The 144,179-nt window shown below is 43.5% G+C and overlaps 1 protein-coding gene across 2 annotated transcripts; it reads right to left on the reverse strand.

Annotated features, from left to right (window-relative positions):
• Window positions 1-1,688: 1,688 nt before the first annotated feature.
• FAM222A (family with sequence similarity 222 member A) lies at window positions 1,689-120,289 on the reverse strand. 2 transcript variants are annotated; one of them, XM_063913234.1, is made up of 4 exons: window positions 119,175-120,289; window positions 106,478-106,575; window positions 37,182-37,302; window positions 1,689-9,771 (listed from the first exon to the last, which is right to left on the reverse strand). In XM_063913234.1, exons 3-4 carry the CDS (start codon window positions 37,261-37,263, stop codon window positions 8,531-8,533), a joined length of 1,323 nt encoding a protein of 440 aa, XP_063769304.1. In that variant the 5' UTR covers window positions 37,264-37,302; window positions 106,478-106,575; window positions 119,175-120,289; the 3' UTR covers window positions 1,689-8,530. The 2 variants fall into 2 exon arrangements, with proteins under 2 accessions (XP_063769304.1, XP_063769303.1); XM_063913233.1 differs by lacking the exon at window positions 106,478-106,575.
• Window positions 120,290-144,179: the final 23,890 nt, after the last annotated feature.

The raw sequence follows: 144,179 nt of genomic DNA on the forward strand, positions 1-144,179 counted from the left end.
CAGAAGCAGACACGGACTTCGGCACTCCCACAAAATGGAGGCAACATGCCTTTGTTTTGCAGAACGGACCCAGACGCCACCTTTTACCTGCCCCAAATGCCCTGAGCCTGTAAATCAGTCTGGGGCTTAGGGGATACTGTACAGAGTGAGTCCTGCACATGTGCGTTGTTCCCACCATTGGATTTGTACTCTGACCATCGGATTAGCGTACAAGCCTGAATCAGGCCCTATGTGTATTGTTCACACAGTGTAAGCAGCCATTATGTGGGCTCAAACAAGTCTTGGTTTATCAATTTACTAGGAACTAGTAATATCACACAGTTCTGCCTCAGCTCCTAGTCAGCTGATGTGCTGCATCTGAGTGTAGTTCACAACCACAACATGGCAGCCCTCATTAAAGGTACATTTTTAAATTCTATTACATCTTTAAAGTCTTTAACTTGATCGGATGCATTCATGCATGCCTCTACAAAGTTGTACGCCAGAGTCAAAAATTTCGGGGGTTCTTCCAGACTCCCAAAGGAGTGGGCCAGTGTTCCATATGCCAGCATCAAGTCGTGAATCTCAGCTTTGCATGAACAGCGGAGGTGGAGCCCCCATGACATAATAGCAGCACCATGCTTCTCGCACCTTTGACATGACTGACTCTCCTGTAAAAAGTAAGCAAGTATGGTTATATTTTATTGATTGTGCAGCAGGAGCCATCATGTTTATTAAAGCTTCAATATCCTGAACAAATCAGGTTTTTATTTTTAAATATGAAGCATTCTGGGTAACTATATGAAGCCACGTGGTGGTATTTGCATCTGTTTATTTTAACACACTACTAGTGTGCTACAGTTTGTTTATTACAGTCATGTGACTACCCTGGCAATCGCAGCATATGGCTTTTGCGGTTCTATGCCTTTGGCATAACCCTCTTCTGAGCATACTCCTTGATAGCTCAATTCTGCCTTTTTATCTGCCACCATATGCATAAAAGCAAGGACTTCGAGATAAGGATGATCCTCTCTTCGGCAATGAGTTTCAGTTATGAAAATTATAGGTATTCAGGCAGCGAGACTCTACAACCATGTATGTTCCCCAACAGAGAGATTCTGCAAAGGGAATGCGGAGTTACGCTGATTTAAGAGAATGGTCAGAGCAGTGCATGATATACCAGAAAGGCTTGCTGTGGTCACAACGTTTTCAGGGCCATCTTAAAGTCTAGGGATACTGAGCAGCTGCCCAGGGCCCCACATTCCTTGGAGCCATTCGAGCAGTGACGGGTGGTGGTCACACAATGAGAGCGGTGAGGCAGCATTCTCTACCTGCTTGCCAGCCTGCAGCCAATGAATGGCTGTCAGCATGGTGATTGGTAGATGACTGGAGCTATCCATCAATCAGAGTGCTGACAGCCATTCACTGTATGGAAGCCTATGGAGAGACAGCACAGGACTGCAGGTCGGGCATGTTATACTTTTTTTTTATTGGTTCCCGTGAATGGGTATATAGGGTCCCCAGTGCACTGCTTTGCCCAGGGCCTATATTGCTGTTAAGAAGTTATTGTCTGTGGTTATTTCAAAACTTAAGACTAAAATCGTAATAAAAGGGAAACATCATTTAAAATCTCAGTAGATAAATTGCACTTTTAATAAACTATACAATAAATACAGAAATCTGGAATGAAATAGACAGGAGACATACAGTTCAAATAAGATTTCAATTTTACTCTGGGAAATCAACATCAGAAGGTACATGTTCATTTATTGAGCTTTTGACAACTGTAGTGCAGATTGTAGGATTCACAGTGGCATAATATAGAAGAGAGCAAACCTCCAACCTATACATCTCTGTCCACTTTTATGTGTTGTTCATGTATTATGGACTTGAAGTTCTACATTATTAAATATGTGAGAGGCAAGTAAATAAAAGGGCAAATTATACATATTTAGTTACTCATTTTCAGAAGTGTTTTAAGTTAGCAGCTGTCTAACAGTTTGATATAAATTCTACTGTATGAATGTTGGTGTTAGATTTAGGAATGAGGAGCAAATAAAAGTAGAAATATGTTGAAAGCTAAAGACACAGTGAAGGAGGCTATGCTGTAGTAGATGGGAAATACTGAAGATTGTGGAAATCACAGTGTCACCTACAGATGCAGCCACGCTCTTTGTTGCCGCAATACCTATACACGGGCATATGCATAGCGGCATGCTGCGTTATTTGCCAGACTGTGACGGGGCAACCCATAGGAATTATGCCTGCCTGTGTCTCATATACGGGTACACTAGCGCATCGCAGTATGAATGAGCATGGTTACATCTGTACAGATGGAAACTAAGAAGGAGTAAGGAAATAAATACTCTTCTGTAATTCTCTTTTAAAACTGAATGCAAAATGTAGTTAGTAAGTAAGATATAGGGGTAGCCATGTTTATTCACCCCTTTCAATTATTATAAAATCAAAAATAATAACAATAATAATAATAATAATAATAATAATAAAAATAATTCAGTCTGGACATGCACAATGCTGCCATGTCTCCAAACCCAGCCAGCAGATAAAGCAGAAAGTGAAGCTAATTGGGGCCACACAAGTGCTACTTAAACCTACAATGGTACTGATACAGTCTCAAAGGAATTGTTGGGGAACTGAAGGGGGGGGGGGGCTCATCAGGTGGGTTCCTAACATCCCTAATACTGACATACTTAGTAAATGTATCCAGGTTTCACCTATCATAGAGCCCTTCTAATATGTAGATAGCAAATGCAAGGAACCATACTAATTAAAAGCCCATAAGAGCAAGTGGGTGGGGTGCTAGTCTAAGCAGGAGACATCTCTACCTTCAAGTGTACATACATACACGATTACAGAGTAAAAAGGGGGAGGGGCTGGACTGCGCACCCTATTTTATACATAAGAGGTGCTACCTTGCTGAGACTTGTAGTACCAAGCAGGAAAAAAGAAAAGAACATGCAGGTACACACTCTAAGAACTAATTAGAGCAATCATTAGAACAATCATCATAAACTCTACAATGTAACATGGAGTGAAATTGAGGTTCTTAGCACTATTATATTTTTGATAAATGTATATGTCAGTATTAGGGATGTTAGGGAATCACCTGATGAAGTCACATGGCCGCGGTATGTTGGGCCACATTTTTGGCAATACTGTGCTAAAACTGCAATTTCACTGCATATTAAATTGTAGAGTTTATTATAATTGTTCTGATTACCAGTGTTCTTAGTGCACCTGCGGTTTCTTATTTTGTGAGTGTTGGGGAAGTGGTAAGAAGAACAAAAAATCTAATTTGACCCAATGATTTTTTTAAGCTCAGATTGGGTTAAGTGCATAAAGCATGTGTATATGTTCTTATGGAGGGTTTAGAGAGCTCATTGTAAGAGGCGGTAACTACTGTAGGAGGAGGTTACAGAAAGAAAGTCAAGGTCTAGACTGAATCAATCATGTAAGAAGTATTTCATGAAGTAAATATCAGGAAGATCCACCTCCATATTTACACTCAGCTAATAGGAGCGGGCATATATAAAATGACTGTTGATTTTCAGTGAATTACATATTGTGATTCCTCACCCTCACTATCCATTGTAGCTATACTTAAAATGATCTCCCAAGTCAGTGGTTATCATATACTTAGGTGGGAATTAGGGTGGCATAAAGATACAAAGATGTATCTGTACACTTGCTTTGTCATGCCTATAAATTGAGAGACATAACTTAAAACTACACTACCGACTATGAAGTCAACCTGACATCCTACTAAGCTTATCCTTAAAATAACTGATTGGTCTCAGCGCCAGCCAAATAGCGAATAAAGCAAGAGATTACGGCTTGCGTTGGTCCTCTCTTCCCTCCACTACTTTTTTAAAGTGGATAAATAAGACAGATTTGAAAGAGGAGTTCTGAGAAGTAGAAGTCAGCAGTTTGTATTGTGCACTTATCTGCTGTTATGCTAGGATGATTCTGCTCACACCTGCACAGGCTGCAAGCACAGTAAGCCTTCCATCACATATCGCACAAAGCGGCCGGAAGCTGTTTTGGTGGCTTCCGTGGCTAACTGAATGTAACCCTTTATGTGCATGTGTACATCTTTACAGTACTGCACTTGCACATAATGCCTCTGGTCCGCCTTTCCAGGCAGAAAGAGCCATGAGGGCAAGATAGCTGCAACGTCAAAGAAATACACAACTTATGCAAATGTACAGGGTGACCTTTTTATACATTTTTATAATGAGCAAATGCACTAACAATTAGGCCTAATTATGCATTGTTAGCAACAAGTTTTATTAGGTGATTTTTTTATTCAGGTTTCAAATAATCCTTCTTTTTGAGCACTGTAAATACCGACACACACAGGATGCATCAGTGCAATAGGTGGCTCTAAATGGTGTAAAATCGGTTGGAATGGAAAACAGCAAAGAAATCCAAATTCAGGGATCGAACATCAACAAGCTTCTAATTTTAAAACTTATTGTCAATTTTAAACAAATAGATCAGTCCAGGAATGAAACAACTGAAATTTAATCTGACATACTGTAGGAAAAATTAGCATTAAAAACAATATAAAGACTATTCTCAAGCAAAAGAAAAAAAAATATATAAAACAAAACAAAACAAAACAAAAAAGCATGGGATATGAGGAAATGTTTTCAGTATTTTTTGTTTAGCAGCCAACAAGTAAATTATACATTATCATCACACTACAAAAATTATTTTCAAGTCTTCAAGTTTTTTTTTTAAATTATTTTGTGTTTACTTTAAATATCCTTCTGCATCCTCTCTTCAGTTCTACTTTTTTCATTTTTTTTTTACTAGTGCAAGTAATGGACTAAAAAAAAAAAATCACGTTACCACTTTTTGCTTAATTAACCCATTTTCTGCCAAAATCTTTGGCAGATAAGCAAACTTTAAATTTAAATCAGTAAAGCGACATTTGTATGATTATATACAATTTTGGAATTATATATACATTTCCATTCTGCTCTGAAAAATAAAAAGTGTATGTATTTACTATACACACATACTTTTTTTCAGAGCAGAAGAGATTATTTTTATGTTTCAGAACAGAAGAGAAATGTATTTATTCAGTTGTTTACAAAATAGCAGCAACTATGTAGGCTTAACCCTCATTCACATTCTTTGCACATATTTTTTCCATGTTGTAAGGTTTGAATTTGCTTGGCTAAAAGCATCACAGATCTAGTGGAAAACATGTTGTAAAAGGTCAATAATAAAAAGTATCGATAAATAAATCCTTTTACTGTCATGGATGTCTGAAATGCATTGTGGGTAAATCAGGCAGCTATAGAGGAAACAAAAATGAAACAAAATCAATTAGGACTATTATTACATACTTTTTAGATTTAATACCAGTTTTGCCTTATTGAAATAAGGCATCTATGAAACAAGGACAAGGGTAGATTTACTAAAACGTCTAAAAATGGAAAGTGGAGGTGTTGTCCACAGCACCCAATCAGAGTGTAGCTACTGTTCTCTACAGTCTACTAGATAAATGGTAGCAGGAATCTGGTTATTAGAGGCAACAACTCCACTTTTTCTTTTTACAAATTTTAGTAATTCTACCTATTCGTATTAATGACCTTATCTCCTGGGGTTAGCTGGCTCCAACTTTTTCTTCAATCCGTGCCCTCAGAAATGGAGGCTTTGATATGAAAATATATTACAGAGTTGTATTTGAAATGCATACATATCAAAACACAACGCTGTTGAAAGCAGTTTCCATAAATAGTTCATTTTCATTCCCGGAGACCACGGATAAGGTGTGAGCATGAAAGGACAGTGCATTCCAGTGCTATTTCCAAGACTTCGTGGGGTTAACATGTAAATGTATTTATGTACCTGTATTCGTAACCATTACTTTGTATACGTTACTTTTTTTTTACTAATCTTTAGAGCTCATTAACTAAGATATTGTCCTGCAAGATATATGTGTATGTGATTTACCTTATGTATTAGCATTTCAAAGAAAATATAAAGAAAGCAGTATTAGTGATTTAAAAGCAATGTATACTGAAAGTCACTGCAAGCTTTCAAGGCACTAGGCTCCCTTTACCTGGTAAATGTATAAGTACAATAAGCTGGTCACACATATAGCATGTAGCCGGGTCTAAGAGCAGATTAAGTTGGTGGCCAAGCTGGACTAGACCTGGCCATTTGGTACCTAGGGCTGAATGGTAGGATCACTTCAAGGCCGGTTAGGTGGCACCAGGCCAATAATGCTCATTTTCTAACCATATTTACCTACATGTCAGAAGTGATCCAGTCAATTTTAAAGTGATTATCAGGCGTTGCGTTATGTTTTTTGTGGTACACATATTGCAATATCAGGCCAATTCCCTGAAATCGGCTGAGATAACGCAGTGAGTGGCCAGCATTACAACGATTTCCAATATGCTAATCTATTAAAGGGATCACATTTAAAGGGCCACTAGCACTAAAATACAAGTTGATCCAACATAAAAATGTTTACGCATAAGACAGAGATATAGGATTGTTTCTATACCATAACAGAGCTGAGATTGTATTTAAATATGCAGTTGTTTTCTGTTATCAGCCACTTCGGTGTCCATGAGTGTGACCTGAGTGTCTTCCCAAAAACACCTTAAGACTACTGTGCTAGTTTTTGTAGTGGTATACACAGCACAATGCAGCAGCTTTATACCACATTGTCAGCAAATGCTTCACATATGGGCCCAAAACAAGCACCAGTGACCGGGACAGTTGCTTGGATGAACAAGATCTAACAGTATGTGTGGTTGGTTAGCATACAACTGCATTAATGCATTAATTGGGCTCCCTGGAATGTGTGTGTGTGTGTGTGTGTGTGTGTGTGTGTGTGTGTGTGTGTGTCTCATTATGAAAGTGAGTTTATGACAATGCCATACAATGGTATTGTAGCTACTTTATCCCATAATTCTCTTATGTCCCAAAGACCACCTTTCAGCCTTAACAATGTGAGAATTCTCTCACAACAAAGCTCTGTAGAAGATGGCTTAGGACAGGTAAATGTGAGGCAGACATAACCCTAATGAGATAGCAACATGTACGTCTAGCATATGCATTTCCCTTCAAATTAAGCAAAATGTTTTCATTGCTATTGTGCCAAAATGTTCCCTTCTGATCACATCACGTAATATTCTGATATGCACCTAAAAAATGTGCATATATATCTGTGAGTGATCCTAGTGGCTCTTTTATAGAAGGCAACTTGTATTTTTGGCTTAGTAGTTCTTTAGGTCACATTAATGTGTCCTTTATTTTACAGCTAACAATATACCATGCTTTATTTGGTTTGGAAGAAACTGCCAATCACACAAGAGTCACAGATGAATGTGGCAATTATGGGGATGTGGATGGACCCTTAAAGAATTATTTTAACTGTATAACTTATTTCCGGCAGCTAGCAGCACTGTGGGCGACTGGTGTCTGGCATCCCATCATTCCCGAGAGCCCAATCTTATGGCGCCTTATTAAAAGTTTGTCCTACTGCCAGTATTTATTGGAGTATGTTCAGCCTTAACCTTTGATCAAGGCCAAGTGGGAGCAGAGAGCAGAGTGGGGTGTTAGATACGGTACTCCTATATTTCAGCTATTTGGGGGAGATAGATTTTACCAAAAAAATATAATTTTCAGTGGGGTTCTTCTTTAACATGTGACAGTGTATCTGACAAAATGGCCCTTATAGTATTGAAAGATGTCTGAGGAATAAACCTCACTTAAATGAGTATCTTGAAAATATCAAAGAGTGACAAGTAAAGAAGTGTGCTGACTAAAGACAAGATACAGCTTCAGTAATTACACTTTCATAGCCAACAAATGAAGAAACTCCAGGTGAAAAAATATAACATGTTAGGATTAGAGAATGTTACTTTATGGCGACAGGTGATGTCAAATCTAGAAATGATCATTTTGAATTTTTAGTGATGATCTGGCCCACTTACACAATGAGATCAGACTTATTGGCAGTTGATGGGGATAAACAAGTAAAATAAAAAAAGACCCATCCTCTGATTTATCACAATAATAAATACCTACTCTAGTGCTAACTTTCATTTTTTGCCACAAATGTGAGAAATGTTGCTGCATTCAGACTATAATTTGTAGATCTGAAAACAAATATCAGGAGTTCATGGATTTATAAAATCAGCAATAAAATAAATTGGAGAATTAAATCAAGCATTCAGAATAGGTTTAACCAATAGCTCTTCCACGGTAATGGCATAAGACTGGGGGAAAATAACTTTTGCTTAGATCGAGCTTTTATCTCCCATTCACTTGCCAGAAAAAAAATAAAGCGCCAAATGAGCAGAGGCAGCCCTACCTGAAATAAAAAACAGTAACCGTTTTGCTGTCAGAAGGACTCGTAATGCTATGAACTCAGGCTTTAAAGGAGTGAAGATTTCCTACAGCCTCTTTGCTTATAAAACATGCCTTCTTAGGCTAAGTAGCAGAACCTAGTGTACAGAACCAGTGTTGGCCACCTTTACATAGAAAAGAGCAAGTAACTTTATCTGTAGATGGGCAGACGGATGTGGGCATGCTGATGATCAAGAAGCCTTGGCACAGACACTGTTTCATAGCCCTTGCCAAGCATTTGCTCCTTAATACAGGGAGGGTGAATGTCATTGATGAGATACTCCAAAGACTGAAGGCTACTGCTAAGGATAGAGGTATTGCAAAGGGTCTTGCTGGGGATACTGGTTAGTCCATCAGATGGGTGCACTCCCAAATCCCTGTGACCATTGGCAAGTTCCTGGGGATTGTAACAGTCGCTGGTGGGAGTGACCAAGATACTGTTCCATGGAGGGGCAAAGTACTGCCCAACAGAAAAATTACCATGCATGCCAACACAGTTCAATGGGGAGGAGCTGACTTTCTCAACGGCACTAGCAAGAGTATAAGGGCGTGACACTCCAGGGCAAACTTCCGGTGATTTGCTAACAGCGCCTCCTCCACCACTGCCTCCACTGTAGATCCGGAGTTGTTGCTGCTGTTTCTGTTGCCAAATAAGGTAGTCCATTCCATCCTGATAAGATCCAGCTTTACTTATCATTGGGGCAGACCCCAATGCCAACTCAGTGCCTCCTCTACAGTCTTGCAGGACAGTGCCTGTGTAAGCCACAGTACCACCGGCCATAGCAGTAAAACCATTGGCAATCCCTTGCTTAGCTGGGCTAGAATTAGTAACTACTACTCCTTGACAAGCCTGGTGAGAAGCCTGAGCCTGGCACTGTTGGTTTATCTGGTAAATTATGCTCTGAATAGAGGGCAGGTTGGACTGTGGGAGTATTAAATTTCTACCTGCTAAAGGAATGACTGATGTTGCCACTGTTACATTGGGTGGCACTGGTGCATCCAACTGCTTCTGATTCATAAGATAACTCAATTGTCCATTGCAAGGTTGACCTTGTGTTAAAGTGCTTGACATCGGGTAGGGAGCAATGCCAACCTGTGCAGAAGAAATCTTAGTCCGTTTTCCCTCTACATTTTTTACAACACTCTTACTAGAAGATTTCACAATAGCAAGCAGGCCTTGGTAGCCACTTGTGTGTATTGAGTAAGGGCTGTAACGTTGACCTGTTGTGTCATAACCATTTACAGTCCGATTTAGGTGCTTGTGCTGGGGAACCCTGATGTTTGTGGGGAAGATCTTGATAGTCAGTGGGCTGTTAACTACTTTTTGTGCGTAGGCATCTAATTCAGCAGGGCTTGGATATCTTGTGGTCTGCATTGGTGTAACGGTTTCACCTAGAAGAGAAAGAAAGAACAAAACGGTTATGGTGTTTATTTTCTGATACAAAATTAACACAACTGTAAAATAGCCTATTCCATTTGTAAAGCGCAACGGAATTTGCAGCGCTATATAAGAAACTGTTAATAAATAAATATACTGAGGGGTGAAGTGTACACATGGAAGCTATATTTACAAAAAATAAAGTGTGATTATCAATGTATAAACCAAGTCCAATATACGTATGTTGGAATATTGAAGACAGCATGAAAAGGGGGGAGCATGAAGACTAAAAGGATGAGAGGATGAGAGCAGTGCTGTAGTATGTACGAGAAAGGAATAAAAGATAGTGGGGGGGTTTTGAGTAAAAAAAAATGTTCGGAAAATTATTTCAGGGAAACCAAGAACTTGATTACTCTAAGTAAATAAATGCAGACATGGGTTACTGGACAGATAGGCAATGGCATGCACAACAAAGAACCTACAGAAAAACATATTGTACTGCCAAAGAGAACCTGAAAAGACAAATACATAAAAAAAACATCAGTGCAGTAGATGATAAGATGTGAGGTGAGAGGGGCTGTGTTAGGCAAATCTGGGCCCAGTTACAGCTATTTGAAAACTTATATCCTTCAAACAGATTAAATGTTCCCAAAAGGTTTTACAATTGACAAAAACATGCAAAATGTAGAATGTTCAAAGCTCAATTGTTAATTATTATAACCGTAAATTATGTCTAATGTCTTGCGTCTTCAAAAAGAGAGCATTTTTGATTACTAAAAAAAGTCCATATTTTGTGAGATGGCAGTTAATAATTTAATGACAGGGGAGGAAAGAGCTGTCAGCTCAGAACACGTTTGTCTCTATTCTTCTGTTAAATAGACAAAAAGAGCCTTAGAGCTGTGGCATTTGGTACCACCCAAAGTACTTGGGGGAGACAAAAATGACTGAACCGCTGTCGTTAAAAATCCACTATAATTAATGAAAAATCTACAATTTATAATTTAACCTCTTAGGTCCTGCCAGGAACTGCTAATTCCAGCCCTTGCGACTGTGTTAGAGTTAACCATATCTAACTAACTGCTATTTGAATATGAAGGATGTCAATTGTTGTCCACCTCCCTAAATTAAGATTACTCGCCCACCATATTTTTTTATTAATTTAGATCTTTTTTTTCACTATTACATCGGACAGCTTGGTTGTTAATGCTATATAACATACATTCCTATTGAATAAGAAACGCACGTTCACTTAAACTTAAAAATTTAACTATTTTTGCACCTTCATAGAGAAATGCACTATAGTGCAGTGTAGCAGCCTGTGTAATGTATTGAACATGAACATGCTACTTTCTCAACATCGGGCAGATGGAGTATACAACAACATGGGGCAGATGGAGTATACAAATGAAGAACTATTAAGCACACATTTATACACAGTAATATATATATATATATATATATATATATATATGTAAATAAATAAAATAAAAATTACCAAGAGAACTTGATGAATTTTAAAAAACTAATATCACCACGCCACAAACAATTCTAAAGATGAAATCTACTGATTTTATTTTCATTCATACACCTTAATTGACTTGTAATATTGTTATTCATGTTGCAGACATCTTCTAACTGAAAACATAGAAACGTATTGGCTGCTCTTGCAGAACATCAGGGTTAACCATTTTGCAGGCAGTTAGTTGGCCCAGTTACAACTCTAGGCTGTCCCCAACTCACCACTGAAAGCCAAGTGACCCGTGTGCTGTAGTAGTAATTTTGGAAATGTTTTAAGCAAATTGGTTTTCTATAGAATATTTTTATTTATTTAAAGTATCGTGCACTGCTAAATTATTGAACAAAATGGACAATGTGTGAAAATGATGGGGTGAACTAGAGTCAGGAGGGACAAAAGGACTTCATGAGTTAGTTATGGATGACCTACATCATGTGTGAAGTTACAACAGGGAATGTGGAACATATGTTTGAGGGAGGTAAGAGGAGGTGGGACAATCTAACTTGCTTTCAAAGTTAAAGATGCAGAAGGAGGTAACCTGGTGAAGAGATTCATTGATTGTGCAGAGGATACTAGAAGCATGGGGAAGGTTATCTGAGCAAGGGCGGCAACAACTTGAGAAAAAAAACATTTTAATTATATCCTTACATAAGCATAAAGCCATTGTAAGCTCTCACATGCAGAGCCCTCTTCCTTCATGAGCTTTTCCTTCCCTCACTTATACCATTGTCTCCCCCCACTGCCTGCAAAGGCACCTCTAGCCCTTGGGTTCTGCGGCTTACTTTAGTATTATGACTGCTGATGCAGCAATGTTTATAAACCATGTCCTGCAATGTTCTGTACTGTAAGTCACTTTTTTTCTTGTTTTGGTGAAACACTTTCTGTTTACGTACTGTGTAAGGTGCTGCGCCCCCTTGTGGTGCCATACAAATAAAGTATAATAATAATAATTAAACATGTTAGTTGGCACTGCACTGGACCACCCTGGAATAAGTACTACAGGTTGAGTATCCCATATCCAAATATCCGAAATACGGAATATTCCGAAATACGGACTTTTTTGAGTGAGAGTGAGATAGTGAAACCTTTGTTTTCTGATGGCTCAATGTACACAAACTTTGTTTAATACACAAAGTTATTAAAAATATTGTATTAAATGACCTTCAGGCTGTGTGTATAAGGTGTATATGAAACATAAATGAATTGTGTGAATGTAGACACACTTTGTTTAATGCACAAAGTTATAAAAAATACTGGCTATAATGACCTTCAGGCTGTGTGTATAAGGTGTATATGAAACATAAATGCATTCTGTGCTTAGACTTAGGTCCCATCACCATGATATCTCATTATGGTATGCAATTATTCCAAAATACGGAAAAATCCGATATCCAAAATACCTCTGGTCCCAAGCATTTTGGATAAGGGATACTCAACCTGTATAACACTGGTTAACAAAGATTTTGTCCCATGCAAGAAAAATCCTGATTCTGATATACTTCTTCACGCTGAATTCAAATATGGTTTCAGGATTTTTCTATCACCCATAGATTTTTTTGTTCCAGCAAAAGCCCTTAAGATCATTTGGAACCAAAATAGTAGCAAACATAGGGGGTAATTCCAAGTTGATCGCAGCAGGATTCTTGTTAGCAATTGGGCAAAACCATGTGCACTGCAGGGGAGGCAGATTTAACATGTGCAGAGAGAGTTAGATTTGGGTGGGGTGTGTTCAATCTGCAATCTAATTTGCAGTGTAAAAATAAAGCAGCCAGTATTTACCCTGCACAGAAATAAAATAACCCACCCAAATCTAACTCTTTCTGCACATGTTATATCTGCCTCCCCTGCAGTGCACACAGTGTCGGACTGGGGCATGAAGGGCCCACCGGGGGAATGCAGTTATAGGGGCCCATACTTAGGGGTGTGGCCAGCCTACAAAGGGTGTGTGGCCAGCCTCCACAGAGGCTTGAAATAAACAATAGTTTAGTGCAGTGTAATGCAACATATCTACCATGTATAATACAAGTGCACAGTCTGGAACCTGATCCTTAGAGGAAGGAGTGGGCCCTCAGGCAGTGGGGCCTACCGGTGGTTTCCCTGGTACCCCTGTGGGCCAGTCCGACCCTGAGTGCACATGGTTTTGCCCAATTGCTATCAAAAATCCTGCTGCGATCAACTTGGAATTACCCCCATAGCTATTTTCGTAGTATGTCTAATCAATTTTAACCTCGAGGTTGTGGCACTTTTACTTGGAAAGCAACTCAATAATATGAAATTCTGTTGTTTTCTCTGTGAGTGGGACAGTTAAGACAAAAAAAAAAATCATTACAGAAAGTGTGGGCAAAATGAACGTCACTGACTGGTAGAAAAATGTAGTCTATACTTGTTGATCCAAAGAAACTTTATCTGCCCATTAAGCTTGGGCTGATGTAGAATTTCATCAAAGCTATGGATAAAACTGGTTGTGGATTCACCTATGTGAGGAATAAATTCCCTGTAATCAGTGGTCAAAAATAAATGAGGATATTTTTGTAGGACCTCAATCTGCTTTGAGATGAAAAATGAGCAAGGAATATTTGGGAAATCGCAAATCAGAAAACTACCATGAAACGACTTTCTGATCTTGTTTAATGCTCATGGACATAGGCGTGCGCAGCACATTTTATTAGGGGGTGCACCGTTGGAGGGGCGTGTATAGCACCATCTATTGACGGTCAACGCAATATAAGATATCCACCCTTGTACCAATCCTAATAAAGCAGGTACATTGTCAGGTGTTGTGGTGTGCACCAAACAAACACCCCTGATGGCACTCACTGCAATTACACTGCTCCTACTCAGCCTGGTCTGGCTCACCCTCTTTCCTCTGCAAGCTGCAGCAGCTTACTTACAAGTTAGTCACTCATTGACACTGACAGTCGCAGACTAGTACTGCTGCTGCCGGAAAAACGAGTGACGTGTCAATGCTGCTGCCGACCGCCTGCCAGTATTGAATTTGTCTTCCTAAGAGGAATGCTGGCTGCATGCTGATCATCATCAGTGGCTGGCGTTGGCATAACATAGAAGGAGAGAGGTGGGCGGGTGTGACGGGTGGGCGTGCTAGCAGCATGACGTAATCACGTCACATCACGCTGTTTTTGTACATGGAGGTGGAGCCGGGAGTTTGAAAGCCGGTGGCAGTGGCATCCTTCATTAACCCAGGCGTCCGGTCAGTAATGCAGTCCTGACAGGGTGCAGCGCAGAGGGGACAGTAATCAGCCTGCTCGGCGATCGCTGCATCAGGCATGTGAGATCAGGGTGCCAGACATTAGGGAGTGCCTGTGCGCACCAGGCACCCCCCCTGCGCACACCTATGCTCATGGATACAATATGGAGTCTAAAAATCCACTTTTTGGATTCCCACTAAAAAATCTTGGGCAATAAGTGATGAACACGGCGAGTGATTTCATCAGCATATCTTCGTCATGGAAAACTGGTACCAAGGAAAATGGACCCTGTCTATGTTGGCAGACTATTGTTTGACACTAATAAGAGATGTTCCTGTAGCAAAATATAGCCAAAAATTGTAAGCTTCTTCATTTTGAAGGTAAATTTATAAATATTTTACATGTAATAATAGCAATATTGGTGAAAAAAGTGTACACTGATTGTAAAATGTAGTTGATCTGTTTCTCAAAAACTATGCCTGACAGGAAAAAAATCTAAAACCAAATCTGAATTCAGCATCAAAAATAATGCAAGTTTCACCCATTTTACTTTATGGGACAGACAATTAACCACTTAACAGCCTTGAATAAAACAGCATATGTGTAGGCTTTTATTACTAAGAAAAAAGACTGTCACAGAATATACAACAGGTGCTCAGCTATTTATATTCTTATGGGGATCATTCAATAAACTATTGTCTACAATTAGTAGAGACAAGAATATATTTAGCATATAAGAATATAAAACAAAATAAACATAAATATAACTAAATAAGAATATTCATATTGTGTTGTTATTGGACAACTAGCCGCATAAAATCTCCATAACATATACATCTGACATGTACAAAATAGCACCGTAACATTCAATATAGCCGGGTACACAGACTGCACCTACATTTAAATAAAGTGGCACCAGTGCAGTAATTTATAGTTCCAGGGGAATGCAGTCAAACACAACACAACACAAACCTCATTTTAACCCTGGCAAAATAAATTGAATGTAAAATACATTAAAGAACTAATTTCATGGGTGTTTAACCCCCTTCCCAAATACACACAAACACCATTTATGGAGTATGAAAATCAGCATTTTTATAATGGACCCAAAATAGTCTGCTCATGCAATTTTACAGATGATCAACAAAATTAACACTTTTCTTAAAGAGCTATTTCGTAGAGGTTTTATTGCCTTTGGTGTTTGCTTTTATTTACAATATGCATTTTATAAACTGAATATTCACTTTTATTTATGCTACTTGCTTGCTTGCTATAATAAAATAGTATATTACCAACAGAACCATATTATAATATTTGTGGTTTTCTATATATAATGTCCTTGTGTGCAAATGTAAGTTTAGTAAGTAATAGTTGTAAATCTATTCTTAGGGTGGAAAATGTTGCAACACTAGAAACAAAGATCCCTTGTCCATTCTAAAACGGTATCTCTTACTTTAGGCAGACCACTGGTAATAAAGCAAGCTTTGTCCCTGACACAGTTCCTATTCGCATATATAAGTTTATACTTATGTACACATGTTTAGATGAGAGCGGCTGTGTTGCCAACAAGTCATAAGAGCAAAACAAAAATTTAAGCATTAGCATACACTTTCTCCAAACAGCAATACTGTAGCAACATTTCCCCCAAACTCTGGCACTGAATACAGTACTGAGGATTATTTACAGGGCACAAGAATAGTATGACCAATTCTTATTTCATGCAGTTCTAGAGCTAGTATTTTAGGCATTACCCCCTGCTTCCGTGTTATACCTGTTAATTCTAAAATGTACTGGATTTATTTATCCACTATAAGTATAGAATGGATCTGTATTAAATAGTAAAGCAAGTAGTACAAACAGTGCCGTAATTAGACATTTAAGTGCCCTGTGCAAGAAGGATCATCAGTGCCCCCCCCTTGCCCCCCCCCCCTCCCCAACACACACACATCACTCCAATCACTTACAATTATGCCTTCATGTGCAGAGTGTTAGCACAGCGGGTGTGGTATGGCTGACCGATGGTCTCCTGACCGCCGATCAGCATACCGACGCCGGGATCCCGGCAGCATACCGACGACGGGGAGGGGCGAGTGCAGCAAGCCCCTTGTGGGCTCGCTGCGCTCATCACGTTGCGGGCTCGGTGGCGAACACAGCCACGGGTTCTGTTCCCACTCTATGGTTGTCGTGGACACCCACGAGTGGAAATAGTCCCTATATGTCGGCATGCCGACAATCGATATAGTGAGGGGGCGGGATTGTGGGGGAGGTCATGTGACTGTCGGTCTGCTGACCGCCGGTCACATGAATACAACCCAGCACAGCAATAAGGTGTACTTATTATGTAGCTTTGAAAAAAATATAAATCTTTGTGCCAGGTTAAAAGTCTAAATGTAATGATGCAAAGGTATTAATAGTATACATACTATGGTCTAGAAGAATCACCTATGGTACTGTGCCTCTCTCTGTCATAAAGTAGACATTATTTAGATTAGCAAAGTATGAAGTAAACTGTACACCTGTAATGCCCAGCAAATGTAAATATATGTTAGTGTAGTCCTGCTTTATTGGCTCAATATACACAGAAACATGATACCATAAGAGCAAATAAATTTCTGTCCATATTACTTACTCTTTCTTCCAGAAACGAAAATAAAAACCCAGCAACGGTGCCTGATCTCACCCCCGTCCACCCTGCGGGTCTGGGGCTATAGTAAGTGAGGCATAAGTACTGCATGCGGACTTGCACCTTATTTACTTTACCCCAAAGAGAAGGAAAACAGACCCATTACATATGAATTCTGATTCTTGACCTAGACCACATTTCATAGATGATGACCCATATTGTTTCTGGTCATAGATGTACTCTATAGAATACACACGTATTATCACAGATCTTATCACTAACATACTAATCAGATGAAGGAGATTACCACATCTATGAGACCGACAGATACAGTAATAAACAGATACAATAGGTATTAGATAGATAGATAGATAGATAAGATAGATAGATAGATAGATAGATAGATAGATAGATAGATAGATAGATAGATAGATAGATAGAGAGATATATCACAGATGCAGTATATTTATACAGATACAGGGGTGGATGCGGACGGTTCCACCCACATGGCATATGTGCTATGTGCCATGAACCATCTGCACCACCTTAGTGACGGCCCTGAGTGTAAATATTTGGGCCAGTTGTGCAACAGTCTGCAAACAATTAGGGATACCACACAGGACTCGCACAGATTAAGACAGCAAGTTGTCAACAAATCATGCAAGTTCCTAGTAATAAACATGCTGAATGTAAAACCCATAAATCATTAAAGAAGTATCTAGTACAGGACAATAATTTCTTAGATAGAGGCATAATGGTCCTTAAAAAAATGGACAATGGAGAAGGAAAGAGTACCTATACAGGGACATATGTCTTCAAAATATGTGATAAGAAGTCTAAAAAAAAATTTAAATTACAAGCTAAGGCAAGTATGCAATTCTGTGTGGAGTTTGTGCTTTTAAAACACCATGTTGTATTAGTAATGTATTAAGAATAATTGCAATAATTCCGTAAATGACATCTGCAGTACTGTTTCTTCTTATGGTGCCTAGACACGGTGCGATTCTCGCATGCTATTTGAACTTTTTAGTTCAAATAGCATCACGTCTAGTTCAAATTGCACTGTGTGTATTGTCCCTTGCGATGCGATGCGCGCTCACATATAGTCCATATCTCAAGGCAAAATAGTATGTGCAGGCAGGTATTTTTTACTACAGCACACATAGGGGGTAATTCCAAGTTGATCGCAGCAGGAAATTTTTTAGGAGTTGGGCAAAACCATGTGCACTGCAGGGGGGGCAGATATAACATGTGCAGAGAGAGTTAGATTTGGGTGGGGTATATTGTTTCTGTGCAGGGTAAATACTGGCTGCTTTATTTTTACACTGCAATTTAGATTGCAGATTGAACACACCACACCCAAATCTAACTCTCTCTGCACATGTTATATCTGCCTCCCCTGCAGTGCACATGGTTTTGCCCAACTGCTAAAAAATTTCCTGCTGCGATCAACTTGGAATTAACCCCCTAGTACATTGTAGTGTATTCAAAATCGGATGCAGTTTAAACAGCATGTAGTACAAATAGCACCGTGTGTACACTCCAAATCGCATAGCACACATTGTATAGGCTCAAATAGCACCGTGTGTGGGCACCATAAGACTTCTGTAATAAGGAATGGATGAATGCCCTTCCATCTACACAAAATGTAATAGATACTGTACATAAAGAAGCAAGGTGACTCCAAATGTTGGGGGGTATGACTTATGTACTTAAAGTAGAGTTTAACATGAAAAGATATTTTTAACAGATATGATGTAGAGTAATGTAAACTGTATTATTTTTACTTTCTTTACATGTCAGAACAAATCTGTGTAATGTGAAACTGGATCATAAGTTTCTGACTGCATGCACTATGTAGCATGATGATGTTTCCATGAAGGTCTATTTGTCATCTTTAGTTACTGAGGAAGACTTTTTTTTAGCCTAATTTGTCTTGTTACAAAAAAACATGAATTCAAACATATTTACAACTATTATACACAATGCCTATGCTCTCCGTGTTCAATGAATGGCATCACTTGCCCTAGTCATGTGAGGTCAAGATTAAAAAACTTCTGTAAGGCAGGATAAAAATTGCATTATTTATACATGTATGATTAAATACATGAGGGTTTGAAACAAGGGCCTTAGGGGGACATTTACTAAGCAGTGATAATAGCGGAGAAGTGAGCAAGTGCAGAAAGTGCCCCATCAACCAATCAGCAGCTCTGTATCATTTTATAGTATGAAATTATAGATGTTACTCTAGTGCTGATTGGTTGCCATGGGCAACTTCTCCACTGGCTCACTTCTCCGCACTTATCACTGCTTAGTAAATGTACCCCTATACCTCATATTATTTTAGCTCTACCGTAAATATGTACTACATAGAGCAAAGTTTAATTATATTATATGATAGATAAAAAGTGACCCGTAACAGCTGACAATCATTTATTTCCATATGCACATTAGAGTCATATTTACTAAAGAGAAAATCTACGCTCAGTTGCGTGTCCAGCATTTACATGTTTTGTGTATGAACAAAAGATGATGGACATGCAAATATCACGGCTGTTACAATTTACCTTGCAACTGAAATAATGGAAGATGCCAAATAATAGGGCAGATTTGGCTAAGTGGGGGTAAAGGGGGAGGGAGAAAGGAATGAGAGGGTCAAACCAACTGTAAGTAAGCGGGTGCTAGAGCAAAATGACTTTACGATAATAATAATCTAAATAAATATACACATCAATTTTTCATTAGTATAACCTTGACAAATAGCACTAAGAAGTGTGTGTGTGCTTTATAAATAAATGATCGCCTAGTAGAAGCATTGCTAATTGAATAGAAAAGATGCCATCAAGAGGGGCTGCAGAACACTCCATTAAATCAATGTTATATGCTAGTTACAGGTGTCTGAAACAGGAACCTCTATTAACCAGTATATTAAACTCATTTAGCTACGGCCTTTGGAATAAAATTTTATGCTGATGGAAATTTTAATAAGATATTCACATGGAAGATGAAATGCAGTTATTTTATACAGAACAGGCAGACCTAGCAAAGGCTTTTTTACTCTATATATATTTTGTGCAGAATTGTTTCTGTCCTTATTTTAAACAATGGAGTTCATTTGTGGCACATGGATTGTGCAAGGACGTATTTCCGGCCACAGATGTTAAGTATATTGGGTAGTTCCTAAGGATAAGTATTTCATTTATACAACAATCAAATATTATTATCTGCACAAGAAGATGAGCTAAAAAGAATGTGGGTGCTTTGTCAGGCACCATTTTCCATTGCCAAAAGAAGAATATGAGCCTGCCACTATAAGCCACATGTTACCCTAGACCAGCTTTGACCCAATGGAGGTAAAAGATATTGCTAAATTGCCCGAATGTTGCGTCCTACTATCTATGTTCTTGACCCGGCCTCAATCAATCTTCTAATAAGGTGTTTGGGCATAATTGGCCCTGTATTTGCAAAATTAGTTTGGTGCTCTCTGCAGACTGGAATTTTTCCTGATCCCTTAAAGGCAGCAATTCTTAGACCTCTTCTTAAAAAAACTAATTTTGCATGGCTAACTACAGACCAGTATCAAACCTTCCTTTTCTAGGAAAGGTTATTGAGAAAGTGGTTGAAAATCAACTGTTAACCCGCCTGTCAATCCATGAAATTTATGATCCGTTCCAATCAGGATTCAGGAGAAGACACAGCACTGAAACAGCCCTGGTTTGTGTGTGTTAAATGATCTTCTGATGGCAAGAGACAGAGGTGACAGTTCCATGTTAATCATTTTGGATCTTTCTGCAGCATTTGATACCGTGGACCATGGGATTCTGATTGAGCGTCTGAAAAATTTCTGTGGACTGGACGGCACAGTTCTTAGCTGGTTCAAATCATTTCACATTGGCAGGTTGCAGAGAGTTTTGTCTGGAGTCCACTCATCATCACTAGTACCACTGCACTGTGGTGTCCCACAAGATTCTATACTATGCCCCATGCTATTTTCAGTATACATGCTACAACTGGGTGAAATAATCAGACACCATGGCCTGGTCTGTCACTGCTATGCAGGAGATACACAACTGTACCTGTCATTTGCTCCGGGTACTGAGAACCCAATAACAACCTTAAATGTCTGCTAGCTGAGTTCCAGGAGTGGATAAGTGCCAGTTGGCTGCAACTGAATCCTGATAAAACAGAGGTCCTTATGATAAGATGGCAACATCAAAGGATAAGACTGCAACATAGCCAGCCAACTGGACTTACACTTGGAAAAAACAGAATTACAAACCACTGTTCATGTGTGGAATCTTGGCGTTGTCCTGGATGGTGGCTTGACACTTAAACTTCAGATATCAGCCACAATCAAATTCCTCATTCTTTCATCTGAGGAACATAGCCAGAATCAAGCATTTAATTCCCTCTCAAGATATGCCTAAAGTCACACATGCATTTGTATCATCTCGATTGGACTACTGCAATGCCCTCTACTTTGGTCTCCCAGCAAAAACATTACATGGCTTACAGCTGGTACAAAACACAGCTGCCAGGCTGTTAACCCACCAGCCCCGTTCAAGCCACATAACACTCATCCTCTACTCACTCCAATGGCTGCCATTAAAATGGCGAATCATCTTCAAGATTGGCTTACTGACTTTCAAAGCCCTACATGACCAGGGTCCAAGGTACCTGAAGCAGCTTCCGATTCCATACTGCCCCACTTGATTACTGCAATCTGTAGATGAAGAACTATTAGCAGTACCTAGAATCTCCCGTAATTCATCTAGGCTTTTAGCCATGTGGCACCAACTCTATGGAACTCACTTCCCCATACAGTTCGAGAGGCCCCCACTCTAGAATCGTTCAATAATTAACGCAAGACTTTTCTATTTACTTAAGCATATACATAATTGTCCCTTTAATATCTCCATGCTCTATGTATTTTATGAAAAGCTTTTCCGTGCTTCATTGTTTCTGCAATGTATTATGTTAAGTCTATTAAGTGCCTTGAGTCCTGTTGGAGAAAGAGCACTATATAAATAAAAATATTATTATTATTAATATATTTTAATATCACCTTCAAGATGGAGAAATCAGTTACACTCAATATGGCACCATCTACTCAGTCAGCAAAAGCTAACAAGCACAGCCCTAATATCTCCTTACTGGAATGTGTTACATATTTTCTAAGGGGGTCATTCAAACCCGCCTTCAATAGCGGCCTGCAGCGCAGTTTGCCGGTGGAACAGTGGCTGCACGGCCATACACATTGCGGTCACATCCCTGATGGTGGGGACGGAGGTTCGACGTTGCGGGGGTGGCGCCGCAAAAGTGAGGGCTGGCCAGGACAGTTTTTGGGGTGGCTGCGTGACGTCACACGCAGCCGCTCCGGAAAAAAATATCACCAGCTGACCGTCTGGCAGCCAGGGGTCAACCTTAGATCCAATTCGTTCGCAATTGTATTGCAGACGCATCGGGAGGCAACACCACACATGATGGGTGGCCTTGCCCTGACTGGGCAGCCCTCAGCATGTGCAGAGATGAACGCAGATCATTTATAATATTACATGAATGGATAAATGTCACATAGAATAAATGCTGAAGGCATGTTAGCATGATGTGTATTTACCCAATGAAATTTGCAGCACGCACCAGATGCTAATAGCCCTGTAAGGTTTTGTTCCCACCTATTAACCCCACCTATCTGCTGTCAGTGCAATTAACACATGAAGACCGCCCTGCAAAAAGAACACAATAGGATTCATAGTTTCTTATAAGCTTTTTCACAGATTCTATTTTAAAATACGAAACCCACATTTAAAATTCTAGAACGCAGCTCATACTATTTCTCACATGCTAACATAGGTTACCAATGTAGTAGACTGTATTGTTAAAACCACAGTGCATGAAAAAGTGCAGCCATCACCTTCAAACTACTATTAAACAGATCTAATTTGTTCTAATTAGCATTACTGCCTCACGGCACTGAGGTCATGGGTTCGATTCCCACCATGGCCCACTGTGTGGAGTTTGTATATTCTCCCCGTACTTGCGTGGGTTTCCTACGGGTACTCCGGTTTCCTCCCACAATCCAAAAATATACTGGTAGGGTAATTGGATCCCAACAAAAATTAACCCTAGCATGAATGTGTGTGCATGTACATGTGGTAGGGAATATAGATTGTAAGCTCCACTGGGGCAGGGACTGATGTGAATGGCCAAATATTCTCTGGAAAGCGCTATATAAATATAACTGGTAATAAATAAATAATAATAAATACTCATTAGAAGCCCTTAAGGTTTATTGCACAGATCACAGTCAGGCTGGGACCAGAACACCAACCTCATTTTCATCCCTGCCAAATAAAAATGATTTTGGAGCACTTGATCAAAGGTTTAAGATTACCTGTGAACAATCAGTGTTTAAAGGCATTTAAGGTTGTACAAAAACAAAGTATTCTGTACAGCAGAATATAATATTTTAGAGAGAGAGAGAGAGAGAGAGAGAGAGAAGAGAGAGAGAGAGAGAGAGAGAGAGAGAGAGAGAGAGAGAGAAGACAGGCAGTGGCACTTGGATACTTTTAACAGTGTCAGTATATTAAAGCATCAAATAACGCACTCGACGCGCACCTTTGTCAAGAACCTTTGTCTACATGGCCAACTTTACCAGTGGGCAACGGTGCAATTACCTAATGAAGTGGAGTGCTGTCCTGTCTGTTATTTTATATATATATATATATATATATATATATACATACATACATACATACAGAGATACACACACACACACACACACACACACACACACACACACACACACACACACGGCCTGATTCATGTTTGTAAGCAAACCAAATTGTCAAGCAACTGGATAAAACCAGGTAGCGCTGCAGGTGGGGCAGAGATACAGTAATGTGCAGAGATTTAGATTTAGGTGGGTTAGCGTTTTTTTTCTGTGCAGGGTACATACTGGCTGCTTTTACATGTCACTTCCCTAGCATGTGAACAATCACCACAATGATTAGTACATGTGATGTTTTCTAGTGACTTTACCACACACTGCCTGCATTGTCCTTCATTCCATAATGGCTGTCCTTGGCAGAATATACAACTATCTACTAATGTGACACTAATTAGCTTTGTGACATTTGCAAAATTATAATTAAAACAGAATCTCTCAATTGAGCCTTGTAGTGTGATAAAAAATACTTAAAAAAAGAAGAAATGCCCCCGTCTGGATTCCTACCAAAACTGTAATAAGCCATCTGCATTACAGTAGTGGGGATTGCACCTCTGGCACAATAAGACTATACGTCAATGCTGAAGATTTTCCAACTCAAATACAGACATGGGGATAACTGTAACAGGGTCTAAGTTGCCGGAGGTCCGGGATTTAATCCGAGAATGGACGTATTTTTTAAAGCGGCAATCATTTACAAGGCAAAACCAGGTTGGTTTTGCTACACTCAGGCACACGTTAATACACAAGGGGAGGGCTGAAACTAGCTTTTACATATCATCACACCTGCAACCCCCGGAAACAGACGGACACAGCAGCGTACACCCCTGCATCAGGCCTTATATAGGCCCTATATGTCTCACTGACAAGCAGCAATGTTTACAGAGCTTTGTGGTTTCCACAGCTTTATCAGTCGTGGGACCCTGTATATAAGATTTTTCATTGGTTTTATGTCACTGATGACAAATGCAGCATGCTATTCTGTAAGTATCAATGAGAAAAAATTCTAGTGCATTGCACAATAATAGCATGCACAACACACTGATGCACAATGATAGCATGCACAACACACTGATGCACAATCATAGCATGCACAACACACTGATGCACAATCATAGCATGCACATCAGTGGCATCACAAGGGGGGTGCGGCCCGCAACCGGGTGTCACCCGCCGAGGTGTGACACCAAAATGCCTGCTCCTGCTCAGTGACAGGAGCAGAGTGCTGCACTGTTACACTATGTGCAGCACTCGGCTCCTGTCACTGAGCAGGAGACGGCACTGCACATAAAGCACTCCAAGAGAGGCAGCACGCACCTCCCGAACCCCCCAAGTGACGAAAACGGGGGTCGGGAATCAAAGCCCCGCCCCTCCAGCGAAGCCACGCCCCTTTTTATGGCGGCGCCGCACCGGGTGTACAAGGCATTGGTGACGCCTTTGATGCACATCACACTGATACACAATGATAGTATGCACATCACACTGATACACGATGACAGTATGCACATCACACTGATGCACAATGATAGTATGCACATCACACTGATGTACAAGGACAGTATGCACATCACACTGATGCACAAGGATAGTATGCACTTCACACTGATGCACAGTGATAGCACAAAACATCACACTGATTCACAATGATAATATGCGCATCACACTGATTCACAATGATAGCACGCGCATCACACTGATGCATGATAGTACACATATCACACTGATGCACAATGATAGTATGCACTTTACACTGATGCACAATGAAGCATGCACATCACACTGAGAGCACGAATATCACACTGATTCACACTGGTAACACGAACATCAAAATGATGCACAATGATAGTATGCACATCACACTTATGCACAATGATAGCACAGACATCACACTGATTCACAGTGTTAGCATGAACATCACGCTGATGCACAATGATCACATGAACATCACACTGATGCACAATTAAGCATGCACATCACACTGATGCACAATGATAGCACAAACATCACACTGAATGACAATGACAGCATGAATGATTTTAGCCCAATGGGTATCAGGCTATCCTATTAAAGCCTGGGGGGGGGGGGGGGGTTTGCCCTAAAAATGTGCGGCAATAGGCTGCTAACACATGGGTTCCAGGACAAGTTCCCGGACTCGTGTTATCGCAGATCTGAAGGGCTGCTTATCGGGTATTATGCTTTCTGTGCCTGATAATACCCAATAAGTGCCGTCATGGGGGGATCAGGACGCCAGCATTGGGGCTCATAGGATAGCCCCTGGAGAACCTATTAGCAGCGGTAAACTACCACTGCTAACAGGATAGCCCCCTAAACTCTAAAGTGACAAGGGCTGATGTATAAGATTAATATCCATGTGCAAGTTAGAGACTGAAGCACCCATGGTGTCTGCTTGTCAGTCTGGCCTGTGGGTAGGCTGAGGGCAGCAGTATATCTTCTACAGAGCCTGTGCTGGGATATTTTCATCTACAGCCCTTAGTAGCCACAAACAAGTTTGAGATAAGGACAATTACATTCTGTACCTGAAATGCCACTTAAATAAAATTCTTTACTTCTATGAATTAGTAGAAAGGTACCAATTATACAATATGACATATTTATTCCTATATGTTTTACAAAAAAAGGAAATGATGAGTATAGTATAGGCTTAGATGAACAGGTGTACTTCTTTTATTCACCTGTAAACTGCTTATACAGTGCCTCCTTTTATTATTAGTACAATAATGCCCTGTTTCAAGGGGTGTGCCTAACCACACTTCTTGTGAAGCATTGCTAGATTTAACAATAAAATAATTACCACTAATTTAGATACTGTCATCAAGAACATTGAGCCAAATGAATTCCCTTCATTTTGCTGCCTAGCACAGCCCTGTCTGTTCCATCTACCTCTGCAGAGATTTACATGGATATAGCTTGGAAACCAGGAGAGGCCCCAAAGGTGCATTTTATGATATTGATTATTCTATTAAAATTTTAAACTTAAGGGAACTTGGTTTTACCCATACTTCATTACAGATTTTCGGGGAACAGTTGCCTATATCATTTTGATTAGATTTCGTTTTATGGTACATTGAAATTTCCACAGTATTACGTCAAATATGGTTATGGATCCAGCATATACAGATTTCTTTATCTCAGTGGTTCTCAACCTAGGTCCTCAAGTACCCCCAACAGTTCATGTTTTCCAGGTCTCCTTACAGCAGGGGTGGGGAACCTCCGGCTCGCGGGCCGTATAAGGCCCACGAAGCCGTTTGGTCCGGCCCACCCGCTTCTCTGTGAGACACGCCGCCGCTCAGTCCGGCGGCAGCGTGTCTCAGCTGTCAGGACAGGGACTCAGGAGGAGAGCGCGGCTGTCAGGTGGGAGCGGCGGCGTGTAGAACTTGAAACCAGCCGCCGGTTCGTGAGCCAATCAGAGCTCGTGGACCGGCAGCCAATCAGGAGCCGCGGCTGCCGGTCCGCGAGCTCTGATTGGCTCTCGAACCGGCGGCTGGTTTCAAGTCCTACACGCCGCCGCCCAACATAGCCGCGCTCTCCTCCGTGTCCCGCCGAAAGAAGCAGCGGTAAGCAGCACGGGGGGGACGGGGGGGGGGGGGGCATCTGTATACCTGGCACTGTGGGGACATCTGTATACCTGGCACTGTGGGGACATCTGTATACCTGGCACTGTGAGGGGCAATTGTATACCTGGCACTGTGGGGACATCTGTATACCTGGCACTGTGAGGGGCAATTGTATACCTGGCACTGTGGGGACATGTGTATACCTGGCACTGTGAGGGGCAATTGTATACCTGGCACTGTGGGTTACTGTATACCTGGCACTGTGGGGGGCATCTGTATACCTGGTACTGTGAGGGGCATCTGTATACCTGGCACTGTGGGGGCATCTGTATACCTGGCACTGTGGGGACATCTGTATACCTGGCACTGTGGGGGCATCTGTATACCTGGCACTGTGGGGGCATTTGTATACCTGGCACTGTGGGGGCATCTGTATACCTGGCACTGTGGGGGCATTTGTATACCTGGCACTGTGGGTCAATTGTGGATCTGGCACTGCACTATTGGGGGCATATGTGTATCACGTCCCATTTTAACTGGCCACACCCATTTTTTGGCACGCGCGCCGGAGCCGCGCGCACACAGTGCCTCTAAGGGGCAGACCTACTGGGGGGCAGGGTAATTTTTTTAAGTTGAGAAATTTTGTATGGCCCCCGAAGGATTTTATAAATATCCAAATGGCCCTCGGTAGAAAAAAGGTTCCCCACCCCTGCCTTACAGGATTGCAAGAGAAATAATTTGCTCCACCTGTGGGTCTTTTTTAATGTGTCAGTGAGTAATAAATACACCTGTTCAACTGCTAGGTGACCTGGAAAACATGAACTGTTGGGGTACCCGAGTACCGAGGTTGAGAACCACTGCTTTATCTGATCAGCATTCATAATTCTGGTTTGACTAAACTGATTTAACAGGTTGGTCTGAACATTAGCAGTAATAAAGGTAAAATAGTTACCTTTAAGATATTTTAAATATGGTGGGGTCCAGCACCCTGGACTTGAACTATAGTGTTAGGGACCCACCAGATGAGGGCATCTGGACATTGATTGGTGGACCCATATTTTCTGGCTAAAAATTATGCCAAGCACCTCGATTTTACTCTATGTTAGTTTGCAGAGTTTATTATAATTATTCTGATTAGCAGTGCTTGGTACTATAGAGTGTGCTTCTGCATTTCTTCTTTTTGTGCGGAACTACAAGGCTCAGCATGATAACACTTCTCATTATATTTGGAATTAGGGAGTGCAGTCCAAGGTCCCCCTCTCTATATAAGATATTTTAAATAAAAAGTCCAGCTGAGTACAAACAGTTGTCTTTTGAACCCCAAACCTTGTATCAGCTCGGTTATCACTTCCTGTTATTTGCTTCAACAGCTTGGCACTAGAACATCCCCGTTAAACAAGACAGTGTAATGTACACTGAAATGATTGCATTACAGAGCTCTATCATTTGTGTACAGTGTATCGTTATAGCATTTGCACAGAGTATATTGGCAATTTGCATAAAAACTTATGTGTGCTTCACTCACATTTTAGTGATGTGTTTTTCATACATTGGTTTTTGCCTATAACAAAAATTGCATTGGTGATGTACACTAATGTATGATTACAGGGTCATGGTGTGTTCTAAAATTGCAAATGTGGCCCTAAACTTTTAGAATGCAATGGTGAGAACGAACACATAAGACATAATTCATTCTATATTCAGTCACACGTTAACAGCTTAAAAATGCATTAAGGACCCGCATTAAGGATCCACAGCTGCTAGATTACTATTTTACGCTAATGCAAGTATCCAACAATCTCGCAGATGCAGGTCCGGCGCAACCGCTCAGCAGAGTATGCAAAGCGGAAAGGCACCGGGAGGAGATGCACTCTCCCCGCTCTGCTACTCTGCTGTTGCTGCCAGCTGTCACTGTGCTTGTCAAACTGTATGACAGGCAGCAGCACCAGCAGCTTGAAGTGCGGCTCTGCCGGCATCAGCTACCTCCCTCCTATCTACACCCGCTCCTCCCCACTGCCTGCACCTGTATGATGGTACCGGCAGCCTGAAGCGGCACTTCAGTCACCAGGCGCTGATCTCCCATGTGAGTACCCCCCCCCCCCCCTCCTGTGAACATATGCATAATGGGCACTACTACTGTGGGCATTATGTATAAGGGGCAATACTACTGTGGGCGTTATGTGTAAGGATCACTTCTACTGTGAGCATTATGTGTGTCACTACTACTGTGGGCGTTATATGTAAGGGGCACTACTAGTGTGGGCAGTATGTTTGGTACTACTACTGTGGACATTATGTGTAAGGGGCACTACTACTGTGGGTATGATGTGTGGCAGTACTACTGTGGGCGTGTAAGAGGCACTACTACTGTGGGCGTTATGTGTCTAATGCACACTACTGTTGGCATTGTGTATAAGGGGTACTACTGTGAAGTGACGTGCGGTGAGGCAGAACCTTTCCTGTCATACTAACGTATGTGCCAGAGTTTTGCCTATATAAAGTATATGAAAAATACTAAAAAATATTATAAATATCTTCTTTGTGTTGTTCTAAGCATCTGTATAGTCAAAACTGTGGAGTAAAAAGTCTATGGCAGGTGAGGCAGTGCCTCACCTACCTACCTTTTCCACACATCTCTGATCAAAACTCACCAAATTTCCAGCAGTATATAATGCTGCATCTTTGTATAATGCCCACATGTACCCATGGGCTCAAATATTGTGTGTAAATCTGGCTGTGGTACTAACGTAGCATAACGTGACTAGGGGGCACTACTGTGATGTAATGTAAATAAAGGGCACTACTGTGTGTCATAACATGAATAAGGGGCACAACTATGTGTTGTAATATGAATGGGGCACTATGTGCGGTGTAATGAGAATCAGATTATTCTACTGTGTGGCGTAATCTGAATTAATACTATTGTGTGGTCACACCCCTTCCTTGTGAAACCACACCCCTTTTTACAACGTACGCTGTCCCTTTATTACTTATGGGAGGGAGGACGTAAATTTATCGCCTGCAGGGGGTGCTGAACACCCTAGCACTGGCCCTGTGCGTATGCATCACTTGGCCCACTGTTTCTCTGTCCTCACCAGTCACCACTAATATTGTCACTTGTACCACCACCCTTGCTGGATGCACAATATTCGTTTGCAACAGGAGTTCCAGTTCCTCTAACAAGTGCAGCCACTCCTACTGGGCACATTTATTCCATCGGTGGGATGTGATGGAGTCCGAGATAGCTAGGTGACACATGCCGGCTGATCTCTGATAGTTTTTAAAGGGGCAAAGGCAAACACTTACAAGGCAAAAAAGTCCAAGATCAGCTGACATCCTGCACCTCCGGTGATCTTGGACTCCATTTTATCCCGCCGCATGCATTCGCATGGTGACCTCTCAAAAAGGCCCATTTCACAGATAGAGCGATCTGGCCAATGCACAGTGAAAGCTGTCTGCTCATGATTAAAAAAAAGTTACTAGCTGAAGTTCTAACTTCAAAAACTCTACACCTTCCTATGTAAATGTTGCCTTGCACCTTTAGCTTAGCTGGTGTTCATTTGTATTTGTTTTTTTGTTGCTTAAAGAAGTGTCATCATATAGCCTAAGTACTGATTAGTCTTTCACAAGTAAAATCTCAATAAAAGGTGTTGGTGGCTGAAGTAGGAAAGGAACACCAAATACAAGGTGTAACCGGGACATCAAAGTCACAGTGACCCAGCATACGACAGATCACAGTGGAAATTAAATAAAGCAGTGAAAGGAGCAGCTAAACATGTGAAATTTCAGATCTTCTGCTCTGTATAATAACATCTGACAGGCCCTGGCTGAGAGGACATTGAGGGGAAAGGTTGTTTCATTACTGAAGAAAATAAATTGTTAAATAATGCACAGATCTTCACATATGCAAAACCAAATATGCAAATTGCCTAATATAGACTGCGATATCAGGGAACGGTCATTTGAAATCTGTAGGCCTCTGTGTTCCTTTATCAAAATGCGGTAACCATTAGTAAAAAAACATTTATTTATTGTCTTTGACACAGAAGTGTCTTATGAGATAAACACACACAGTGGCCATCTACTACTCAATATTACTAAAACATGTATTCTTTTATATACTTATAAAAAAACACATAAAAACCACATTTATGTTCTTGTGTACTTGTGTGATAAGGCACAGGACGGCAGGCGTTTTGTAAATACTGTAACCTGATGTACACCGGTACGTAAATATATTCTGTAATATAGCACATAAGACTTTGTGTGTTAGATTCTTTTCCAACATAGGAACTGCACCTTTAAACTGTTCCAGGCAGCCGGCTGTGTACACATCATTTTGCATACGTCTGCTCAGCACAAACGAGGCAGGACACGTTATTAGCCCTGACTGGTGCAACAGCACAGCTTGTCATATCGTGTTATAGTCCTAGAGGCCAACACAAATCCTAAGCGAGCAGCTCAACTGACTGGTTATAAGTGTTTATTAACCCTTACACAATCAGATTCCCTTAGCCACCGGAACAACATAGTTTATCATTTCAATTTTTTTTGTCCATGTTGTCAGAATTTGGGGCCTACAAAGTGACGTTGATTAAATTTTACATACTATAGTTTCCCATCATTTTCCCTCCACACTTCTGATTTTGCTTTCTGTTGCTGTAAACTGGTAACATTTAGCATACTGACAATTTGAAGTATTTCCTGTGTTGATTTGCACTGGTTGGTTCTCAATAGTAACCCTAGACCTTTAGAGATCTTATGTTCTGAGAACCAAAATGAACATTTCAGGTGCACAATTAAACATTTACAGAACATACAACAAACATGGTAAATCTTTTCTGTGTTGATAGCCAATGGAAGACTGAACAAATCACAGGTGTATCACATCTGCAAAATAAGATTTGTAAAGCACCATGAATCTGAAATTGTACATATATTGCAAATGTTATGGTTGTTAAAATGTATTAAGTAAAGATGTATTTTTATCAATGCCATATGCCCCATCTTCATCCGTGTTCAGAATGGAGTCTGGTAATTGATGGTAAGTACTGCTAGTATTCTTATAAATTACATTCTATAACGTAGTCCTGTGTCTTTAAGAGACAAATGAAAAATTAATAGAGAGAATATTTGCAGATCTGTCTCTTAAATGACAGTACAGAGGGGGTTTAAACCTGCCTCCGGCGAGCCGCAGGGCCCTTCCAATCCATTTAATGCGAGAATTCTTTTTCTCTCCCTGACAGAAGAGATGCTCCTTTCTCTGGTTCTGTAATGCTGACTGTGCAGCAAAGCATCCTGGTAAAAAAATGGTTAAATGGACAAAACTTGTTTGTTACACAAACACTGTTTCACCTTTCACATTTGCTACAGATTCTCCTTGTCACTCAGCAATCACATGCTAAAGCACAATTTTCTGTAATTCATACTGAAACCACATTTTACAGCTATGTCCAAAACTTGACTTGTGTTCTATGCAACTCACTTCTTCAATCCAACATATGTGGACATGTAATCATAATCAACATACATATAAAAGATATAAAGAGAAACATAACATGCTCCAATAGCTGTATGTGTCGCTTGCATGCTAGATGTATAGGATTACAGATGCGTTCTGATTCATCAATATGGAAAACCTGGCCAGCTCAGAGGAGAAATAAAGGCATACAGTACATAAGTGACATTTAATTAAACAGAAGCAGCTTCTCTCTGCTGAACAGAGCAATACAGGAATGTATTTGGCCGCATGGATTTGCAGATGATGATTTATATATAATTTAAATACGGCTCCTCCCGTGCACTCAGCCGAGTGAATCAGGAAGGATCTGCCGGCTGGGAAGTTTATTGCTCTGCATTGCGTGGTTTGCTCATCTTGTGGCTGAGGGGTTAAACCTGCAACGCCAAATGCATGGAAATTTTAATTGGTTTATCAGCACTTAAGCTTCAGATCAAAAGGTAAAGAGTTAACAGGAAAAAAGGGTAAATTAAATTAGCATTTGCTGAGAAACCTGAGACAGGAAAACAGTTGTGCTCTAGAAAAGAATTATGGCAGTGCCAGAGACCCAAAGGACTGCTCAGTTTTATGTGGATATTCTAAAAAGGACTGTAGACAAGTGTACTATCTTCTCAGTGACAAGGGCTCTCATACTGTTCAACCTTGTGAACAGTATAAGATACAAGTTACAGATACAACAATAGCCCTCTGCTCCTTGCTTAATGTCTACAGCATCGGTGTCACCCCTGTCTGTGTTACACTCCACTTTAGAATGTAAGCTTTAACGAGCAGGGCCCTCTTCCCTCACATGCTTTGGCTTCCCTTACCCATGCTATCATCTACTCAATACTCCCTTCAACGGCACGTAACCCTTGGTTTCCACCACCCTGCTGATTACTTGAGTGTTATGACCACTGATACACAAACGTTTATTAACCATGTACTTGTCTTGTATAAGGTACTGTTTTCTTGTGTGTACATTTGTTTATATACTTTGTTAGGTGCTACAGAACCCTTGTGGTTCCATATAAATAATACCACTCTAATTAGGAGTTGATAATGGCTGTCCAATGGACCACCAGTGGATCAAATGAGAACCCCCACAATATTGTTCTGTCTAACTACCTAAACAAATACTGTCAATATGTGAAACATGGAGGTAACAAATAGGGTTTCAGGTTACCCTACACCTCTGCTAAAAGGTACACTTTAAATTACCCCAGATTACATTAGGGCATTGACTTTAGGGGGGAACACACGGAGCGATTTGTACTTAATTTCTAAGCAATCTGACTAGATTGCTTAGAAATTAAGCACACATCACTCCGTGTGTAGGGTGCCGGCGACAGCTATGCGGCTCCGCGCGCCGCTATTGTCGGCTCTGGATTTGGCATGCATGCTTGCCAAATCTAGTCAGGTCGCTCACTTCACCGCTGTGTGAAAGTGAGCGCCCCTCCCCGTTCTCCCCCTCTGCTCAGCCCTCCCCGTTCTCCCCCTCTGCTCAGCCCTCCCCGTTCTCACCCTCTGCTCAGCCCTCCCCGTTCTCCCCCTCTGCTCAGCACACATCGCGCTGAGTGCTGAGCGGGGGTAGAGATGTGTGCTGATCGGTATTTGATAGATCAATCAGCACACATCTCTACGTGTGTACCCCCTTTATACTATAGAGTATGTTGTTGTTTCTTATGTGTTATATACATAAAAACATGACAATAAAAAAAAATTATTGTGATTCAGATAAACAATATAAATTAATCTAATTATGAACATTCTGGCCGAGAACATTTCTAGGAGGCTTGAATAAAAAAAAAAAAATAACATAAAGCAAGGAACCTAATGGGGCCCACACACAGGGCCTAATTCAGACCTGATCGTAGCAGCAAATTTGTTAGCTGATGGGCAAAACCATGTGCACTGCAGGGGGGGGGGGGCAGATATAATATGTGCAGAGAGAGTTAGATTTGGGTGGGGTGTGTTCAAACTTAAATCTAAATTGCAGTGTAAAAATAAAGCAGACAGTATTTACCCTGCACAGAAACAATATAACCCACCCAAATCTAACTCTCTCTACACATGTTATATCTGCCTCCCCTGCAGGGCACATGGTTTTGCCCATCTGCTAACAAATTTGCTGCTATGATCAGGTCTGAATTAGGCCCACAGTGAGATTTGTGATAGGTGCCATTTGAGCCTATAGAACGTGTGGTATGCAATTTGGACTAAGTGATATGTGATTTGGACTGTACACACAAGATTGTGACTACACTACAATATAAATTAAAATAGTGGGCTGGTTGCGATGTAGTTCACAAATACCTGACTTCACATACTATTTTGCCTTGCGATATTGATACACGGAAGCGCACATTGTATCGCAAGGGAAAATAAACACTGCGATTTGAACTAGACGTGATGCGATTTGAACTAAAAACATCAAATCACATGTGATAATTGCTCCGTGTTTGGGCACCATAAGATGAAGCATCTTTATAACGTGTCACGGTAAAAAATAAAATAAAAAGAAATAACATAAAAATAAAATAAAAACAAAACTACAATGTGTGTAAAACTTCTATAGCATCAACCAAGTAGGTCATAATCTCATTATTAATTACATTTTGTTTGCTCAAAATAAAGCCTAAACCCTAAAGCAACACTAGTAATCAGATTATACACATGGACCTTGTCATGTAGCAATGACATTTTTCATCTTCATTTTACTTTTGTTTGATTTTTTGGGATTCTGATTTATGGTACATGATGTCCCTGAAGTTACCCAGGCCATGATTACAGGGCAGTAAATAATTTCATAGGTATTTAAAATTCAAACAGTTTAACCTTCATTAAGATATGTCTGTCACTGGCTGGTAATAGATGTAATTCCAGACATGTGATGAATAGACTTTCTAATGGAACTTCTTTAGCCGCTGGTTAATCTGTGTTATAAACCCAGCTTGACCCAAACTTCTACAGGTTGAGTATCTCATATCCAAAATGCTTGGGACCAGAAGTATTTTGGATATCGGATTTTTCCGTATTTTGGAATAATTGCATAACATAATGAGGTATCATGGTGATGGGACCTAAGTCTAAGCACAAAGTGCATTTATGTTTCATATACACCTTATACACAGCCTGAAGGTCAGTAAATACAATATTTTGTATAACTTTGTGCATTAAACAAAGTGTGTGTACATTCACACAATTCATTTATGTTTCATATACACCTTATACACACAGCCTGAAGGTAATTGAAGCCAATATTTTTTATAACTTTGTGCATTAAACATAGTGTGTGTACATACACACGATTCATTTATGTTTCATATACACCTTATATACACAGCCTGAAGGTCATTTAATACAATATTTGTAATAACTTTGTGTATTAAACAATGTTTGTGTACATTGAGCCATCAGAAAACAAAGGTTTCACTATCTCACTCTCACTCCAAAAATTCCGTATTTCGGAATATTTGGATAAGGGATACTCAACCTGTATTCATGCCACAGAATTCATTCCTAAATTAGAGCAATGACAACTCACATGTAAGGAACCCCCCCCCCCCCCCCCTTCCCCCACAGAGGAACAATATTTTATGTACAATCTCCAAAGCTGTGCTCTATTCCAGAATGTAACACTAGCATATGTTAGAGAACTGTGTTGATGGTTTACTACTCTTCTTGGCATAGAATGAGTTAAAATGAACACAATTGAGGCAATAGGATAAGACGTAAAATCACCCAGAATTTAGACAAAAGAAATCGTATTAAAATAGAGTTCTATTGAAATGACTGAAAGGGCCTTATCAGGCCCTGTCATATCTCTAACTCAGCTGGTTCCACTCAGCTGAAAGTCTCAGTGCTGTAACTTAACCACTGCAATGCTCCCAGCACAAACGGAATATTTCATTACAGAACCCTGTTTCCCCACTGTACTCTGTTTCTGTTACAGTTGTTACACTTCATATATATATGTTTTCTGTGTTGCCTTCTATGCCTACTCTACATAAATCCTCTGTTTCTGAGACATCACCGCCCTGATACAACACACTACGTCTACATAAAGCTACTTTCCAACTTCATTGGGATGCACACACTTTGTTCATTCGGTACTGATTAGGTTGTCAGACATTAACCATAATACAATATGTTCTGTAAGTGTATGTGTCTATAAAACATCTACAACAAATGTTACAAAACATAGTTACCTTACACTAACACTGAAAAACAATAGCAGTATTAGAATAAAGCATAAAATATAATTTCTGTATTCCACTTACACTTTCGAGGTTCCAGCCCCTTATTTGCACATACAAGGTGCTTTACTGGAGGATTCTGTGTTCTCTGAAGACAGGCCAACATAGTTACAGGAGCTTATGGTCACCTAGGCAGATGGTCACACTGTAAGAAGACATCAATAACATTAGTAAGCAGGTTAGCTACAATTATATAACAATTATACATATGAAAAGAAAACTAAACATAATAATACAGAGAAATTTATAAACAAATGTACTAATTTATGACTCTTTTTACACAAGGTAAAACCTAGAGGCCTTTTTATAAAGAGATTATTTTTTTCTTTATAAACTTATGTAGAGACTGCCGCTTCTTCATAATTTTATGAATTGTTGCTATGTACTAAAAGCCTAATGCAGGCGATTTTACATTAATCATTATTATCAATGGCGACTACAATCTGATCCCTTCACTTTACAAAGTTTGGCCCCTTCAGTTTACACAATCATCAGCAGGCCTAAACAGCTTTAAGCTTCTCAGAGGCATATGCCTCTCCCACAGACTCTCTATGGCTCCAGAATGTGACACTGTGCGCATGTGCAGTATCAGCTTCCTGAATGAGTCTTTCACAAATGTGAGATACTCCTCCAATATGCTGGGTAAGTAATTTGCAGGACAAGTTATCGCTTGCAATGTGCCTGCGCGGTAAGTTTAGTACATAGTGGGGATATTTTAAATGAAAAAATATAATTTGCAATACAGACTGTTAATCGTGGCAGTGCCATGAATATTAATAGATAGGTGGTCCCTTAAGCTTAAAAAGACTCAAACCCCAAACTGACATTTTCAGATTTAATAATGAAATTAAAATATATACAGGGCTGGATTAAGGCTTGTGGAGGCCCTGGGCAACGAAGTTGTGGGGGCCCCTACAATATAATGGTCGTAGAGGAGCGCACCTGCAAGGAGAGGTCCAGTGACACTGATCTGAGGCGGTTAAAAGAAAAAGGGCCGATGGACTTAGCATCAAAGTCGCCGGGAGGAGCAGCCAGGAGACGAGTCAGAGACGTGGGCAGTGCCGGACTCGGGAGGCCCTGTGGCGACCTCCCTTGTCCCCCCCCCCACACACACACACACACACACACACACACACACACTACCTTTAATCCGACCCTGAATATATATAAGTTATTGTTAATTTAACACAGCTCTGTTATTACTTATTACCGGTCCACTTCTGTACAGCAAGCTGTAACTCCCCAATATATTTACAAGTGTACTAATAGGATGTGATACAAATTAAAAAGCTGAGACATCACAGACCCTCCCCCATGCATGAAACAACCAATAAACATTGTGTATTTCTGTAAAGTAAGTCTGCCTACTAGTCACCACATGTGTATTAGTTACAGAAGCTCCCTTCTAAAGTGAAACCCTTCGGTAGAGGAGTGAAAAAGCACGGTGGTCATATTTAGTTATATATAACATATTAGGCCTGTCAAGCACAGTATAGGAGTCAGCTCAGTAATATGCAACCTTTGATATACATTAGTGTCAAATAGTGGCTTTGCTTGCCTTTTGTCTAATGTACGTAAGATACTTGGAAATGTCTGTTTCAGCTGGTGACATGGATGGAAATTTTCTTGGTACTCAGTATGGTCTCATGCATTTTAAGCACTCCTAATCAATACTATCCACTCACACAATGCAGAGAATAGCAGACTCTGAGGTGTATCCATCAAGCGAATGCTACTGTGAAAATGTTCAATATAAAAAGAAAAACAAAACAGAAAAGTTATCAGGGGCAAAAGTATCCATCTTTCAAACTTGGGGGTGCCCTGGGAAATTATAAACCAATAGCTTTTAAAAAACCATTGCAATGGAAACCACAAATAGTAATCCCACAATATGAAGTGCTAGACTATATAGCAACATGATCTGCTGACAGGAAAAGTCTGCTGCATGTTACTCACACACAAGTGCCAGTCAGGGAGATTGCAGCCATCTACATATGTGACTGTGGAAATCCCTCTTTTAACTTGCCAAACTAATTATGGTGCTTGCATAATGCCATCAAGTTTCATAGCAATTTTTGCTATCCAACTTCATCTTGTACATGGTTATGTGTTCCTGGGTTTACGTAAACTATGGCAGAACGAAATGTAGCCAATCAGATCATCGGAATGTTAACAGAAGCGCGTCGTACTTGAGGCTATGATTGTGCTAATCTTGTGAGAGGCACTGACCTGCTCAATAGTGTGATTGTGCGAGTGAGCACAGGACTGCATGTGACAGGATTATGGGCATGATGTGAGGTGAAGAGTGGGGAGGGAAACAGGAAGCCAGTGACTGGTCCTCCGCCATGTCAGGCTCCTGTTAAGCTGATGCGGAAAGTTGTGTGGTCAAACTTAGCTACATGAAACAAAGTTCTCTGTTTTTATTTTAACAAGTAAACGTAGCTTGCAGCACTTAATGTACTAGTTAATATAATTATGTATTTTAAACCCATGTAGGACTTTATTGGAATAATTATTACTATTAATAGTTTCTTATATAGTGCAGCATATTCTGTAGCGCTTAACAATTAGAACAGCAATAGAACAAAACTGGGGAAAAACAGACAGACATAGAGGTAGGAAGGCCCTGTTTGTAACCTTACAATGACAAAATTGTTAGATACCACCACTTTTAAATGAAAAATAAAACATAAAAGAGCTGTTCTTACAAAATGGTGAGCCAGTGTTTGACCATGGATTTTTCCATTCAACAGTTATGCCACAGTGGCTACACAATAAGGGCCAGATTCAACTAGCCTCGAAAGCTTACCGAGTGAGTAAAAGTGAAGTAGCCTCGGATTTTGCATTTGCAGCACCCGCAATAATGGCACCTACCGCGTATTTCTATTTGAGTCTCCCTCAGACTTGAACAGAAATGCGCAGTAATTGATGGCTGCATGATTCTTGCGGGATGGCGCGGGCTGTAACTGAATAGCCATGCCCACTGCATTAGCCCTCGGTAAATTACCACGACTAATTGAATCTGGCCTTAAAGGTTAAATTCTCCCAGTGATTTGGCAGCTGGGTAGAATCACCAGATTACAAAGGAAAACATTTTTCTTGGTCAGTCAATTACTGCAAAGTAGGCCAATGTAGTTATTGCCTGATTGTAACGAACCAACATCAAATGCCACAAATGTTACCAGCTTAAGTCCCCAGATGCTCTTTAAAGGGTAAATAGAATAGAAAAACACCAAACACACGCAAGCTGCATATTGCACTGCCGTTTGAGTTAAAGAGCCTATTCCCATTCTAGGAACTGCAAAACCAGCACTTGCATTGAGGATTAAAGAGACACATTGATTAATATTGTGTATATATGTCATTCTTTTAATATTTTCTATTTTAAGAGATCTTCTACCGGAAATGTGTTAACTGTTTTGTTGCTAGAATAAATATCCATATGTAACTTTATGTTCCACAGACCCTTTTCACCCGATATATATTATACATTATCTTCCTTTCTTTCTTTCTTGCTCAGATAGCAACATGGGATGGGTGTCATACCATTTCCCGGCGTTCGTGATGACGGCGGTCGCATGAACTATCCCGCCATCCTGAACCCGAGAATCTTGACACTTTTGAGGGGTAAGTAGGATACCCTGCAGCCCCCCCCCCCCCCCCCCCTCACACACCCTAACCTTCCTCTGGTGGCGGCTGGGGCTAAATCTAGGGGGTGGCGGGTATGGATACATTTCAGGAGTGGCGGGCATGGATAACCACCCCCCTAGTGCCTACCAACCCCCTGGCCCCCTAACCCTAATATCCACAGAGATCTTTATGTTAGGGATGTCGGCTGTCGTTGTCCAGGTGCCGGTCTCCTGAGCGGAATCGGAATTCCTCCACTGGTCACATGATCGCCAGCATTCCAAACGCCAGGATGCCAAACGCATCCCCATGGGACAAACAAGTAAGACAGGCCTCATCTCAGCTATGGGCCCCATAGGAGCTGCATTCCCTGTACCTCTGGTAGTTACAGTACACCCTTGAGCAGAAGCAAGCCAGATTGTATGTAGTATGTTGTGTCATGTTGGAAGGTATGGGAAATTGGGAATGCTGCAACATATCCAAGTGACTTGTTACGTTTCGTATACTGTAAACAAGATACCTGTATTGTCAGTATTTAGTGTCTGCTGCAGTCCCCTATAGTGAATATAACAGGTAAGCAGGCGACAATGACTGTAGCATAGCTACACAGCATTTCCATATAAATAAATACAAAAATGTAAAAAATATTTACTTTTCATTAATTGTCTTCAGAAAAATCAGACAAAGTTGCTTTGCAACCAGTAACTTTGCAATAGAATAGTTTTCTCTAGAAACATGGGTCCTGCTACATTCAGGGTATGCCAAGCGATTGAACGCTATGGGCCTAATTCAGTAAGGACTGCAAATTCTGCTAATTAGCAGAATTTGCAATCCTTTTGCTAGCATGCTGGGGGCTGCCCATCACTGGGCAAGCCTGCCCAGCATGCTGACCTCCACCTCCCCCCCCCCTTTCAACAAGCAAAAATTGCGAACGCATTGCAATTTCTAATTGTTAGCAGAAATAGGGGATGCCTCCAGCTCCGCTCACAGGAGACCAGCCGCCATGTTCCCAATCACGGCAGCTGCGTGTGACGTCCTCCGCGATCACGCCCCCACCCGGCCCCCCCACCCTGTTCGCCCCCCCCCCCCCCCTCCCCGTTTGGCCGCCTTCCCCACGAACGCCTCTGCCTGACAGGCAGGGGCGATTGCACTTTCTGTGCCCCCCTCCTCTGGAGAAAATGCAGGCGCATGTGCAGGACAGGGGATGCACATACTCCCGCATCTTTTTCTCATCATTTGCGGTATCGTACACTGTGATCCAACCTGAATTAGGCCCTATATCTGGTGATTACTATTTTCAGGACAATCTACCACACATTGAACACAGCAGAGGGTTATTTACCACTGGTGACTCTATAACCACCTGTAAAAGAAGCTCTACCCAGGCCATATACAGGTTTTGTGGTAACAAGTGAGATTTCAGCTTTATATTTTTTGTAGAGCCATGAAAAGTTCATAAGCGCAGGCTTGTGAGGAAAGCTATAGCGATAACAACTACAGCTCCACAAGTGTTACAATATTTATTGTTGTTTCATTTAATTCTATCATTTGTCTGTTACAAGAGTAGGAAGTATTTGTTACAGACATGTGAACACAAAAGGACACCTGCACAAAGAATGCTTATCTACAGTGTTTATCTACAATTACTCTTCTTTAAAAGTTGACTTCTAAGTAAATTGCTCAGAGGTATCCAAGACGGCTGACTGTCTGAGAATGGCTGCGACAGTATATCAATTCATTTTAGGGTCCAAACGGCTTCCTGTACTGCCTTTTAAATACATTCATTGGTATTGTGGATTAGCAAAATGAATGCTCCATGCCCACTGCTCCACCTTACTAATAGTTGCTATAAATGCTGGATTTCTTACTTACACAGGGTGTTTCAATAGAAAGGTAACTGAACTTGTATGTATATCTTATGTGTTACAGTAGATGTTGAGTGGCAGCCAGGATACGACAGTAAGCAATCCATGAATGTGCTTGCTGTGTGAAACATTATTTCCAAAGTTACGGGGCAGGACGGAATGGCGGGCTTTCCCTTGAATCCGTAACTGGGTTCCAGAACAATTACCAGAGACCTGTACCACCAAACAATACTATCCCATCTTGGGTGGAAATGTTCCAACAAACAGGGTCTGTGGCTAATCATAATATAGGACGTTCTGGCAGACACCACAGCACCACAAGCAATGTGTGAGGACTGAAGTAAGTTTCAGTTACCTTTTTTTTTTTAAACACCCTGTATATTTGTGAATAGTACTTGTGGCTCTTTTATAGAACTCAATGCATGGGTTTATTCATCTTTTAAGTATACGGTACAAGTATAATACACAGTCATGCAATACCTGTAGCAAATTTGAATTACCCTATGGTTATTTTCATATGGCATATAAATATACATTATATATACATATATATCTTTATAGATAGACGGCATCTAGGTGTGTATTGGTTAGCACAGAGAACTAATATTAATAACAGATGAAAGCGTACTACCAAGCTATAGTACCGTATACAAGAAAAAAAATAAGATTTTAAACCTACCGGTAAATCTTTTTCTCCTAGTCCGTAGAGGATGCTGGGGACTCCGTAAGGACCATGGGATATAGACGGGCTCCGAAGGAGACATGGGCACTACAAAGAATTTTAGAATGGGTGTGCACTGGCTCCTCCCTCTATGCCCCTCCTCCAGACCTCAGTTAGAGAAACTGTGCCCAGAGGAGATGGACAATATGAGGAAAGGATTTTCTTAATCTAAGGGCAAGATTCATACCAGCCCACACCATCCACACCGTATAACCTGGAATATACACAACCAGTAAACAGTATGAACAAAACAGTATCAGCTAAAGACTGATCTCAACTGTAACATAACCCTTATGTAAGCAACAACTATATACAAGCCTTGCAGATTTTGTCCGCACCGGGACGGGCGCCCAGCATCCTCTGCGGACTAGGAGAAAAAGATTTACCGGTAGGTTTAAAATCTTATTTTCTCTTACGTCCTAGAGGATGCTGGGGACTTCGTAAGGACCATGGGGTTTATACCAAAGCTCCAGACCGGGCGGGAGAGTGCGGACGACTCTGCAGCACCGACTGAGCAAACGCAAGGTCCTCATCAGCCAGGGTATCAAACTTATAGAACCTTGCAAAGGTGTTTGAACCCGACCAGGTAGCTACTCGGCAAAGCTGTAAAGCCGAGACGCCTCGGGCAGCCGCCCAAGAAGAGCCCACCTTCTTAGTGGAATGGGCCTTTACCGAATTTGGTAACGGCAATCCTGCCGTACAATGAGCCTGCTGAATCGTGTTACAGATCCAGCGAGCAATAGTCTGCTTCGAAGCAGGAGCGCCAACTTTGTTGGCTGCATACAGGACAAACAGTGCTTCTGTTTTCCTAACCCGAGCCGTCCTGGCTACATAGATTTTTAAGGCCCTGACTACATCCAGGGACTTGGAATCCTCCAAGTCATCCGTAGCCACAGGCACCACAATAGGTTGGTTCATATGAAATGAAGAAACCACCTTAGGCAAAAATTGAGGACGAGTCCTCAACTCTGCTCTATCCACATGGAAAAGCAAATACGGGCTCTTGTGAGACAAGGACGCCAATTCAGACACCCGCCTTGCAGATGCCAAGGCCAACAATATGACCACCTTCCAAGTGAGAAATTTTAATTCAACCGTTTGAAGAGGTTCAAACCAGTGAGACTTCAGGAACCTTAACACCACGTTAAGGTCCCATGGTGCCACTGGGGGCACAAAAGGAGGCTGGATATGCAGCACTCCCTTTACAAAAGTCTGGACTTCCGGGAGAGAAGCCAATTCCTTCTGAAAGAAAATAGACAGGGCCGAAATCTGTACCTTACTGGAGCCTAATTTTAGGCCCATATCCACTCCTGTCTGTAGAAAGTGGAGAAAACGGCCCAGATGGAAATCTTCCGTAGGAGCCTTCCTGGCTTCAAACCAAGATACATACTTCCTCCAGATACGGTGATAATGTTTCGCTGTCACCTCCTTCCTAGCCTTTATCAGAGTAGGGATTACTTCCTCCGGAATACCTTTCCCAGCTAGGATTTGGCGTTCAACCGCCATGCCGTCAAACGTAACCGCGGTAAGTCTTGGAACATGCAGGGCCCCTGTTGCAACAGGTCCTCCCTGAGAGGAAGAGGCCACGGATCTTCTGTGAGCATCTCCTGAAGATCTGAATACCAGGCCCTTCGAGGCCAATCTGGGACAATGAGTATTGTCCGTACTCTTTTTCGTCTTATGATTTTCAATACTTTTGAGATGAGAGGAAGAGGAGGAAACACATAGACCGACTGAAACACACATGGTGACACCAAGGCGTCCACCGCTACTGCCTGAGGGTCCATGGACCTGGCACAATACCTGCGAAGCTTCTTGTTGAGGCGTGATGCCATCATGTCTATTTGAGGAAGTCCCCAAAGACTTGTTATCTCTGCAAAGACTTCTTGATGAAGTCCCCACTCTCCTGGATAGAGATCGTGTCTGCTGAAGAAGTCTGCTTCCCAGTTGTCCACTCCCGGAATGAATACCGCTGACAGAGCGCTTACGTGATTTTCTGCCCAGCGCAGAATCCTGGTGGCTTCCGCCATTGCCACTCTGCTCCTTCTCCTGCCTTGGCGGTTTACATGAGCTACGGCTGTGACGTTGTCTGATTGAATCAGAACCGGTAGGTCGCGAAGAAGATTCTCCACTTGTCGTAGGCCGTTGTATATGGCCCTTAATTCCAGCACGTTGATGTGTAGACAAGCCTCCTGGTTTGACCACAGTCCCTGAAAATTCCTTCCTTGTGTGACTTCTCCCCATCCTCGGAGGCTCGTGTCCGTTGTTATCAGAACCCAGTCTTGAATGCCGAATCTGCGACCCTCTAGAAGGTGAGCACTCTGCAGCCACCACAGGAGAGACACCCTGGCCCTGGGGGACAGGCTTATCTTCTGATGTATTTGTAGATGGGACCCCGACCACTTGTCCAGAAGGTCCCACTGAAATGTCCTCGCATGAAACCTGCCGAAGGGGGTGGCCTCGTAGGCTGCCACCATTTTTCCCAGAACTCGAGTGCATTGATGAACCGACACACTTTTTGGTTTTAGCAGGTCTCTGACCATGTTCTGGAGGTCCTGGGCTTTTTCCATCGGGAGAAAAACCCTCTTCTGTTCAGTGTCCAGAATCATGCCTAGGAATGATAGCCGCGTCGTTGGGATCAATTGCGACTTTGGCAGATTTAGAATCCAACCGTGCTGTTGTAGCACTCTCAGGGAGTGTGCTACGCTTTTCAGCAATTGATCTCTCGATCTCGCTTTTATCAGGAGATCGTCCAAGTACGGGATAATTGTGACTCCCTGCCTGCGCAGGAGCACCATCATCTCCGTCATCACCTTGGTGAAAATCCTCAGGGCCGTGGAAAGCCCAAATGGCAACGTCTGAAACTGGTAATGACAGTCCTGTACAGCGAATCTCAGGTCGGCCTGATGAGGAGGATATATGGGGACATGAAGGTATGCATCCTTTATGTCGAGTGACACCATCAAATCCCCCCTTCCAGACTGGAGATCACAGCCCGGAGCGATTCCATCTTGAATTTGAACTCTTTCAAGTATAGGTTTAGGGATTTTAGATTTAAAATGGGTCTGACCGAGCCATCCGGCTTCGGGACCACGAACAGGGTTGAATAGTACCCTTTCCCCTGTTGGACTAGGGGAACCATGATAATCACTTGCTGTAGACACAGCTTTTGAATTGCAGCTAACACTACTGCCCTCTCTGGGGGAGAAGCTGGCAAGGCCGACTTGAAAAATCGGCGAGGGGGCACCTTTTCGAATTCCAGTTTGTAGCCTTGGGATACAATTTCCATCGCCCAAGGATCCATGTCTGACAGAACCCAGACCTGGCTGAAGAGTCGAAGACGTGCCCCCACCAGCGCGGACTCCCTCAGTGGAGCCCCAGCGTCATGCGGTGGATTTAGTAGAAGCCGGGGAGGACTTCTGCTCCTGGGAACTAGCCGGAGCAGGTGCTCTCTTCCCTCTACCCTTACCTCTGGCGAGGAAAGATGAGCCCCGACCTCTTCTGGACTGATGCGACCGAAAGGACTGCATCTGATATTGTGGATTTTTCTTTTGCTGTGGGGGAACAAAAGGCAAAAAGGTAGATTTACCCGCAGTAGCTGAGGCAACCAGGTCCGCGAGACCTTCCCCAAATAAAACTTCACCTTTGTATGGCAAAACCTCCATATGCTTTTTTGAGTCGGCATCACCCGTCCATTGGCGGGTCCACAGGGCTCGCCTAGCAGAAATCGCCATGGTGTTGGCTCTCGAACCTAGCAGCCCAACGTCTCTTTGAACGTCCCTCATATATAAGACTGCGTCTTTAATGTGACCTAAGGTCAATAAAATGGTATCCCTGTCTAGGGTATCAAGGTCAGCTGACAAGGTATCTGTCCCAGCTGCAACTGCACTACACACCCATGCCGATGCTATTGCCAGTCTGAGCAAAGCACCTGTATGAGCATAAATAGATTTTAAAGTAGTTTCCTGTCTGCGATCAGCAGGATCCTTGAGGGCTGCCGTGTCCGGAGACGGTAGCGCCACCTTCTTGGACAGGCGTGTTAAAGCCTTGTCCACCCTGGGTGAGGATTCCCAACGTACCCTGTCCTGTGCAGGGAAAGGATACGCCATAAGAATCCTTTTGGGAATCTGCAATTTTTTATCTGGAGTTTCCCAAGCTTTTTCAAATAACTCGTTAAGCTCATGAGATGGGGGAAAGGTTACCTCAGGTTTCTTTTCCTTATACATGCGCACCCTCGTGTCATGGACCGAGGGGTCATCTGTGATATGCAAAACATCTTTTACTGCAATAATCATATAATGAATACTTTTGGCCACCCTTGGGTGTAACCTCGCATCATCGTAGTCGACAATGGAGTCAGAATCCGTGTCAGTATCAGTGTCTGCTATCTGGGATAGGGGACGTTTTTTGAGACCCAGAAGGGCCCTGTGACTTAGTCGAAGCCGTGGATTGACCCTCTGCTTTTTCCCTGGACTCTGCTTTGTCCAGTCTCTTATGTAATAAGGTCACATTTGCATTTAAAACATTCCACATGTCCATCCAATCATGAGTCGGCGTTGCCGACGGAGACACCACAATCATCTGCTCCACCTCCTCCTTAGCTGAGCCTTCCGCATCAGACATACCGACACACCCGTACCGACACCCCCACACACACAGGGATATAGTTCTAAGGAGACAGTTCCCCAATAAGGCCCTTTGGAGAGACAGAGAGAGAGTGTGCCAGCACACACCCAGCGCCAACTGACACTGCAAATAATTTCCCAGAGAATAGCGCTTTTATATATATATATATATATATATATATATATATAATCTACTGTGTAATACACTCACTGCGCCTTACAAGTGCTCCCCCCCCCTCTTTTCAGACCTGTGTCACCGTGTTCAGCAGGGGAGAGACCGGGGAGCCAGCTTCTCTGCAGATCTCTGTGGAGAAAATGGCGCTGGTTAGTGCTGAGGGATCAAGCTCCGCCCCCTCCAGCGGCGGGCTACGGTCCCGCTCAAAGTATAAAAACTGGCGGGGGATTTATATAATCACTGCCTCCGCAGCACATAAACTCTAAAAGTGCCAGATTTAGAGGTGTTTATTGCTGCCCAGGGCGCCCCCCCTGCGCCCTGCACCCGTCCGTGCCTGTCAGTGTGTGTTGTGTGTGGGAGCAATGGCGCGCAGCGGGAAGATCTGAAGTCTTCTGCCGCCTAAGAAGTCTTCTTTCTTCTTATACTCACCCGGCTTCTATCTTTCGGCTCTGTGAGGAGGAGGACGGCGGCGCGGCTCTGGGACGAGCGGCGAGGGGACCTGCGTTCCGACTCCCTCTGGAGCTAATGGTGTCCAGCAGCCTAAGAAGCAGGGCCTATCACTTAAGTAGGTCTGCTTCTCTCTCCTCAGTCCCACGATGCAGGGAGCCTGTTGCCAGCAGTGCTCCCTGAAAATAAAAAAACCTAACAAAATTATTTTTCAGAGATACTCAGGAGAGCTCCCCTGTAATGCACCCAATCTCCTCTGGGCACAGGATCTAACTGAGGTCTGGAGGAGGGGCATAGAGGGAGGAGCCAGTGCACACCCATTCTAAAATTCTTTGTAGTGCCCATGTCTCCTGCAGAGCCCGTCTATACCCCATGGTCCTTACGGAGTCCCCAGCATCCTCTAGGACGTAAGAGAAACATGCTTTTGGTTATAGTTTATTGACATATTTTTTCTGTTAGCTTGGATTGCTTCCAAACACCACCATGGATGGGATTAAATGCCGCCTGAGCTCGGCGGCCATGCGGGATGCTGGCCGAACTGGGCCGTTTTTTTTTTAAAGAGGAAATCACTTACACTGCAAAACCATGCCTTGTAAGTGATTGCCCCTTTTAAAAAATTTGTTTTTTCCGGCTGGCACCCAGCACAGCTGCCGAAACTCAGGCAGCGTTACATCCGGCCCTATGTTTGTAATGTGGAGTGCAGCTAGCTTAAAAGGACTAGCTAAACAATGCCATGGTAACCTATTTCCTCTCAGCATCTACAGCACACCAACACTCACTATGAGGACATCATAGCAGCTAGCACTTAGCACAAAGACTACAGAACAGATGACAGTAGTCCAGTATTACTAATTTAGCCCTAATAAAGGCATGAATAGATGCCTATAACATGGAGCTACGTATAATGATCCCTACCACAGCTATATGACAGGTTGTGACAAGGAACCCTGATTGCAAGGTCCAGGCAGATCTAACGTGTCATTGCATGAAAGTAATTTAAGGCTCTGACCAGAAGGAACACTGTGGCTTGTAGTAAATAATGTAGGCTTCCAAGCAGAAGCATTCATTCCACTGAGACACACATTTTTAGAATTACAGGTTTTCAACGGTATGCAAAACACACGTGATTTGTATAACTTAAACAAAGCAGTTTAGCAAAACTGATACAAGTTTTAAAAGGACAAAGCTGTTATTTAAAACCAGGCAGGTGTCTTCTGAGCTCCAATTGTAAACAGTCACTTCCTTTTTTCCTGCATTCAGATTCTTAACGAGGTATTCATCCTTTGAAAGATATCTGCGCCACCTCCTTAAGATACTAATTTCACAACAAAATCCTCGTTACAGAGTAATTACTCTAAACGCCTGTCTAAATTCCATCTGTCCTCCCGCTCCCTCTCAAAGGCAAATGGAGGAGCTTGCAGAAGATTTTCTAAAGCACTGATCACTTGTTTCCTTTCATTTATTGTATCATTAACTTTCTTATGTCAGGGAAGGAGTGATGGCAAAAGATATGTCCATTGGATCTGATCCATGGTCCACAAAACAAAGATATTTCCGTTAGCATAACAATGTCCATGTTTATAAAGCTGAAAACATATTCCCATGAATTCAAGAGCCACTGTAGTAGAATCCAGTGCACCATCTACATGATACATTGGTGGTCATTCCGAGTTGATCGCTCGCTAGCTGTTTTTAGCAGCCGTGCAAATGCTATGCCGCCTCCCACTGGGAGTGTATTTTAGCTTAGCAGAAGTGCGAACAAAAGGATCGCACAGCGGCTACAAAGTTTTTTTGTGCAGTTTTAGAGTAGCTCAAAACCTACTCAGCGCTTGCGATCAGACTGTTCACCCAGACACGCCTGCGTTTTTCCTGGCACGCCTGCGTTTTTTCAAACACTCCCTGAAAACAGTCAGTTGACACCCAGAAACGCCCACTTCATGTCAATCACTCTGCGGCCAGCAGTGCGACTGAAAAGCTTCGCTAGACCATGTGTGAAACGTCATAACAGTACGTCGCGCGTGCGCATTGCGCCGTATACGCATGCGCAGAAGAGCCATTTTTTTGCCTCATCGCTGCACAACGAACGAATACAGCTAGTGAACAACTCGGAATGACCACCATAGTGCACCCACTTATAATGCAGACCATACCATTTGCCTTTACAGAGTGACATTATGTAATGATACATTTTATTGTACTTGCATGCAGCGGCTACTCCTAGTGGTATGCCATGGTACCAGTATAGGGTTTTGTTTTGTTTTTGTAAAGAGGGATTCCTCTGTTAAAAGACTATGGACCTGATTCAGTAAGTATTGCAAATTCTGCTAAGTAGCAGAATATGCAATCCTTTGGATCGCATGCTGGGGGACGCCCACCGCAGGGCAAGGCCGCATAGCATGCTAACAGTCGCTTCACCCCCCCCCCCCTTATATCCCTCTAGGACAATGAAGAGAGCTGAGAAGATCATCGACGATCCGTCCCATCCCAGTCATCCTCTTTTTTTCAGAGATTGACGCCCAAAAGAAGGTTTCGTTCTATTAAGACCAAAACCTCACTGCAGTGGTGCTCATTAATAAGTTCCCTTTATAGCGCTGAGATTAATTTGTTTCCAAATTTTTGTCATCTCTCCTACTGTTAGAGTAATTAATCTATTTTAGTTGCGGTTTGGTTTGTCTATACGCCAATCTCATCATGTCAATTTCCTTGTATGTGTAAATATACACTGCTCAAAAAAAATAAACGGAACACTAAAATAACACATCCTAGATCTGAATGAATGAAATATTCTTATTAAACACTTTGTTCTTTACATAGTTGAATGTGCTGACAACAAAATCACACAAAAATTATCAATGGAAATCAAATTTATTAACCCATGGAGGTCTGGATTTGGAGTCACACTCAAAATTAAAGTGGAAAAACACACTACAGGCTGATCTAACTTTGATGTAATGTCCTTAAAACAAGTCAAAATGAGGCTCAGTAGTGTGTGTGGCCTCCACGTGCCTGTATGACCTCCCTACAACTCCTGGGCATGCCCCTGATGAGGGGGCGGATGGTCTCCTGAGGGATCTCCTCCCAGACCTGGACTAAAGCATCCGCCAACTCCTGGACAGTTTGTGGTGCAACGTGGCGTTGGTGGATGGAGCGAGACATGATGTCCCAGATGTGCTCAATTGGATTCAGGTCTGGGGAACGGGTGGGCCAGTCCATAGCATCAATGCCTTCGTCTTGCAGGAACTGCTGACACACTCCAGCCACATGAGGTCTAGCATTGTCGTGCATTAGGAGGAACCCAGGGCCAACCGCACCAGCATATGGTCTCACAAAGGGTCTGAGGATCTCATCTCGGTACCTAATGGCAGTCAGGCTACCTCTGGCGAGCACATGGAGGGCTGTGCGGCCCCCCAAAGAAATGCCACCCTACACCATTACTGACCCACTGCTAAACCGGTCATGCTGGAGGATGTTGCAGGCAGCAGAACGTTCTCCTTGGCGTCTCCAGACTCTGTCACGTCTGTCACATGTGCTCAGTGAGAACCTGCTTTCATCTGTGAAGAGCACAGGGCGCCAGTGGTGAATTTGCCAATCTTGGCGTTCTCTGGCAAATGCCAAACGTCCTGCACGGTGTTGGGCTGTAAGCACAACCCCCACCTATGGACGTCGGGCCCTCATACCACCCTCATGGAGTCTGTTTCTGATCGTTTGAGTAGACACATGCACATTTGTGGCTTGCTGGAGGTCATTTTGCAGGGCTCTGGCAGTGTTCCTCCTGTTCCTCCTTGCACAAAGGCGGAGGTAGCGGTCCTGCTGCTGGGTTGTTGCCCTCCTATGGCCTCCTCCACGTCTCCTGATGTACTGGCCTGTCTCCTGGTAGCGCCTCCATGCTCTGGACACTATGCTGACAGACACAGCAAACCTTCTTGCCACAGCTCGCATTGATGTACCATCCTGGATGAGCTGCACTACCTGAGCCACTTGTGTGGGTTGTAGACTCCGTCTCATGCTACCACTAGAATGAAAGCACCGCCAGCTTTCAAAAGTGACCAAAACATCAGCCAGAAAGCATAGGAGCTGAGAAGTGGTCTGTGGTCACCACCTGCAGAACAACTCCTTTATTGGGGGTGTCTTGCTAATTGCCTATAATTCCCACCTGTTGTCTATTCCATTTGCACAACAGCATGTGAAATTGATTGTCAATCAGTGTTGCTTCCTAAGTGGACAGTTTGATTTCACAGAAGTGTGATTGACTTCGAGTTACATTGTGTTGTTTAAGTGTTCCCTTTATTTTTTTGAGCAGTGTACTTTGCAATAAAGAGAATTCTGATTCTGAAAGGTTATTCCTCCAGTAGTAAACAGGCAGTTTAGAATGAGCAGATCCATCCACAAAGTTCCACTTACTGTTCAATATATTATTAAACTTCACCCAGATATCAGATGAGGTAAAAAGTAGTTTTATAGGACCTGGGCAGAGGTCACAGACAGAAGGATAATCACTGTAAGGATAAGCAGGTAGGTAGCGTGCGTATTTAGTTACATGCCATATACTTACAGTATGTGGCAATTGCTAAGTATCAATTTATTATAAATCACAAGAGATTATATACCTATAAAAGCAATGAAATATGAGTAGATCTATATAATTGATATAGCTATTCATCCCATGTTTATTATTAATACATAGATTATTTTTCTTTTGCATAAGGAATGTATTAAATCTTCACCTTGACCTTATTAATGAATTTAATCCTAACAATCTCAGCATGAGAGATAGGCCCTACACACTGGCCGATCCGCCGCTGAGCTGCCCGACGGCGGATATGGCCGACGGGTGACCCGGCGGCGGGGGGGAAGTGACGGGGGGAGTGAAGTTACTTCACTCCCCCCGTCACACGGCTCCATAGAACTGCAGGCAAATATGGACGAGATCGTCCATATTGGCCTGCATGCACAGCTGACGGAACACCAGCGATGAACGAGCACGGGGCCGCGCAACGTTCATCGCTGGAGCCTCAACACTGCACGATATGAACGTTATCTCGTTCATTAATGAACGATCGTTCATATCGTGCAGTCATGTCGGCCAGTGTGTAGGGCCCATTAAATGCAGGACTTCTAATCACTTACACAATTACGGGCAATGCATCCAACATGCAGTAATACTTGGCACAAGCAGGCGGTAGTGGATAAATCAGGGAGTGGTATGACATTTTCCAAAATTCTTTTATCTGTGAAGTAGACAGGTAAATTATTTTACCTGCTGCACATACTCAAACTGTACCAAATAATTACAGGGGGTCTTTTATTAATCCTGATTTCATTAGGTCCAAAAATATCCTTCCAGAACTAATATAAGGTTCATTGCCAATGGAATAGCCTAATCCTGGTTTATCGGTCTGTAACTGCCAGTAATGTTATGAATTGTATAGGTATACTAGATCACTGTACTGTTCTTGGTATACAGTAGCTTGCACTCCCCTGTCTCAGGAAGCAGGGTGGCACAGTGGTTAGCATTCCTGCATCACAGTACTGGTGTCATTCATTTCCTCCCACTTTCAAAAATAAATACTGGTAGGTGAATTGGATTGTGACAAAAATCCCTAGTGCTTATGTGGTAGAGAATTTAGAGCATAAGCTCCAATGATGCACGGACTGATGTATTTGAACCAGCTCTGTGGGTGCAATATTTGTGCTGCCCACAGCCATGTGCATGCATAGCATTTGTGAGTCATATGGTGGATACGATGGGGGTGAATCAGACCTGATCGCTGGGCTACTAAAATTGTTGTCTTGCGATCAGATAGTCGCTGCCCTTGGGGAGTGTATGTTCGTTGTGCCAGTGTGCGATCGCATGTGTACGCCACGCTGCAAAAAAAAACCCTCAGTCAGCGGACAGCTGCAAATCCATTCGCACCTCACTCACCAGTGAATGATTTTTCCACTGTGTGCATCTGTGCGCAGCCCAGGACTTACTCCTACAGTGCGATGAGAACAGGCTGATCGGGACAGGAGCTGACATCAGACACCCTCCCTGACACTCCCAGCGTTTTCCCTGACACTGCTAGAAAACGGTCAGTTACCACCCACAAATGGCCTCTTCCTGTCAATCACCATGTGAACGGCTGTGCGATTGGAACTTTCGCACCAGCCTGTCACTGACCGGCGATGCATGTTGTTGTTTGCCGACGCACGTGCGCACTGCGGTGCATTCGCATGCGCAGTCTATTGCGAAAATGCACAGCACACCCAGTTTAGAAAGTTGGCTGACATGGACTGATGAGAACAAAAATTATCTCTGTACAAGGCTGCGTAAAATAGTAGTGCTGTATAAAAATACAAAAAAAACAACCCCAAAACAATAATAATCTACAATAGACAACAGTTTTGAGGATATATGGCCATTAAGCAAACATTTCATAAGAACTCAGTTTTTTTGCCCCATTTATATTCTCATCATAAATGAATGTGAATTTCAGTCCACCAAATGAGTAGTTCTGTTACCATGCAACTACTCAAAGGATCACCTTCTGATCACCTTCTAATTGCGATCAGTAATATATCTCAGTGGTATCTCCAATGAAACACCATGCCAGTGACCTAATTAAACACTAAGAGATATGTGCTATGGTTTACAAAGACATATACTTTGAATAAAGGGGCTCATGGAATATTTCCAACTCCAATCAATCCTATATTTTATCATTTGGTATAATCGCCTTTGCTACTGTCCTAGAGTCCATCGAGATTAGTTTATGGGATCTCATATTCCTAGGCATACATTAGGTATTTTGACAGGTCGGTTTCAAATATTGCTGTGCATAGAGTACTGGAAAGAGATATATACGTAATACAGATAAATATAAAACACTCACTATACAAAAAGTAGTCAACTTTGTGCTTTGGTTTTGGGATAAAAACTAGCAGTAATGTAATACAGTATTATTATTAATGCATATACAGGAGACATATGTGGATACACGTTATACATAATGCAGTCTTCTGTAGAACCTTTTTTTCTTTTGTGTAAAAACATATTTGCCAACAATGGAATCCTGCCTCCAGGCTGAAGCTCTTCTACCATTCAGTACTAAATGAATTTGCTTCCATGCCTCCGAAACAAGCACGCATGAACATACATACATATTGCCATTAACTCTAATGTTTCCACTACCCAATCACAATAAAGTTACTGTCGCTCACATGGAAATGGGAAATGATAGTGTTCTCAGGGCAAGTGACTGATGAGTACCTGACCTCTAAAAGGAGAAAGGTTGAAGTTTACAATAGCTTAATGATTACCAGGAACAAAAAAATCCAATGAAATAAAATATTTTGAACCAATACGATGCAATTTGATATACAGATGAGTCCTCATACACTGTTGTTCATGACGCGAAAAATAGCCCTCATGGCGTGCCAGGACCCAGATGACTTAGCTGCGCCAAGTTTCTTTCTTGCTCAAATGCTCTTATTCTCCTAAATAAAACAACTGTGAGCGACAAAATGACTTTGCTAGATTACACTGCTCCATTGATGTGCAATATCTGAATATCTCCATTGTACTTGTCTGTGACTTTGTATATGATTAAAACATATGCCTGTGCAAGTATAGTCACAGCCCAGTGATTGTAGTACGCAGTGAGTGGTGTTTTGCCGCCTCTGAGATGCAAATAAGACACAAAATAAAAAACAAATAAAAAACAGTACACTACTCCCCTCGGAGCATCTACGTCTCACCAGGTGTCTCGCGACATATGTTGAATATACGCTATTTTAACAAAGCATAATTGCAGTGGATACAAACATATACTGCAAGCTCTAATCTATAAGAGACCATATTAATACAAACATAATTCATGAACATCATTTGCACTGTCATCTCAGAAGGCTTTAGAAGCCAGACCTATATTTATATTTCAGTGATGTTACAAATGTCAATGACTTGATAGATTGTATGCTTCAGAGAATTTAATTCCGCTGAAAAAATGGCAGACTATGCGCTGTAATAGGTGCTGTTAAAGAGGCATCTGACCAATGACTGGCATTATTTAGTTTAATTAATAGCAACTTTTGTGTGGAAAAATACGGAAAAGACAATACTTCTGTTTCTGTATGGCTCAGACATCTGCTTTTAGAAATAAGGTTGCTTTATTACATAGAATGTGAAGCAATTCTTCAAAATGGGTTGTGTTCCTGCCCACAAGTGCAAAGGTTACTTTAGACATGCTCTTATTTTGCCTGCCTTAGCACTGCTCAATAGCCGAGACACTGTGAAGATACATTGATGGCTACAATCAGCCCTTAGGGGCAAGTTCATTGCAGCTGTTTTGTGAGAGGGATTAATCAGTGAGAAAGCAGAGAGATAGCATCTCTTGACATGAAGTGATCCTGGCAGTTCTGCTAATCATCAAATTAGATTTTCTGCTACAGTTGTCTATGCATAACTAAATCTGCAGTTGATGGGGTAGAGTGGGGGAGGAACTGAGAAGAATACAGAGGACGAGCTGTAGGGGTGGGTGGGGGATTATATGAAAACAAGAGCATACAGGGAAGTGATGCAAAGGACATGACTGCAGATTTCTATAGCGTCTCTGATCTCAGGTGTACACAAAATAAAACGGCAACAAATTTACATATATATTTTCTTCCCCCCAATACATTTTTGTGTGAGGTGGGTGGGGAGTGCATATGACTTTATACAACTTAACTGGTTTCTGCATTTGATCTGTTATATCTGATCATTTTCTCCAGATTCTCATTCAAATGCCTGAAGGAGTTATTGAAATATTTTACTATTCAGTTTGTTAATTTGGGTTACTCAGGAGTCAAAGGCTTCGAGAGGAAAAAAAAGGGGTGGTCTTCAGTATGCCGACTGACGGGATCCCGGCGCACAGTATACCGGCGCCGGGATCCCGACAGCCGGCATACCGACACTTATTCTCCCTCGTGGGGGTCCACGACCCCCCTGGAGGGAGAATAAAATAGCGTGGCGCGCATAGCACAGCGAGCCCGCAAGGGGCTCATTTGCGCTCGCCACACTGTCGGTAAGCCGGCGGTCGGGCTCATGGCGCCGGTATGCTGGTCGCCGGGAGCCCGACCACCGGCATACCGCAGTGAACCCAAAAAAAAGATACATAAACCAAGAAACACTGGAGTTCTATGAGCATACATTCCTACATTTATTCAGGCAAAACTGACACAAAATAAGGCCAGACCCTAATCTACCAACCATACCTTCTTGCTGATGAAGCCACAAATGAGGACTGAGCATACAAATATAAGCCCAGTCTATGGACCCGATTAAAGGCTCTATAGACTGTCTATGGACCCGATTCAGTAAGGATTGCAAACTCTGCTTTTTTGGCAGAATTTGCAATCTTTTGAGTCGCATGCTGGGGGGCGCCCACCATGCTAACAGCCGCCCCCACCTCACCCCTGTGACCACGCTGAAATTGCAGTTACACCGCAATTTCAGTATAATCGCATAAAGTTCGGAAGCCTCCTGCCGGCGCAGGAGAGGCATTCGTATTTACTGCGGGGCGCCCGCAGTAAATGCAGGCGCATGTGCAGGATGGGCCCTGCGCATGCGCCCGAATCATCATCGTATTTTTTGCAGGTGGATCGCGAGTTGCGACCAAACCCGAATAGGGTCCTATGTCTGAATAATTACTAACTGTGCGAAAAAGACACAGCCATGTAAATGCTCTATGCTGATATGCAACTGTTTGTTCTCACCTGTATTCTCAGGGAGGTTAGAGGCAAACATACAAACTCTGACTTGTGCAAATTAATGCACATTTAGCTGACTTAGAAATAGAAGGTATCTGTATATAGGACCTTATAAGTAGCTTTTGCTACTGAGATATGATCGCATCTGGACGATTTTTGGGCCGCTCTGCACCTGCGTGGCCCGGGAGAGTGATGTGTACGCCTCTGCCTGACTGACCCTCAGTTTTGGGACGGCCGCATGATGTCACACGCGCCCATTTGTGTGCGATCGGTACAAGTGTATTGACAGGAGTGTTAAAATGGGTGGAGTGGTGCGTGCACAGATGACCATGCACCAAATATGGAGAAGCCCTGCCCTTTCAGCGATGTGCTGCTTGTGCAGGGGGCTCGTTATTCACTATGGGGCATGGGCACATACAGACCTGTGTATTAACAGTTTGCATTCTCGTGAACAAGTAACCATACTCACAGAAGATGTATATGAATTTATCTAGCTGTATATCCAGTAAAAGCTTCAACTCCCAACAAGTCTATAAGAACACCAGTTTCATCATACAGGTCATAGATATATAATCAAAACAATATTTACACAGAGACAATACTGTGATTGTTAAACAATGTAATTATACATAGTGCTTATCCTTAAAGCTGTGGCAGACTGTACTAAAGGGATCCTTACTGATCCCAAATTAATCCTAATGCTGATGACTAAATTTAATTCTAAGTACTGGGACATTGTACATCTCACGTCCCATCAGCTGATGCAAAATGCTGTCCTGAAAGAGGTCAACTTAAAATATCTTTCATTGTTAGTATAAGTCATGATTACAGTCATTGCTAAAGTAAATCTATAATAGTAACATTATAAATACATTATAAACACAGTTTTCATGTGAATCCTTGGATATAATTGTTAACTGTGCTATGGTTTGCGGGATACAGGTAGAGCTTCTCGTATCCAAAATGCTTATGACCAGAAGTATTTGGGATTTTTCTGTATTTTGGGAATATTTGCATACCCTAATGAGATATCTTGTGGATGAGACCCAAGTCTAAACACAGAATACTTTTATGTTTCATATATACCTAACGAGGTGTGTGCAATAAGTTTCCAGATGAACAAAAAGTGTTGCCTTTACAAACACAGTGGACATTACATTTTTCCAAAGTATTCGCCAGAGGAGTCTATGCAAAGTTGCATGTGCTCAAACCATTTGGTGAAGCAGTGGGACATATGTAGTAAACAAGGTATGTTTACTACATACTGTATGCCTTATGTCTTCTTGATGAAGGTTTCCACTGCAGCTACTGCTGACTCAAAACGAATTCCATGCATCTTGTGCTTGATTTGTTTGAACATGAAGGAGTCGAAGGGGGCCAGGTCTGGACTGTACAGTGGATGACCAAGCTCCTGGATGCCTTCATTGGGCCAGAAAATCCATCACTTTACTGGACTTGTGGCAAGTGCACTGTCATGATGGAGAAAGTCACGAGTGCAAGTTCTTTGATGACACCTTGAAATGGCTTCCTATACTTGTGGCAGGCATTGGTTGGCAGACCAGCCCCAGTCCACGAGTGGTACAGTAGCAACATGACCAGTTCATAAAAACAACCACTATCTGCTTGGCCATGGTGTGCTCATGTTGAAACATCTGTGACGTTGCACCTCCAACTGGGGTCCACTGGGTTGACAGTTGCTCGGTCTCAAGGTTGAAACTGTAGATCCAGACTTTGTCACCACTGATGATCTCCCAGGCAGAGTTTGAGCAACTGCCATCAAATCTGGACACCACTGATGATCTCCCAGACAGAGTTTGAGCAACTGCCATCAAACCTGGACAGCATATTGTGTCACTGGATTCAATATGATATCCTGGATGTTGGGATCCCTACAGTCAGGAGACCAATAGCCGGAATACCGGCGGCATGCGCAGCATGTCCCCTCACGGGCTCGCTGCGCTCATCACGCTTTGGGCCCGGTGGCGACCTTTGGTCCCCACATGGTTATATTCCCCCTCAGGTGGTGTGAACCACCACCCGAGTGGGAATTCCGGCGTCGGTATCCTGACAGCTGGCAAAATGAATGCCTCCTGTGTCATCAAGTCACCTGAGCCTCCTTCTGCTCATACAGCTAATGGATGGATGGATCCTGATGAGATGCCTATCTCCTTCTCTATCAGGGCCATGGTCACCCTAGCGTCGACCTCAACTGTGGCCCGCACGGCAGTAATGTTGTCCTCGGTGATGGACAAAATTCTGCAAACCACTAAAAAACAGTGGTTCAGGACGGTGCTTCCACCCCAAAAGCAGCTTACAGTTGGTTACAACTCTCCTGCTGTCTCAGACCACCCTTGTAGTTGTGGAAAATCATGGCTCTCCAGTGGCTTCTGTTGAGCTCCATTAACAAATTTGTGAAGGAAGTGAACATGCTGACAGGGTGCAGTATTGCTTATTTACGGTTCTGTGCCTTGACATTTCACAAGATCTTTATTTAGAGATTACAGTTCACAACCATACAGTCAGATTGTGTCTACTCTACCTATGCAATGTACATCTGAAAACGTATTGCACACCTATCATATACACATAAGGGAGTATTCAATTGTTTGAAAAGTCAGTTGGGTGTCTGTTATGTCCTATCTAATAGACAGGAAAAAAACAGACATCCAACTGACTTTGCAAACAATTGAATATCATCCATAGTAATTTTATAAAATATTTTTAATAATTTTGTGTACATTGAGTAAAAGTGTCCCTATCATAGTCGCACTGAACAAATTTGGATTTCTGAATATTTCGGATATGTCAGCTAAAGGAAAAAAACGTGTTACTTTACTTTGCTAAGTGAAAACATAGCCTTCCTTCCAATTCTGGCTGATATTGGGAGACATAAAATTAAGTTATCCCAAGCAAGTTCACCCCTGTCTACTAATGGCTTCTGGCTGTGTAATCCCAGCTATACAGCACATGAACCAAAGCATCATCTTGTGGCAGTCACTCATGAACTTAAGCAGGGTGACATTGCCTAGGACATTCTGTGTGAAGCTAATTAACATGACAGAGAGCTCAATTCTTGGTATAGCTGCTTAATAAAGCATCCTTTACCGTAGAGACAAATATATTACAAAGTAGTTGTATGCTTTATGAAATATTTTACTTGTTTTTCAATTATAAATGACCGTAAATATTTTTTTTTTTTTGGGGGGGGGGGGGGGGGGGGAGTTGTATAACATCAAATATTGTTCATCAGCTACTGTGATTCTTCTATTATATATAATGGTCAGTTTAAAGGAATAGACCTTGGAATAAAAAGGAAGCCAGTAAGAAACAGATTCACTCTGTATGACCACTGTAGAGCCCATTTCTTTGTTTATGTTTGATCTCTTGATCACCTATACAATTCCCCCCCCACCCCCCCCACCCCTTTCATTTAGGTTATTGTTATTTTGGTTTATGGTTCTTTTTTCTTTTCTTTTTCCATTTGTTTATGCTTTTGGGTATATAGCTGTTTGTCTCATACAAAATACATTCAATAATGTTTCAGAATAATGTTCCTTCAACTGAAGTGTACAACAGATCTGGAAAAAAAAACCCAAAACAACCCGTTACGGATAGTTACTAATACAGCATTAAGGGTGAAAAGTTTCCACTAAGCCATAGCAACCAATGAAACGCAGGCTTCTATTGCTTAACATGCACCAAAGAGATAAAAGTTCATTGTTGCTTGATTTTTGTGGTAACTTAACAATGAAGCCTTTGAAGTTTACGTAACCCTAAGTAATCACACAATAAGCCAAAGGTAATGGCGCCCATTCATGTCAGTCAATTAGCCATGATAATCCCAATTGTGTGGCATATATGGACACCCACATAGCAGCAAAATCTGCCACATACTTGGTGGTACAGCGATTATTCCAAAATGACAGAAACCACATGGTCAGCAATGCATGCCATTGGCCAAATGGATTCTCCTTGTGCATTCTATTCTAGGCAATTTGAAATAGATGAAAGCAGGACAGGACTGTTGTATGATAACCATAAATAGGACAACACCTACAGTACCCAATTTATTCACAAATCGCCCTTATTGAGATATCAAGAAATCAGCTTTAAAGTGCAGCTGAATATTTACATAATATTATCACATGATGGTAACAATGATTGCTCTGAGTGCAGAAAGCAAGTTTCTGCATGCTAAATATTTCTTCCCACAATGAATAGAAACTTTCCCATGACCCCTTATTTATAACAGTGAATGTCCTGATCGGCTTCTATGATAAAGAGATTATGATCACAACGCTTCCTCTTTAATAATCCTATGCTCTTGTTTCAAGATATACTGTAAGTTCACAATGGCACTGTCCATCATTTTCTTATATACGGCTAAAGAACCAGACGGATTGTTCAAGTTAAAGCTAAAAGAAAATATATATATATTTTTAATAATAGACAAATCTAGTCGACTCTCCAGTTGCTGTGCAACTATAAGTCCCAGAAAGCACTATCAACTTTTGATTGGTATTGTTGGAACCAGAGCCCTCTACACAAAGTACGTTTTTACCTCTACCAAGTTACAGCTAAGGTCGCCCTTCACTTAAACAAAGTGTGTGGTTCACCTCAAGCTGCAGCATAACCTTTTAATTCCATTGACTCTATCCACTTGCCCAGCCTCAATTAAAAATACATAAGGGTATTATTTATTCAATAAGACTTACTTATGTGAAATATAATCATAACGTCTCAGCAGTCCACAGAGAATGAAAAAGGCTGTGTGCCAAGGTGGGAAGAACAGATTGTGGAAGTTTAAAACGCCTGCTGCCAACATTTTCACAGAACTGTGAACAGTATATTTCCTGTATAAAGCCCTGATCTTTTCAGTGGGTGCCGTTTTCTGATGACAAAGCAATTGCAGCACAAACTGAAACTAGTAGGGTAGCAATTTTATTTATTTTTTCCATTAAAAAAAACAAACCCTTTACACTTGTAAAATTAGGCATCAGGTTGTGTAATGAATACATTTTGCATAGGAACTTTCAATATTCAATCCACAACACTGAAAGGGTTAAGATGGTGAACCTACCATTTTGCCTGAATGAGAGAATTCTTGCATTGATAACTTAAAAATAACCTTGGAATGGAGATAGCACTCCCCAATTAAATAATTGGACAGCTGGGAGTTTCATTTGAAACAGAGATGGATGATCTAGTAGAATGACTGCTTTTCGCATGTTTGTGTGTCCATACAGCAATTTACTATGTGCTGTTGCTTTAAAATATAATTTTGCAACTATAATGAAAATAAAGATGTTAAACTGACTTAGGCCAGACTGATAATGGGCTTTGTAAACAAAATAAATCTAATTAATTGGTCACTAGTTTGTTCACAGGTGGACTTGGAAATCAAAAGAGGAACACGTTTTACATCTTCATGACTTATCTAAATATTGTACTACACAGTTCACTGGTTATTTGTTTCAATACAGTTTTTTAATGCGAACCTCTTTTGGAAACCATATCTGGAATCGGTTTGTTAAATTGGAAGAAAACTTTGAAAGTTCAATCGAATGTTTTTAGCTTCATTTTAAAATGTTAGAATAAATTGGAGAAATGTTAACAGGGTCACACAGGGTGAGCCCTTGAATAGGTGTTAGAAAGTTGTGCCCTTGCTTCAACAATAGATTGATGGGAAATAAGAGCTGGCAGAATTATGGTACTGCTATGGGCTAAATGCTGTTCGCCCACTGAAATGCAGTCATAAAGGCCCAACAGACATAGGAGATTCTGGCCACAACTCTCACACTATTGCTAGGTGGAACAGGAAGGGAAGCCACCAGTATCTTGTGTGTTACTGTGGCTTAGACCTAATTTTATTGCAAAATACTGATTATACGGATGTACAATAGGGCTGTGTAGTCTAATTGAGAGAACGCATTGATTTTCAATATTGGGTGAATTTCCAGAAGGTAAACACTGAAGTAGAATATAACTTAGCGGAGTGTAGCAATCCTCCTGATCTAGCAGGTCCCAAGACATGTGCCATGGTAAAGTAGGCAGTACTTGTTGCTGCTGGCAGTGCATTGTTAATGGTCCATGGACACCCATTAGGTTTAAATTAAAAAAATCTGTCTTGGCAGGAGAAAGGATAGCATAAGGACAGACTCAGCAGATGTCAGGATGCCGACAGAACATAGGTATGTAATAGTTACAAACACTATACAAACCATGTTTCCAATATTTTATTGATTAGTAATTGCAATGTGTGTGTATGTATATAGTTTCCCCACAAAGTTTTGTATACAGAAGCAGTTCTCCCACACACAATACCGCAGTTAAGCTCATGACATATTGTAGCTACACTTGTAACAGTGTTAGACAAGCAACTTCTTATAAATCAAACGCTAGACACAAAATTTTCCAGTCAAGTGCAAGTTTACAGGTTGATGATGCTCAGGAAGCATTATTATGCGCTCTTCTAAGTCATAATACAGATGTAGAAATGAAAATGTGGCAGCAATATTTTCTCATACTCAAAAGGCGTATCTTTACCTGCAACTCTTAATGAGGCGCTAAGTTGTTTACTACGATCAATCTTCTCCCACTCTTTTTACTAGTCAGATGCTCACTTCAAGAGTATCATTTGCACTAACCAAATCCATTCTGTCACTAGAGATCAACCAGCTGGTCTATCTACAGAATAACTAGCATTTTTTACTTATTTGCTGGGGCGCTCTTTAGTGTGGCCTCCATATAGCCTCATCTCCTGTCTCTTTCCAGCTTTCATTCTACCTTTGTCTCTACAGCCTCATGCCCCCTCCACCGAGTTTCCTCAGCCTCATGCCACCCTTTGTCTCTCCATCATCATGCTTCCCATGCGTCTCTCCAGCCTCATGCTATCCATGTTTCTTCAGCATCAAATTCCTGTATTTCTTCAGACTTATGCCACTCTTTATCTCTCCAGCCCTAGGACCCTCTGCACCCCTGCCCAAATCCCACTCTCCCTGATCTCCTTATTCCCCTTCCCCCACTGGATGTGGGGATGAGGTTTGTAGGTGGGACTGTGATGGTTCCTCTGCGGGCAGGATGTGCCTCACGTGGATTGTTCATACAGGTTATATCATACGACTACACAAGTGCCCGTTCTCCCATGTATGCATTGGGCTCATGTATGGCTTACATCCCAGTCTAACCTCCGTAGTGCGCCCAACATGGCTGCCTCATCTGGTACGCTTGTGGATGGGATGAAAATACATGGACCTGTTAGTTTTGTTGGCACCCTACTCTGAACGTTAGGATGCTGCAATCACCCCCATTTTGTATCACCTCTTCTAGGGGTGGACTATTCCACCCAGAGTAATCCTACGCAGTGCGCCCAAGATGGCTGCCGCACCTGGTACCCTGTGAGGGTGGAATACACAGCCCATGGAAGTTATTACCCAAAATGACTACACCAATCCTGCATTATGATTACTCTATGCATTCTAGGTTTTTATTTTTATGTCTGTGTGGCCTGTGTATTGCTGTATTAATCTTCTGTATTATGTTTATTGTTTTGATGTCTGTAAAGCGCCTTGAGTCCTGTTTGGAGAAAGAGCGCTATATAAATAAAATTATTATTATTATGAAGTGTGTTGCTGATGGGGAGTAGTTGAAGTGCACCTTGGGTTGGGGTGGGGAAAAGCTCCAAACGTCTTTGCCCACTTTCCTATCTCTGCCCCCACCACCTGTCTATCTCATTAGAGATGTGAGGTCAGGTAGGGGGCAGGGCAATTTTATCGAGCTGTACTCACCACTGATTTTCACAATGGGTGTGGTATATTATGTAGACCTTCAAAATGTTGACATTGACCATGCTGACACTCAGCATGTAGACACTGATGTAATGTTGACACTTTTGAAACGTCAACCGTATGCTTTTAGTTTACCTCTTTCCCTAACAGGAACCATAATGGAAATATTGACATTTTCTATGTCATCATGATTGTCAACCTTCCGCTGTCGACATTTTGATCGGTGACGTTGTGACTACACACCTTCACAACGCAAAAATATTGTGGAAATAAAATGATAGCTCTGGACAATAAAATAAAACACTACTCCTAAAAGTGAATCTGAGATTGTATTGGTTATTCTACATGCTTTTATGGGTACTGAATGCAAAAAAACAAGAGTAATGGGACAAATTTAGAACACCTTCTTGTTTCTTAAAAAGAGGAAAAAACCATCACTAAACAAACTGCTGTTATTATAGTGTAAAATAGGTATCTCTTCATTTTGATGTATAACCCTTTCCAATATTCCTTTTTGTGTATATGTACAGGTTTTTTAAAGACACATATTGCGTGGACTCTTCAACACAATTAAAAATGTCCAAGTAACCTTAATACGTGAGTGCAAAGTGTCTTTGGAGAAAAATAAGATTTTACTCACCGGTAAATCTATTTCTCGTAGTCTGTAGTGGATGCTGGGGACTCCGTAAGGACCATGGGGAATAGACGGGCTCCGCAGGAGACAGGGCACTCTAAGAAAGAATTAGGACTACTGGTGTGCACTGGCTCCTCCCTCTATGTCCCTCCTCCAGACCTCAGTTAAGGAAACTGTGCCCGGAAGAGCTGACAGTACAAGGAAAGGATTTTGGAATCCAGGGTAAGACTCATACCAGCCACACCAATCACACCGTATAACTCGTGATACACTTACCCAGTTAACAGTATGAACAACAACAGAGCATCAGACAACCTGATGCAAACATAACATAACCCTTATTTAAGCAATAACTATAAACAAGTATTGCAGAAGAAGTCCGCACTTGGGACGGGCGCCCAGCATCCACTACGGACTACGAGAAATAGATTTACCGGTAAGTAAAATCTTATTTTCTCTAACGTCCTAGTGGATGCTGGGGACTCCGCAAGGACCATGGGGATTATACCAAAGCTCCCAAACGGGCGGGAGAGTGCGGATGGCTCTGCAGCACCGAATGAGCAAACACAAGGTCCTCCTCAGCCAGGGTATCAAACTTGTAGAACTTTGCAAAAGTGTTTGAACCCGACCAAGTAGCTGCTCGGCAAAGCTGTAATGCCGAGACCCCTCGGGCAGCCGCACAAGAAGAGCCCACCTTCCTTGTGGAATGGGCTTTTACTGATTTTGGAGGCGGCAATCCAGCCGCAGAATGAGCCTGCTGAATCGTGTTACAGATCCAGCGAGCAATAGTTTGCTTTGTAGCAGGGGCACCCAGCTTGTTGGATGCATACAGGATAAACAGCGAGTCAGTTTTCCTGACTCCAGCCGTTCTGGCTACATAAATCTTCAAAGCCCTGACCACATCTAGTAACTTGGAATCCTCCAAGTCACGAGTAGCCGCAGGAACCACAATAGGTTAGTTCAAATGAAAAGATGACACCACCTTTGGCAGAAATTGCGGACGAGTCCGTAATTCTGCCCTGTCCATATGGAAAACCAGATAGGGGCTTTTACATGACAAAGCCGCCAATTCTGACACACGCCTAGCCGAAGCTAAGGCCAATAGCATGACCACTTTCCACGTGAGATATTTTAACTCCACGGTCTTAAATGGCTCAAACCAGTGAGATTTCAGGAAACTCAACACCACGTTAAGATCCCAAGGTGCCACTGGTGGCACAAAAGGGGGCTGAATATGCAGCACTCCCTTTACAAACGTCTGAACTTCAGGAAGAGAAGCCAGTCCTTTTGAAAGAAAGTGGATAGGGCCGAAATCTGGACCTTGATGGACCCTAATTTTAAGCCCATAGTCACTCCCGACTGTAGGAAGTGAAGGAAACGGCCCAGCTGGAATTCCTCTGTAGGGGCCTTCCTGGCCTCACACCAAGCAACATATTTTCGCCATATACGGTGATAATGTTTTGCTGTCACGTCCTTCCTAGCCTTTATCAGCGTAGGAATAACTTCATCCGGAATGCCTTTCTCCGCTAGGATCCGGCGTTCAACCGCAATGCCGTCAAACGCAGCCGCGGTAAGTCTTGGAACAGACAGGGCCCCTGTTGCAACAGATCCTGTCTGAGAGGCAGAGGCCATGGGTCCTCTGTGAGCATTTCTTGCAGTTCCGGATACCAAGTCCTTCTTGGCCAATCCGGAACAATGAGTATTGTTCTCACTCCTCTTTTTCTTACGATTCTCAGCACCTTGGGTATGAGAGGAAGAGGAGGAAATACATAAACCGACTGGAACACCCACGGTGTCACTAGTGCGTCCACAGCTATCGCCTGAGGGTCTCTTGACCTGGCGCAATACCTTTGTTGCTTTTTGTTGAGGCGGGATGCCATCATGTCCACCTGTGGCAGTTCCCATCGATTTGTAATCTGTGTGAAGACCGGGTGGAGGTCGTGCCTGCTGAGGAAGTCTGCTTTCCAGTTGTCCACTCCCGGAATGAACACTGCTGACAGTGCTTGCACGTGATTCTCCGCCCAGCGCAGAATTCTGGTGGCTTCTGCCATCGCCACCCTGCTTCTTGTGCCACCCTGGCGGTTTACATGAGCCACTGTGGTGATGTTGTCTGACTGAATCAGCACCGGTTGGTTGCGAAGCAGAGACTCCGCTTGACTCAGGGCGTTGTATATGGCCCTTAGTTCCAGGATATTGATGTGCAGACAAGTCTCCTGACTTGACCACAGCCCCTGGAAGTTTCTTCCCTGAGTGACTGCCCCCCACCCTCGGAGGCTTGCATCCGTGGTCACTAGGACCCAGTCCTGTATGCCGAACCTGCGGCCCTCGAGAAGGTGAGCACTCTGCAGCCACCACAGAAGAGACACCCTGGCCCTGGGGGATAGGGTGATCAGCCGATGCACCTGAAGATGCGATCCGGACCACTTGTCCAACAGATCCCACTGAAAGGTCCTCGCATGGAACCTGCCGAAGGGAATGGCTTCGTATGACGCCACCATCTTTCCCAGGACTCGCGTGCATTGATGCACCGACACCTGTTTTGGTTTTAAGAGGTCTCTGACCAGAGTCACGAGCTCCTGGGCCTTCTCCTCCGGGAGAAACACCTTCGTCTGGTCTGTGTCCAGAATCATGCCCAGGAAGGGCAGTCTCGTCGTAGGAATCAGCTGCGACTTTGGAATATTCAGAATCCAGCCGTGCTGTTGTAACACCTCCCAAGAGTGTGCTACGCTGATCAGCAACTGCTCTCTGGACCTCGCCTTTATGAGGGGATCGTCCAAGTATGGGATAATTGTAACTCCTTGCTTTCGCAGAAGCACCATCATTTCCGCCATTACCTTGGTAAATATTCTCGGTGCCGTGGACAGACCAAACGGCAACGTCTGGAATTGGTAATGACAGTCCTGTACCACAAATCTGAGGTACTCCTGATGAGGTGGATAAATGGGGACATGCAGGTAAGCATCCTTTATGTCCAAAGACAACATAAAATCCCCCTCTTCCAGGCTCGCAATGACCGCCCTGAGCGATTCCATCTTGAACTTGAACCTTTTCAGGTAAATGTTCAGGGATTTTAAATTCAATATGGGTCTGACCGAACCGTCCGGTTTCGGAACCACAAACATTGTGGAATAGTAACCCCTCCCCTGTTGAGGGAGGGGAACCTGTACCACCACCTGCTGGAGATATAATTTGTGAATTGCCGCTAACACTACTTCCCTTTCTATGGGGGAAGCTGGCAGGGCCGATTTTAGGTAACGGTGAGAGGGCATCACTTCAAATTCCAGCTTGTATCCCTGAGACACAATCTGTACAGCCCAGGGATCCACCTGTGAGCGAACCCACTGGTGGCTGAAATTTCGGAGACGCGCCCCCACCGCTCCTGGCTCCACCTGTGGAGCCCCAGCGTCATGCGGTGGATTTAGTGGAAGCTGGGGAGGACTTCTGTTCCTGGGAACTAGCTGTATGGTGCAGCTTCTTTCCTCTACCCCTGCCTCTGGCAAGAAAGGATGCACCTCTGACTTTCTTGCTTTTTTGTGAACGAAAGGACTGCATTTGGTAATACGGTGCTTTCTTATGCTGTGAGGGAACATATGGCAAAAAATTTGACTTCCCAGCCGTAGCTGTGGAAACTAGGTCCGAGAGACCGTCCCCAAACAATTCCTCACCCTTATAAGGTAAAACCTCCATGTGTTTTTTAGAGTCGGCATCACCTGTCCATTGCCGAGTCCACAGGACCCTTCTGGCAGAAATCGACATTGCGTTTATTCTAGAGCCCAGTAGGCAAATGTCCCTCTGGGCATCCCTCATATATAGGACAGCGTCTTTGATATGCCCCAGGGTCAGTCAAATAGTCTCCCTGTCCAGGGTATCTATTTCCTCAGACAGAGTATCTGTCCATGCTGCTACAGCACTACACATCCAGGCCGAAGCAATTGCTGGCCTCAGTAGAGTACCGGAATGTGCATAAACAGACTTCAGGATACCTTCCTGCTTCCTATCCGCAAGATCCTTTAGGGCGGCCGTATCCTGTGACGGCAGGGCCACCTTCTTGGATAAGCGCGTCAACGCTTTGTCTACCCTAGGGGAGGATTCCCAGCGTAACCTGTCCGTTGGCGGGAAAGGATACGCCATAAGTAATCTTTTGGAAATCAGCACTTTCCTATCAGGAGAATCCCACGCTTTTTCCCATAATTCATTTAATTCATGTGAAGGGGGAAAAGTCACCTCTTGGTTTTTCTCCCCAAACATATAAACCCTCGTCAGGGACAGGGTTTTCCTCTGATATATGCAACACATCCTTCATTGCTATAATCATGTAGCGGATGGCTTTAGCCATTTTAGGCTGCAATTTTGCCTCATCGCCATCGACACTGGAGTCAGAATCCGTGTCGATATCTGTGTCAACAATTTGGGATAGTGGGCGCTTTTGAGACCCTGCCGGCCTCTGAGCTGTAGGATCAGGCATGGGTTGAGACCCTGACTGTCCCAAGGCTTCAGCTTTATCCAACCTTTTATGCAAGGAGTTTACATTATCATTTAACACCTTCCACATATCCATCCAATCAGGTGTCGGCGCCGTCGGCGGAGACACCACATTCATCTGTACCTGTTCTGCCTCCACGTAGCCTTCCTCGTCAAACATGTCGACACAATCATACCGACACACCGCACACACACAGGGGATGCTCTAATTGAGGACAGGACCCCCACAAGGCCTTTTGGGGAGACAGAGAGAAAGTATGCCAGCACACACCCCAGCGCTATATAACCCAGGGATTACACAGTAACTTAGTGTTAACCCAGTAGCTGCTGTATAACTGATTTATGCGCCTAAATTTATGTCCCCCCCCCCCCTCTCTTTTTACCCTCTTTCTACCTGGAGACTGCAGGGGAGAGCCTGGGGAGCTTCCTCTCAGCGGAGCTGTGGAGAGAAAATGGCGCTGGTGAGTGCTGAGGAAGAAGCCCCGCCCCCTCAGCGGCGGGCTTCTGTCCCGCTTTCTTTGTAAAAATAATGGCGGGGGCTCATACATATATACAGTGCCCAGCTGTATATATGTGACTTTTGCCAAGAGGTATCATAATTGCTGCCCAGGGCGCCCCCCCCCTGCGCCCTGCACCCTACAGTGACCGGAGTGTGTGGGTAGTGTGGGAGCAATGGCGCACAGCTGCAGTGCTGTGCGCTACCTCATGTGAAGACAGGAGTCTTCTGCCGCCGATTTCGATGTTTTCTTGCTTCTGCCGGCTTCTGTCTTCTGGCTCTGCGAGGGGGACGGCGGCGCGGCTCCGGGAACGGACGACCAAGGTTAAGATTCTGTGTTCGAACCCTCTGGAGCTAATGGTGTCCAGTAGCCTAAGAAGCGCAACCTAGCCGCAGTTAGTAGGTTTGCTTCTCTCCCCTCAGTCCCACGTAGCAGAGAGTCTGTTGCCAGCAGAAGCTCTCTGAAAATAAAAAAACCTAACTAAAATACTTTCTTATCAGCAAGCTCAGGAGAGCTCACTAAAAGCACCCAGCTCTGTCCGGGCACAGATTCTAACTGAGGTCTGGAGGAGGGGCATAGAGGGAGGAGCCAGTGCACACCATTAGTACTAATTCTTTTGCCCAGTCTCCTGCGGAGCCCGTCTATTCCCCATGGTCCTTACGGAGTCCCCAGCATCCACTAGGACGTTAGAGAAAAAATGGTGATTGGAGAAAACAAATGTGGAACAGAAGCTACCAGGTTTAAAGTGTGCATGTGTCTTTCCATTCCTCTGCCCATCTATACGTGCAAAAACGAGCCAGCCTCTCTTAGCAGGGTCTCATTATTAATTAAATGTTAATCTAAAAAGCAATTTACGCCAGTGCTCTTATGACACATGAGACTGCATTAACACATCTAACGTTCATGGCTAGATTTCCCCTTATCAACCTCCTCGCTAAATGTTTTTATGTCAAAATCAGAACTTCCTAACGTAGTGTTGATCGTGCAAACAATTGTGGCTGCTTTTAATGCATCTGTAAGTAGAAAACAGCAAACAGTAAAATAAATCAGCAACATTACAACAAGCCTGTTGGTATCATGGGAGGAACAATGGACTGGCTCTGTGTATTATTATCATCATAATGCATTCATATAGCATCAACATATTCAAGCAGTATCCAATGTACTGACTCTGTCTGTATATAGGATAAAATGCTTTAGACTCTCCATTGTGTATTGTGCATCTCTGCGCCGTCCCTCAGCAGGGTAATGCGGGCCATACATCAGAGAGGAGTACATGGAGCTCTGTCATTGTCTCAGACATGTCTGCTAAACCACTGCTTATCTGTTAGTATGTCTGCTACACTGGAGCCACATGCATAGACCACCGCATAAACAGGTCTGTAGAGACTGTGACAAGGAAGGCCAAATGTCTCACAATGACCTTTTACCGACTGACTATATGTGGCAATACTTACAGGTTTTCGTTTTTTCTCAAAATATAATTAGATACAGTAGTTAGAATAGAATAGAATAAAAATACACCTGACCTAAAAATCTGCTGATGGTGTCTGGCCCTGATTTTCCAGTGATATGTGCAGCATTAAATAAACAGCATGTAAATAGGGCAAGGTGTAGCGGATGGGTGAACCTGCAGCTTCAGTGTATCTATAGAATAGGTTACCAGCAGGGATTTCCAAAGGTATTAACCAGAATTAAAAAAGGTACGGTACTTCCTCTTCTTTACAAAAAAAAAAAAGATAAGATATAAAATATATCCAAACAAGGGACTTTCCAGGGTATGAAATTGCCTACTACCATCTGCACGAAAAATGTACTTCCAATTATTGGACAGACAATTGTAATATCAAGTAACTCCAAACTAAGATATATAGTTTCTTTTCCGCCACAAGGGATACATAATTTATTAGTCATCATAAATAAACCTTATCATAATCCTCATGTTATAGCAAAAAATAAATAATTAAAAAGCAACATACAACAATATATTTCAATTTCAATACATACAAAATGACTGAATGTGTGCAGTGTGTGTGCAGATACACCTGCTGCATGCTCACACTCAGTCTTTGGTAAGACTACTGTAACACAGTCTGCACACAGCTTTGCAGATGCAGATAGGTGTGTGGCCTCTGCTTGTTGCCCATTATGCTCCTTGTGGAAAGGAGTAAAGTCAATTTGCTGCAAAGGAAATATTTTTGAAAATACATGTTATAGGTCTATCCACACTAATTAGAACAAAGTTAAACGATTGTGTAATATATTATTTAAAAGTTATAAACAAGTTGGCAAGTAATCTGAATTTCATAGTCTGCAGATGTCACTGTTCTCTATGAAGAGGTCTGTCACATGTGAAATGCCAAATAAAACTAAAAGAAAAGGGGGCAAGCCAATAAATATATTATGAATTCTGCATTTTTGGGGGGTAAACTGCAAAATTCAGTTTTATTTAAGTTAACACATATTAAATACAAAAACAAATAAAAAATTATATTCTCCTGCGTGACATTCCTGTTACTTCTTGTACTTACTGGGATATTTAGGTTTCCCAAAAATAGAGATACATTATATTCTTATCACTTACACACCTCTCATTCTATAAACACTTTGCTCTTGTACTACATTGTGGTTTGACAATTGTGGCCCACAACTGACTTGTACTGTAGGCATGGTCACATGGTGAGATCAAGGTCTCTGACTATTTCAGTTTCCTTTAACTTGCAACATTTAAACAGTAGGTCATCACACAGGAACATAATGTTATTAAATATAACAAACTTTCAATTACATTATTTAAGCATCAAACTTGTGGGCAGATGTATTAACCTGGAGATGGAATAAGGAAGTGATAAAGCAGTGATAAGTGCAAGGTGATAAACGCACCAACCTGTCAGCTCCTGTCAATTTACATATTGGAGCTGATTGGCTAGTGCATTTATCACCAAGAACTTATCACTGCTTTATCACTTCCTTATGCCTTCTCCAGGTTAATACATCTGCCCCATTATTCTAAAAGATAATTCTGCCCTAATACTAATGTAACTACAGTAGTCCCCTTCTAGCTACCAATTGAGGGGGGCCCATGACAGGGACACCGTCTGGGTGAAGCCCCCTGCGTCAAACAGGTCTTCTTCTGCCACACGCAACCAGTGAGAAGACCCTGCAGTGGTGGTGCGGATTTAACAGGACAGTCGACTTCTGTCCTTACAAGACAAGCGGTGCTACCAGGGCTAGCTGCAGTAATATGAACTACGCTCTTATAGCTAGGGACATAGGGTGCGCTATATTAAAATATAAATAGTGTTTATTCTTTCTGAAACAGTTTGCTTTTAACATATACATAAATTAGGTATATCTAAAGGGGATCTTATCTTCAAATTATAATGGTGGAAACACTGAATTAGCTTTACTTGAACATATGCATTATTATAGTTCTGAAATTAACAAATCCATTTATTTATTGAATACAGTATTCTAAAATCTATTAACAAACTGTTTTGAAGAAGTATTATATTTAACAAGAATAAGAATGTATTTATTTGACAGACCACTTCCTTCTCCACTGCAGCGATGGAAGTACATTGGTTTAGCAGGCATTTTCTAGAGCATCTGGCAGTAACTGGACGATATTGATATCCAGTGGAGCTTGGAGAAACAGTAAACCAACCTTTCCTACAGTTGCCTCTCTGCCCACATTTAGGTTTGCACAAAGCAATGAAAGTAAATCAATGCAATGGATTGGCTTTAATACAGAGAGGCAGACAGGAGCCATCTGCTTATCTAGAAGATAACACACAAGAGACTTCAATTTAACCTGTCCTTTGCAAAATACATATCAGCTATTCAGACATACAAGTCAAGAATGGCAAGAAAACATGTAATGACCCAATAAGCAAGCAAAGGTAATAATTAGTATTTAGTAAATGTACATTATGTTAGTCAGTATTCATTCTTATGTGTTATTAGTGAAAACATATTACAAAAGAGATGTAACATAAAACTGTGTAATAGACCACCCACTACATGTAAATAGAAAGTACACTAGGGGGATGGACAAGATGTAAATTACTCGTGTCCACCATCACGGGCGTGATATGTGGATAAATGCTATACTTACGCTACCTCCGGACTTGCAGATTTTTGTTCACAGTCACATAGGCTTTGTACAAAAATCCACGATTCACAGGGCAAGATCAGGCTGCAAGGTGGTGGCATTGGAGGCGTTTCCATGCCATTATAACGGCAACTCTCCCTCCTCGCCTCTAACTGAACTGACCCATTGGCATCTATCTTCTCAGAACCGGAATCCTTGTTTATCAATCCACAGTGCATGAGGCTCAATGGTCTTCAAGGCTATGGAGGATTGACCCACAGAACCATAAAGCCCATTTATGTATTTTTTTTGGAGGAGGGGTGGTTGGGGTGCCCACTCACAGCAAGGCTAGAGTGGGCTACTTTTCGGATGGAATATGGTGGCTTTCTGACAGCTAGCCGATTGGGTACTGGACCAGCATAGACTGTTCTATTATTGGGACAACCTCATAACATGCAAGAACAGCTGCATAGCTCAGCAGAAAACCAGATGATCATCAAGAGATCTGTCTGGATCCAAACACTTTATCTCATCTGAAAAAAAACTTATGGTTAGTGATAGTGTTTGTGCATACGGGTCTAAAGCCGCATACATGTGGCGCGATATAACTACTGATATGTACTATATAGTCCATATCGGTAGAAAACATAGTGCATATTGCACTGTGTGTATACAACTTGCAATGCCGATGTGTGGTCCGCGGGGTCGGCATTCCAAGAAAAAACAGACTGTGCAGGCAGGTCAATATGGACAATATCAGAGGTTCATGCCTCCTGCCAGATCACATAGTCAATATCGTCCGTAGCCTGCATCGCACCGTGTGTATGCGGCTTTACTTCCATTTCTCCTCTGTGCATGCTTTGTCAGCTTAAGGGAGGAGATCAGCGCTCTCACAGAGATAACTAGTCTCTATGGAGAAAAGACAGTAAAAGTACACATGACCATGTTTCCAAAGTAAGAAAGAATGTTCTACCCCCTCCTAGTACACTCTCTGGTAACAACCTTGCAAATACTGTTGTGTGCACTGTGCAGACATCTTTCCATAGACTTATGATTTCTATATAACATGCCATATACAGTGTATCCGGAAAGTATTCACAGCTTGTAGCATCATATTCAAAAAGACTTGAGGCTATAATTGCTGCCAAAGGTGCGTCAACAAAGTATTGCGCAAAGGTTGTGAATACTTATGTACATGTGATTTCTTATGTTTTTCATTTTTAATACATTTGCAAAAATCTAAAAAAAACAAAAACAAACTTTTTTCACGTTGTCACTATGGGGTATTGTGTGTAGAATTTTGAGGGAAAAAATGAATTTATTCCAGATTAGAATAAGACTGTAACATAACAAAATGTGGAAAAAGTGAAGCGCTGTGAATACTTTTTCGGATGCACTATCAAAATTTTAATAGAGTAGACAAGAAAAATCATTGCTGCCCATGTGCATGTAGCCTTAAATTGGTCACATAATACTCTGCTGTTCAGTTAGGGTGGTCTTCAGTATGCTGAATGTCGGGATCCCGGCGCACAGTATACCGGCGCCGGAATCCCGACACCCGGCATACCGACAGATATTCTCCCTCTTGGGGGACCACGACCCCCCTGGAGGGAAAATAAATAGCGTAGTGCGCATAGCGCGCCACCGTGCCCGCAAGGGGCTCCTTTGCACTCGCCATGCTGTCGGTATGCCGGCGGTCGGGCTCCCAGCGCCGGTATGCTGGTCGCCGGGAGCCCGACCGCTGGCATACCATACTACACCCGTTCAGTTAAACAAGTGAATGACTAAATTGGGCTGTTTGGCGGTCACCAGGTCTATACTCGTCTGGGAATGACTGGAAGATTTCAATAGTTATCGGCTGACTTTGAAGATCTGTGAGGCTGGTCTGAAATGGAACTAACCAGCTGATGAGACTGTCATAATAGTTACCAACATTAATGCTCTCACTTCTCAATCGTAAATACAAGCGCAAGACCAAACTTATGATGGGAAGAACAGTTGTGTGTGCATAGACTGTACCCACCAGCAGCTGTCTGTACTCCATGTACTTTCACCCAGCATCTCCCTGATTCACTAGAACACATTTGTTTGTATTACAGAAAGAATCAGAATTCAGCACTAGCTATTCCATTCATAATCCAAACAGACATTTCTTCATGGGGTAGATGTACTAATGCAGAGAGAGATAAACTACCACTCAGCTCCTGTTATTTTTCAAACACAGCCTGTAACATGGCAGTTAGGAGCTGATTGGCTGCTACTTTATCTCTCTTCACTATCTCTCTCCCCATATGTGTTATTAGGGAACAGAGAATATTAGTTATTTTGAGAAAACAAGTCTGATTAGAAGTAAATGTTGTTGGCATGGTTAAGGGGTCGTAGTATAAAATGATAAAGTAGGTATAAACCATCAAAATGATCATCTCATAGATCACATCAAATCTGCAATCAAAATGGATTCTGCATGTGTTTTATATTCTGTTTCAGTACAAGATCAGGAAAATAGGTTTAGTCAAGGCAAACCTGCATTAGTGAAAAGACCAGGGCCCAAATATAACAACCTGTAATTTGCAGGCACCAACACACAAATATCCTTTATATATATGGCCCCACAAGGGATCTGCAGCGCCAATTACATTGTACATAAATAAATGAGCAAAATAAAAAATAAAGCACTTACAGCTTGAGACAATATAGAACAAGTACAAGGTATAGACAGAGAGCCTGGGGTTAGGTGCCATGAAAGGGAGTATTGAGTATAAGACATAAGATAGTGTAAGTAAGAGATGGAAAGGTACATGAGTGGAGAAGGCCCTGCTTTTGCGAACTTACAATCTAAAAACATGATTTTGTTAAGACCCCGGGAAGTGCAGCACAGCCCAGGCAGTCCTGAGGGGATCGGTATGAAATACCTCCAATCAAAATCCCGACGTTCAAAATCCCGACACCAATTGACCGATGGTCAAAATCCCGACAAGGTCAAAATCCCAACATGGACAAAATACCGACATTTAAAATACCGACAAGGTCAAAATACCGACATATAAAATGCAGACAGGTCAAAATACCGACATGCGTTTTTGGTTGTTTTTTTTGTGTATGTCGACATAAGTCAACATGGACACCATATAAAGTGTACCGCGTCCCCTCGCAAGGCTCGCTGCGCTCGCCATGCTTCGGGCACAGTGCCTCGCTGCGCTCGGCACACTATTATATTTCCCCTCCAGGTCCACTGGGATGGTAAAGTATGAACAAGTTGGTTTCAATGAAAAAAATAATGAAAAACTCATGTCGGTATTTTGACCTGTCAGCATTTTACATGTCGGTATTTTGACCTTGTAGGTATTTTATATGTCGGTGTTTTGTCCATGACGGGATTTTGACCTTGTCGGAATTTTGACCATCGGTCAATTGGTGTCGGGATTTTGAACGTCGGGATTTTGATTGGAGGTAAACTGACTGCATCCCGTCCTGAGGATGTCCGAGCGGAAGCACAGACTGCATATTGCCTGCCTGGAGCATACTTCATGATGAAGAGAGCCGTTATCTCCCAATCTAACATCATGCATGCTTTCCTGAACTGTACTCAATAAGGTGACTCTATAATGGAGGATTGTGTCACCTAGCATAGATACCAATAAGGAAAGCAGAGCAAATACATGCTGTGACTTGTAGTTCAGGGACAGCTATGCAGCTAGTGGGTTGCATATGCATTATACTGTATGAGGGTTGCAGTCTTACATTGTATTGTTGAAATCCATCAGCATTATGTGTAATTCTATTACTCTTGCCATGCATATGAACCAGATACACAGGTATATATGTGGATCTTCAATGTCTGAGGCCTTCCCTCCTTAAAGACCATCCAAGGGTGATCCTTAAGAATTCTAGAGAGCAGCAACGCACATACTATTTATTACAGGCGTGTAAACAAACCTCCAATGAAAGAAAGTTAATGACCTGTATCTGACAAAAGCCTGCTGGGAGTGTTTTAGAGCAGTCAGGATACTTCCACTAAGCAGAGTCTTTTACATTATACACACACTGGGCTTCTAACAAAAGGCCCTGCATGTTGCACCAAATGGCAATCATGGAATGAAGAAATGATTTTCATGAAAGTGCTTATCTTGTGCAGTACTGTATATACAGCAGATGTAAAAACAACAAAATCATTGATATGGTTATACGTAACTTCCTGAGAATAATGTTTTCATTCTACTTGCAAGCAAGTTATATCTGTTTACTACAAAAAGACAGAATCATGATGGGAGTAAAATATGAGAAATGTTTTCAGAAAACACACCTGAAAAAAGGAGATTTATGGTAGATTTACCATAGTTAAATCTCTTTTCTGCAGCCAGGGCCGTCTTAACAGCAGTGTGGGCCCCTGGGCACAGCAATGCACTGGGGCCCCTACCCATCCTCTATGGGTGGGGGTGCTATCAGCGGCAGCTTTGATGTCCCGCGGGTGGTAGGGGGTGTTCTATCTTCCGCTCAGCATGTAGGACCTGGAACAGTAATTTCTGCTAATTACTCCTTTACTGCACAGATGGGGTGGGAGGGAGAACACTAAACTGTAGAAGGTGGCATTGGGCTGAATGAAGGGGCCCCGGTACATGACTTCCAGGGTGGTAGTGGGTGTTTAATACATAAGGGAGGGGTCGATAGTGGAGTAGGCTTAATATTCATCATTTTCTGGTGAGACAGCAGCTTGCTTAACTGCAGATATCTCAAGTTCCTGGAAAAAGATTTCATAGCTTTGAATGGGATAAAAAATTAGAGTGTCTCACTTGTCAGGAGGTACTGGGGACTTGGAGATCAGAGTTCAGGAGCCAGAGCAATCCACCAACAAATATATAAAACTGCATATTAGGCGTGTGGAGCTTGAGCAGGGACCAGCTGCTTGAAGGCTGATATCTCTGGTTCTTGGCACAGTAGAGACAAGCTGCTAGTGTCCACCGAAAGTGGAGAGTCCCAGCTTTTAAAATGTACCCCCAGAAAAACTCTAAGTCATACAGAGCCCGAGATATCTGGCTGGGAAGAGCAATTAACAGGCTTGGATGGGGTCCACTGCTTTGAAGTCGTTATCTCTGGTTTTCCTAGGGCCGATTTTCAAATATCTGGTACCCCTGGAAAGAGGGGACCCTCAGCTATCACCCTAGGGCCCTTATACTCCTGGGGCCCATACGAAAAGACGGCCCTGTCTGCAGCGGGGTACACTGGTATTCCACAGGTAATAACATCGTGGATGTCCTAAAGCAGTTCCTCATGGGAGGGGATGCACTGTAGTGGGAAAAAGAACCCGGCGTCCAAAGGAAGCATCCTGGGAGGTGGAAGTATCGAAGGCATAGAACCTAATGAACGTGTTCACTGAGGACCACGTAGCTGCCTTGCACAATTGTTCAGCAGGCGCGCCTCAGCGGGCCGCCCAAGAAGGTCCAACAGACTGAGTAGAATAGGCTTTAATAGCAGCTGGAGCTGGAGGACCAGCCTGTGCATAAGCTTGTGCAATCACCATTCTAATCCATCTGGCCAATGTTTGCTTATTCGCAGGCCAGCCACATTTGTGAAAACCAAAAAGTACAAAAAGGGTATCTGACCTCCTGAGGGAGGCAGTCCTCTCTACATAAATACGGAGAGCCCGTACCACATCCAAAGACCGCTCTTTGGAGGACAAACCAGAAGAGCTAAAGGCCGGAACCACTATCTCTTGGTTTAGATAACAGGGGCAAGTTCGAAGATCTGCCCGGTCACAGTGAAAAATCAGAAAGGGTGGACAACAGGACAAGGCGCCTAAGTCTGACACCCTCCTAGCAGAGGCAATAGCCAGTAAAAACACAACCTTAAGTGTGAGACATTTAAGATCCACAGACTCAATTTGGTTCAAATGGAGACTCTTGTAGGGCATTTAGGACAACAGACAGATCCCATGGAGCCACAGGAGGGACATAGGGAAGCTGAATCCGTAAAACGCCCTGAGTGTAAGTATGAACGTCAGGAATAGACGTAATTTTCCTCTGAAACCACACCGACAAGGCAGATATATGAACCTTGAGGGAAGCCAGATGAAGGCGTAAATGTAGGCCTTGTTGCAGAAAGGCCAAAAGCCTAGAAGTACTGAACGAACAGGCATCATAATTCTTAGCATCACACCATGTGCAGCAAGAGTTCCAGACCTGTAATAAATCCGTGCAGAAGCTGGTTTGCGGGCCTTCAACATAGTTTGAATAACCACCTCGGAGAATCCCTTGGCCCTCAGGAGTGAAGCTTCAAGAGCCACGCCGTCAAAGCCAGTCTGGCCAGGTCCGGATAGACACAAGGGCCCTGAACGAGGAGGTCTTGGCGGTGAGGAAGTAGAAGAGGACGCTCTATCGATAGACCCTGCAGGTCTGAGAACCAATGCCGTCTGGGTCACGCTGGAGCGACTAGAAGCAGTATTCCTCTTTCTTGATTGAACTTCCGTAGAGCCCTGTGCAGGAGTGACACTGGAGGGAACACGTATGGCAGCCGAAAGTTCCATGGAATTGCCAGTGCGTCCACGAACGCTGCTTGAGGATCCCTTGACCTTGATCCGAAGACCGGAACCTTGTGATTGTGTCGAGACGCCATCAGGTCTACAATCTGGTAGGCCTCACTTGTCCACTAGGAGTTGAAAGACTTCCGGATGAAGACTCCACTCTCCGGCGTGAACGTCCTGATGACTGAGGAAATCCGCTTCCCAGTTGAGGACTCCGGTAATGAACACTGCCGATATAGCTGGAAGATGGCGTTCCGCCCAACGGAGGATTTTTGATACTTCCAGCATTACTATGCAGCTTCGAGTGACTTGATGATTTATGTACGCCACCATGGTGGCGTTGTCTGATTGTACTTGGAACAGGCCTGTTCTGTACTAGAGGCAGGGCCAGTGTCAACACATTGAACACTGCCTTCAATTCCAGAATGTTTATCGGGAGGAGAGATTCCTCCCTTGTCCACTGACCCTGGAGAGAGTGTTGCTCCAATACTGCGCCCCAACCCCGCAGACTGGCATCCGTCGTCAGGAGGACCCAGTTAGAGATCCAGAAGGGACGGCTCCTGCTCAACAGTTGGTCCTGTAACCACCAGCTTAGTGACAGATGAACCTCCGGTGTCAAGCAGATCATTTGAGACCTGATCCGATAAGGCAGGTCATCCCACTTAGAAAGGATTAACCTCTGCAGAGAGCGGGAGTGAAATTGAGCGCACCATGTCGAAAGCCTACACCATGAGGCCCTGTACTTGCATCACCGAGTATATCGACACCCTTGGGCGAGAGAGGAAATATCTGATCCTGTCCTGAAGTTTCAGGACTTTCTCTGGAGACAGAAACAATCATTGGCTGTGTGTGTCCAGTAGTGACCCAAGGTGCACCATGCTCCGAGCAGGGACCAGTGAGGACTTTTTCCAGTTGATGAGCCACCTGTGGGCTAGTAGGAAAAGGACCGTCAATTCCAGATGACTGAGGAGAACCTCTTGGGAGTTCGCCAGGATCAGCAAGTCGTCCAGATTCGGCAGGATCCTGATTCCCTGATGGCGGAGAAGAGCCGTCATCACGGCCATGACCTTGGTGAAGATCCGAGGGGCCATGGACAATCCAAAAAGCAGTGCCTGGAATTGATAATGTAGGTTGCCAATAGCAAATCGCAGATATTGCTGATGCGACATGGCAATAGGTATGTGTAGGTAAGCATCCTGTATGTCCAGGGAAACCATATAGTCTTCGGGTTCCATGGCCAGTACTATAGAGTGCAGAGTTTCCATACGGAGTTTGGATACTCTCACAAACTTGTTCAATGATTTGAGGTTGAGTATAGGCTGGAAGGACCCATTTGGCTTTGGAACTAGAAACAGGGTCGAATAGTATCCCCTGCCTCTCTGAGACAGAGGTACCGGCACTACCACTCCTGTATCCAGGAGGGATCGTACAACCAAGTGTAGAGCTTGCGCTTTTAACGGATCTGCAGGGATAACCGTTGTGCAAACTGGCGAGGGAGACGTCTCTTGAAGAGATTGCGTACCCGTGAGAGACAACTTTCCGCACCCAGGCATCCGAAGTGGTCTTTAACTAGGCCTGGGCGAACTGCAGAAGTCGGCCTCCCACCCTGGGGTCCCCCAGGGGGAGGCCTGCCCCGTCATGCAGCAGGCTTGTCTTGTTTGGAAGCAGGATGAGAGGCGGCCCAGGAATGTTTAGATTTAGGCTTAGTGGTTTTGGAAGCATGAGCCTGTCACTGATATCGCTTGACCCTTTGCTTTGCCTGGAGGTCGAAAGGAACAAAAGGTGGTACTCTTATGCGCCCTACACACTGGGCGATAAAACTAAAAGATGTGAACGATTTCGTTCATTAATGAACAAGATACCGTTCATATCTTTCAGTGTGGAGGCAGCAATGATGAACGATGTGCGGCCCCGCGCTTGTTCATAGCTGCTGCCCCGTCGCTTGTGCATGCAGGACAATATGGATGATCTCGTCCATATTTGCCTGTTGCCTGCACTGCTATGGAGCCGGATGACGGGGGGAGTGAAGAAACTTCACTCCCCCCATCACTGCCCCCCCGATGCCAGGTCGCCCATCGGCCGTATCCGCCGTCGGGCAGCTTGGCGGCGGATCGCAAGTGTGTAGGGCCCATAAGACTTCGGAGCAGAAGGATTAGTATTTGGGAGACACGCAGTCTTGGCAGTAGCCAAGTCAGTTACAATCTTGTTCAGATCCTCCCCAAATAGGATGTCTCCTTTAAAAGGGAGCACCTCCAAGGTCTCTTTGGAGTCCAGGTCCACCTTCCAGGACCTCAACCACATAATTTGACGAGCCAGGATAGACATAGTAGATGCCTTGGCCGCCATTACACCTGCATCAGAGGCCGCCTCCTGAATATAGTGGGAGGCTGTGGTAATGCAAGACAGATATTGTCTGGCAGTGTCAGAAAAATCCTGAGGCAGCTCATCCTCAATTGCCTGAACCCATGCTTCAATTCCTTTTGCAGCCCAGGAGGCTGCCATAGTGGGTCTATGTACCGCCCCAGTAAGAGAATAAATAGACTCCAGGCATCCCTCCACACGCTTATCCGTTGGCTTCTTCAGTGAGGTGACAGTAATGACAGGAAGAGTAGATGACCCCACAAGACGGGCGACATGGGAGTCCACCGGCGGTGGTTTCCCACTTGTTACTCAACTCTGCAGGGATAGGATAACGAGCTAGCGTCTTTTTAGACAAGGAAAAATTATTTCCTGGAGATGACCAGGATTCCTGACGTATATGTCAATTAAATGGTCAGAATGTGGTAAGACTACTTTAGCAACCTTCTTAAGTTTGACCTTATCAGGTTTCTTAGATGCAGTAGTAGGATCAATGTCATCATCTATTTGAAGAATTAGCTTAATAGCCTCCACTAGGTCAGGAACATCAACCTGGGTTGTAAATTCCTCATCAGAAGTAACTGAATCAGTGACTGATGGATCAGTATATTCCCCATCCTCATCGGATGAATTATCTGAAATATTAGTGGATTGTGAGGAAGAAATGGCCCGCTTAGATGACCCCTTGGCCTCAGAGGGGCATGGGGTAGACTTTTGTCTAACCAAAGATTGATTTAATTGTTGTAATTGGGTAGACAGAGTATCCGCCCAGGGCGGATTAACTACAAGGACAGGGGGCGTAATATGTGTCACCAGTGTAGTCAACATACTTGAGAAAGCTGCCCAAGGTAGATCCTGATTGGCCACAGGTGCTGCAGGTTGACTGGGTGTATGACACTTAGCGCCTGAACCAGCAACTAAAACTTCTCCCTCAGGTAAATCCGTGGTGCCAGTAATGCAGGATGCAGAAGCATCCACGGATTTCCCACCCTGTGTGGCAGACATTATAAGGAATGTAGCCTTAGGGCGTAACAGTACAATATAGCCAGACAAACACAATACCTGCAAATAACTCCCTATGTAATGTGACAGTAAATACAGGACACAGAACAGAGGATTTAAGCGGTATGAGGTGACTGAAAAAAACACAGGAACGACATTTTGCGCAGCTCAAACATGGAATGGCCACACTGAAATACCGCATTATTGACCACATGCCTGAGTCCATCAGGGGGGGCAATAGGGCACAGAAGTTGCTCCAATTGGAGACCCGATGGATCTTCAGATTGAATACCATTCGACCCAGAGGTCTCAATGAGACATTGGGCTTAAGCAATTTCTTATAATACAGTGGAGGGAAACATGTGGTCCAAAGATCCCTGTGGATAAGTTGTGGGTCCCCATAGCCTAGTGATTTATATGCACAGTTAAAAAGAGTGAATAACAGGGACCTTGTACATCTAGCCGGTTTCATTTTGAATATTTTACTGATGTAATTTTGAATCTTTTACTGTTTGAATTTTTGCTGTGTTCCATCTGTGTAGAGTTTTGATGTGCTCTATATGGATTATTGTTTTTAAATGTTATTGTTTTATGTTATTGTATACTGTGCAACGATTTGTTTTTGATTAGGGGGTAAATTATATGTTAGCACGGGGGATGTTAAATATGTGATATGTGGGAGGTTTTCCTGCTTAGGAGCGGGCTGCAACAGGGACAACAGGTGTAGCTTTTGGAGATGAGCACTTATAGTAGTAATAACACTATGGAGGTGGTTGTTTATATATGGATAAACGGGATATTGGTTGGGATAATGTCACGAATGTAGAGATTAATTTTACAGTTGTGTGCAGTATTAACACACGAGGTGTAGTGTATTTTGTAACATATATTTTTTATGTGTGCAGTGTTTTTAGGGTCACAGACCATTTTTACAGCAACGTAGCATTTTGAGATTTTTTTATATTTTAATTGACTGTTTTATAACAACACTGTGGTGTGGAGAGATATAAGCACATTTATACTTAATTTTATTTATCCACCAAGTAATGTGTAAATATGTACTAGGCACTTTTGTGAGTAATCAGAATATTGAAATGAGTAAAACTTTATTGGCTCTCATTCAAGCACACTGATGTGATACCAGGCAGTCCAGCTCCATGACAGGTTTTGTCTGTTGCACAGGGTTACCGTGGCAACACAGCCGGGACCCGTGACGTCACTTCCGGGGGAAGTAGACAGCCCAGGGGGACGGAGCCGGGCCCGGGACGTGTGAGCAGCGGTGATCAGCATGGGGGAGACTACAGGGGTGAGTGCACCTATATATGTTGGTAACTGTTCACTTTGGGGGTTATCCTGATGAACCGAAACGTTGATGCTGTAACCTGCAGTTTTTGCACTAAAAGTTTGTTTTGCACAAGTCAAGTCTCTGAGTGCCGCCTTTTATATCTGCTATATACATGGAGGTGCAAACCTCATTGGAGGGCACCAGAGCCAGTTTACTTGGAGGTTTTTCGAGTGCCAGCCACAAAAGGGTATTTATATATATATATATATATATATATATATATATATATATATATATATATATATATTTAAATAATCCTGCACTCTCACAGATAAACTAAAGCCATCGGCTGGGGTGCCAATCAGAGTCCCACACAGCCAGGTGTGGGGCCCATAGTACAATACAGGTTTTTTCCACACTAGTGAAAAAATGATAGCACTCTCCAGACTTCAAAATCAATAAATCAAAAATGGAAAATTTTTAATGTAAAGATAATCTCACAGTTCCAAAGTGGTTTCCAAAAACGATCTCCAACGTTTCGGTCCTCAGCAGGACCTTTGTCAAGGAATGTACAGTCTAGTCAGTAATGTCAGCATCACAGCAAGCATCAAAATGGCAGGAAACTGGAGACAGTTTCCTGCCATTTTGATGCTTGCTGTGATGCTGACATTACTGACTAGACTGTACATTCCTTGACAAAGGTCCCGCTGAGGACCGAAACGTTGGAGATCGTTTTTGGAAACCACTTTGGAACTGTGAGAATATCTTTACATTAAAAATTTTCCATTTTTGATTTATTGATTTTGAAGTCTGGAGAGTGCTATCATTTTTTCACTAGTGTGGAAAAAACCTGTATATATATATATATATATATATATATATATATAGTTACCAATATCTTTGCTTGAAAGAATCTTCTGCCTGTACACTGTTCACGTCCTGACGAAAAAGCCTGCGGGCTTTGAAACGTTGACATTTGTGATGCTGTCTTGATTGAATATATATCACGTTTTTTTGGAAGTATATTGGCAGTGCCGCCTCGTTCTTTCAAGCAAAGATATTGGTAACTATGAAATTGATTAGGATGGCACCCCTAATTTGAACTGTGTGAGTCCGGAGTGCCAAGCTATATTGCAATATGGGACCCTGACGCACCTAGCCCCTCAGGGTATAGAATGTAGTGATAGCAATATGTGATACAGGAGAATGGAATCCCACACAACAGCTACAGGCACACTACAGCTACAGGTACTACTACAGTCACATGTACAATGCAGAAGTTATTACATATAAACAATAAAACTGCACTGGACTAGTAAAACTACATTTCTCTAACGTCCTAGTGGATGCTGGGAACTCCGTAAGGACCATGGGGAATAGCGGGCTCCGAAGGAGGCTGGGCACTCTAGAAAGATCTTAGACTACCTGGTGTGCACTGGCTCCTCCCACTATGACCCTCCTCCAAGCCTCAGTTAGATTTCGTGCCCGGCCGAGGTTGGATGCACACTAGGGGCTCTCCTGAGCTCTTAGAAAGTTATAGTCTTAGAATTTGTTATTTTCAGTGAGACCTGCTGGCAACAGGCTCACTGCAGCGAGGGACTAAGGGGAGAAGAAGCGAACTCGCCTGCTTGCAGCCGGATTGGGCTTCTTAGGCTACTGGACACCATTAGCTCCAGAGGGATCGACCGCAGGCCCAGCCTTGATGTTCGGTCCCGGAGCCGCGCCGCCGTCCCCCTTACAGAGCCAGAAGTAAGAAGATGGTCCGGAAAATCGGCGGCATGAAGACTCTGTCTTCACCAAGGTAGCGCACAGCACTGCAGCTGTGCGCCATTGCTCCTCTCACACACTTCACACTCCGGTCACTGAGGGTGCAGGGCGCTGGGGGGGGCGCCCTGAGGCAGCAATAAAAACACCTTGGCTGGCTAAAATACCTCAATATATGGCCCCAGGGGCTATATATGAGGTAAATACCCCTGCCAGAATTCCATAAAAAACGGGAGAATAGTCCGCGAAAAAGGGGCGGAGCCTATCTCCTCAGCACACTGGCGCCATTTTTCCCTCACAGCTCGGCTGGAAGGAAGCTCCCTGGCTCTTCCCTGCAATTCTACAGTACAGTAAGAGGGAAAAGAGAGGGGGGGGCATTAAAATTGGCACTGTATACAGTATATTATATAAAAAGCAGCTATTAGGGACATAACTCAGTTAGTCCCTGTATATATATAGCGCTCTGGTGTGTGCTGGCATACTCTTACTCTGTCCCCCCAAAGGGCTTTTGTGGGTCCTGTCCTCGTTTAGAGCATTCCCTGTGTGTCTGCGGTGTGTCGGTACGGCTGTGTCGACATGTTGAATGAGGAGGCTTATATGGTGACAGAACAGAGGCCGATATATGTGATGTCGCCCCCTGTGGGGCCGACACCAGAGTGGATGGATAGGTGAAAGGTATTAACCGACAGTGTCAACTCCTTACATAAAAGGGTGGATGACGTAACAGCTGTGGGACAGCCGGCTTCGCAGCCCGTGCCTGCCCAGGCGTCTCAAAGGCCATCAGGGGCTCAAAAACGCCCGCTCTCTCAGATGGCAGACACAGATGTCGACACGGAGTCTGACTCCAGTGTCGACAAGGTGGAGACATATACACAATCCACTAGGAACATCCGTGACGTGATCCCGGCAATAAAAAATGTGTTATACATTTCTGACTTTAACCCAAGCACCTCTAAAAATGGGTTTTAGGTTTGGGGAGAAAAAACAGGCAGTGTTTTGTTCCCCCATCAGATGAATAAATGAAGTGTGTGAAAGCGTGGGTTCCCCCGTTAAGAAACTGGTAATTTATAAAAAGTTACTGATGGCGTACCCTTTCCCGCCAGGTGGATAAGTTACGCTGGGAGATATCCCCTAGGGTGGATAAGGCGCTCACACGTTTGTCAAAAAAGGTGGCACTGCCGTCTTAGGATACGGCCACTTTAATAGGTACCTGTTGATAAAAAACAGGAGGCTATCCTGAAGTCTGTATTTACACACTCAGGTACTAGACTGAGACCTGCAGATAGTGCTGCTGCAGCGTGGTCGGTGACCCTGTCAAACAGGGATACTAGTTGGCAAACATAAAAACATATTAAAGACGTCGTCTTATATATGGGGGATGCACAGAGGGATATTTTGCCGGCTGGCATCCAAAATAAATGTAATGTCCATTCTGTCAGGAGGGTATTAGAGACCTGTCACTGGACAGGTGATGCTGACTTAAAAAGCGCATAGAGAGCCTTATAAGGGTGAGGAATTATTTGGGGATGGACATTGGGACCTCGTATCCACAGCAACTGCTGGGAAGAAATAATTTTACCTCAGGTTTCCTCACAGACAAAGGTACAGTCCTTTCGGCTTCAGAAAAGCAAGCGGGTCAAATGGCGCTTCCTTTCTGTACAGAGACAAGGGTAGAGGGAAAAAAGCTGCACCAGTCAGCCTGTTCCCAGAATCAAGATTCTTCCCCCGCCTCCTGTGAGGCCACACCATGACGCGGGTGCTCCACAGGTGTAGCCAGGTACGGTGGGGGGCCGTCTCAAAAATTTCAGCAATTAGTGGGCTCGCTCACAGGTGGATCCCTGTTTCTTTCAAGTAGTATTTCAGGGGTACAAGCTGGAATTCGAGATGTCTCCCCCCAGCCGTTTCCTAAAATATGCCTTGCTGACAACTCCCTCAGGCAGGGAGGCTGTGCTAGAGGCAATTAATAAGCGGTATTCCCAGCAGGTAATACTCAAGGTGCCCCTACTTCAACAAGGACGGGGTTACTATTCCACACGGGTTGGGGTACCGAAACCGCATGGTTCGGTGTGACCCATTTTATATTTAAAATCCTTGAACACAAAAATTCAAGTTCAAGATGGAATCGCTCAGGGCGGTTATTCCAAGCCTTGACGAGGGGGATTACATGGTATCCTGGGACATCAAGGATGCTTACCTGCATGTCCCCATTTACCATCCTCGCCAGGAGTACCTCAGATTTGTGGTACAGGATTACCATTACCAAGTCCAGACACTGCCGTTTGGACTGTACATGGCACCGAGGGTGTTTTATCAAGGTAATGGCCGAAATGTTGATACTCCTTCAAAAAAAGGGAGTTGTAATTATCCCGTACTTGGACAATCTCGTTATAAGGGCGAGGTCCAAGGAGCAGTTGGTAGTCGGGGTAGCACTATTTTGGAAAGTGCTACAACAGCATGGTTGGATTCTAAACAGTCCAAAGTCACAGCTGGTTCCTATGACACGTCTACTGTTCCTGGGGATGGTTCTGGACATAAACCAGAAATAGTGTTTCTCCCGGAGGAGAAAGCCAAGGAGTTGTCATCTCTAGTCAGAGACCTCCTGAAGCCAAAATAGGTAGCGGTGCATCATTGCACGCGAGTCCTGGGAAAAATGGTAGCTTCCTACGAAGCAATCCCATTAGGCAGGTTCCATACAAGAACTTTTCAGAGGGACCTGTTGAACAAGTGGTCCGGATCGCATCTTCCGATGCATAGGCTGATAACCCTGTCTCCAAGGACCAGGGTATCTCTACTGTGGTGGCTGCAGAGTGCCCATCTTCAAGAGGGCCGCAGGTTCGGCATACAGGACTAGGTCCTAGTGACCATGGATTCCAGCCTTTGAGGCTGGGAGGCAGTCACACAGGGAAGAAATTTCCAGGGACTTTGGTCAAGTCAGGTTATTTCCCTACACATAAATATTCTGGACCTGAGGGCCATTTACAATGCCCTGAGGCCGGCAAGGCCTCTGCTTCAAAACCAGCCGGTACTGATCCAATCAGACAACATCACGGCAGTCGCCCATGTAAACCAACAGGGCGGCACAAGAAGCAGGATGGCGATGGCAGAAGCCACAAGGATTCTCCGATAGGCGGAAAATCATGTGTTAGCACTGTCAGCAGTGTTCATTCCCGGAGTGGACAACTGGGAAGCAGATCTTCTCAACAGACACGACCTCCACCCGGGAGAATGGGGACTTCCTCCAGAAGTCTTCCAATAGGATTGTACACCATTGGGAAAGGCCACAGGTGGACATGATGGCGTCCCGCCTCAACAAAAAGCTATAAAAGATATTGCACCGGGTCAAGGGACCCTCAGGCGATAGCTATGGACGCTCTGGTAACACCGTGGGTGTACCAGTCGGTTTATGTGTTCTCCCCTCTGCCTCTCATACCAAAGGTACTGAGAATAATAAGAAGGCGAGGAGTAAGAACGATACTCGTGGATGGCCAAGAAGAGCTTGGTACCCAGAACTTCAAGAATTTATATCAGAGGACCCATGGCCTCTGCCACTCAGACAGGACCTGCGGCAGCAGGGGCCCTGTCTGTTCCAAGACTTACCGCGGCTGCGTTTGTCGGCATGGCGGTTGAACGCCGGATCCTGAAGGAAAAGGGCATTCCGGAGGAAGTCATTCCTACGCTTACTAAAGCCAGGAAAGAGGTTACAGCAACTCATTATCACCGCATATGGCGAAAATATGTTGCATGGTGTGAGGCCGAAAGGGCCCCAACAGAGGAATTTCAACTAGGTCGATTTCTGCATTTCCTGCAAGCAAGAGTGACTATGGGCCTTAAATTGGGTTCCATTAAGGTACAGATCTCGGCTCTGTCGATTTTCTTTCAAAAAGAACTAGCTTCAGTACCTGAAGTTCAGACATTTATAAAAGGAGTGCTGCAGAGTCAGCCCCCGTTTGTGCCTCCTGTGGCACCTTGGGATCTCAACGTGGTGTTGAGTTTCTTAAAATCACATTGGTTTGAACCACTAAAAACCGTGGATCTGAAATATCTCACGTGGAAAGTGGTTATGTTATTGGCCTTGGCTTCTGCCAGGCGAGTATCAAAGTTGGCGGCTTTGTCTTGTAAAAGCCCTTATTTGAGTTTCCATATGGATAGGGCAGAATTGAGGACTCGTCCTCAGTTTCTCCCAAAGGTGGTGTCAGCGTTTCACCTGAACCAGCCTATTGTGGTGCCTAGGCTACTAGGGACTTGGAGGACTCCAAGTTGCTAGACGTTGTCAGGGCACTGAAAATATATGTTTCCAGAACGGCTAGAGTCAGAAAATCTGACTCGCTGTTTATCCTATATGCACCTAACAAGCTGGGTGCTCCTGCTTCTAAGCAGACTATTGCTCGTTGGATTTGTAGTACAATTCAGCTTGCACATACTGTGGCAGGCCTGCCACAGCCAAAATCTGTCAATGCCCATTCCACAAGGAAGGTGGGCTCATCTTGGGCGGCTGCCCGAGGGGTCTCGGCTTTACAACTTTGCCGAGCAGCTACTTGGTCAGGGGCAAACACGTTTGCAAAATTCTACAAATTTGATACCCTGGCTGAGGAGGACCTGGAGTTCTCTCATTCAGTTCTGCAGAGTCATCCGCACTCTCCCGCCCGTTTGGGAGCTTTGGTATAATCCCCATGGTCCTTACGGAGTTCCCAGCATCCACTAGGACGTTAGAGAAAATAAGAATTTACTCACCGGTAATTCTATTTCTCGTAGTCCGTAGTGGATGCTGGGCGCCCATCCCAAGTGCGGTTTATCTGCAATACTTGTACATAGTTATTGTTAACTAAATCGGGTTATTGTTGAGCCATCTGTTGAGAGGCTCTATTGTTTCATACTGTTAACTGTGTTTCATATCACGAGTTGTACGGTGTGATTGGTGTGGCTGGTATGAGTCTTACCCGGGATTCAAAATCCTTCCTTATTGTGTACGCTCGTCCGGGCACAGTACCTAACTGAGGCTTGGAGGAGGGTCATAGTGGGAGGAGCCAGTGCACACCAGGTAGTCTAAGATCTTTCTAGAGTGCCCAGCCTCCTTCGGAGCCCGCTATTCCCCATGGTCCTTACGGAGTTCCCAGCATCCACTACGGACTACGAGAAATAGAATTACCGGTGAGTTTATTCTTATTTTAAATATGTATGAGCATAGATATAAAGATATAACAATGCATTGTAGATACTGGATGTATATCACAGAATACTTGTACTAAATATTCAGATAACAGTACACTTGTTCTTAACTAACACTGTCTAAAATGACATGTAGAATACTTAAGTGCCTGTAAATGTACAGCGCTAGTAGTGAAGATGGCGCCAAAATCTCTGTCAGGGAGTGAGGGGGAGTGAAATGCAGCTCCAGGGCGGGAACACCAGCAGTAGATGGCGCCCGGAGCTGGGGGAGGGGCTACAGGTCAGCGCCTTATCCCCTATGCTGGTCCTCACCACTGGGTACTGTGGAGCCTATATAAAACGGATTTTAGTAAATAAGACCTGTGCTCCTTTGCCCTGGTGGATATAGTGGGGTCCCTGTGCAGTACAGTGTCCATGCCAGCGGCACGGTCTGTCTCCTGGGACCGCGACCGTACCGCGATTAACCGGCGGGTCCCACCTGGGGGACCCTCTTACCTCCTCCCTGATGTGCAGCATTGGTGTGCCTGATGACCGGTGCGCCTCCGCTGCAAGTACCCGGGAACACTGCCGCGGGAGTATGCAGCGCTGCTGGGGAGGTGTTGGAGCCGCAGCACAGAATGTCAGACTGACATAATGTTGCAGCCCTTGAAGTCTTCTTAAAAAACTCTTTTCAGGGCTTCCTAGCGCAGCCCCACCTGTTAGTGACCTGCACTGCAGGCACCAACTTACAAACTGAGCTCCAGTGCCTGGAGGCGGGGTTATAGAGGAGTCGGTGCAATTCATCCGGGGAACAGTCAAAGCTTTAGCCTGTTGGTGCCTCAGATCAAGATCCAACTCTACACACCGATGTTATTCCCTGTGGAATACCAGTGTACCCTCCTGCAGAAATACAGACTTTTTTATGACTAACTAAATAGCGCATGTGGTTATTGCATTGAGATGTAGCAAATCACATATGTCTTAAGGGGGCATATTTATCTCAATGCTCCCACTACAATTGAAATCAAATTAAACTTACCTGCACCCAGGGACTGGTGATTGGCATCTCCTTCTGTGTAACCCCAATCAGCTGATCTGTGCAGTAGGCTGAGATGCTGTGAAAGCCCCGGCAGCCATCGCAGCTGAGGTTACACAGATCAGCTTAACGGGTCAGACAGTAGGAGATACCGATCACTAGTCCCTGGGTGCAGGTAAGTTTTATTTGATTTATTTTCTATTTTAACTGTTTATTTTCACTGTGATCAGCCTGTGGTCTATTAGACACACATGGCTGATCACAAAAGCCGACTCTGCGCATTGCTTTCCCTGTCAGTATGAGGAAGAGCAAAACAGGAGTGGATTAAATTAGTGTTGGGCGGTGGGGGCGAGCATACATAACGTGAACTGGGGATGACATTATTATAACATGGCTCCCTCCAGTATTTTTTTACAGTTTTATTTTAGCCAATTTGAGCAAAACATATTTCTTATTACAGGTATGGAAAATGCGATCAGATTACAAAAAATAAATAAATGTGAATTTAAATGCTGAATTTAAGGGACATTTAACATTTTTCACCTTATTTTAGTAAAAATAATATTGCTATATATGCATGTAGAGCTTTTTAAGCTATGTCCACATGTGACTTAATTATTCAACCCATTTCCTGAATGACCAGATCTGGTCACATACGTGATCAGCCAAACTGGACAGCTCCACCTTTCAGGTGTTAAGGTCCAGGGTTACTCATCAACCAATAAGCACACACAGTATGTACTGTCCAATGTCAAAATTGTTTTGCAGCCACGCGCATTCATTTACCTGTATTAGTGAGAGAGGACTTAAGCAAAAAAGACAAACTATGCACATACGCACACTTACTTTGTTAGCAATCAAAAACTAGCATTAAACAAATGTAGGATTAAGGAACAAGAGAAGATACTGCATCAAGACTTTACACACTGAAGGTGTCTGAAATCATTTTTCCAGGAGACGGTGCAGCCATTTTTGTACTTGGCAAGTGCTCAAAATCATTTGTACAGGGGTCAGGGGTTTGCAGATATTGGCATTCAGGTCAAGAAATATATTGTTTGGAGAAGGATTATTTCTTTGCTAATCTTGAACTATGTACTGAAAGTTCCAAATCTTTATTTTAGTAGTTTATTTCTCTTTTCTTTTTTTTCCCAGGCACTACTTTCACGAGTCTGTCAACAGTGCAAGGGTTAATATTCATTAGGCTACTCTATTTAAATGGAATTGTATGCAGCTAGCCAAGTGGGATAAAACTGATTAACCACGGATTGGTATCACTTAGCAACCTGGCCTAAACTAAAACAGTGCATCCCCTTCCACTTAGAATGGAGGTCTGACACACTCAAAAGGCACTGTACTAAAGCATTAACACACGCCTGAGTGATTGTGCAGGTTTGGGGTAGATGTTATTTTTACGGCCCTACATGTTCAGATCTCAGGGGTAGTTTTTGCAATCTCCTTTTGGATTCTGCCAGAATCGATGTGTTCTGGTCAGTGGGGGTGGGGGCAATCTCTTCCACAGGGGTATCTCTGCAACTTTTAACTGTAAATAAACGGTGTACAGTACCTACTGGATATTTTGGACAAAGAGCTTAATGACAGATACACTAGACAATAGGTACTTACTACTTTAATGCTGGCCAAAATATGAATTGCTTGTGTGTGGCTGACTCCCATGGGACAACATTTTGCCCAAAGAGTCTCCCTTTTAAATGCTACTGTTGGCCATGAGAAACATATATAACTGAGGAGAAATGCTCTATTTAAATTTGACTGCATATGGTCTAGGTGGCTTGAGCCTTCTTATGCCTCTGCCACGGTTATTCACGCCTCCAATGCTTCTACTGGCCAGACATGCTCAGATGGTTCTTGATATCTGACCCATTTGTTATCCTTATTGTGATTGTGAATTACACTATGTACTGCTACCTCTGTTTGTTGCAGTTCATATATATACACAGTACCAGTCAAAAGTTTGCACACACCTTCTCATTCAATGGTTTTTATTTATTTTAATTATTTTCTACATTGTAGATTAATACTGAAGACATCAAAACTGTGAAAGAACACATATGGAATTAGGTTGTAAACAAAAAAAGTGTTAAACAAATCAAAATATGTTTTATATTTTAGATTCCTCAAAGTAGCCCCATTTGCTTTGATGACAGCTTTGCACACTCTTGGCATTCTCTCAATCAGCTTCATGAGGTAGTCAATATCGCTCTGAAGGGGGTAAAAATATCGCACATATTGCAGAGCCAGAAAATTAACTAAATGAATAGCTCTGGGGGGTGAATTAGCTCATGGACTGGAGGCGCCCACAGCTCAATATAAAATAAAAGTCAGTCAAACCACTAACCAGATAGGACACACGTGATAATCACTTAATATCTTGATGTAAAAGGTTCTACTAGGATACAAATAAAATTCCTTTTTATCTGAAAATTTGATAACTGATCAAGTACCCAATCTGTGTTTCATCTTAAAATCACCAGAGGGCGCCTTCTATTTATCTTCACCACATTTACAGACCGTAGCGGATCTTGCCACGGGTAAGCAGGACTGTTGCCCGTCGCCGCCTTCCGGAGGGCGCAGGGCGCCATCCGGAGGGCGCCGCACCAGGGCAAGATCCGCTGCTGCTGTGTGCCCCCCGCTGCCCCCCTGCTGCCGCTGGCCGCTGCCCCCCGCTGTCGCTGTGAAGGGAAACTAGACGCGTACGCGTCGTTTCCCTTCGTGGAGAGGTCCTTTACTGTGCGGTGCGCGATGACGTGATAGCGCACCGCACATCATTTCAGTCTGTACAGGGGGCATAAATGACCACGCCCCATGTACGAAGCCACGCCCCCTAATGCCGCCCGGGGCGCACAGAGCGCCAGAACCGGCCCTGTTTACAGACATGTCTTATAATAATCAGAGCAAAACCGGATCAATCAGATCATCATCGGGTATAGCCCTGATCTTGGAGTCTCAAATGTAAATTTTGGGGGGCATTCAAATAGCAGCGGCAATTTACCATGAGCTAATTCACCCCCCAGGGCTATTCATTTACTTAATTTTCTGGCTCTGCAATATGTGCAATATTTTTATCCCCTTCCAAACAATATTGACGGCCAATGCGCGTTCCCGGTGGTCGTTAACTTACCCCTCTCTCAGCCATACATGCAGCTCAATCTGACAATATCATCAGAAGCTACATGTTCAAGATGGCCGCGGCATGACATCACTGAGCGATATCGTTTGTGGTACTGCTCGGGAGGGAAGGGAACTCACTGTGCGATATTGCTCATGGAGTGTATCGCACAGTGTGTATGCATCTTAACACATACGTCTGGGAACTTATCCTGGATTGTATGTGTTAACACCTAAAAACAGGTTAATTTAATGGGCGAGAAAAAGGGGCTATAGCCCGAGACATTAGATCACAAGGCTACCTCCCTTTTCCACCCCCGTTAAATTAACGGGGCTAATTGAATTTGGCCCTATACAATCAAATGTGAAAGGACTGGAACTGAAATGTTTTTGTTATGGCAGACTTAGGTTGGGTACACATTAAACGATCTGGGGATCATGGCTGACGGCACAACCAACAGGACAAGATGTCGATCGACCATACACACTGAACAATATAGTGCACAATCATGTGCTATATCGTTCATGGCCGCGTTCAGCAGCATGATGTCGGCTGCCGGGTTGTCCTATCGGCTGTACAGCACAGCAGATGGGATGACTGAAATGCGTGCGCGGAAGTGGGTACACTCTACCCAATGTGCATGATATGTTGGTCTGACGACACATTGCCTAGTGTATAGCCAGAATATGGACTATGGACATGCCTAGTGTCTTAGAATATAAAGGTTTTTTGTCAATACAATAACAAATATTTTCAAATGACTTTCCAATGACTTTCTTGTTGCAGTATATATATAGTTTATGAGTTAAATCTTTTTCTAAGAGCTTACAATCAAATTATTTTGACCAGAGTTCAGAGAGATTAAAAGATTTGCCTTAAGGTCATGTAGCTACTGAGTAACTGAAATCCAGGCACTTCAAAGGCAGTTAAATCACACTGCCTTGAATTAAATTAAATATCTTTACCCTATTTACTAAAGGTTAAATGTATCAAAGGGTAAAACAAGGAAATCACATTAGATCAGAGACCATGCAGAAAGCAGACAGATATAGAGATAATTAATAATTTCAGGCATTACATGTAATAAAAAAATCCTTTAGTTGGCACACAAGTACAAATATAAAAAAGTAAAAGTTAACTAAATTTACACTGCTACGAATTGTTCTTTTAGTGAGAAGTGTTTTGCCCACATATGTACAAGACAAAACTGCAGTTTCAGATGTTAATGCAGCAATCCAAAAAAATTAATTAGTAAATAAATAAACGGGTATCACATCATTCCCAATTTGCTAGTGGTTATATTCCAATGTGCCCACTAGTTGTCCTAAGTTACTGTTCTGAATGATCCAGTTTTACCATCGAGGCGTGCCTGGTGCTCCTCCCATGTACAGTACTTGCCTATTCATACAGAACTCCCGGGGGACTTTAGCTATTTTGGGGAGTGCCAAAGATCCACAGAAGTTTAGGCCACCTTTCTGCATCCTGCTTAGTAAAATTGGCATGAATGGGGGGGTCTGATGACACCATTCCCAGAAAATCTTGTTAACATGGCTCTACCCCGTCTTCACTGACCTGCAACTTGTGTAGTAATTGGATTAATGATGTAAATTGGTGTTGCCTAATGATGAGAAGAACCTGGCATATTGCCTTTGTAGACACTTGTAGCACTTTATTACTTAAAGGCCATTGTGTGTCTGTCCAGTTTAAGTGCAGAGACAGATATAGGGGCTAATTCAGGTTGGATCGCAGTGTGCGATTCAACCACAAAAATGACAAAAAAAGATGTGGGCGTATGCGCAGCGCCTGTCCTGTGCATGCATCCGCATTTTCTTCAGGGGGGGCGCAGAAAATGCGATCACCCCTGCCTGTCAATCAGACAGAGGCAGTCGCAGGGCGGGGGGCGGAAACACTCCGTTTCCTAGGCGGAGATGAAGCGTTGCGGAGGCTGGCAAACGGGGGGCGGTGAGGTGCGAATGGGGGCGTGATCGTGGCAGCTGCGTGACATCACACGCAGCTGCCGTGACTGGAAACATGGCGGCGGGCCTCCTGTGGGCGCAGCTAAGCTGCGCCGGCAAGAGCATCCTTAATTTCTGCTAACATGCAGAAATTACAATACGATCGCAATTTCTGCTTGTTGAAGGTGCGGAGGCAGCGGTCAGCATGCTAGTCGGCCTTGCAAATTCTGCTAATTATCCTAAATATAGGACAATTCTGCCCATAGTCCTAAATATAGGACAAACACGGCTCATTTTTCACCCTCCCAGAGAAAATAAATAAGTCATAAATGGACCCAGTTTTATTATACCTTATGCTAGGCATACACGTTACAATTATCTGGCCGATAATGTCCAACATGTCCGTGCAATACAATATTTTCTAAGTGTCTAGTTGGCTGCATTGGGCAGTATATGCAATACAGCGACCTGCCGCCCGTCCGACAGACGTTTCCCCTGTTCCTTCACATGGGAAAGAATGGGGAAATGTCTTCTCCCCAGGGGTGGAGCGCAGGAATCGTGACCAATACACTGTTGGCCGGCCACAATATTTGTAGGGTTATAGGCTGCCAGATAAAATGCCTGTCAGACTGAATGACATTTTATCTGCATGTGTATGCCCGGAATAAGTGAATAAGTTGTATAAGCAGATTTATGGGTTCGGAAGCACTATGCACAAAAGTGATGGCTGCACCCCTCCGTCCAATTTCAATGTTTGCTTTAGACTGCGGGACGAGACGGGGGGGGGGGGGGGGGGGGGTGTTACATTTAGGCACCCCCAGGGTGGGTTAGGATTATGCTGGGAGGAGGGAGGGGGGGGGGGTAGGTTTAGGCTGCAATAGGGGATTGTTAGGGGGTAAGGGGTAGAATGCTTCTAAACGGCGGGATGCCACAGTCAGTATTCTAGCCGCCGGCATCCCAGCTGCCGACATTTCCGACCCAACCCATTTTATCTAATATGTTTAACTTCAATATCATCTTGCCATTTACAGCAGTGAAGTGAAGTCACATATAATCCTGACTACTTGAAAATGGTTTACATAACATTTGACAAGGACATGTCTAATGTTTATCCATGTTTTAATGACCTCCATTTCACTGATAACTAAAGCAGCAAATGCATTAAATGGAATTTAGTATTGTAAGTAGCTGTAAGTCCTATATGTACCAGTAGATTTACTTGCACCTGATGACAGAATGAAGGAATAGTGTAACTGTAAAACAGGCGGTGACATTCCTGTCAGGTTACACACGCTACCAGACCTAACACTTCAATTTATTGTTCTGGAACAGAAATCTCAGTTTTTACGAATAACAGAAAGGGGTCACTGAGGATGTGCTTGAAAAAGGCCATCAGCAAAATCTTTAAAAAAGTTATTGTGGTAAAGCCATCGGCTGACAGCCAGTCAGGAGGGGTACAAATCATTTGCTGAACTGTGTACAGGATGGGAGTGAGACATCTTATATTCTGGTCCGGATCCAGGTGAAAGGTTGCCACCATGACATCAGGAGAGGAACTTGAAAAATCTTAATTAAACGTAACAAAGCAAAGGTGTCACTAGACACGAGGTCTGCATCTCCCTATTGTCAGCTTGCTGAGAATAATGGGAAGTGTCATTTATCTGAGGAACCACATGCTACTACAGTATTTCTATAGGGACAGTGGATTGTATGGTTAGTTGCAGCCTTAGCAGGGAGAACAAATGAAGAGGAGATGCAATTAGGAAATATACACACCTATCGTGTGCTTTCTCTGAATGTGCATCCAATAGAGGGATCCTAGCATAGCACAAAAGGTTCTCAAGTTCTCGTCAGCCACCATTTAGTAAAAACACTAAAATACAGTATTTCATGTAAGGCTGTGAGTGTAAATATGTTAAGGGTCCTACAGACTGGGCGACCCGGCGGTGGGAGGAGGTGACGGGGGAGTGAAGCTTCTTCACTCCCCCCATCACCCGACGCCATAGCAATGCATGCTAATATGGGCAATCTCGTCCATACTGGCCTGCATGCATAAGCAACGGGGCACCAACGATGAACGAGCATGGGGCCGTGCATCATTCATCGTTGGTGCCTGCACAATGCACGATATGAACGAGTTCTCGTTCATTAATGAACGAGAACGTTCATATCGTGCAGTATTATCTGCCAGTGTGTAGGGCCCTTTACTGTATATGTAACTGACTTCCTGTCAGTAATCCTATTGAAGAACACTGCAGACAACCACTAAGTCAAATGATAAAAAGGAACAATGGCTTGCACTGATATACATACCAAACGTAACATCTATATATATATATATTATATATTTGCAATGTTATTTGTGGCTCTTGTATAAAGTAACACAACTGTTATATACTAAAATGTGTCCACAAACAAAAATAATGCATATTTTGCTTTTAGTTAAGTAATAATTATACATAAACAATTTTATTGGACAATTTGCACACAGAAAGATTAATAAATATTGTATTTGAGATTTTTAGCTGGGTACACTTTAAGCAATATATTGCACAATATATAATTCCGTTGCGAATCGGAATGATGTATCGTTCATATCAGTCAGTGTGTACACTCAATTGCGCTTTCATGTGCGTCATCAGCGGTGTTATCCCATCTGATGTGCTGCATGTCGATGGGCTGACCCCGCTGGAGACAGCATGCATGTGATTTTTGGACATACAGTGTGTATGGCCGTGCGATATATTGGTTCATCGGCCGTGCCCTTGGCTGTAATACACAGTCCTGATGTGTACCTTGCCTTACTTACAGGGGCTCAGTTTGCTCACATGGACATTGATACAAGTGAATTAATGAAACAAGTGCTCAAAGATACTAAAGCGGAGTACGCACTTGTTCAATCTGCATCCAATACGACTCCTGACCAACCTGCTGGTCCAACATTGTAAGAGTGTGTATGTTCACATGACCTCTGGTTTCATCCAGTCCTGGTTGTCTGGACATGTCAAAAGCTATTTAAATCTGCTTAAAAATCAGGTGTCTCGACCGCTGATTACCCTAAAATATATAGTAGAAGTGTGTACGCTCCTGCAAATGGGTTGACAACTCATTCATCCATGTATATGTGCCCGCTGCCCATAGACACAACCTTGGAGCTACACCTGCCCACTGACTTCCGCTTCCACAGCTGGATCACAGGTGAGAGGATGGGCACCAGATGGGGAGCCAGTTGAACTCTGTTCTTGCACCAGCAGAGCAGCTGACGGCAGAATGAACTGGGAGTCAGGAGAGCTGCACGCTGCTGTTGCAGGGACTCTGCTCTGCTGGCTCATGACATGGTTCTAACATCTACCCGTAGCACTACTGCAGCTAGCAGCATGGACACCCTACCTGTCCCTGCAGTGTAAGGACCCATCTACTGCACTTGCAGTTTCTGCTGTACATACATACTGCAATATATATACACTGAGAGACACTGTATGTGTGGTGCTATATGTGAATGCACATGCCAGTGCAGTAGTGTACATATGTACTGTACATGGCAGTGATACCTACACTGTCACGTCTGTCACATGTGCTCAGTGAGAACCTGCTTTCATCTGTGAAGAGCACAGGGCGCCAGTGGCGAATTTGCCAATCTTGGTGTTCTCTGGCAAATGCCAAACGTCCTGCACGGTGTTGGGCTGTAAGCACAACCCCCACCTGTGGACGTCAGGCCCTCATACCACCCTCATGGAGTCTGTTTCTGATCGTTTGAGTAGACACATGCACATTTGTGGCTTGCTGGAGGTCATTTTGCAGGGCTCTGACAGTGCTCCTCCTGTTCCTCCTTGCACAAAGGCAGAGGTAGCGGTCCTGCTGCTGGGTTGTTGCCCTCCTACGGCCTCCTCCACGTCTCCTGATGTACTGGCCTGTCTCCTGGTAGCGCCTCCATGCTCTGGACACTACGCTGACAGACACAGCAAACCTTCTTGCCACAGCTCGCATTGATGTGCCATCCTGGATGAGCTGCACTACCTGAGCCACTTGTGTGGGTTGTAGACTCCGTCTCATGCTACCACTAGAGTGAAAGCACCGCCAGCTTTCAAAAGTGACCAAAACATCAGCCAGAAAGCATAGGAGCTGAGAAGTGGTCTGTGGTCACCACCTGCAGAACAACTCCTTTATTGGGGGTGTCTTGCTAATTGCCTATAATTTCCACCTGTTGTCTATTCCATTTGCACAACAGCATGTGAAATTGATTGTCAATCAGTGTTGCTTCCTAAGTGGGCATTTTGATTTCACAGAAGTGTGATTGACTTGGAGTTACATTGTGTTGTTTAAGTGCTCCCTTTATTTTTTTGAGCAGTGTATATGTTACATACCAATGCTAGGCTGCTAGCATGTGCCCTGCCCTCAGGAGTTTCATTCACACTGTCACAATATTAATTGCCCATGAATGAACTCACAGTGACCAGTAACCCCAGCAGGGTGTATGTGACAGAACCAGCCAGCACACCATGATGCTGCATGTAGTATGGGAAGCCCAAGTTATAAAGTTCTTTATAAAAGAATAGCTTGGTTTTCCATGCTGTTCCTACACGAACCATCTCGTATTTGACAGTAACTTGGCACAGAGACCGCTGAAGAGCATAGGAAGTACAGTAGATAAAGCCTGCTTCTTTATGCCAATGCTGCAACATCATATAACTAACATCGGGCGTGATTATGTAAATTTGTGTGTGAGTGGCAGTCAAAGATTGGAAGAATGTGTACGGTGACACAATCCTTTCATCAGATGCAGAATTGGAGAGCTGCAGCAAAATTGGTTAGGTACAGTATTGATTGTTTTTTAAAACAAAACAAAAAAAAACTTTTTTATTATGCTGTGATTACAAGCGCGGTGCTGTGACTCCTAAAAAAAAAAAAAAATCTTTTTGCGATTTTGTATTACTAATCAGATTTATTTAATTATAATAAGTAATAAATAGGACTAATGCTTAACAATAACTTGTTCTTATTTTCACTTCCATCTATCTCTGAGTGTACTTTGTATGTATTAATATGTTTGGTCTATCTTCATACTGTATATCAGATGTAATAGGAATAGTAAGCTGTAAAAAAAATGGTTTTATTGAAAGATGTAAAATAAATCAAATCCTAATAACATTATTAGTTAGAAAGCATTAAAACATGGTTGATCAAGGTTTCTAATACATGATTAAATCTTTTTTTAATTAAAACATTAAAGAAAAAAACAAACCCAAAAACGGTTTAACTCCCTTCCAAAAAAAAAGCTTTTTTTTCAATGTAAAAAAAAAAAAAACCCCACATAAAAAGCAAAGCAAAAGAGATCAAATAACTGCATCAACCATGCGGCACTGCAGGTAATTCAGATTTAACATGAACAGAGAGAAACAGATGTGTCCAAACTCAAATCTAAATTGCAGTGTAAAAATGAAGCTGCCAAGTATTTGTGGGCTATATGCAAAAGTAGCCAGTATGTACCCTGCATTGAAAAAAATGTGTATACTTGCACTGCAACATGGTTTGTTCCAGAAATAAAAGGGGCATATGTACTAAGGGGTATATTCAATTGAAGTCAGATCCATTCCGACATTCATTTGTCGGAATGGATCCGACCTGGGCTATTCAATGGACATCTCAATACGACTTTTAAAAAAGTCGAATTGAGATGCGGGAGGAGAGACGGGGGAGACCCGCAGGCAGACGGGGGAGAGCAGCGCGGCTCTCCCCCCCCTCAGTCCCTCCTCTCTCACAGCAGCCGCTCTCGGTGAGCCGCTGCTCCCCATCTCCCCCTCTCTCACAGCCGCCGCTCACGGCAGCGTCCACCTGGCTCCAGCAAGTGAGGTCTCGCTTGATGGAGCCGGGTGGACGCTGCTGTGAGCGGCAGCTGTGACATCCTCCAGCGCTGCTCACCCCGTCCCCGCCTCAGCTCTCCCCATCTCCAGCGCTGCTCTCCCCATCTCACTCTACTTTTTTTAAAGTCGAACTGAGATGGTCGTAAAGGGGGCCAAAACAGTTTTTGACACAAGCACGTGGATCGGTAGTTATTCCGTGATCATTGACTTGTCGAAAAATTTGGGGTTATATTGAATAGGCCAAATCACGATTCGACCTTAAAAAGTCAAAAACTGACATCTTTTCGACAGACGGCAGCTTTCGACTTCAATTGAATATACCCCTAAGTCTTGGAGAGAGATAAGGTACCAGCCATGTTACAGGCTGTGTTTGAAAAATGACAGTAGCTGATTGGCTAGTACTTTATCTCCAAGGCTTAGTCATATGCCCCAAAGTTACTAGCTTATTTTTATGCTTTGCTCCCAACTCAGATTCAGCCCCTAAATATGGACAATGAGATTTATTACAACTGCCAAAAAACTGATGTTTCATTGAACATTTTAGATTATCCATGTGCCACAAATGTATCTATAATAATATGAACTTACCAAGTATGATCATAATTAAAGATCACAGTGCTCCATGGACAGCCGCTGAATGAGACTGCAATATGGCTTGTGTGCAATCAACTCTGAGAATCACTGCTCTAGAAGACACAAAACGCTTCCCCATTTAATTTCAACTGTGTAATAGGTCACCTAAGCCTAAAATGTCTGAGCTACCTGTCTGTGACAGTTCTTTCCACATCATCACACTTATGATCAAGTCTAGAGGTCAGCTATGCTAATGTAAAAACAACACGGAATTAAAAATGCTTGGCGCAAACATTAACTATATAAACCAATAGTGAAGTGATATATAGCAGTGTAATTACAAGCAGCTTCTGTACAAAATGACACATTCAATGTAATTATTTTATGCGCTAATTAAAATACAGTGAGGGGAGGGGAGTTACTATTATTTATAATCTGATCACCCAATGAGGCTCAAAGAAGAGATGAGCAAAATTATCAGAACTGTTCTGCAAAACAGTGACCTCAGTACACATTTAGCAGGGCAATCTTTCTCTGGCTGTGTTAGCCTGAGTGATCAGTATTGAACCCCACTGTCATTTTTCTATAAACCAGAATTTCCGACCAAACCACAGAGCACAACAGACAATGCGGGCTATCCAGAGATGGATGCAGCCGCTGCGTTCGCGTGCAGCAGCCGCGTCCAGAGGGTTTGCGCACGTGCACTTGCCATAGTGCGCGTGTGTGACCCTCCACCATACGATCACATCCCGGAAGGATGCGATTGCATAGTGATTGATAACAGCGACTGTCAGGGGCATTAATGCGGCTTTTGCTGGGCGTGGTCCTGACAATGCAGGCATGTCGGACTGTTTTTGGGGCGGCTGCGTGACGTCACACGCATTTGCTGCAAGACAGAGCAGCCTGGGTCATCCTCTAATAATCGATGCAATCGCACTTAAAGTGCAAATGCATCATGGGAAAGGTGCAACACATATGCTGGGCGGCCCCCAATATATAAGTAGATGGACGTAGATCTTGCTGCGAAACCAAGATCTGCGTCTATCTCTAAAAAAATCCCCCAATATTCCCACTATAAATCTTGTGGAATGTAGACTGTGGGTTAACATGGTCACAGCACACACAAAAAGAATAAAAAAAATAAAACTTGTTAAATGCAGCCTCCGGGCTGCATTCGGGACTAACTGAATACTCGTAGCGCAGCTGTTTCAATTAGTAAGTGATTAATACCCCTTTCACATCGCACAAATAACCCGGTATCAACACGGCATATTGCCGTGTCGAAAAGGGTCAGTGTGCGATGTGAAAGCTCCTTTGCTGAAATAGCGGGTCGCCTGACCCGGTAATTCAACCCGGTAAAAAAGAAGGGTTATTACCGGGTTGAATACCGGGTCAGGTGCAGTGTGAATGGGAGCCGTTCCGATGCGACACGGCTCCCATTCACAGCATAGGGAGAGGCGGCGCAGGAGATGAGCTCATCTCCCGGCGCCGCCTCCACCCTCACCCCTGCTGCGCCCCTCACTGCTATGGCAACCGACCCGGTATATTGCCGGGTCGGAAAGCCAGCAAAGGATCGCAAATGCCGGATCCCACCCGGTAAGGACACGTTTCTCTTACCGGGTGGGATCCGGCATTTGCAATCTGAAAGCAGCATAAGTAACGCAGCTAATTGAATTACCCCTTAGTGTTTCTTTAACCAAAATGAAACATTATGTATCAATATGCAATGTATAAAAGATTCATGGTTTATAAATAAATTAAAATGCTATATTTTATAATGGATCTAACAGTTTTACAATCATTTTATTCTTGTACTGCAAAAACTTTTTATTATTCTAAGAGATCGTAAAACTAAACATCCTCAACAAAGATTTTAAAACTCCATTTGCTTTTCAAATGGTTAATAGGCCACATGCCATTAAAGCCCTTTCATTTCCTCTCTGCCTTGTTATCTGTTTTGAGGTTGAAAGGCAGAACAGAGTTTTATTGTGTCTACCTTCACAAGCAAAACAAGGACGGGCAAAAGGAATGACCCATCTGCGGGCCAGCTCGTCAAGATGCTTAGTAATCTGCCTGTTCCCATTAAATCTCCAGCTAAGCAAACACAAACTAAACCTGTCATGGTACCGGATACCTATTAAAATTGATATAGATTTCTGTTCTAGGACTGCAGATGTCTGCAGCTCATACCAAAAAAAAATAAAGGCAAAGATAGTGTTGATGTGTGCTCATTTTACACTCCAGCAGAAAAAAAAGGCCTTTAACAAGCCATCCATAGCTCTATTGTAGAGTGTTGAGTCCTACAACACCAAGAGACACAACACTACCTGGCGCTCAGCTTTACATAAATGTGGCAGACTCCCCAACCTACTTATCATACCTGTGACAATGACCAGGGTAGGACTGGGGAAACAGGGGAAACCCTGATGGGCCACACTGCCTGTGGGAGCTCCTCCTCCTCTAGCGATCATGTTCCAGACTCTACCCTAGGGCGATTGAATTATAAATTATACTGCACAGGACTATGGTGTATTTTCTACAATGCATTGCTGTAATTAGTTTGGAAGTTTGGAACACTTTCACGCATGCACTGCAGTATTGACTATATATATATATATATATATATATATATATATTTATTTATATATATTTATTTTTATTTATTTATTTATTGAGTATCCCTTATCCAAAATGCAAAATCCCACATTTTTGGGTCCCCTACTGAGATATTGTCATATATATTATACAGGTTGAATATCCCATATCCAAATATTCCGAAATACGGAATATTCCAAAATACGGACTTTTTTGAGTGAGAGTGACATAGTGAAATCTTTGTTTTCTGTGGCTCAATGTACTCAAACTTTGTTTAAAACACAAAGTTATTAAAAATATTGTATTAAATGACCTTCAGGCTGTGTGTATAAGGTGTATATGAAACATTAATGAATTGTGTGAATGTACACACACTTTGTTTAATGCACAAAGTTATTAAAAATATTGGACAAAATTACCTTCAGGCTGTGTTTATAAGGTGTATATGAGACACAAATGCATTCTGTGCTTAGACTTGGGTCCCATCGTCATGATATCTCATTATGGTATGCAATTATTCCAAAATACGGAAAAATCCGATATCCAAAATACCTCTGGTCCCAAACATTTTGGATAAGGGATACTCAACCTGTATATTATGTATATAAATAGATATATTATATAGATATATAATATAATCTATGTATGTATGTATGTATGTATGTATGTATGTATGTGTCATTATCTCAGTAGGGGAACCAAAAATGTGTGATTTAGAATTTTGGATAGGGGATACTCAACCTGTATATAATATATATATATATATATATATATATATACACACATACATACATACATACATACACACATATATACACACACACACACACACACACACACACACACACACACACACACACACACACATATATATATATATATATTTAACGAGCCCAGACCATGCACTCTCTAGTGGTTAGCCAAACCTCTGCGGTGGTTCGCTACACCCACATTGGATCCTGGCCATACCCTTAAGCATGGGCCCCTACCACTGAATTCCCAAGGTGGGCCCTTCATGACCCAGTCCGACACGGACCATGACTGCTTAAAAAAAAAGGATTGTCCATAGGGAAGGATCAAATTAATATAAGACCTCTATTTTGTTTAAACCTTGTGTGAAAGACTCAAGAAACGGAAGCGAACGGAGGTTCCAGTTTAACAAAAATGTTGAAGGACAGTCATGGTTGAGAGAAGCTGATAGTTTTGACATTTCTCAGTGACGGATTCATCATTTATGCCTGCACCTTCCACTGTCTCTTCTAATCTCTGACATACCTATCAACCATTATCTGCACGGAAATGGCAGTCGTCAATGGCAAGTTTAATATTGGTTGCTAATCATGCTTATCATACTTTATGGATCAATTGTTCCCTGACCATAATAGATTGTAAGCTCATCTGGGCAGAGCCATCCTTATTTTTAGTTTCATATTATTTGTGTCATGATTCCCTCAATGTACCACTCTACATAATATGTTGGAGCTTCATAAATAAATAATAATGCTTATTCTCATTAGTCAGTGAAGAGTGTGCTATTACTGAATAGAGATAAAGAAAAATTAATGTAGAAGTAGATAAATACAGACAAATATAGACATGTAGTGCTATACAAGGGCGATAAACAAACAAAAACAATGTTTTATTTGTTTTAGTGATTATGGGCCTACTTCAGACCTGATAGCAACAGCATTTTTCTCTCTAATGGGCAAAACAATGTGCACTGCAGGTGGGGCAGATATAACTTGTGCAATAAGAGTTAGATTAGGGTGGGGTGTGTTCAAATTAAAATCTAAATTGCAGTGTAAAAATAATGCAGCCAGTATTTACTCTGCAAAGAAACAATATAACGAACCCACATCTAACTCTCTCTGCACATGTTACATCTGCCCCACCTGCAGTGCACATGGGGGGTAATTCCAAGTTGATCACAGCAGGAAATTTTTTAGCAGTTGGGCAAAACCATGTGCACTGCAGGGGGGGCAGATATAACATTTGCAGAGAGAGTTAGATTTGGGTGGGTTATTTTGTTTCTGTGCAGGGTAAATACTGGCTGCTTTATTTTAACACTGCAATTTAGATTGCAGATTGAACTCACCACACCCAAATCTAACGCTCTCTACAAATGTTATATCTGCCCCCCTGCAGTGCACATGGTTTTGCCCAACTGCTAAAAAATTTCCTGCTGCGATCAACTTGGAATTACCCCCATGGTTTTGCCCATTGGATAAATATTTTGCTGCTGCGATCAGGTCTGAATTAGGCCCTTTGTTTTTTTTAGATTCCCAACCAGCCAAATTAGCCCCAAATGCTTATAGTGGATTTCTACTGGTTCACTGCAGTCATTATTCCATAAGTGGCACTGATGAGAGCAAATAAATTTTAAGCAGCTATATGCCTATTTATATATGGATTTATATACATGGAGCTCACAAAGTGCCTCCGCAGTGACAGTGTGCTAAGCAAGTCTCCCCGCAGAGAATGTGTGCTAAGTAATATTTATTTATTAACAGTTTATTATATAGCGCAGCATATTCCGTTGTGTTGGAACAGTAATAGAACAAAACTGGGTAACAACAGACAGGCATAAAGGGAAGGAATGCCCTGCTCGCAAGCTTACATTCTATAGGATACAACAAAATAATTGATTTTAAACACTTTATTTACATGAAATAACGAGAATTTGTTACGTATTTATCTACATTAAGGGGAATATTCAATTGGGGGCGAAATATAGGAAAACCCTGCGGCACAATGTTTTCCTATTCAATTGGAGAGAAAACGAGCTGCTACCATGTTTCAGTAGGATGTCAAAGTGTTGAAAGGAGGGTGAAATCTATGATTTTCTATTTTTGTAAATAGACCAGATATATATGCATATACTTGTGAAGAATGTGCTTACATTAAAAGTGCTTATAGAAGTGTTTTCTGCATAATACTGCACTGACAAACACTTGTATGTCCTTGGATCATGGCCATTAATTACCAGAGAACCTGCAGTTTGCATAAAAGGCCGGCATACTTTAATACAAACAACATGGGAAAAGAAGATTTCTCTCTCTAGCATCCAAAAATAGAACCATATCAAAGTTTCCTTACTTATATAAGTGTAACACATCATATTTATTCCCTTCATCGACACAGGGGCCCAGTGGAACTGGATTTATATGTGGCACCTGAATATGATATCCAAGATGCTACACTGATATACTGGACTTCTTGATCTAGCACATCTGCTCCTTTGAACTATACTTCCATCCTATCTATTCATATTGCCAATGTAATTTTGAAACCTAGTGGGAGGGAAAAATTATAATCACTATACCTTATTGGGGCATAAGTCTTTAGGGTCCCCAAAAAGAGAAGCTCCTATTTGCTCCCAAACCCACAAAGCCCCTGAAGCTTGGATGAACCCATTACAACCAGATATGTAAAAATTATTTTATTTGGCCCTGAGAATCTAAACACTTTCTACTACTAAAAGGATTGTACAGAATTATTTATATTGGAGAGTTTTAAGTCTCCTTTCTAAACACCTTGCTTTGACCCTAAGGAGTGTCCTGTTAAAATACTCTCTGAGCACTACACTGGAGATGCCATTGATCCACATCTTGCCCTGATGACAGCTAATAAGCTTGAAACGGCTGTATGCAAGTTGGATTGATGGCTCTGCCTTTCGGACTGTAAGCATGCTAGAAAGCCAGCGGCTCTGGCTGCATGATTGGCCAAGGAAGAATGAAGTATTTTGTGTTTCTACCCAGAATTCCTAGAGAGAAGCTTAATTCTGTATTGTTTGGTTCTGCTGGCTTATGCTAGTTGTTATAGCATAGTGAAGTGAATGCAAATACCCACTGTTACCAAGCATCAAACTTCAGGTCTCTTCTATTTAATCTGTGCAACTCAAAATATATACACACACACACACACACACACACACACACACACGTATGCAATATTGCAGCTGTAAGTTTACACCTACATTTGGGCAGCACAATTGAGTCCTACTTTAAGTCAGGCCCCCAATCTGTAAGTCTGGTCCACAAAGAAAACACCTGCTGTGCTAATGAGTCCCATGTGCATTCATCATGGCTTCTTATATGAACACCACTGGAGGCAACTGGTAAAGCCCCTCTGGTGATATTTTTATAGTAATTATATATATTCCCTCTTCGTCCTCCTGTAGTCACTGCTGCACTCTGACATCGGGAGGAGACACACAACGCAAAGTATGACAAGTTCATTGTGCTCCTCTCAAAGTAGGCCTACTGGGGAGTTTGCTGACAAGGAACACATGGGGAAAGAGCGAGGTTATATCAGGACCCTGAAGCTGCTTCTACTCTGTTCCCCTGCATCTCCCACTGTTATGACAGGTTCCTCTGAGGTCACTGTTTGTAAAAAGGTTTGTGCCTTCCTTTTATATAGATAGGCTGCATTGATGAAAAGTTATTTATAGTTCAAGGGAAATCGCCTCCGACTTCAGCCTCTGGACATATCGTTGTAGTGGATGGGGCCCTTTAGTCTGCACCTTGCAGCTCACAGCTTCATACTGAAAATGTGTGTTTACAACACCTTAGAGCAGGCAAAGGAACCCAGAAAGTTTTCTAGTTGATAAACAGTGAGCACCTGTGCAGCTTAAAGTGCGTTTACTATATCATTTTTAGCAGCACTATGCAGAAACTATTTCCACATGTTTAAGGGCAGAATGAAGTGTCACTGATACGTAACAATACAGAAATCAGAGGAGATACCAGAGCTATTTCCTGCATTCTGTCTACCAGCCCCTCGCAGCAGCCATCCCAATAGTTTCCTATGGGGAGTGTATTTAACAAGATAGGAAAATGTGATCACTTTACTTCCTCCTGATTGCCTATCGAAGCCAGTGTCCTGGTGATTTATATTAATACATGCAAGAGAATTAAGGACCCATATTGTAGCAATAAGGAGTCTTAATATTCAGGAACCCACTGTGTTTTATACTAAATATTCCTGAAGTAAAAATGACTAAGGTTTCTTTGCTCTGTTTCTCAGTAAATATCTACAGACGCCCTGTGAGCAAAGTATAAAGTCAAGCGTGAGTAAAGATATCCTATATAGATTTACTGGGTTTCAAGCACGTTTCCAGCCACAAATTAATTATTTTAGGCAAAAGACCAACTCGTGTTACCTAGTAAAATGGTTGTGTAGTATTCCCCCCCACCACAAGTGCTGCTCCTTTCTTTGTACCACCAGCAAGGGGTTAGAGGTGGCACAAACTGCACTAGATTAGCTTTTATTACAGGTGCTGGCTGCACCGAAACATATGCTCATTCAACTAAGAACTAGCACAGAGCAGTTATTCATTCCTTCCCAGTGGTGCAAGTATGCTGGTACGGGTGGGTACGGCGTACCCTTAAGAATTTCGCCGTGGGTACACCGTACCCACACCGGCGGGCCGCCGCTTGCTACCGCTGATGTGAGGGGAGGAGAGCGCAGCCTGCGCCTCTCCTGCCCTCAGTGTCTTCGTTCAAATCAGCGCCGCCCGTGAGCCAATCAGAGCTCGCGGAGCTTTGATTGGCTCACGGATCGGCGCTGAATATTGAACTCACCCGCCGGAGACTGAGGGGAAGGAGAGGCGCAGGCTGCGCTCTCCTCCCCTCACACACGGGAGACAACACAACAGCAGCAGCAGTGAACTGGGGAAGGGGGGGGGCAGCACTGTGGGGGGCAATGTATATCTGGCACTGTGGGGGGCAATGTATACCTGGCACTGTGGGGGGCATTCGTGTATCTGGCACTGTGGGGGGCATTCGTGTATCTGGCACTGTGGGGGGCATTCGTGTATCTGGCACTGTGGGGCAACATGTATCTGCCCCTCCCCCATATGTGTATCACGCCCACATTTCCATTGGCCACGCCCCATATGGCATTTGGCCACACCCATTTTTGGCGGCGCGCACACAGTACCTGTAAGACATTTTTTCTACTTGCACCACTGTTCCTTCCCCAATATGAAGGTGCAGATTATGCTCCCAAACCTAGATTGGCCAGTCATGTGAAGCAAACCATTCTGGTAGTTAGGAGAGAGGGTAGTGATTAAGGGGCCTAATTTATCACAGCCTGTATTTTCATTTCAAAAAATAAAATAAAAAACAATGTATGTATAGTTGCTATGTACAAATAGCCAAATATAGGAGAGTCACAGAAATCTCATGCAACAGGTTTATTAATGTTGAAGACTACAGTCCCCATTATTATCAATGGGAACTACGGACTGACTATTTTAACCAAAATTCAAAAAGTGAAGACTGGTTTACGCCATACTCATATAGCGTAAACTGATTTATGACTGTATAGGCATTCTCACAGATTCCTCTGTACAGCTCTGGAAACGGACACAATGTGCATTGTCAGAGGAAGAGTGTCTGGAAAATATGAAAGACTCCTCCAATGTGGCCGAGATGTAACTTGACAGAAGCGGACAGCAGTTCTCGCAACCAATGTCCCTGCGCGTTGATTTTAGTAGAATTAGAGGATACTTTAGTTAGAAACAGAAAAGTCTGTCACAATACCAACTGATATGTGTACTTCAAAAATGGAACCCCCCCGCCCCAAAAAAAACAAAAACAAATGTAAAGAATAACAAATCATAGAGATTAATTTAATACAAAGAGGATGATTAATCTACAATTAACCTGGGACAGGGGTGCAGAGGCTCAGTGTCTACCCTCCCCCTAGTGCTCAAAATGATAAATCACTTCTGCCAACACTCCCTCTCTGACCTTAGCCTAGTGTTCACTCTAGGCTGTTTTAGCAGGGCGCCGCGCCCTGCCCGGTTTTTAACAGGCAAAACCCGCCCTGCCCCTTTTGCAGCGCCCTGCTAGAACAGCCGCCCGCTCCCTGCCCTCCCGGCGTGTATAGATGCCGTGCGCATGCGCGCGGCATCCATTCACGCATTGGGAGAGGGCTGGGGGAAGCCAAGCACCGACGGAGGTGCTGGGCACGCCCCCAACAGTGACGTCGCCGGCCACAGACGCTCTCTATAGTAGCGTCTGTGGGCCGCGCCGCCCCCTAAAATGACGGAGGCGTGGCCACGCCCCCTAATTTGCGTGGCCGCACCCCCATTTCGGCCACGCGCGCGCACATGTGCCCCCGGAGTCCGGCGCCCTGCCCCTTTTCACTCCTACAGTGAACACTATTAGCCTATGTACAGGCCAGTTACGCCCCTTCAGTCACAAGATCCGCTGCGCCAGTGGACTTGTATCCAGCTCTGCATAAGCCCCTATGGGTGCGCCACTGCAGAAGTTAGCCAGCTATGGAGGCAAGAGGGGGAAGAAATGACTACTGGGACATAAAAGCAATTTTCATTTGTGTGTTTTGTGATAAAAGTGCAGCTAACACACTAATCTATATAATAACTTCAGGTTTTCTTAGAACCTTTCATGACGGTTCTTGGCACCAAATATACAAGAAAATATGAAGCAAAGACATTTTTATATGCAGATGTCCCAAGAAACAAATCCTACATATGGTGTAGTTATGACTGCGTATAAAAACATCAGGATGTTTGAAGCTGTAAAACTGCATATTTATAGCTCGTGAAGAAAAAGGTGAAAGAATGGAACACTGACTGATTACTATCAATAGGAAAATAAAAACTAACTAAGGAAAACACAAAATCCACTGATCTTTTGTTTTCACAGAAGTCATAGACCCTAGACAAGGGTCACACACTCTGACCCGCTATGTCCTGTCCTTGAGTCTTCTAATACAGATAGGGAAAATATTGGCTAATCAATTGTGCTGCTCAACTTATGTCAGGTTACGGCCATAACTTAAACCAGACTTATCTAGTATTTGCAAAATACCAGACTTTTTTAAGTCAATCATTAAAAACTCAGAAGACTAGGATACAGTATAAGTGTAGCCCAGAAGCATCACTGGGTCTGGTGACACCTGGTGCGTAGTTCACAGCTCCTGTGCGCATCCCAAAAAGGGGCATGGTCTATCATAAAAGGGTGTGGTCTCGCTTCAGTGCATGGCCCAGCATTCCGGGAGATACTGGGTTGCCCCGGAGACTAGTGCCTGCACTGTCGGCTCCTCCTCTGTGGCAGGAGCAGAGTGCTGCAGGAGAATGCACCCGCCTCATTTACTGTGGGAGAGCCAGTGTCCCCCCCCCATAGTGACGCCACTGGTTTACAGTAGTAATCCTAAAATGCAAATCAGAATGATGAATTTTCATATAGGGTCCCCATCTGCAAGAAATACAGGCTATACAGTTTAAACCTATGAGATGGAACCATGGGGCAGATGTATGAACCTGGAGAAGGCATAAGGAAGTGATAAACCAGTGATATGTGCAAGGTGATAAAGGGAACAGCCAATCAGATCCTGTTAATTTAATTTACATAATGGAGCTGATTGGCTGATTTGTTTATCACCTTGCACATATCACTGGTTTATCACTTGCTTATGCTTTCTCCAGGTTAATACATCTGCCCCTATTATGTTCTCAACTTTCCACCCACATAAAGAATTGTGCATTGAAATGCTTGAAGCTACCTAATGGGGCCCATACATCAGCAATCACAAAAACGACGATTCACCAAGTTTACATATTTTTCCCAGATTTAACTATTTACCAATCCACCAATATGCACCCATACTATGCAGATATTTTACAGAGATTCACAGATCATTTTCAGCCAAAGATCAGATCTGCAAATGATGAAAGTGCCCATTTTAATAATGAAATACTAATAACTCGGCTGAAAACAGATAATCATTACGATGCGCTGTCAATTTAGATCCCCGATTAGTCAGTGAAATCCAACCTGTTGGACAACCTGATGTAGTGATTCCGATCACTTTTTGGTTGGGATTGGCGATCAGTGAACCCCATACATAATAATAAGTGGAATAGTCTACCATCAGAGGTGGTAGAGGCTAAGACTGTAGAGCAATTTAAACATGCTTGGGATAGGAATATGAATATCCTTACAAAGAATTAAGGTTCAAAAAGGGTTGAGATTGCCTAAAGGATTAAAAAAAAAAAAAAGAAGAAGGGCAGACTAGATGGGCCAAGTGGTTCTTATCTGCTGTCAAATTCTATGTTACATCGCCGATTTTTTTTTTGTATACAATCCTCTGCAAAACACAGAATTGTCCCAATTGATTGCGGATGTATGGCCCCCATTAGTTAAGCAGCTGGGTAGGCAGTAATAATCATCCACTACATATCCTTGCAAATATTTACATTTTCTTTATAATAAAAGTTTAACACACATGACAGCATTACATTCTTCCTGCAACAAATCCTCTGGGACAAAGGTCTAATGATGACCCATCCCCTCGCTTCTATAGCGTGCTGCTCATACTAAACATAGACCATTAAGGTTTTTAAAAAAACTACTCAGAAAAGAGGCATTTGGAGGTTTGTTCCTCTAGCACTATTTAAACTTTTGCTAGTAAACTTTGCAAGCACTATTAACCAAAGTGATTACAGTATATGACAGAAGAATACATGCAACTGCTTTTGCTACTTGTTATTTATTTCCTCTTTCTGATCTTATGCTTTTAAGTAGGAACTGCAACAGTGATAGCTTATGTCTAAAGTGTCAGGACATAGCGCATAACCCTGTCAGGACCTCCAGCTATCTACTTTTTCAGATTCCTCACCTACTATAACAAAACAAAAAAAAGCTGTCATTTAAGTTTTACGGACATGATTAACTAGGTTACTTCTACATAGAAAAGCTAGAATACACTTACTAATCCTCGCTCCTATAGGGACATTGTTAGTGTAATTTATAGAAAGTTAAAACCTCTAAATAAATTTAAAAAAAAAAAATGTTTTCTTCAATTATTTTTTTCATGCAAATTACACCGATTTCAACTGCTGTTAAGCCTTCAACTAAGCATTCAAAAGTTCACAAGTGGAAAAAAGATAAATTTACATTTCAATTAATTATACACAGATGGGTAAAGATTAAGATAAAGCAACTAGTTTAAACTAGCATTCATAAAAATGAGATAAATGGGAGGTAGAATGGATCCACCATCTGTTGTATTATGCCCTCAAAAACATACTTTTAAAATATTTAGCATTTTACACATCATTAAACCCAAGTCCCCAAATATTTACCATAAATCTTGAGTATTTTTCTGCTTTAGTGCCTTTGATCCAGAAAAAAAAAAAGTCTTTGTAAGACTCTAAAACACAATCCAAGCCATAAGGTCTTTAAAATTGCTCCTTTAAAACCCTTAATCTTCCAGCAAACGACAGTGAAAAAAGAACAAAAAGCCTTGAGATGTGAATCAACATAAAAAGAGTTTAGGCTGATACAAGTCTTTACAAAACATTAATAATCTTAAGTGTCATGTATTGTTTTTGCATTGAGCTGAAGTTGGTAGGATTAATCCAGGCATCAAATAAACCATAAATACAAATAAAAGGATCTAAAGCTTCAATAGAATATTTTCCAGGCTGATCAGAGAAACCCTTCAAATTAAGAGAACAAATCAGCTGTATATAAAAAATTAAAAAATACAGGACCACTCCAATTCTTGAAAGATCAGAGCCTCCGTGTCTTATTAATCTTTATTTTTTTCTTCTTAGCAGTGAAAATTCAATTTATTTTCAAGCCTCAGGGGCAGCGTTTTCATATCACGATGACAGCAGAAAATATATATTAGAGAGCAAAAAACAATACAAAAATGAATTCAAATATTAACATGCACGGAAGAATAATGTCTTTGTTACCATTCTTGTAAACTCCACACAAATCAATTGGCCAGCAGAAATGACAAAAAAGCAAAATATATAGATGTATATTCCCCAAAGGTAAGGAGCCGCAAGCCTTTCACGTATCCAGTGGTGTATTTTGCTGCAGATAATAAATATTACCGACAGAGAAAGAAGTGCAAAATGTGCTGTGACCCCAGTGAGCGAGCCTCAGTGCAGCATAAGGAGGATATGCACCATGCAACATCCACTTAATCCTCTCCTGTGGGTTAGATCCCGTTGGCTTGGCTCTCAGATGTCTGGTAGCAGCAGCTTCGTTCTCGGAGACATTGAGGCTTGTGGGAGCTTCATGTGCCAGATTCCCCGCCAGGCGCAGAGGGGGGACACAGGGGAGCAAGGAAGGGGAAAGGACCGATCGTGCAGAGACTGATGGATAAGCTGCTCCTGCGCCCCTGCACCAGCTCCCTCCACAGCAGCTTCCTCTCAGCTGCTCTGCACGTCGGGAACTGACAGGCGACTAGAGCGATGCTTCTGTCTCCTCACTGCTCGCCACGCCCTGCTCACGCCTATCCCCAGCCAGACAGCCAATAGCAAAGGAATATGCAGAGTGGCAGGACCATATAGAAGGCGAGGAATGTAAGCTTTGTGGGACAGGTAACGCCCATTTCCTCCTGATGCTGCTGAGCCTGAGGACGCGCACATACACACAGCTTATACTGTTACATTAGTCAAAGCTTATATTACTGTTAGTAATATGTTATTAGCGTGTGTGTGACACACATACACAGACTCTGTTACTAACAGTAGGTTACAAGCTGTGCTCTAAGCAGAATAGTCACATCCTGTAGCAATAGGTGCATTAGAAAGCACTTTTTGTTTTGTTCTGCAAAAGATAATCTATTTTCCCCATGGACTTTACAAGTAAAGTATAGTATGTTATTGCATGGCCAGCTACTCTGTTCCTAAGAGTTTTAACCAGCCAACCCCATTTTTTTTTTATTCCCAGCTTGTTTCGAAATGGTTAAAAGACCAAAGCCCATATGCCATAAAAGCCCTTTCATTTCCTCTCTTCCTTGTTATCTGTATTGAGGTTGAAAGGCAGAACAGGATTTTATTGTGTCTACCTTCACAGGCAAAACAAGGACAGACAAAAGCAGGAATGACACATCTGTGGGGCCATCTCACCAAGTGCTTTGTGAAATGCATGTTCTCATTAGAGGAACATGGACAGTTTAAGTATAGAAATATATGTTTTCCTATAGGTATAAAGTTATATAAAATACTTTATTCCATTTTATTTTATTGTGTTAATATTTCCCATTCACATAGGTTCCTGGAGGACGTTGCATGGTGAACTCCCCCCCCCCTTCCCCCACACATATGTGGCTCATTCTGCTTCACCTCTTCCTACCAGATCCTACTATCCTGAAGAAGGTGCACCTTTTATTTCAAAGAGGAGAAAAAGCCAACTGTTGCTCTCTATAATGAAAGAATTGCCCCCATTGTTATCAAACGTAGAGGGGTGCAGTGATGGTGGCTGGTGCAGCAGATGCTTGTGGTTCCACCGCAACCGGAGTGTCACTGTTGGCCTAAGTAGGCTTATTTGTATCACTGTTATCATTGTTTTGCAATGTGTAAATCTCTATTGTGCAACTACAAGTCCCAGAATGCTCAAGCTAGTATTTTCTCAATGCTGGAGGTCAACAGGTTGCCAGGAGAATATAATATAGAACACAAGCAACGTGGGAAACCAGCTATTGGGAAACTACAAGTCACATCATACTGATAATTAATGTTGCATTTGTATAATCATGTAGATAAGTGTTGGGCAATGTTGCTGTTGTGGAACTAGTACCATCCACCTAGAGAACCACAAGTTTCTTAAGTAGTATTGCAAGGTTGGGCAACCTCTGGTTCTCCATTTGACCTGGGATTATGGATCTTATTTATTAAGTTTGTATTTGCAATAAATCCCTCGAAAACATCTGTTTCCGCAAAATGAAGGCAAACTTTAGTAAATCTGTTTAGTAACAGGTGAGCATGCCAGCCAGAACAGCTCTTTTGCTAAATATATGATATTCTACCTCTTGTTGCATATCACAGATGATTTTCCTGTACTGACCAATGTCTGGGGATGCAGGGTGCAAAGCTGGGGTGTAATGTAGTCTTTCCCCGCGTGGCCATGTTCCTTGCAGTGATGCCACACACCCTTTTTGGGCGTGCATGCCTTCCGCACGTGCAAATGTTTCGCATTATGCTACATCTTTCAAATATGCTTAGCTATTCATTAACAGTCGCCACCGAGGAGCTCCTCCGTGAACAGGTGGTCATTCCGAGTTGATAGCTAGCTGCATTTGTTTGCAGCGCAGCGATCAGGCTAAAAAAACGGCAGTTCTGCGCATGCATATGCGGCGCAATGTGCACGCGCGACGTTTGGTCACAACGAACAATGCAGATTTGCACAGGGTCTAGCGATGCATTTCAGTCGCACTGGTTGCCGCAGAGTGATTGATATGAAGTGGGCGTTTCTGGGTGGCAACTGATCGTTTTCAGGGAGTGTTCGGAAAAACCCAGGGAAAAAGCAGGCGTGGCTGGGCGAACACTGGTTGGGTGTGTGACGTCAAATCCAGAACTGAATAGTCTGAAGTGATCGCAAGCGCTGAGTAGGTTTTGAGCTACTCTGAAATTTTGCAGGCGCTCTGCGATAAAAACATTTGCACTTCTGCTAAGCTAAAATACACTCCCAGTGGGCGGCGGCTTAGCGTTTGCACGGCTGCTAAAAACTGCTAGCGAGCGATCAACTCGGAATGACCCCCACAGTCTCCGCGATAGTGAAGGGAAATCCCGTGAGACAGTTACAGTGTGCTCCAGCTCACAGTCCCTACGGCTGCTCCGTAAGTGACATCCCTGCAACTGAGTGACGTTCAGTGTGCGTGTGTTTTGTGCGGGGGGGCTTTGACAGCAATTTTCATAGTGACGGGCCCCACAAACCTCTGTCCTGTCCTCAGCCCAGATAGAAACTTTTTGAGCAGGACTCATAACCATGATAGAGGTTCGACTCCCTGTGCTGACCATTATAGCAAAGTGCAGAAAAAGTTTATCCAACCATTATGTTCCTATTTATTATGTTTAAGTACACAATGCTTTTTATTTCTAAATAAAAATGATGCTATTATATTAGGTAATATGACGTGTCACTGGGTGTGCAGGTTTTACATTACATTCTTCTCAAACGCTGATAGTTGATCCGATAGTCTCTGCCTCCATTATAAAGCTATAATAACAGCACGGTGGTCTTATTGTTTTACAGAAGCACTGGAGTGAGAACTTGCTCTAACAAGTGAGTAAAAATGTGGGTGGAGAAATAAACATCCTTAGGCAGTTATCACATGTAAAGAAATATACAATCTATTTATTAACAATAGTCTTTTTAAAGCAGAAATTATTTAGGTGTCTTTGCTCTAATACAGCATAGTACATATCTGTATCTGTGCTATAATTATATGTGTGATATACAGTAAGCCTGTGGTTCTGGATCCATAATTGACCTAGATTGTCATGTAAAGAACAATTTGAATATTTAGACCTAAGGGGGTTAAAAGCCCACATGGGAAGGGAGAGTCAGAGGCACACATGGGAAGGGAGAGTCAGAGGCACACATGGGTAGATGGGTTCAGTAGTACATATGGGAAGGAGGGTCAATGGCACAGTTTGGTAGTGGGATCGGAGGCCCACATGGGGAGGTGGGTTAGTACCACAGCTTGGTAGGGAGGTCAGTGGCACAGTTTTGATGGGGGTCAGAGGCACACATGGGAGTCTGGTCAGTGGCACACAAGGGGAGGGATAAGTACAGAGGCACATATAGGAAGGTTATGTGTGCCATGATTACTGAGTATGCAGGGGGAGGAGGAGAATAAAAGAGCAGAGTCAGGGGGACTGCCATAATTAGAATATAAAATCTTGGTATTGTTTGATCCTTCTTCCTGTTATAGTCAGTGAACAATATGTCTACACTAAAAAGCATACAACTTTTATCAGGCTTGGGATAGCCATTACTATCAGAGGGTCACTGAAGTGGGCTTAAAGGCTCTATAGATTGAGAAAAACAACTTTATTGTCCTTCTGTATCCCCCCTCCCGTGAAAAATAATATTTGCTCACTTATATGTGTGCATCACATAATATATATGTTCTTTTCAACTATATAGGGGCCAGTGGAACTGGATTCATTGATGAGACCTGCATACGCCAATCTAACACTGCTATACACTAGGTTCAAAGTAACTCAGTGCAGCTCAGGTCTTTTTGAATCTCTGCAATTACCCCCATAATACTTTGCAATTACTTCACTGCTTTTTTAGAACATCAGTCAAACCAAGCTTCCCATTGTGTATTACACAGTGCAGTAACATTGTACCTCACACCTGACAGTTTGTTCTTTGTATTCTCTCTCTGGCTTCTGTTGGAAAGCTGTGTAATTAATCTACTAATCTTTTTGTACAGTAGTTCTTTTTGAGATTTCCCCTGAGTTTCCCACCCCTCACATTCAAAGGATGACTTCTTGGTCTAGCACATCTCCTCCTTTGAAATATGCTTCCATCCCATCTCCTTTTTTTTCCTGCAGGGGAAGCAATTGCCATTAGCAGCCAAACAGCAATAAAACAAAATTACAAGGTTTCCTGTTGTAAAAGTAAAGTCAGGAATTTATCACTGGCTCACAATGAAGGGACAATTCTTTTGAGAAGAAACCAGTTAAAGCTAAGTTAACCCTTACACTGCTGTACTGAGGACTGTTTCCACTAAAAATCATATACGATTTAAAACATGGTATAAAAAGGAAACAGTAAGATTTTTGCACCATCATTTGCTTACGAGCCTCTATAAGTTAACTTTCACAGATAACTCCTTATATCGCACCCAGTATTATAATTCATTAATCAACTGGTGCTCGAAATTGATAAAAAAAAGTGCCTGCCCCCAACTCAATACTTTTTCTATAGTAAAAAATCATGACATTGATGCGTTATTCCTCAACAACCTGACCACTTATCAAAATACTGCACATATACATCACACACCCTATCAAATGACACCTGAACCAAAATCGGTGTTATCATTTCGGAGTAGTTGCTCTCACAAAAAAGTTGTTTAGTCAATGAAATATATAGATTAGATAGACAAAAGGACATGTGTCACCTATGTGCCTCTGTTAACATTGAATTTCCATTGGAATGTCACTTGTACTGTTCCCAGGACCACTGACAGTTCTGGCAGGCCCTGGTACAAAGAGGGGGAGTGGCCAAATGGAGGGGGCGTGACCAGACCCCATCCATGAAAAAAAAAAATTCCGCTCTGTGCGGCCGTGAATTGGCCATGCGTGCCACACAGGGAGGCGCCGGTGTCTAGGATGGGGGGCGCCGGTGTACAGGGCGGCGGGGTGCAGGGTGCGGAATGCAATCGTTCGTTCCTACACCCACGCAGGGAGAGTGAGAGAGGACAGGCTGTCGCTACAGCTGCCTCTATCACCAGCTCAGTAACATAGTAACATAGTATCTAAGGTTGAAAAAAGACAATTGTCCATCGAGTTCAACCTATTTGTGGTCTCCTATGCACGATTATTTTGTAGAAAATTTTGACTGAAGTTGATGACTGCCGTTACATTTTACCCCTCTTTTTTATAATAACCATAGTGCGTGACTATGCCCCGTAACCCTGGATATCCTTATCCATTAGGAATTTATCTAACCCATTCTTAAAGGTGTTGACTGAGTCTGCCATTACAACTCCCTCAGGCAGGGAATTCCAAACACGTATCGTCCTTACCGTAAAAAAACCTTTACGCTGTATTGTGCGGAATCTCCTCTCCTCTAACCTGAGCGAGTGTCCACGAGTTCTCTGTGTTGATCTAACCAAAAACAGGTCCTGCGCTAGATCTGTATAATGTCTCCTTATATATGTGTAAATGTTGATCATGTCCCCTCTTAATCTCCTCTTTTCCAGTGCAAACATGCCTAGTCTTGCAAGCCTTTCCTCGTATTCCAGCGTCTCCATACCCTTAATTAGTTTGGTCACCCGCCTTTGAACCTTTTCTAGCTCCAGGATATCCTTTTTGTAGTAAGGTGCCCAGAATTGTACACAGTATTCAAGGTGTGGCCTCACAAGTGATTTATATAACGGGAGTATAATACTCTCGTCCCTAGCATCAATTCCCCATTTTATGCATGCTAATATCTTATTAGCCTTCTTTGCTGCAGTCCTACTTTGGGTACTACTGCTTAGTTTGCTATCTATGAGGACACCTAAGTCCTTTTCTAGTACAGAATCCCCTAATATTACCCCATTTAGTAGGTAGGTGTTATTTTTGTTCTTGTTACAACAGTGCATTACCTTACACTTGTCTGTATGGAAGCGCATTCTCCATTTCGCTGCCCAAGCTTCTAATTTAACTAAGTCGTTCTGAAGCGACTCAGCATCCCCCTCTGCATTTATAACTTGACACAATTTGGTATCATCTGCAAAAATTGACACCATGCTCTCTAGACCTTCTGTTAGGTCGTTAATGAAAATATTGAACAATAGCGGTCCTAATACTGAGCCTTGCGGCACACCACTTAGCACTTCAGTCCAAGTTGAAAAAGATCAATTAACCACTACGCGCTGCTCCCTATTATCTAACCAGTTTTTGACCCAAGTGCATATTGTGCTTCTTAGCCCTGATTCTTGTAGCTTGTAGATAAGTCTCATGTGTGGTACAGTGTCGAATGCTTTGGCAAAATCTAAAAAGATTACATCCACCTCTTTACCCTGATCTAGGTTTGCGCTTACTGTTTCATAAAAGTCAAGTAAATTGGTTTGACAGGATCTGTCCTTCATAAACCCATGTTGATTCCTTTTAATGACCTTATTGACTTCAAGGAACTTCTGAATACTATCTCTTAGAATACCTTCCAATACTTTCCCCACTATAGATGTAAGACTAACTGGTCTATAATTACCTGGTTCAGCTTTACTTCCCTTTTTGAATATAGGCACTACTTCAGCTATACACCAGTCTTTGGGAACCATACCTGATATTACTGAATCCTTAAAGATCAAAAATAGCGGTTTTGCAAGTTCAGAGTGAAGCTCCATTAGAACCCTTGGATGAATACCATCGGGACCTGGTGACTTATTAATCTTTAAATGTTTTAATCGGTCACAGACTACTTCCTCGCATAAATAAGTACCTATCAGTGGGATATTCTCATTATTGAGATTATGTGTTAGTCCCTGAATTGGGTCCTCTCTAGTAAATACTGTTGAAAAAAACTCATTTAGTGTGTCCGCTATGTCATTATCATTTTTGCTTAAGACTCCCAACTTGTCTTTTAAAGGGCCTATACTCTCCTTCTTGAATCTCTTGCTATTAATGTATTTAAATAATTTTTTGGGATTCGCTTTGTTTTCCTTTGCTACTAGTTTTTCAGTTTCTACTTTAGCCGCTCTTATTTCCTTTTTGCATATTTTGTTACATTCCTTATAGTGCTGAAATGACTCTGCTTCCCCGTCAGATTTGTATTTTTTAAACGCTCTCCTTTTTTTGCCCATAAGTTCCTTTATCTTTTTGTTAAGCCACATCGGTTTATGATTTTTATTCCTTTTTTTGCTGCTCGTAGGAATAAATTTGAGTGTATTTTTAGCTAGCAGGAATTTTAGTACCTCCCATTTCTCCGTAGTATTTTTTCCTAAAAACAAACCTTCCCATTCAATATCCCTGAAAAATACCTTCATCTTTTCAAAATTCGCTTTGCTAAAGTTTAGAGTCCTAGTTGAGCCAGTATAGGGCTGTTTATGAAAACTGATATTGAATGTGACCATATTGTGGTCGCTGTTTCCTATGGGTTCCCCTACTATAATACCTGATACCAAATCCCCATTGTTTGTTAATACCAGGTCTAAGATTGAATTGTACCTAGTTGGTTCCTCAATTAGTTGAACTAAGTAGTTATCATTAAGTGTGTTTAAAAACATATTGCCCCTAGCAGTATCACATGAATCGTTTTTCCAGTTTATCTCTGGATAGTTAAAATCTCGCATCACTACTATGTCTCCTACTCCTGCTGCTCTTTCAGTTTGCCTTAGTAACAATTCCTCATCAGATACGTTGATACCAGGCGGCCTATAGCATACACCCAATACTAACTTTTTTATTCCTTTTTCCCCGGATGCAATTTCTACCCATAATGTCTCGACAGTGTCTACAGTCCCCTCCTGAATATCTTCCCGTATATCAGGTTTTAAAAACGGCTTTACGTAAAGACACACCCCTCCACCCTTTTTATTTAGTCTGTCTCTCCTAAACAGTGTAAAGCCCTCTAGATTGACTGTCCAATCATGAGATTCGTCCCACCAAGTTTCAGTAATGCCTATAATATCATACTGTTTGCTTGCTGCAAGTATTTCTAGTTCGCCCTTTTTACCAGTAATGCTTCTAGCGTTTACATACATACAACTAAGATAAGTATTTTCCCTTGCGTTAGGGACATCTTTCACCTTATTTAGCAATGATGACCTGTAATCGTCATTGGTTAGTGCTTTGGTAAAATCTCTTTTAGTACCCATGTTAGTAACCTTACCGGCTGCTCTTACCCTCCCCCCAACTTCTCCCCCATTTCGTTTACTACCGCCATCCCCACTATTCTCACTGCATGACCCGTAGTTTCTAGCTAAACCCTCCCCCCAGGCTCCAAGTTTAAAATCTCCTCCAACCTTCTAACCATCCTTCCCCCCAGCACCGCTGCCCCCTCCTCAGTCAGGTGCAATCCGTCACGACAAAAGAGATGGCGCCTGACTGAGAAGTCCGCCCAGTGTTCCAGGAACACAAACCACTCTTTCCTGCACCAATCCCTAAGCCACACATTTACCTCCCTAATCTCTTTACCTCCCTAATCTACACAGTACTGAGCTACATGTGCTGGGCTGGGGAGAGCAGCTGCTGCAGCGGCAGTCAGTTCTCCCTCTCCCTGCCATCTCTCTGCATTGGGGAAGGGGGTGGGGGGCAGTGGGACCCAGAACCTCTCTGGGCTCCTCCAACAGGCCCTGGCCTGGGTAAAGAGTACCCAACCACCCTAGTGGCGTGCGGTTTCGGTATGAATGGTCAACAATGTTAAGGTCGACACTCATTAGGTCAACCACTATTGGTCAACATTGACATGTCGACATGGACAAATGGTCCATGGACACATGAAAATAGTCGACACATGACCGGTCGACACATGAAAATGTCAACATGTTTTTTTTACTTTTTTTGGTGCCATTTTCTGAGTAAAGTGACGGTGAACCCCAATTAGTGCACCGCTTCGCTCGCCATGCTTCGGGCAAGGTGCCTCGCTCCGCTACCGCTGCGCATGGCACAGGTTACCATTCCCATTCGTAGTCCACATGGATCGTAAAGTATGAAAAAGTTCCCAAAAATATTTTTTTAAAAACCTCATGTAGATCTTTTCATGTGTCGACCTTTCATGTGTCGACCATTTTCATGTTTCGACCATTTGTCCATGTCGACCATGTCAATATCGACCAATAGTGGTCCACCTATTGAGTGTCGACCTTAACATTGTCGACCATCTGAACGGATACCGTAGCATGCGGTGAGGTCAGTGGCTGGTGAGGCACTGCAGCCATAATGTCTGTTGATTCCTGCCGATGACTCCTACCGCCACCAAGCCAATACCTGCTACTGCAGCCGCCCCATTGCGGGAGGGCACTGTGTCTAGGGGGCCAGTGTGCAGGGTGGGGAATGTGTGTCCCTGGGGCCAGGGGAGAGGATGTGGTAGGGTGGGTAGTGTATGTACCCGCTGGCCTGGGGGGTACTGTATGTTAAAGAGGCCGTGGGGTAGGGCGGATTACGGGTATGTTCCAGAGGCAGGAGTGCAGGTGGCCGGCTGAGAGTAGTATTGGTGGAGAGTAGTAGTAGTAGTGGGGAGCAGAGGCCAAACTAAGAGTAGTAGTGGTGGAGGGCAGGGGGCAGGCTGGGATTAGTAGTAGTGAGGAGCATTGAGGACAAACTGGGAATAGCAGTGGTGGTGAGCAGGCTGGGAATAGTAGTAGTGAGGAGCAGTGGGGGTAGACTGGGAGTAGTAGTGGTGGAGAGCAGGGGGCAGGCTGGGAATAGTAGTAGTGAGGAGCAGTAGGGGTAGACTGGGAGTAGCAGTGGTAGAGAGCAAGGGGCAGACTGGGAATAGTAGTAGTGAGGAGCAGTGGGGGTAGACTGGGAGTAGCAGTGGTAGAGAGCAGGGGGCAGGTTGGGAGTAGTAGTAGTGAGGAGCAGTGCGGGTAGACAGGGAGTAGCAGTGGTAGAGAGCAGGGGGCAGGCTGGGAATAATAGTGCGAAGCATAAAGCAGACTAAGTAATAGTGGTGGGGAGCAGGGGGCAGGATGGAAGTAGTGGTGGTGGAGAGCAGTGGGCAGGCTGGAAGTAGTAGTTGAAAGTGGGGGACAGGATGGGAGTAAGAGTAGTGCAGAGTAGGAGGGCAGGCAGGGAGTAATAGAAGGGGGGCAGGATGGGAGTACTGGTGGGAAGAAGTCAGCAGGATGAGAGTGGAAGGGACTCGGCAAGCATAATTTAGAATAAGCTGAACAAGGATCTCACTTCCTCTATGCAGCTCCCAGGTCCCAGCCACCGTTGCTCCCTCCATGCTGACAACAGGCTCACACAGGACGAACGGACACTCTGACATCTGGAGTGGAAGTGATGGGTCCCTCTTCTCCGGTACCTCACACCTGTCTCTTTCCTCTGTGGTCCAATGGATCTTGGACATGGGGGTGGATGCGGCCTGCAACCGGGTTGAGGGGGGATGGCGCCGCACATCTGCACCAGCTGTACATGATCGGCTCTTCAATGCTTCCATGCTTGCCTGCCTGCAATAGTGCCCGCCTCATCACTGATGCCAGCCAACATTTGCAATACAGGCTGCACTGGCTGCAGCCCACATACATTCTTGAGCACGGCTGGTGCTGTCTGGCTGACAGTCGGCGGCGGTCGGCACTGGGATGGGGGCATGACCTCCATTGCAGCCCTGCTCTCCCTGCATATGATGCAGCTTTAAAAGGTGTAATGCTGCTGCTGTATATTCCAACAGGAAATGGCGGGGAAGGGGGGGGGGATTGGGGGGGTTGGGTTGTATGTTTCCAACACGACCTGTGTATTTTGAAAATATGTCAGGTGGTAATACACATACCTGTGCATCAGCAAGGGGATTTGTCAAGGATCCTCGAGCGGGTGTAAACTAGGCGTGAGGTGGCTAACGCTTGTGGCAGCCAGCCCGGGAAGGTGGGTGGTTTGCTGTCGGGCAGCCCCAGATTAGACAACGGGACCAGCCGCCGTCTTGGCACCCCGCCACTCCAATTTGCCCCTGCAAGTGCCGAGCACAGCGTGTTTGCTGCTCGGCTAGACCAGAACTGACCACTGCCCAATCACAACTGTTTCAGTGACAGGGGCGTGCTTTCACATGGCTGAAAGCACGACCCTGTCAAAGAGGCACTTGTATAGGTGCCGCTTACAGGACTTTTTCTAATGGGCTTTTACTGCCCAATGCTCGGCCCCGCCTCCTACTTCCGGCTCTTTCACATTGGTATCGGGAGGCCCCTGGAGCAGTGCCTCCGAAATACAAATGAAAAAAAGTTTTTTTACACTATAAAAAGTATTAAAATAATATAAAGTTAAGCATGCACTTATGACACATAATATCTGTCATAATTATCTTCTTTGTATTATTTTAATCATTAATGACAGGAGAGGCCACCCCTGCCTGCATGTCCCTGAACCCGCCCCCCCCTACCTCGGCACCACTGACTGCTCCGTGTGCTTTGTACAGTGCCGGCGCAACACGCTCAGCAAGGGTGTGCAATGCAGGGAGGCTCCGGGCAGTGGAGGCGCTCTCCCCACACTTCTTCTCTGCTGTTGCTGTCGGCTGCCGCTGCACCTGTCACTGAATGACAGGCAATGGTACCGGCAGCGGGAAGCGCGACTTTCAGCGTCTAGTGGTCCCTCCAGCATGACCTGTCAGCAGCTCTCTCTGTGCCTCCCCATGCTAAGGATCTCGCCCGTCGTCCCCTCGGGATCCCTGGTGCTTTGGTGAGTGACTGCTTCTGATGGCTGTGGCGTGGCTTGGTGCTGAATCCCACTGCCTATACAAAAGATGGAGCGGGCACAGTGGCTTCTGCAGTCCATCGCTCCGCACCTCTTCTTTGGTGGTCCTGTCCTGCTGGGAGTTGACCTCACTGCTGGTCCTGGCTGTTCCTCTCTCCCCTGCTGTAGACACACAGATGTAACAACGCTCACCATTGTCGAGATGCGTGCGCACGCATCGCACAATGATGGAGACGCACCGCACTGCAACTGGTCACAGTGGGCATTTGCTCCATAGGCTTTAATGTGTGTGCGTATGCACGCACCCACACACAGTTACGGGCACACTAGCCGCGCCACAGCTACGCATCGTAGCAACAATGAGCGTGACTACATCTGTATGTGTAAGGGGCACCACTTCTGTGGGCATTATGTGTGGCACTACTACCTGTGGGCATTAATTGTCAGGGGCACTACTACTGTGGGCATTATGGGGCTAAATCAGACCTGATCGTAGCCGTGCAAAATTTTGCACGGCTACGATCAGCCACCCTGACATGCTGGGGGACGCCCAGCACAGGGCTCAGGGCTAGTCCACCCCGCATGTCTGGCTCTCCTCCTGCTGCACAGGTACAAAAGCATCACACAGCAGCGAAGCTTTTGTACCTGAAGAGTAGCTCCCTACCAGCACAGCTCCTGTGCGCTGGCAGGGAGCTACCCGTCGCTCTCCGGGTCACGGCGGCTGTGTGCAACGTCAGGCAGCCACCACGACCCACCCCCGCACGGTCCAGGCACACCTGCGTTGCCCGGACCGCACCCCCAAAACGGCGGCCCAACGTCGCCGGCCTGCCCCCTCCCGCCTTGCGAACTGGCGATTGCTGGACAGAGATGCCGATCACATCTCTGGCATGCGCCGACGAACTGTTGCGCCGGCGCATGCATAGTTCAGCATGATTGCCCGTTGTGCGAAAACGCACAGCAGCGTTCAGGTCTGAATTAGCCCCTATGTGTAGCACTGCTGTGGGCGTTATGTGTAAGGGACACTACTATTGTGGGCATTATGTGTGACACTACTACTGCCAGTGTTAAGTGTTAGGGATACTACTACTTGGGCATTATGTGTGGCACTATCATTGTGAGCATTATGTGTGGCACTACTACTGTCGGCATTGTGTAAGGGTTACTACTACTGTGGACATTATGTGTGGCACTACTACTGTGGGCGTTGTGTGGCACTACTATTGTGAGCATTATGTGTGGCACTACTACTGTCGATGTTAAGTGTAAGGGGTACTACTACTGTGGGCATTTTGTGTGGCCCTACTACTGTGGGCATTATGTGTAAGGTAATCTACTACTGTGGGCATTGTGTATGAGGCACTACCGTGTAGCATAACGTGTACAAGAGGCACTACTGTGTAGTGTAACGTGACTAAGGGGCACTACTGTGTGACATAAAGTGAATAAGGGGCACTGCTGTGTGTCGTAACATGAATTAGGGGAACTACTGTGTGTCGTAATGTGAATAAGGTGCACTACTTTGTGCTGCAATATGAATTGGGCATTACGTTGGGTGTAATGTGAATAAGATTGTGCTATTGTGTGGCGTAATTTGAATTGGGTTTACTAACATGTGGCCACGCCCCTTCTGTGTGAGACCACACCCCATTATTACGTGTGGGAGGGCGCAAATTTATAGTTTGCAGGGAGGTGCCGAACTCCCTAGCACCTGTCCTGGCTTTGTATGTACAACAGGAAATGGCGGGGGGGGGGGATTGGGGGGGTTGGGTTGTATGTTTCCAACACGACCTGTGTATTTTGAAAATGTGTCAGGTGGTAATACATATACCTGTGCATCAGCAAGGGGATTTGTCAAGGATCCTCGAGCGGGTGTAAACTAGGCGTGGGGTGGCTAACGCTTGTGGCAGGTGGGTGGTTTAATGTCGCGCAGCCCCAGATTAGACAACGGGACCAGCCGCCGTCTTGGCACCCCGCCACACCAATTTGCCCCTGCAAGTGCCGAGCACAGCGTGTTTGCTGCTCGGCTAGACCAAAACTGACCACTGCCCAATCACAACTGTTTCAGTGACAGGGGCGTGCTTTCACATTTGAATTGGGTTTACTATCATGTGGCCACGCCACTTCTGTGTGAGGCCACACCCCTTTATTACGCGTGGGAGGGCGCAAATTTATAGTTTGCAGGGGGGTGCCGAACTCTCTAGCACCTGTCCTGTCTTTGTATGTACAGTACCTTGCAGTTCACACAGTTTCTCATGAAAATCAGCACTTGGATGAGACAAAAAAGCCATAATGTTTGTTCTCTGAAAAAGCATTAGATGCTATGCTTCATTGCAAATAAAGGTCATGGCTCAAGGTTTGCTCAGTCGTCCCCTTTTGCTCATTTACATAACTATGAGACAGTAGTGGTCATTCCAGATTTTGCTTTTCGGCTGCAGCCCCCCAGTTAAAATCCGCCACCTCTCAGTCCGGGAGACTGCACTGGCTTCACTATGACTGGCAGTGACTTCCTATTGGAAGTCCTGCCTGCCAGTCACAGACACTACAGGCAGCCCCATTGGGCGGTGTTTCCTTCCTCCCAGACTGCCAGACCGGGCTGCAGTAAGCAGAGAGCTAGCTTCTTGTAGGAAGCCAGCTCCCTGCCTCGTCAACCCTAGCCTGCTTCTATGGACTGCTGGTTATCAATTTGGGGGGTGAGGGACCACACTCCATTTGAAAGAAATAAAATAAAAACTTTTTGCAAATGTGTGCATATACAAAAATACAAACCTGTACAAATCCTAAAGACCTACCTACCACCAGTGCTTTACCCAAAACACATTTCAGAGACAACCAGTGTTTTGGGGGGAGTTTTTATGGTGGATTAGCAGCATGTCCAAAACTGGGGTTTAGATATTTTTAATAGGGGAAACCGGGCACAGTGAGTTATTTATTATTTATTAGCAGTTTCTTATATAGCGCAGCATATTCCGTTGCGCTTTACAATTAGAACAACAGTCATAGAACAAAACTGGGCAAAGACAGACAGACATAGAGGTAGGAAGGTCCTGCTCGCAAGCTTACAATCTATAGGGAAATAGGCATTGGTACACAAGGATAGATGCTACCTGTTACATAATGGTCCACCAGATTGCTAGGTTCTTAATGCGTTGTATGATATGATCACCCAGCAATGTTGGAAGACAAAATGTGAGGTTATGTGGACTGTACAGAGATGATAACTGGATAGGGAAGCATTAAAGGTTAAAGGTTATGTGGGTGGGTCTGGAATTTGGTAGGCTTGTCTGAAGAGATGAGTTTTCAGGGAACGTTTAAAGGTTTGGAGACTAGAGGAGAGTCTTATTGTGCGTGGGAGGGCATTCCACAGTGTGAGTGAAGCCCGGGTAAAGTCCTGTAATTTTGAGTGGGAACAGGTAATACATGTGGATGAGAGACGCAGATCTTGTGCAGAGTGGAGAGGTCTGGTAGGGAGATATTTTGAGATGAGTGAGGAGATGTATGATGGTGCAGTTTGGTTAATAGCCTTGTATGTAAGTAAAAGTATTTTAAAATTTATATTTAACACGGTAGAATACTGGTAACCAATGGAGGGACTGACAGAGCGGATCAGCAGACGAAGAACGTCTAGCGAGGAAGATAAGCCTCGCAGCTGCATTTAAAATGGATTGTAGTGGTGAGAGCCTATGTTTGGGAAGACCAGTAAGGAGACTATTACAATAATCAATGCGCGAGATGATGAGTGCATGAATTAGAGTTTTTGCAGTGCCTTGTGTAAGATAAGGGCATATTTTGGATATGTTTTTAAGGTGCATTTTAAGGTGCATGTAACATGATTTAGAGACAGATTGAATGTGTGGAACAAAGGACAGTTCAGAGTCAAGGGTGATACCTAGGCAGCGAGCTTGTGGGGTAGGGTAGATAGTTGCATTGTCAACAGTAATGGAGATATCAGGTTGGAAACTACTCTTGACTGGTGGGAAAATAATTCGGTTTTGGAAATGTTGAGTTTGAGGTGGTGAGATGACATCCAAGATGAAATGGCAGACAGGCATCCAGTGACACGAGCCAATACAGATGGTGATAAATCTGGGGAGGATAGGTAGATTTCAGTATCATCAGCGTACAAATGATACTGAAATCAGAAGGAGCTGATTAGTTTACCAAGAGAGGAGGTATAGATTGAGAACAGCAGAGGACCTAAGACTGAGCCCTGCGGTACTCCAACTGATAGAGGTAGAGTAGAATCAGAGAAGTGAACACTGAAAGAGCAATTAGATAGGTAGGATGAGAACCAAGTAAGGGCTGTGTCTTGAAGACCTAGGGATTGTAGTGTTTGTATGAGAATAGAGTGGTCAACAGTGTCAAAAGCAGCAGAGAGATCTAGAAGAATAAGTAGTGTGTAATGGCCGTTTGATCTAACAGTGACTAGATTGTTCACTACTTTGGTCAGTGCCGTCTCTGTGGGGTGTTGGGCACGAAAGCCTGACTGAAGTGGGTCCAATAAGTTGTGGGAGTTAAGAAAGTGTGTAAGGCGAGTGTAGGCAAGTCTCTCAAGTAGCTTGGAGGGACCTGGTAGCTGAGAAATGGGACGGTAGTTAGAGAGTTTGTTTGGGTCAGAGTTGTGTTTTTTAGAATGGGAGTAATCACTGCATGTTTAAACAGAGAGGGAAAGATACCAGTAGAGAGAGAGATTACAGATTTTATTTAAGGTTGGGATAAGCACAGGAGACAAGGTTTTACTGACCTGTGAGGGTATAGGATCAAGAGGAGAGGTAGCAGAGTAGGAGGATGAAAAGAGTGTTGATACTTCATATTCACTTGTGGGATCAAATGAAGAGAAAGTGCCAGAGGGTTCAGGTAGGGAATTGAGCGGGTCACTGGCTGAGTTAAAGCATACCATTTCATCTCGGATTTTATCAATCTTATCCTTGAAGTAGGAATCAAGTTCTTGTGCACTGATAGTAGTAGCTAGTGGGGGAGGTGAGGGAGGGTAAAGAAGTGATTTAAATGTATTAAAAAGTCGCTTGGGGCTGGTGGCATGATAAGTGACGAGAGATTGGAAATATGTTTGTTTGGCAGTGTCCAGGGCCTGACGATGGAGTGGTAGGTAGTCTTATATGTGAGAAAGTCACTTGGATTCTGAGATTTACGCCACAGACGTTCTACTTTACGTGACAGTTTTTATAGGTGTCTTGTTGATTTAGAGTTATGTTCTAAAGTGGATTCTCTGTAGGATTGCCGTAATTTTCAGCTTAGTAAATAAACTCCAATCTCGACAGAAAAAGGCTGCAATTGTGCCAATATAGCCAAACCGACTATTAATATATTTATCCCTAGGTGTGCAACCACAGAAACAATACAATCATGCAAAACAGCATTTCACTGTACTCCATTTGGCTGTTGTAAAAATTTCCCAATTTTCTTTTACTGTGATGTATAGTAAGTACTGCAAGCAAGGTCAATGTCACATTTTTTCTAAAGACAAATGTGGGTAACAAACCTATCTCATTTCTAATATAGATTTCCTGGGCTTAAACAACTGCAGTATTGTATCAATGTATAAACTATGTCAATAATGTGAGCATAAATCACATAAAAATAATAGAACTTGGAAAACAAAGGGAAGAAACACACAAAACATAGTTGTGTATCTATTCATTGCAAAGGGGTAAATCATTTGGGTGTAACCTTGGACAAGGAGGTCCAGTAACAGAGGTACTGTACAGTGGAAAAACATATAAAAGGAAGTTATTATAAGTATAAACATGTTTTTTACCCATTATTGGAATAAACAAATTTAGATGTTAACCTGACTATGGGAATATAATGATTACTGAAACATGGTACCATATAAAAAGTATAAAAGTGAGTTCCAGTTTAATAATGGTGCAGCTGAAACACTTTTCCTGTGCCCAGGAGACTAGGGGGGCATTGCTGGTCCCAACCTATATTTCTCTAACGTCCTTGAGGATGCTGGGACTCCGTAAGGACCATTGGGAATAGACGGGCTCCGCAGGAGATAGGGCACTTTAAGAAAGCTTTGGATTCTGGGTTCGCACTGGCTCCTCCCTCTATGACCCTCCTCCAGACCTCAGTTTTACACTGTGCCCAGAGCAAGATGGGTGCACTGTAGAGAGCTCTCCAGAGTTCTCTGCCTGAAAGCATTTTTGTTTGGATTTTTCTTCTACTTTTTACTACTTTTTCACAGGGAGCACTGCTGGCAACAGGCTCCCTGCATCGAGGGACTGAGGAGAGAGGAGCAGACCTTCTTGTCAAAGATAGGCTCTGCTTCCTCGGCTACTGGACACCATTAGCTCCAGAGGGGGTGAACGCAGGATCTTACTGGGCGTCCACCCCCGAAGCCGCGCCGCTGTTCTCCTCACAGAGCCAGAAGTACAGAAGTCAGAAGACGTCTCAGGCGGCAGAAGCCTTCAGCTTCACTGAGGTAACGCACAGCACTGCAGCTGTGCGTCATTGCTCCCATACACCTCACACACTCTGGTCACTGTAAGGGTGCAGGGCGCAGGGGGAGGGGCGCCCTGGGCAGCAATATAACCTCTACATGGCAAAAAGACTATATACATGTACAGGTGGGCTCTGTACATGTATATAAAAGAGCCCCCGCCATATTTTACTAAGTTTGAGCGGGACAGAAGCCCGCCGCCGAGGGGGCGGGGCTTCTCCCTCAGCACTCACCAGCACCATTTTCTCTCCACAGCACTGCTGAGAGGAAGCTCTCTGGACTCTCCCCTGCTTACACACAGTAAAAGGGTGCTTAAAAGAGAGGGGGGGGGGGGCACATAATTGGCGGTTTACATATTACACAGCGCTGCTGGGGAAAAACATTTTGTGTTGGTCTCCAGGGTTATTGCGCTGGGGTGTGTGCTGGCATACTCTATCTCTGTCTCTCCAAAGGGCCTTGACAGGGATACTGTCTTCAGAAAAGGGGTTCCCTGTGTGTGTGAAGTGTGTCGGTACGCGTGTGTCGACATGTTTGACGAGGAAGGCTCGCTTACGGTGGAGGGGGAGTGTTTGAAAGTCAGGTCGCCGTCGGCAACGCCGACACCGGAATGGGTGGATATGCTTAATGTCTTGAATGCAAATGTAAATCTATTGCATAAAAGGTTAGACAAGGCAGAAGCTAGGGTCAGTCAGGTACCCAGTCCATGCCTGTCCCTATAGCGCCAGGCCCGTCGGGGTCTCAGAAGCGCACCATATCCCAGATCGATGACACAGATACCGACACAGATTCTGACTCTAGTGTCGACTATTAAGATGCAAAATTACAGCCGAAGGTGGCTAAGGGTATACGGTACATGATTATGGCCATTAAAGAGGTTTTGCATATTACTGAGGAACCCCCTGTCCCTGACACGAGGGTACACATGTATAAAGAGAAAAAGCCTGATGTCACTTTTCCATCATCATTTGAGTTAAGTGAATTGTGCGATAAGGCTTGGGTCTCTCCAGATAGAAGACCACAAGTTCCCGAAAGGATTCTTATGGCGTATCCTTTTCCACAAACTGATAGGATACGCTGGGAATCTTCACCAAAAGTGGACAAGGTGCTGACACGCTTGTCCAAAAAGGTGGCACTGCCTTCTCAGGATACGGCTTCCCTCAAGGAACCGGCCGATCGCAGGCAGGAAATTACCTTGAAGCACATTTGCACTCACTCCGGTACTATTGCTAGACCGGCTATGGCGTCGGCCTGGGTTTGTAGTGCGGTTGTGGCATGGGCAGATTCCTTATCAGCGGAGATTGACACCTTAGATAGAGATGCCATTCAAATGACCATAGAGCATATCAGAGATGCTGCCTTGTATATGAGAAATGCTCAGAGAGACATTTGTTTATTAAGCTCCTGTGGACCCGGCAGTGGACGGGAGATGCCGATTCTAAGCGGCACATGGAGTCCTTGCCATACAAGGGGGAGGAGTTGTTTGGAGACGGCCTCTCGGACCTAGTCTCTACGGCTACGGCTGGTAAGTCGAATTTCTTACCTTATGTCGCCCCGCAGCATACTAAGAAGGCACCTCATTATCAAATGCAGTCCTTTCGTTACAATAAAAACAAGAAGGTGCGGGGATCGTCCTTTGTTACCAGAGGAAAGGGCAGGGGAAAGAAGCTGCACACAGCTAGTTCCCAAGAGCAGAAGTCCTCCCCTGCATCTGCAAAGTCCACCGCATGACGCTGGGGCTTCCCGGGGGGAGGCAGATCTGGTGGGGGCTTGTCTTCGGTTTTTCAGCCACGTCTGGGTTCAATCGCAGGTGGATCCCTGGGCAATAGAGATTGTTGCTCAGGGATACAGGCTGGAATTCGAAGACTTGCCTCCTCGCCGGTTTTTCAAATCGGCTCTACCGACTTCCCCGTCAGAGAGGGAGTCAGTGTTGACAGCAATCCAAAAATTGTATGTTCAACAGGTGATTGTCACAGTTCCTCCTCTCCAGCAGGGGGAGGGATATTATTCAACCCTGTTTGTGGTCCCGAAACCGGACGGTTCGGTCAGGCCCATTTTAAACCTGAAATCTCTAAACTTGTCCTTGAAAAGGTTCAAGTTCAAAATGGAATCACTCCGGGCGGTCATCGCCAGCCTGGAGGGGGGGGATTGGATGGTGTCCCTGGACATAAAGGATGCATACCTTCATGTTCCAATATTCCCCCCTCATCAGGCATTCCTGAGATTTGCAGTGCAGGACTGTCACTACCAATTTCAGACGTTGCCGTTTGGGCTTTCCACGGCCCCGAGGATTTTCACCAAGGTAATGGCGGAAATGATGGTGCTCCTGCGCAGGCCGGGGGTCACAATTATCCCATTCTTGGACGATCTCCTAATAAAGGCGAGATCTCGGGAGAAGTTGCTGGACAGTGTGTCTCTGTCCATGAAGACGTTGCAGCTACACGGCTGGATTCTCAATATACCGAAGTCCCAGCTAGTTCCTACAATGCGTCTGACCTTTCTGGGCCTGATCCTAGACACAGACCAGAAAAAGGTTTTCCTTCCGATCGAAAAGGTTCTGGAACTCATGACCATGGTCAGGAACCTATTGAGACTAAAGAAGGTTTCAGTGCATCAGTGCCCGCGGGTCCTGGGGAAGATGGTGGCTTCATACGAGGCCATCCCTTTCGGCAGATTCCATGCGAGGACTTTTCAATGGGACCTCTTGGACAAGTGGTCCGGATCCCATTTACAAATGCATCAAAGGATCACCCTGTCTCCCAGGACCAGGGTATCTCTCCTGTGGTGGCTGAACAGTGCTCACCTACTAGAGGGTCGCAGGTTCGGCATTCAGGACTAGGTCCTGGTAACCACGGACGCAAGCCTCCGAGGCTGGGGAGCAGTGGCACTGGGAAGAAATTTCCAAGGTCTCGGGTCAAGCCTGGAGACTTGTCTCCACATCAACGTCCTGGAGTTGAGGGCCATATACAACGCCCTGCGCCAAGCGGAGAACTTACTTCAGAGAAGACCGGTTCTGATTCAGTCAGACAATGTCACGGCAGTGGCTCATATAAACCGCCAAGGCGGAACAAGGAGCAGAGTGGCCAGGGTTCTACGCTGGGTGGAAAGCCATGTAAGTGTGCTGTCCGTGGTGTTCATCCCGGGGGTGGACAACTGGGAGGCGGACTTCCTCAGCAGGCACGACCTGCATCCGGGGGAGTGTGGACTTCATCAAGAAGTCTTTGCACAGATCGCGGATCGGTGGGGCCTGCCTCAAATAGACATGATGGCGTCCCGTCTCAACAAAATGCTAAAGCGGTATTGCGCCAGGTCAAGGGACCCTCAGGCGGTAGCGGTAGACGCTCTGGTGACACCTTGGGTGTTCAGATCGGTCTATGTGTTTCCTCCTCTTCCTCTCATACACAAGGTATTGAGAATTGTAAGAATAAGCAGGGTCAGAACAATCCTCATTGTTCCAGATTGGCCACGGAGGACTTGGTATCCGGAACGACAAGAGTTGCTCACAGAAGATCCATGGCCTCTTCCTCTAAGGCAGGACCTGCTGCAGCAGGGGCCCTGTCTGTTCCAAGACTTACCGCGGCTGCATTTGACTGCATGGAGGTTGAACGCCGGATCCTAGTGGAAAAAGGAATTCCGGAGGAAGTCACTCCTACCCTGATCAAGGCTAGGAAAGACGTGACGTTAAAACATTATCACAGTATATGGCGGAAATATGTTTCTTGGTGTGAGGCCAGAGCTGCTCCTACGGAGGAGTTCCATTTGGGCCGTCTACTTCACTTCCTTCAAACAGGAGTGACCTTGGGCCTAAAATTAGGGTCCATAAAGGTCCAGATTTCGGCCTTATCCATTTTCTTTCAAAGAGAATTAGCCTCTCTTCCTGAGGTACAGACTTTTGTGAATGGGGTGCTGCATATTCAGCCTCCTTTTGTGCCTTCGGTGGCGCCTTGTGATCTTAACGTGGTGTTACGTTTCCTCAAGTCACCTTGGTTTGAACCACTTAAAACTGTGGAGTTGAAATACCTCACCTGGAAAGTGGTCATGTTGTTGGCGTTAGCTTCGGCGAGACGTGTTTCTTAATTGGCGGCTTTATCGCATAAAAGCCCATACTTGGTTTTTCACGTGGATAGGGCAGAGTTGAGGACTCGTCCTCACTTTGTGCCAAAAGTGGTCTCATCTTTTCATGTGAACCAACCTATTGTCGTGCCTGTGGCTACAAGGGACCTGGAGGATTCTGAGTCCCTGGATGTAGTCAGGGCTTTGAAGATTTATGTGACCAGAACGGCTCGGATCAGGAAGAGTGAAGCTTTGTTTGTTCTGTATGCGGCCAACAAGGTTGGCGCCCCTGCTTCAAAGCAGACTATTGCTCGCTGGATCTGTAACACGATTCAGCAGGCGCATTCTACGGCAGGATTGCCGTTACCGAAATCGGTTAAGGCCCACTCCACTAGGAAAGTGGGCTCTTCTTGGGCGGCTGCCCGAGGGGTCTCGGCATTACAGTTGTGCCGAGCAGCTACTTGGTCGGGGACAAACACCTTTGCAAAGTTCTATAAGTTTGATACCCTGGCTGAGGAGGACCTCCTGTTTGCTCAATCGGTGCTGCAGAGTCATCTGCACTCTCCCGCCCGTTTGGGAGCTTTGGTATAATCCCCATGGTCCTTACGGAGTCCCAGCATCCTCAAGGACGTTAGAGAAAATAAGATTTTACTTACCGGTAAATCTATTTCTCGTAGTCCGTAGAGAATGCTGGGCGCCCGTCCCAAGTGCGGACTTCTTCTGCAAGACTTGTATATAGTTATTGCTTACATAAGGGTTATGTTATAGTTTTTGGTGATACCGTGGCTATGTTGTTGTTCATACTGTTAACTGGGTAAGTTTATCACAAGTTATACGGTGTGATTGGTGTGGCTGGTATGAATCTCGCCCTTAGATTTACAAAAATCCTTCCTCGTACTGTCCATCTCCTCTGGGCACAGTTTCCCTAACTGAGGTCTGGAGGAGGGTCATATAGGGAGGAGCCAGTGCACACCCAGAATCCAAAGCTTTCTTAAAGTGCCCTATCTCCTGCGGAGCCCATCTATTCCCCATGGTCCTTACGGAGTCCCAGCATCCTCTACAGACTACGAGAAATAGATTTACCGGTAAGTAAAATCTTATTTTTGCTGTTGGTAATAATACACAGTTCTGATCCTATATGACTACTAATAGTGTTGGCTGGAAAGGATTATTCCCAAGAACGCTAATGGAAAGAAGGTGAGTGCACCTTCTGATTTTCTAAGTGAAGGTGCCAAAGGCTGGTTTACAAAGAGTCCTTGCATGTCCAAGCAGTGTCAGCAGTCATGTCCTACACTCCAATGGTGACAATACAGGACTTTAAATATAAGTAGGTAATGGTTGGCCTAGTCCTTCTTATGTGGTAGGCACAGCCCCAAAGCCATGCCCCAACACTGTACTCGTATCTGAAATTCTTCTTGGCAGTCTTATTTACATGTCACTGTAACTGCAAATGAGGCCACTCACCACTTCCCAGAAATCCTCCTTAATCCCAAATGCTCTCCCTCCTACAGGGGAAATCTCATTATTCTTCCTCCTGATCGAACAAGACCTCATCTGCCTGCAGAGCGGTACTAGGACCCGTGACAGGCTCCACACTGCGGTCGTGACTTGCCTGCTGACTCCTATCAGGTGTGGAAGACTGCACAACACAGTATCCTACAGTGGTGATAAGTTCATTTATTCATTTTTTAAAAGAAACACATATATATATATATATATATATATATATATATATATATATATGTGCTCACAGTTTTTCTATTAAC

The sequence above is a fragment of the Pseudophryne corroboree genome, chromosome 1, assembly GCF_028390025.1.
Source record: "Pseudophryne corroboree isolate aPseCor3 chromosome 1, aPseCor3.hap2, whole genome shotgun sequence".
NCBI classification, from domain to species: domain Eukaryota; kingdom Metazoa; phylum Chordata; class Amphibia; order Anura; family Myobatrachidae; genus Pseudophryne; species Pseudophryne corroboree.

Bases quoted from the DNA above. Each gene is read 5' to 3' on its own strand.
- FAM222A (XM_063913233.1), bottom strand. From the start codon at position 37,263: ATGTTGGCCTGTCTTCAGAGAACACAGAATCCTCCAGTAAAGCACCTT. The intron at 9,772-37,181 runs GTAAGTGGAATA...TTTCTCTTCTAG, and splicing joins GGGGCTGGAACCTCGAAAGT to GTGAAACCGTTACACCAATG.